The following is a 102,490-nucleotide window of genomic DNA, read 5'->3' as shown; positions in this document are numbered from 1 at the left end:
TTAGTTCATTTTGCAATGGAAAAGGGTTCACTGTTTTTTCAGTGTAGGTCCATATCGGTCTATAGTTATATATAGCCCTCAGATAAATCGATCCACAATCACACAAAAATTGGTCCATATCAAGTTCATAATTCTATATAGCCCCCATATAAGCGACCACCACATTTCCATTCTGGCTCTCTACGTACTGTGCAAAAGTCCATATCGATTCGTAATTATTTGTAGACTTAACCTATACATAACTGTTTTGTCTAATATATACCACGTGGACCATGGACTAACTCACAATTTAGAAAACGATGTTAAGAAGTTTTAAGATACCACAACCCAAGTAATTCGATTGTGGCTGACAGTCTTTCGTAGAAGTTTCTACGCAATCCATGGTGGAGGGTACATAAGATTCGGCCTGGCCGAACTTACGGCCGTATATACTTGTTTATTACTTGCTTTTGTTATAACAAACAAATAAATCATTTTTTTTATTAATTAATAATTAATAATTTTAATAATATTTATTAATTGTTTTTTTTTCTCATACCATTTTAAACAGACCTTCGATAGCTCAGTTGGTAGAGCGGTGGACTGTAGATAAATTGTATTGAAATAATAGATATCCATAGGTCGCTGGTTCAAATCCGGCTCGAAGGAATTTTCTTTTATTTTCCGTCTTTAATTTTTATATTTATTAAAATGATTTTATATTAAAAAAATATAATCAAATAATATATATATATAATATATATTGATTCAAATAAAATTATTGAAGTGTTGGTTACAAATAAAACCTTCGATAGCTCAGTTGGTAGAGCGGTGGACTGTAGAGTTATGAAAAAATATGAATATATAGAAATCCATAGGTCGCTGGTTCAAATCCGGCTCGAAGGAATAATATCTTTTAAAAATAAAATTCTTACAGAACCAAGAGTCTGTTTACATTAAAATTTAATAATTAGATTAGTTGTGAACATTGTAAGCGGCTTACATTTTTCCAGTCCGAAGATTATATACTTTATAGATTACAGAATAAAATATACGACATTATGCGAGACCAAATAAGATTCAAATTTAATTTCACTTTACTTCTCAGAAATATTTATAATTTCTCCGACCACATGAAATTTTTTCCAATAAAAGTCTTAATTGAGTTTTAAAAATATACAATTAAAAATTTAATTGATTCAACAAATTTTTTAATTCAAACAAAAATCAATCACAAAAATTGAGAAAATACAGTGCACTCGGGGTAACGTGAACATTTTTTTTCTTACACTAACTACTCCGTAACGCTGAAAAACATGAAATTTGACGTTAACGGCGGATTCATAAATATAATTTGAAATACACTTACGGAACTGTTTAGTGACCTAGTTTGGTTTTTTTCGTAAAATTTAATTATTAATTTAAATTGCTTTATAATTCCATACCCACTGATATTTTTCCGATCTCTTTGTTTTTTTATTTTTTCATGAAATTAAATTAAGTTTTTAATATTACTAATAACAAAAATAAAAGACAATCACACTAGAACGTGTAAAACTCCCGAATATGGCTATGTTTTTTTCTGAAATTCGCTGAAGTTCGCTAACGTGAACATTTTCGCTACCGTGAACTCTCTTGGTTTAAATTAGTTCACGTTACCGCGAGTGCACTGTATATATAAAAATTCATGGGGATATGATGACAGATACCCTCCCAAGCAGATAGAATTAGATGGTACCCTTTCCGAAGACAAAAATAAATATTATACACACTGAACTAAATATTTTCATGATATTAAAGATTACGCAAATTAAATTTTATGATGTATAACTTACAAAATATTAAAGACAAATTTCATTAAAGTAATGAAATTTAAATTAAAATAAAGTTTATAAACTTTGCTTCAAAAAAATATTAAATTTTAATATAACTGAAATATTAAAACTTTCGATTTAAGATAATAACGCTTCAATTTTTATACCCACCACCATAGAATGGTGACGGGGGTATAATAGTTTGTCATTCCGTTTGTAACACATCGAAATATCGATTTCCGACTATATAAAGTATATATATTCTTGATCAGGGAGAAATTCTAAGACGATATAACGATGTCCGTCTGTCTGTCTGTCTGTTGTAATCACGCTACAGTCTTCAATAATGAGGCGATCGTGCTGAAATTTTGCACAAACTCGTCTTTTGTCTTGTTGTATCGGTCCAGGTTTTGATATAGTCCCCATATAAACCGACCTCCCGATTTAGGGTCTTGGGCTTATAGAAATCGTAGTTTTTATCCAATTTGCCTGGAATTTGAAATCTAGAGGTATTTTATGACTCTAAAGAGGTGTGCCAAAAATGGTGAGTATCGGTCCACGTTTGGGTATTGGCCCCATATAGACTGATCTCCCAATTTTACTTCTTGGGCTTATAGAAACCGCAGTTTTTATTCAATTTACCTGAAATTGGAAATCTAGAGGTATTGTAAGACCACAAATACGTGTGCCAAAAATTGTGAGTATCGATCCATATTTTGGTATGGTCCCCATATAAACCGACCTCCCGATTTGGGGTCTTGAGCTTATAGAAACCGTAGTTTTTATCCAATTTGCCTGAAATTGAAAATCTAGAGGTACTTGAGGACCATCAAAAGGTGTGCCGAAAATGGTCCGTATCGTTCCATGTTTTGGTATAGCCCCCATATAGACAGATCTCCCGATTTTACATCTTGGGTTTATAGAATACGTAGTTTATATACAATTTGCTTGAAATTGAAAATTTATAGGTATTTTAGGACCAGAAAGAGGTGTGCCACAAATGGTGAGTATCGGTCCATATTTTGGTATAGCCCCCATATAGACCGATATCCCGATTTTACTTCTTGGGCTTCTAGAATCCGAAGTTTTTATACAATTTGCCTGAAATTGGAAATCTAGAGGTATTTTCGGGCCATAAAGAGGTGTGCCGAACACGGTGAGTATCGGTCCATATTTTAGTATAGCCCCCATAAGAATGATCTCCCGATTTAACTCCTTGGGTTTCTAGAAACCGTAGTTTTTATCTGATTTGCCTGAAATTGTAAATATTCTGGTATTTTAGGCTCACAAAAACGTGTATCGGATTAAGTTTTTATCGGTCCATTTGGTATTTGGTAATGCCTCCATATAGACCGACTTCACTTCTTGAGGGCATAGAAGGCGCACTGACCATGAAAATTGCTTGAAACTCAATGTAAAACTTCCAGATTTTACTTCTCGGGTGAAAATCTACAGATTAAGATTTCAAATCAAGACGTTATTTTAAATTTTCTTACACACTTACAAGAGATGTTAATGATTCCTCTACACTGAAAAAACAGTGAACCCACCAGGAAGAAAACTTTCGGTTAATTTTAGAAAATTTTGAATATTTGTAGAAAATTTTAACTAAACAGTATTACAAACGTTGGCATCACGCCGATGTCATAAAAATAAGTAAATATTTTTCGACAAATTCAAGAAAATTTATTAGACAGAACTAAGTTTTTTCACATGTTAAAGAAAATTTTGTAGTTTGAAAGAAAAATTTGGAGTTCAAAATTGCAAGAATGTCTTTAGTGACATACGAAGTTCATGATGGACGCCTTTTTGGTAAAATTTACAAATTTAAAGAAATTCTGAACTATTTTGTGGAATACACGAATTTAGTTAATCTTTATGCTTCATTTGAGTATATTTTTCTCCTCGGTTTTAGTTAATTTAACTAACGTAACCAAAAAATTATTAAAGTAAAGGCTACTTTCTCCAAACATAATAACTCCATGAACTAAAATAAAGTTAAATTGGCTTTAGTGAAATAGAGAGTTCACTTTTTTTTTGAGTGTAAAACTCAAACAAAATGGTTCTTATAAATCCAGAATCTGATATAGTCCTCATAGGTGAAATCTTTAAATTTATCTTCGGGAAGTGTCCTCAAGTCCTCAAGCCCTCCTGAAATTTCAAAGGAAACCCTAATATTGGGTTCATGGTGGTGGGTATTTAAGATTCGGCCCGGCCGAACTTACTTACGGCCGTGGTGCAATGGTTAGCATGCCCGCCTTGCATACACAAGGTCGTGGGTTCGATTCCTGCTTCGACCGAACACCTAAAAGTTTTTCAGCGGTGGATTATCCCACCTTAGTAATGCTGGTGACATTTCTGAGGGTTTCAAAGCTTCTCTAAGTGGTTTCACTGCAATATGGAACGCCGTTCGGACTCGGCTATAAAAAGGAGGTCCCTTGTCATTGAGCTTAACATGGAATCGGGCAGCACTCAGTGATAAGAGAGAAGTTCACCAATGTGGTATCACAATGGACTGAATAGTCTAAGTGAGCCTGATACATCGGGCTGCCACCTAACCTAACCTAACCTACATCAATAACAACTACTTGTGCCAAGTTTCAAGTCGATAGCTTGTTTCGTTCCGATGTGATTTCAACAGACGGACGGACGGACGGACATGCTCAGTTCGACTCAGAATTTCACCACGACCCAGAATATATATACTTTATGGAGTCTTAGAGCAATATTTCGATATGTTACAAACGGAATGACAAAGTTAAAATACCCCCATCCTATGGTGGAGGGTATAAAAATGCTGATATGTCTACACTTCCAGACAAATAAATTTTTCTGAAAACAATTTATATGCATCATTTTTAGCTACAGCCCTTGCAAACTTATATGCCATCAATTCTAAATTTTAAGGACCTTCTTCTTATTGCTAAAAAAAAGAGTTTATACAAAAGACCCTCAACCTTCAGTTAAATCCGAACTCAGTACCGATTTTATTTCCTTTTGGCGAATGTAAGTCCTTCATTTTATTTCTCGATTTTTATATGGGTATTGCAACACATGTATGAGAATATCTAAAGTTTTAACATGTGGTAAACTCTTAGTTGCCATGGAAGATATCCTTTAAGAGAAATTTCAAAGGAACCTACAGTCTCTCGGCGTGTTTTCTCACAATACACGATTGCAGAGTAGTGACCAACATTATATGTATTTGTGTGTATGTGTATATTCGTTATGACCTCATACACCAAAGGACATCCACCAAAGTGGCAAGAAACATTGAAAACTAGCGACATACATTGGGCGCCTATGAGAAATCAATAGCTTTTTTCATAGTCGAATGTTTCAAGAGAATTCAGCCATTAAACCCCACTACAGTTCATTATACAAGGTCATATGAATGAAGCTTCCCCACCCCTTCCAAGGGCACTGTAAATGCGGCTGGCATTCATGAATTAACCATGTCGCTGTGTAACCGGCTTTACAGGACAGTACAGCAACACAACGAACGAATCCCACCCACCCACCACCTGTAGACATCGAAATTATATCCCTGGTCAAACTGGCGACACGTTTCCATAAAAACAATCTCTGGGGTCGATGATCCCAGAAAGAAAGTTTTATTTCACATTTTCTTTTTTCAAAACGTTTTTTCACATTAAGGTTTCTTAATTGCAGAAGGAAAGAAAAAAGTGATAATTCTGATAAAAATTGAAAAAAAAACTTAATTGGGTCTATTATGGCCATTGGAATAATAAGTACTCCAAATAGAGTTAATATGAGACTGAAAACAAAATGAAAGGCTCAAAATATTTCATCATATATTACCTCAGAAAAACTTCATGTGAAGTAAGTAGAGATTGGCTTATATAGAATGCAAGAAAGTAAAACGCTATATTTTTTATTTTTATTGTTCAAAAGTAAAAATGTCGGAAATGTTAGAATATCGAGTTTTAGATCTGTTCGAATTGGCTACCTTTGGCACAAATTATGGCCTCTAAACGGCGGACAGAGGCATCATACACTACACGAATGTGTATTGGTCCATATCATATTCCATAATTATATATAATGGAGGAGCAAAATTCATCGATCCGTTTGAAATTTGGTACGTGGTGTTAGTATATGGTCTCTAACAACAACTGATAACAACCATTCAAAAATTGGTCCATATCGGCGAATAATTATATATAATCGACCCCCAGATTTGAACTCCGGAGCCTCCTGGAGAAGTAAAATGCATCCGATCCCGTTGAAATTTGGCACGAGGTGTTAATATATCATCTGTAACAACCATGCAAAAATTGGTCCATAATCATATATAGGCCCCATATAAACCGATCCTCAGATTTGACCTCCAGAGCCTTTTGGAAGAGCAAAATTCATCCGATCCGTTTGAAATTTGGTACGTGGTGTTTGCATATGGCCGGTAACAGCCATGCCATGCCAATCACACAAAAATTGGTCCATATCGCCAAAAATAATCTACCAAAATTTTATTACTATAGAAAACTTTGTCAAAATTTTATTACTATAGAATATTTTGTCAAAATTGTATTTCTATAGAAAATTTTGTCAAAATTTTGTTTCTATAGAAAATTTTGTCAAAATTTTATTTCTATAGAAAATTTTGTCAAAATTTTATTTCTATAGAAAATTTTGTCAAATTTTTATTTCTATAGAAAATTTTGTCAAAATTTTATTTCTAAATAAAATTTTGTCAAAATTTTATTTCTGTAGAAAATTTTGTCAAAAATTTATTTCTTTAGCAAATTTTGTCAAAATTTAATTTCTATAGAAAATTTTGTAAACAAATTTAGTTTCTATAGAAAATTTTTTTTTTGTCAAAATTTATATATATTTTGTCAGAATTTCTATTATATAAAAAATTTTGTCATAATTTTATTTCTATAGAAATTTTGTTAAAATTTAATTTCTTTAGAAAATTTTGTCAAAATTTTATTTCTATAGACAATTTTGTCAAAATTTTATTTCTATAGAAATTTTTGTCAAAATTTTATTTCTATAGAAAATTTTGTCAAAATTTTATTACTATAGAATATTTTGTCAAAATTTTATTACTATACAAGATTTTGTCAAAATTTTCTTTCTATAGAAAATTTTGTCAAAATTTTATTTCTACAGAAAATTTTGTCAAAATTTTATTACTATAGAATATTTTGTCAAAATTTTATTACTATACAAGATTTTGTCAAAATTTTCTTTCTATAGAAAATTTTGTCAAAATTTTATTTCTACAGAAAATTTTGTCAAAATTTTATTACTATAGAATATTTTGTCAAAATTTTATTACTATACAAGATTTTGTCAAAATTGTATTTCTATAGAATATTTTGTCAAAATTGTATTTCTATAGAAAATTTTGTCAAAATTTTATTTCTATAGAAACTTTTGTATTTCTATAGAAAATTTTGTCAAATTTTTATTTCTATAGAAAATTTTGTCAAAATTTTATTTCTAAATAAAATTTTGTCAAAATTTTATTTCTGTAGAAAATTTTGTCAAAAATTTATTTCTTTAGCAAATTTTGTCAAAATTTAATTTCTATAGAAAATTTTGTAAAAAAATTTAGTTTCTATAGAAAAATTTTTTTTTGTCAAAATTTATATATATTTTGTCAGAATTTCTATTATATAAAAAATTTTGTCATAATTTTATTTCTATAGAAATTTTGTTAAAATTTAATTTCTTTAGAAAATTTTGTCAAAATTTTATTTCTATAGACAATTTTGTCAAAATTTTATTTCTATAGAAATTTTTGTCAAAATTTTATTTCTATAGAAAATTTTGTCAAAATTTTATTACTATAGAATATTTTGTCAAAATTTTATTACTATACAAGATTTTGTCAAAATTTTCTTTCTATAGAAAATTTTGTCAAAATTTTATTTCTACAGAAAATTTTGTCAAAATTTTATTACTATAGAATATTTTGTCAAAATTTTATTACTATACAAGATTTTGTCAAAATTTTCTTTCTATAGAAAATTTTGTCAAAATTTTATTTCTACAGAAAATTTTGTCAAAATTTTATTACTATAGAATATTTTGTCAAAATTTTATTACTATACAAGATTTTGTCAAAATTTTATTACTATAGAATATTTTGTCAAAATTGTATTTCTATAGAAAATTTTGTCAAAATTTTATTTCTATAGAAACTTTTGTCAAAATTTTATTTCTACAGAAAATTTTATCAAAATTTTATTTCTATAGAAAATTTTGTCAAAATTTTATTTCTATAGAAAATTTTGTCAAAATTTTATTTCTATAGAAAATTTTGTCAAAATTTTATTTCTATAGATAATTTTGTCAAAATTTAATTTCTATAGAAAATTTTGTAAAAAAATTTAGTTTCTATAGAAAAATTTTTTTTTTTTGTCAAAATTTATTTCTATAGAAAATTTTGTCAAAATTTTATTTCAATAGAAAATTTTGTCAAAATTTTATTTCTATAGAAAATTTAATCAAAAATTTGTTTTCTGTAGAAAATTTTGTCAAAATTTTATTTCCATAGAAAATTTTGTCAAAATTTTATTTCTATAGAAAATTTTGTGAAAATGTTATTGTTATAGAAAATTTTGTGAAAATGTTATTGTTATAGAAAATTTTGTCAAACTGAATTATATACGTATTTAATCGGTCTTTTTTGTTTAGTATATACCCCGTATGGACTAGCTTACAATTTAGAAGACGGTATTAAGAAGTTTTAAGATGCCTTGCCATGGGCAAGTGTTACCGCAACCCAAGTACACAGAAAAAAATTTCACAAAAATTTTCCAATTAAAATTTTATTTGAGTTTGAAAGGATATTCAATTAAAAATTTAATTGAATCAACGATTTTTTTAATTGAAACAAAAATCAATCACAACAATTAATAGTATCAATTAATTTTTTAATTGATACTATCATTTCCGTGATTGAAGACATTTCAATTAAAAAATTAATTGGATCAATTAATTTCGTGATTGAATAAGAAAAAAAAATTTTTTGTGTGTAATTCGATTGTGGATGACAGTCTTTAGTAGAAGTTTTTATGCAATCCATGGTGGTGGGTACATAGGATTCGGCCAGGCCGAACTTACGGCCGTATATACTTGTTTTCTTTATAATATGAAATTTTCATAACCAATTTGACAAAAATTGTTAACTTTTTTGTACAATGTTGCAATTAATAAAATATTTTAGTTAAAATGTTCTAAAATTAACCTACTTTTTTCTGGATGTACTTAAAAATTTTTTCATTAAATTTGGGAGACGAAGTTTTGATACTGGCGTTCCTCCGTTAATTTTGTCAATATTTTATTTCTATAGAAAATTTTGTCAAAATTTTATTTCTGTAGAAAATTTTGTCAGAATTTCTATTATATAAAAATTTTTGTCATAATTTTATTTCTATAGAAATTTTGTTAAAATTTAATTTCTTTAGAAAATTTTGTCAAAATTTTATTTCTATAGACAATTTTGTCAAAATTTTATTTCTATAGAAAATTTTGTCAAAATTTTATTTCTATAGAAAATTTTGTCAAAATTTTATTACTATAGAAAATTTTGTCAAAATTTTATTTTTATAGAAAATTTTGTCAAAATTTTATTTCTATACAAAATTTTGTCAAAATGTTTTGTCAATGTTGCAATTAATAAAATGTTTTAGTTAAAATTTTCTAAAATAACACCCATGTTCCGATATCCACTTCCACTATTCACGTCAAATCCACGAACGTGAAAATCTGGTGTTCTTAATTCCACGTTCTTTTTTTAAATTTTCTGTAAACAACTGGGTTGCACAAATCACCCAAAAATTCACTAAGGCGGAAATCAAAATTAGTGGAATCAATAGACTTATTACAATTTATTATTTTTTTTAATTAAAAATGACGCAGTTTTAATAAAACTCATGTATTAAATATAAAACATTTCAAATTTTTTACACGAGTACTTTTTTTTTAACCGGAAATACACCCATCTTGGACATAATTCAACTTTCACCAAGACTTTTGCAAGTGAATTGATTTCACGAAAATTCCGGTGAAAGTGGATTGTAGGACACGAAAATCGTGGAATTGATTCACATTCACCTGGAAGTGGATTTGGGAACATGGGCATAAGCCTACTTTTTTCTGGATGTACTTAAAATTTTTTTCATTAAATGTGGCAGACGAATTTTTAATAGTCGCGTTCCTCCGTTAAAGCCACATCAAGTAAATCAAATTTTCCTTAAACTAAAAAAAAAACTTTTTTGTTTTTAAGAAATAATCTTTGATGTAGCTGAGATGTTGAATTTTTGGATTATAGATAAAAAAGTTTCACATACAGCATAAACCTTATTTTGGTTTAAAATGCTTTTGAGATCTGTATTAAATAATAATCTGTATTAAATAATTTTACAGAACCTAAATAGACCGATCCTTTAAAAATTCATTTATTTTAAGTATACTTTATTGTACAAGTGCCGCAACGACGTGTCTCACCATTACCATTAGCTACGCTTGAGTTCTGGTGGCCAATCGAAGGTGTAAATTTTCAGCTGACCTATATGGGAAGTAAACAAGATCAGTTTGTTTAATCACTTAACTACTCATTTAGGAATGGCTTCCCATCGGAGTAAACTAAATTCGGTAACTGGCCACTTTCGTGCAAGCGAAGCAAATCCCTAACTCTTTCCTGTCTAATTTTTTCTGTACATCGGTGAGCTCCTGCACTTTTTAGAACTGCAGTGGCGCATTTTTCAATATGTCTAATAATTTTTGTTGGGTCCATAAAGGTTATGATTTGCAAAATGGCACAATAGTTTCGAAAGCCATGACATTTATTTGAAATATAAAAATGTGACACAAAGGCAAATCCCTAACTCTTTTCCGTCTAATTTTTTCTGTACATCGGTGAGCTCGTGCACTTTTTAGAACTTCAGTGGCTCATTTTTCAATATGTCTAATAATTTTTGTTGGGTCCATAAAGGTTATGATTTGCAAGATGGCACAATAGTTTCGAAAGCCATGACATTTATTTGAAATATAAAAATGTGACACAAAGGTTTCGTTGATGGCAAATTTGTCATTAAAGTGGCATAGCGATAATACTGTCCGTATATATGGATTATGAAAGAATTCAAACTTCATTGTTAGCCTTCTTCGCTGTCAATAATGACTTAGAAATAGTCACTATTTCTTCTCTATCCTGGGACATTTTTGCAACATCCTATTACAATACTGGCTCATTAATTTCTTGCGGATTTGCAATTCGTTTTGGAGTTTGCAATCCATCATCTCTATCTGGATAGCGTTTTGCACAATCATCATCGCTCTCTTGCAAGTAAATTTTTCTCTTTTTCCTATAAGGGTCTCTAAGGAGACGTTTAGCTAATATATTATCCAATGCTGTAAGCAATGATGGTTGACGAATTGTATAATCGGAAATATTCAATCGACGACGATTTTTCTCCAATGATCCAAAAATATATGAATATATTATGTTTTCCAATGGAATATAGAATTTCAAAGTGTTATGGTATTTACTTCTGTAATGTGAGAGAAAAATATTTATTCATTAATTAAAATGTACATATTATTACAATTTTAATGCGAGCTATTTTGACATGAAGATTAAGGAATTGGCATTATTAAGCTATTGAAAAGAAAATGCCATATACCCCTCTGACTATACATATGTTTCAGTGTCGGCCTATCCATATTTCCATAGTCTCTAGTAAAATCTGTCTGGGTGAGATGATTCAATTTAGGTCTTATATGTTAATTTTGTATGAAAATTACAGAGACTTACGAGAATCATTTCTCCCAAGTTGAACCATTTTTTTCACCACTCTACATCATCTCCTCATAAGCTACAATCCTTTAATCTTATTTTTTCGGTTTGTTACTACATTACTGCAAATCAACTAAGGACTCAGGCTGACACATATACAAACCCAGAGAAAGAATATGATCAAGAGCAAATTGTTTGTTTTTTTTTTTTTTTGGACGAGGAACATTTAACATGTTTGTCGCAACCATGTTATTTTCTCAGAATTTGTGTATTTGGTTTCGGCCAACATGTTTATTTTTGGCGAGAAAACAACATGTTTGGGACAAATATGTTCCAAGTTCTCCGTCTAAAAATAACATTTTGATCTTCAATCATGTTCTCTGCGAACAGTTTGTATACCGCTCGTCTGACAACTACCAGATGTATTCCATTGAAAGTTCCTAGTGTTGTTTGGAAGCTTACAAAAGCATTTTGATCTATTACATACAGAAATAAAGTTCAATCGTAACAGTGGGATTTGGCTGGAAAACCACAAGTTGCTATCTTCATAGCCCTCTAGCTGTAATCCTCTGATGGGTGGAGTGCTTCCTGGAGAAGTTTTTGACTTTTATTATTTCATAGGTTAAAACGGCAGCCCGATTTGATTCAGGCTCACTTAGATATCTGATGATAGTTTATGACTATCTGTACTAATTAGTAGAGGAAGTGATAAACCATTATATTTGAGATCATATAAATGTGAATAAATCTTTTGTTTTTTAAACCAACCACAATAGGGTTGGTTTAAAAATATGTCTTGCCACTCCCTTTGCGACTCATCGAAATATGAATTTTAGAATTTTTATATTCAGGAGAAATTCTATGAAGATCTCTTGATGTCCGCCTGTCTGTTGTAATTGACCTACAACCACGGTTGCAAGTCGAGCCAAAAATAATCTACCAAAATTTAAAATGGGATTTCTACCGAAAATTTTATTTCTATAGCAAATTTTATCAATATTGTATTTCTATAGAAAATTTTGTCAATATTGTATTTCTATAAAAAATTTTGTCAAAATTTTATTTCTATGGAAAAAAAATTGTTAAAATTTTCCTTCTAAGGAAAAATTTTGTTAAAATTTATTTCTATAGAAAATTTTGTCATAATTTTATTTCTATGGAAAAATCTTGTCAAAATTTTATTTCTATAGAAATTTTGGTCAAAATTTATTTCTATAGAAAAAAAATTTGTCATAATTTTATTTCTATGGAAAAATTTTGTCAACATTTTATTTCTATAGAAAATTTTATTAACATTTTATTTCTATAGAAAATTTTGTCAAAATTTTATTTCTATAGAAAATTTATTTCTATAGAAAAATTTGTCAACATTTTATTTCTATAGAAAAATTTGTCAAAATTTTATTTCCATGGAAAAATTTTGTCAAAATTTTATTTCCATAGAAAATTTTGTCAAAATTTTATTTCTATAGAAAATTTTGTCAAAATTTGATTTATTTATTTAAAATTTATTTTGTAATTTATATAAAAAATGTTGTCAAAATTTTATTTCTATAGAAAATTTCGTCAAAATTTTATTTCTATAGAAAATTTTGTCAAAATCTTATTTCTATACAAAATTTTGTCAAAATTTTATTTCCATAGAAAATTTTGTCAAAATTTTATTTCTATAGAAAATTTTGTCAAAATTTTATTTGTACAGAACATTTTGTCAAAATTTTATTTCTATAGAAAATTTTGTCAAAATTTTATTTTCATAGAAAATTTTTTTAAAATTTTATTTCTATAGAAAATTTGGTCAAAATTTTATTTCTATAGAAAATTTTGTCAAAATTTTATTTCTATAGAACATTTTGTTTAAATTTTATTTCTATAGAAATATTTGCAAAATGTTGTTGCTATAGAAAAATTTGTTTATAAAAAATTTTGTCAAAATTTGATTTATTTATTTAAAATTTATTTCTGTAGAACATTAAAAACAATAGTTCTATAGAATATTTTGTAAAAATGTAATTTATATAAAAATTTTTGTCAAAATTGTATTTATATAGAAAATTTTGTCAAAATTTTATTTCTATAGAAGACAAATTTGTCATAATTTTATTTCTATGGAAAAATTTTGTCAACATTTTATTTCTATAGAGAATTTTATTAACATTTTATTTCTATAGAAAATTTTGTCAAAATATTATTTCTACAGAACATTTTGTCAAAATTTTATTTCTATAGAAATATTTGCAAAATGTTGTTGCTATAGAAAAATTTGTCTATAGAAAATTTTGTCAAAATTTGATTTATTTATTTAAAATTTATTTCTGTAGAAAAATTAAAAAAAAATAGTTCAAAAGAATATTTTGCTAAAATGTAATTTATAAAAAAAGAAAATTTTGTCAAAATTTTATTTCTACAGAACATTTTGTCACAATTTTATTTCTATAGAAAATTTTGTCAACATTTTATTTTCATAGAATCTACCAAAATTTAAAATGGGATTTCTACCGAAAATTTTATTTCTATAGCAAATTTTATCAAAATTTTATTTCTATAGAAAATTTTGTCAAAATTCTATTTCTATAAAAATGTTGTCAAAATTTTATTTTATAGAAAATTTTGTCCAAATTTTATTTCTTTGGAAAATTTTGTCAAAATTTTATTTCTATAGAAAAATTTTGTCATAATTTTATTTCTATGGAAAAATTTTGTCAAAATTTTATTTCTATAGAAAATGTTGTCAAAGTTTTATTTCTACAGAACATTTTGTCAAAATTTTATTTCTATGGAAAAATTTTGTCAAAATTTTATTTCTATAGAAAATTTTGCAAAATGTTGTTGCTATAGAAAAATTTGTCTATAGAAAATTTTGTCAAAATTTGATTTATTTATTTAAAATTTATTTCTGTAGAAAATTAAAAAAAAAATTAGTTCTATAGAATATTTTGTTAAAATGTAATTTATATAAAAATTTTTGTCAAAATTTTATTTCTATAGAAAATTTTGTCAAAATATTATTTCAACAGAACATTTTGTCAAAATTTTATTTCTATAGAAATATTTGCAAAATGTTGTTGCTATAGAAAAATTTGTCTATAGAAAATTTTGTCAAAATTTGATTTAGTTATTTAAAATTTATGTCTGTAGAAAAATTAAAAAAAAAATAGTTCTATAGAATATTTTGTTAAAATGTAATTTATATAAAAATTTTTGTCAAAATTTTATTGCTATAGAAAATTTTGTCAAAATTTTATTTCTCGAAAATTTTGTCAAAATTTTATTTCTATAGAAAATTTGGTCAAAATTTTTATTTCTATAGAAAATTTTGTCAACATTTTATTTTCATAGAATCTACCAAAATTTAAAAAGGGGTTTCTACCGAAAATTTTATTTCTATTGCAAATTTTATCAAAATTGTATTTCTATAGAAAATTTTGTAAAAATTTTATTTCTATAAAAATGTTGTCAAAATTTTATTTTATAGAAAATTCTGTCCAAAGATTATTTCTATAGAAATTTTGTTAAAATTTTATTTCTGTAGAAAAATTTTGTCATAATTTTATTTCTAGGGAAAAATTTTGTTAAAATTTTATTTCTATGGAAAAATTTTGTTAAAATTTTATTTCTATAGAAAATTTTGTCATAATTTTATTTCTGGGGAAAAATTTTGTTAAAATTTTATTTCTATAGAAAATTTTGCAAAATGGTTCTATAGAAAATGTTGTCAAAATTTATTTCTATAGAAAGATTTGTCAAAATTTTATTTTTATGGAAAAATTTTGTCAAAATTTTATTTCTATAGAGATATTTGCAAAATGTTGTTGCCATAGAAAAATTTGTTTATAGAAAATTTTGTCAAAATTTAATTTATTTATTTAAAATTTATTTATGTAGAAAATGTAAAAAAAATAAGAATATTTTGTTAAAATGTACTTTATATACAAAGTTTTGTCAAAATTTTATTTCTATAGAAAATTTTGTAGAAATTTTATTTATTGTCAAAATTTTATTTCACAGAAAATTTTTTTAAAATTTCATTTTCATAGAATATTTTGTCAAAATTTTGTTTTTAGAAAATTTAGTCCAAAGTTTATTTCTATAGAAAATTTTGCCAAAAAATTATTTCCATAGAAAATTTTGTCAAAATTTTATTTCTATAGAAAATTTCGTAAAAATTTTATATCTAAAAAAATTATTTCTATAAAAATTGTGAAGTAGTTCTTAGTTGGAGAAGAATATTTTGCAAAACCTACCAAAATATCACGAATTATACCAATCTACCATACAGTAAAAAAATCTACCATTTTTGGTAGAATTCTACCAGCTGTGGCAACCGTGGTTACAACCTGCAGTAATAGATCTATCATTCTGAAATATGGCACAGATTTGTTTTCCGTCTGCGGCCGAAATTTTTTTCTGCCAATGTCTTCATTACTGTCATTATGATGATGTAACACAGCCAATCCTGAATATTTATGTGCTTGAAACAGAATGTGTTTTTGGGAGTATATTTTACAGAAGCGACTTTTTTTGAGGGTGTTGGCAAGATGACAGATATATCCATAGTAAGGTTTAAAAGTTCGTTACATATGGGGCTTCATGAAAATGGGCGTTAAACAGAATAGAATAAGTTAAAAACCCCGATTCTGTTTCTTCAACTAGTAGGTATGTCTATTTTAATTAGATTTTTTGAACCTTAGGAAAGTTTATTCCATAATCAATTGAATGATTAGTTGCTTAAAAATGCTTTTATTGGAATGATTAAAATTTAAACTTACATCAGTATGGAATCTTCATGCAAAAATTTCACATATGTCATCAGATTTTCGATATCATTCTCCAAACTATAATGAAATATGAAGGGTTATTACACATCACAATAATATCTTTTTAAGTTATTTTTTTTTTTCTAACATACTTCTCTTCCGTCTCTTCGAATGTTCGGCCATCAATCAATAAACGTACATCCAAATAAAATCCTTTTGTATATTTCTTCCTCAAATAATTAGCACTTCCAAGGGCCAATAGTTCACCCTTATCGACAATCATCAGTTTATCTGCAAGTACTTCACATTCGAAACTATCACTGCTACAGAAAATAATCGTAGTATCACAAGATCGTGTATCCAATAAAACATTCCATATAAGTTGACAATCCAATGGCGACATTCCTCGTGTAGGTTCATCCAATATGAGTACTTGATTGCAAACAATCAACGATATGGCAATATTAAGTTTACGTCGGACATTTGGCGGAAGAAAAGCTATACGTAAGCCCATATATTGCCGTAGGTTCAGCGATCGAGAAATATCACGCATTTTTTGCGAAGCTATAGGATCAGGAATACCACGTATCATAAAGAGCAATGTAAGTAGTTGACGTGGAGTAAAAGCATTACACAATCCTTGATCTTGAGGGCAATATCCAACACATTGATAGGCACTATCAGGTTCATATTTGCAATCGTGGCCCAGAATATAGATTTCACCAAAACGCACAGGACAATCACCAATCAATTGTTGGATCAAATGCGATTTGCCACAATGATGGCCACCGTAAATAGCCAAGGAAAAATTACTGAAATTATAGACGTAAGTAACATACAGTTAAGAATGCAAAATTTACACTACGCTAGGTTAGATGGAAGAAAATACAGTGTGAATGTTATATATTGCAACCAATTTCAGGCTACTATCATTTCTAAACCGCTCGTCTAACATACTGATAGATTTACTCCGATGGCAATTTATGGTTTACGAATCATTTTGATCTATTGGATTCAAAAATAAAGCTATTCGTGGAGGAATCCAAGCGTGATTGTTTCATATTGGCTCGAAAAGCGCTAGAGTCTCTACACCCAGAGAAGGAATATGGTCACCTCCTAGAGAAAAATGTTATATGTGGTCGGTGAACATGTAACATATTTGTCGCAAGCATATTATTTTCTAGGACATTATACATCTAATTTCGATAGTCATTTTGTATTTGGCGAGAAAACAGATGCGACAATAATGTTCCAAGTTCCCTTATAATATTTTGATCCAGGGGGTGATTATATCCCATTTCCTGCGTACCGCATTTAAAAAATCTTTTCTCTTACCCTTGCCCGTACTGGCAGTGTTGCATCGCGTCCAAGAAGTGAACAACAAAAAAGGTAGCAGGACCAAAAACGAGGGAACGTGTGCAATACCTATTGAGAAATGAGCTTGTACTACGCCAAAACCATTGAAGTTCCACACAGTAAAAGATCTCACCAATGCACAAAAAGTGACCAATTATCGAATTTGGGTTTTTACCAATGAGGAACCATTCCAAATTGAGCAGTTTGTGAACAAACAAAATGATCAGGTTTACATGCCAAAGTGGTCAGCTGAAATTAACACCTTCGATTGGCTATCAGAACTCAAGTTTCGCCGTATCGGAAGATTGTCGGTTGTATTCATCGACAATGGGGTCAAAATAAACTCCGAATATTATCGAAAAAAATGTCATAAATACAATATTAAAGCCCTGGACAGACAAACATTTTAGCCTCAGACCCTGGACAGCCCAATAGGACTCAGAACCATCGAACACAGAAGTATAAGCCCAAATGTTTCAGTGGAGAACAGTCGTCGTTATGGTCTCAGTGGTGGAATTTTAGACCCAAAGATTTCAATGGGGAACTGTTAGCCCAAAGGCTTCCGTGAAAAAGCTGTAAAACTGAAGTATTCCGTAGAGGAATTGAAATCTCGAAGGATTAAGTAGCTTAACTGTATGCTCTATGGTATCCGAGGAAAATATGTATACTGGAAGGTCTCATTGGAGTAGCTGTAGGCTCCAACGTCTCCGTGGAGAAACTGTTAACATGAAAGTCTCAGTGAGGGAAATACAGCGGGGGAATAGTAGACCAAAAAATTTCAGTAGTGGTAAATTAGGTCCGAAGGACCGTGGAAAATCTGTAGACTCAAAGGTCTCATTGGAGTAGCTGTAGGCTCCAACGTCTCCGTGGAGAAACTGTTAACCTGAAAGTCTCAGTAAGGGAAATGCAGCGAAGGAATAGTAGACCAAAAAATTTCAGTAGTGGTACATTAGGTCCGAAGGACTAAGTAATTGTGTGTCGCATGGTATCCGTGAATAAACTGTAAACCTGGAGGATTCCGTAGTCGTACAGAAATTCGAGCTGAAAAGCCGAAGTTTCATTGGTGGATCTGTAGGCACAATGTTCTCGTTGGTGGAACTATAAGCCAGAAGGATTCAGTAGTGGAATCGAAAGTCCGAAGTTCGCATTCGCAAGGAACAATAAGCTCAAAGATCTCAGTGTTAGAACTATAGGTCCGAAGGTCTCCATAGGAAAAGTATAAACCTGAAGAAGTATAAAGCGGAACAAAAAACCCAAAGGACCAGGACCTGTACGCCCAAAGATCTACAACGAAATACTGTAACTCTGAAGAACTCAATAATGGAACTGAACACCCGAAAAAGTCAGTAGTGGAACAGTGGGCCCGAAAACCAACATATCTCAGACCTGGACGCCCAAAGATCTACTACGAAATACTGTAACTCTGAAGAACTCAATAATGGCACTGAACACCCGAAAAACTCAGTAGTGGAACAGTGGGCCCGAAAACCAACATATCTCAGACCTGGAACTGAAAACCCGAATTTTTCAGTGGTGGAATTGTAGGCCTTAAGGTCTCCATGGACAAACTGAAAACCTGTCATTGATAGACCTGTAGGCTCGGTTTCCGTGGAAAAATTGTAAACATTTAGATCTCAGTAGGGGCAATGTAGGGCCGAAAATCTCAGTGGGGCAATAGTAGGCCCAAAAGTTTCAATGGTGGAAGTACATAATTCGTGCCAACTCGAACAAATCTACATGGATTCTAAAATTTGATGTTCTGTACGCCATTTTTTGGCTTTGATTTCCTTGTTTTCTTTTTATACCCCTGCACCCTCATGATGCGAATCCTTGCTTGTTCAGAGTAACAATTGATATGCATTCCAGTAAAATTTGCTAAGAATTTACTTAGATCCAAAAATTTTGACTTTCTTTTGAGGATGTTTTTATTCTAAGAAGCCCTATCGGCTTCTTTCAAATAAAAAACAGTTTTAGGGAATTATCGAGCTTTAAAATAGTCTCTACAAAATTAAAATTATCGAAATTACAGCCTATTCTAATCCTAGCATTTACATTTAGATGCTTCACACTAGGGTGAACCCCCTTCGTACTCAATTGGTAAATAAAAGATGTCTGGTGCATGTCATTTCGACCTCTAAATTATATATAAACCTTACAAATATGCCCAATAGTTGGAAGCAAGGATGTTCAAAGAGCCTCCGAGGTGTAATGGTTATCATGCCCACCAGGCATACAAAGGGCACCGGATTCAATCCCAGTTTCGGCCAAACTTCATAAGTTTTTCAGGGGTGGTTTATCCCCTCCCAGTAATGCTGGTCACATTTCTGAGTTTTTCAAAGATTCTCGAAGTGGTTTCACCGTAATGCAAAATACCATTCGGAATTGACTATAAAAAGGAAGCCACATTGTCATTGAGCTAAATATGGAATCGGGCAATACTCAGTGATAAAAGAGAAGTTCATAACTGTGGTATCGCAGAATAGTCTAAGTGGGCCTAAAGTAGCGGGCTGCCACTATACCTAACCTAAGAAAGTGAAGAGTAGCAATTATGATCACTTTGTTTTCAAGGGATTACTTACCTTTTCAGTGCAAATGATATGGTATCCAAGCGTTTACCGTGTTGCGGGATACGGTATTCAATTTGGTCCGCTACGATTTTATATTTGCGACAATCCCTCATACTCATGTTGGCAATTCGAACTTTTTCACTAATCACTTCATCATCATCACTGGGAAAACAAACCGTACCCATTTCTTTTATTCTGACGGAAAAACAATAATAATAGAAAAACTTTTTAATTGATTGATATGCTACCAGGTATACCGGTATGAAGTGAGCGTCAAGGTACAAAGGTATCGATAGGGAACATTTCTTGTGAACGAGCCCTTATTATACCCTCCACCATAGGATGGGGAGTCATTTGTCATTCCGTTTGTAACACATCGAAATATTGCTCTAAGACCCCATAAAGTATATATATTCTCGGTCGTGGTGAAATTCTGAGTCGATCTGAGCATGTCCGTCCGTCCGTCTGTTGAAATCACGCTAACTTCCGAACGAAACAAGCTATCGACTTGAAACTTGGCACAAGTAGTTGTTATTGATGTAGGTCGGATGGTATTGCAAATGGGCTATATCGGTCCACTTTTAAGTATACCCCCATATAAACGGACCCTCAGATTTGGCTTGCGGTGCCTCTAACAGAAGCATATATCATCCGATCCTGAAATTTGGAACATGCTGTTGGTATATGATCTCTAACAACCATGCAAAAATTGGTCCACATCGGTCCATAATTATATATAGCCCCCATATAAACCGATCCCCAGATTTGGCTTGCGGAGCCTCTAAGAGAAGCAAATTTCATCCGATCCGGCTGAAAGTTGGTACATGGTGTAAGTATATGGTCTCTAATGACCATGCAATTGGACCACATCGGTCCATAATTATATATAGCCCCCATATAAAGCGATCCCCAGATTTGGCTTGCGGAGCCTCTAAGAGAAGCAAATTTCATCCGATCCGGCTGAAAGTTGGTACATGGTGTAAGTATATGGTCTCTAATGACCATGCAATTGGACCACATCGGTCCATAATTATATATAGCCCTCATAAAAACCGATCCCCCGATTTGGCTTGCGGAGCCTCTTAGAAGCGAAAATTTCATCCGATGCGGCTGAAATTTGGTACATGGTGTTGGTATATGTTCTCTAATGATCATGCAAAAATTGGTCCATATCGGTCCATAATTATATATAGCCCCCATATAAATCGATTCCCAGATTTGTCCTCTGGAGCCTCTTGAAGGAGCAAAATTCATCCGATCCGGTTGAAATTTGGAACATGGTGTTAGAATGTGGTCTCTAACAAACACGCAAGAATTGGTCCATATCGGTATTTAATTATATATAGCCCCCATATAAACCGTTCCCCAGATTTGATCTCCGGAGCCTCTTGAAGGAGCAAAATTCATCCGATCCGGTTGAAATTTGCAACGTGGTGTTAGTATAAGGCCGCTAATATCCATGCCAAAATTGGTCCATATCGGTCTATAGTTATATATAGCCGATCCCCAATCACACAAAAATTGGTCGATATCGGTTCATATTCATGGTTGCCACTCGAGCCCAAAATAATCTACCAAAATTTTATTTTTATGAAAAACATTGTCAAAATGTTGTTCCTATAGAAAATTTTGTCAAAATTTTATTTCTATAGAAAATTTTGTCAAAATTTTATTTCTATAGAAAATTTTGTAAAAAATTTATTTCTATAGAAAATTTTTTCCAAATTTTATTTCTATAGAAAATTTTTTCCAAATTTTATTTCTATAGAAATTTTTTTCTATATATCTATATATATCTATATATAATTTTATATATATCTATATATAATTTTACTTCTATAGAAAATGTTGTCAAAATTTTATTTTGTCAAAATATTATTTCTATAGAAACTTTAAACTTAATTATATAGGTATATAATCGGCCTTTTTTAGTTTAAAGGGTGATACGGTCAAAATTTGGTCAATATAAACTTGACGTATTTCTTTAAATTTTGTATTTAAAAAACCTGAACACCCCTCATTTTGAAGGTGTGTGTGTGTGTGTAGAATGTTGCTCCTATTTTGATTTTGGAATTCACTCTTCATTTGTCAAAATGCCGTCTTAGCAAGAAGAGCAGCGTATCAAAATTTTGCTCGCGCATCGCGAAAATCCGAGCTACTCGTACGCAAAGCTGGCAAAATCGCTAAAAGTTGCCAAATCAACCGTTACAAATGTAATTAAAGTGTTTGGGGAACGTTTGTCGACAGCCAGGAAGTATTGATCGGGGGGAAATCGAAAACCGGAAGCCGCTGAGACGACAAAGAGAGTTGCCGGTAGTTTCAAGCGAAACCCTAACCTCTCTCTCCGAGATGCCGCAAATAAGCTGGGTGTATCGTCTACAACCTTGCATCGAGCCAAAAAACGAGCCGGACTATAGACTTACAAGAAGGTAGTGACTCCAAATCGCGGTGATAAACAAAATACGACGGCCAAAGCGCGATCCCGGAGGCTGTACACGACGATGCTGACGAAGTTTGACTGCGTGGTAATGGACGACGAAACCAACGTCAAAGCCGACTACAAGCAGCTTCCGGGACAGGAGTTTCATACGGCAAAAGGAAGGGGAAAGGTAACAGATATTTTCAAGCACATAAAACTGTCAAAGTTCGCAAAGAAATATCTGGTTTGGCAAGCCATCTGTACATGTGGCTTGAAAAGCAGGATTTTCATATCTTCCGGAACTGTCAACCAAGAAATTTACGTGAAAGAGTGTTTGAATAAACGTCTGCTGCCTTTCCTGGAGAAACACGGTTGTTCCGTACTGTTTTGGACGGATTTGGCATCTTGCCATTACGGTAAAAAGGCCAGTGAGTGGTACGCCGCCAACAACGTACAGGTGGTTCCCAAGGACAAGAACCCTCCCAACACGCCAGAGCTCCGCCAAATTGAGAAATACTGGGCTATTGTCAAGCGAAACCTAAAGAAGACCAAAAAAACTGCTAAGGACGAGCAGCAGTTCAAGGCAAACTGGCTTTCTGCGGCGAAGAAGGTGGACAAGGTGGCTGTACAAAATCTGATGGCAGGTGTCAAGCGTGAGGCCCGGCAATTCGGGTTTGGAAAAGCGAAAGCCTAACTGAACATTTTTCCTGAATTTTATACTAATTGAACTTGAGAAAGAAATTTAATTTGATTTTTTAAATAAACGATTTCACCGAATTACACGCGTTTTCCCTTGACCAAATTTTGACCGTATCACCCTTTAATATATACTACGTATGGACTACCTTGTAATTTAGAAGACGGTGTTAGGAAGTTTTAAGATACCTTGCCATCGGCAAGTGTTACCGCAACCCAAGTAATTCGATTGTGGATGACATTCTTCAGTAGAAGTTTCTACGCAATCCATGGTGGAGGGTACATAAGCTTCGGCCTGGCTGAACTTACGGCCGTATATACTTGTTTCGTATTAAAATGTCGAATTCTGTTCCAGAAAGTGAAGATTTGCGGAAAGCATTAATTTTTATACCCACCACCATAGAATGGTTATGGGGGTATAATAAGTTTGTCATTTCGTTTGTAACACATCGAAATATCGATTTTCGACTATATAAAGTATATATATTCTTGACCAGGGAGAAATTCGAAAACGATATAGCCATGTCCGTCTGTCTGTTGTAATCACACTACAGCTTTCAATAATGAAGCTATCGTGCTGAAATTTTGCACAAACTTGTCTTTTGTCTGCAGGCAGGTCAAGTTCGAAGATGGGCTATATCGGTTCAGGTTTTGATATAGACCCCATATAAACCGCCCGCCCGATTTGGGGTCTTGGGCTTATAGATACCGTAGTTTTTATCCAATTTGCACGAAATTTGAAAACCCATATTCATAAAAATTTACTGACAGTTTATCGAATGAATTTGTATGCTAATAGTAGGTTTAAAGTGTACGTTAACTTTTATGAATATGGGGAAAATCTAGAATTATTTTACGACCATAAAGAGGTGCCCCGAAAATGGTGAGTATCGGTCAATGTTTTAATATAGCCCCCATATAGACCGATCTCCCGATATTTCATAATTTTCTTGCAAACTTACAAGAGATGTTAATTATTCCTCTAACACTCAAACAAAAATGGTTCTTATAAATCTAGAATCTGATATAGTCTTCACAGGTAAAATCACTAAATTTATTTTCGGGAAGTGTACGAGTAGAATATCTGTCATCAAACCCCCCTGAAATTTCAAAGGAAACTATAATATTTGAAAGAAAAGTGCTGCAGAGTTGCATCGAATGCTTGTCGAGGCATAAGGTGATCATGTTCTATCAGAAGCAACATATAAAAGATGGTTTCAACGCTTCAGAAATAATGATTTTGATGTAAGAAATGAAGAACTTGGAAGACCACCAAAAAAGTTTGAAGACGCCGAATTGCAAACGATATTGGATGGAGATGACACTTTGAGTCAAAAGCAAATGACAGCAATATTAACCCTTTCACTACCGAAATAAACCTAATGTTAAAAACTTTATTATACCCTCCACCATAGGATGGGGGTATATTAACTTTGTCATTCCGTTTGTAACACATCGAAATATTGCTCTAAGACCCCATAAAGTATATATATTCTGGGTCGTGGTGAAATTCTGAGTCGATCTAAGCATGTCCGTCCGTCCGTCCGTCTGTCCGTCTGTCCGTCCCTCCGTCTGTCCGTCTGTCCGGCTGTCCGTCCGTCTGTGGAAATCACGCTAACTTCCGAACGAAACAAGCTATCGACTTGAAACTTGGCACAAGTAGTTGCTATTGATGTAGGTCGGATGGTATTGAAAATGGGCCATATCGGACCACGTTTACGTATAGCCCCCATATAAACCGATCCCCAAATTTGGCTTGGGGAGCCTCCCGGAGCAGCAAAATTCATCCGATCCGGTTGAAATTTGGTACGTGGTCTTAGTATACGGTCTCTAACAACCATGCAAAAATTGGTCCATATCGGTCCATAATTATATATAGCCCCCATATAAACCGATCCCCAGATTTGACCTCCGGAGCATCTTGGAGGGGCAAAATTCATCCGATCCGATTGAAATTTGGTACCTGATGTAAGTATATGGTCTCTAACAACCATGCAAAATTTGGTCCATATCGGTCCATAATTATATATAGCCCCCATATAAACCGATCCCCAGATTTGACCTCCGGAGACTTTTGGAGGGGCAAAATTCATCCGATCCGGTTGAAATTTGGTACCTGATGTTAGTATACAGCCTCTAACTACCATGCAAAAATTGGTCCATATCGGTCCATAATTATATATAGCTCCCATATAAACCGATCCCCAGATTTGACCACCGGAGCCTCTTGGAGGAGCAAAATTCATCCGATCCGGTTGAAATTTAGTACATGGTCTTAGTATACGGTTTTTAACAACCATGCAAAAATTGGTCCATATCGGTCCATAATTATATATAGCCCCCATATAAACCGATCCCCAGATTTGACCTCCGGAGCCTCTTGGTGGGTCAAAATTCATCCGATCCGGTTGAAATTTGGTACCTGATGTTAGTTTACGGCCTCTAATAACCATGCAAAAATTGGTCCATATCGGTCCATAATTATATATATATCCCCCATATAAACCGATCCCCAGATTTGACCTCCGGAGCCTCTTGGAAGAGCAAAATTCATCCGATCCAGTTGAAATTTGGAACATGGTGTTAGTATATGGTCTCTAACAACCATGCAAAAATTGGTCCATATCGGTCCATAATTATATATAGTTCCCATATAAACCGTCCCCAGATTTGTCGTCCGGAACCTCTTGGAGGAGCAAAAGTCATCCGATACGGTTGAAATTTGGTACATTTTGTCAATATATGGCCTCTAACAGCCATGTAAAAATTGGTCCATATCGGTCTTTAGTTATATATAGCCGATGACTTATTACACAAAAATTGGTCCATATCGCCAAAAATAATCTACCAAAACTTTATTTCCATAGAAAATTTTGTCAAATTTTATTACTATAGAAAGTTTTGTCAAAATTTCATTTCTATAGAAAGTTTTGTCAAAAGTTTATTTCTATACAAATGTTTGTCAAAATTTTATTTCCATAGAAAATTTTGTCAAAATTTTATTTCTATAGAAAATTTTGTAATCTACCAAAACTTTATTTCCATAGAAAATTTTGTCAAATTTTATTACTATAGAAAGTTTTGTTAAAATTTCACTTCTATAGAAAATTTTGTCAAAAGTTTATTTCTATAGAAATGTTGGTCAAAATTTTATTTCTATAGAAAATTTTGTAAAAAATTTATTTCTGTAGAAAATTTTGTCAACATTTTATTTCTATACAAAATTTTGTCAAAATTTTATTTCTATACAAAATTTTGTCAACATTTTATTTCTATAGAAATTTTTGTCAAAATTGTATTGCTATAGAAAATTTTGTCAACATTTTACTTCCATAGAAAATTTTGTCAACATTTTATTTCTATAGAAAATTTTGTCAAGTTTTTATTTCTATAGAAAATTTTGTCAAATTTTTATTTCTATAGAAAATTTTGTCAAAATTTTATTTCTATAGAAATTTTTGTCAAGGTTTCATTTCTATAGAAAATTTTGTCAAAATTTTATTTCTATAGAAAATTTTGTCAAACTAGATTATATACGTATTTAATCGGCCTTTTTTTGTTTAATATATACCCCGTATGGGCTAACTTACAATTTAGAAGACAGTGTTAAAAAGTTTTACGATACCTTGCCATCGGCAAGTGTTATCGCAACCCAAGTAATTCGATTGTGGATGACAGCCTTTAGTAGAAGTTCCTACGCAATCCATGGTGGAGGGTACATAAGATTCGGCCTGGCCGAACTTACGGCCTTTTTACTTGTACTAACAGCATGTATAACAAAAAGTGTCATTTTGAAAACCTACTCAATTACTTCAAGAGCTATATGAGCTTGTTCTGAAAACTTGATTCTTGAATTGTGACCAACTGGCCTTGCGAAAATAAGCGCTATTTGACCTATAATATCCTTCAAAGTGTGAGAAAAAATACAAAAAAAAATCCGAAAAAGTATCAGCTATAATTTTTGTATGAATGTCCATTTACTGGAAACATACAGTAGAAAAATTATCTCAAATTTTCGTATTTTTCGTTTATTGCTAAAGAAGTTTATAAAAATGTATTTTACACCTCACCAATATGGCAAATATTTATAGCTTATTTAGATTAAAGCCTCTACTTTAAAATAACATCGAGAAATAAATCGAAACTAAGTGGGAAAATAGAATTCAGTGTCTTTTTCGAATGTCTTTCAAAGTGGACAATGGTAGTGAAAGGGTTAAATGTTGTACAACAAACAATTTCTGACCGTTTAAAAGCTATGGGAAAGATCCAAAAGTGTGGGAACTGGGTGTCACATGAATTGAATGAAAGACAGATGGAAAACCGAAAAAACACTTGTGAATTTTTGCTTCAAAGACACGAAAGAAAGTCGGTCTTGTATCGGATTGTTACTGGCGATGAAAAATGGATTTATTTAAATATGGCCGAAGGCACGACGGACCTCATCGTTTTTATTCTCTACCATGGGTCCCCCTAAAGAAATGCTCCTTAAGATTCATTTAGGGATGCCAAAATGTGATCCCGCAAGAAAAATTCTACACTTAATTTATTGAGATTAGAATGGGGAAGATGAACTCTCGGCGCTATGAATATGGACCCCATAAAAATTAGCCCCAAAACTTAAATGATGTAGGAATTCAGAAAATTATATGGAAATCAACAACAGCGGTATGAAAATGGACACCGAAATCCAAGTGAAATAGGGTCTCAAATGTGGGGCGAAGCTTAATAACCGTTGAAAATGAGCCAACACTATATGTAACTTAAGAATGAAAATCGATCCCAAATAAAATTAGGGATTATTTTCACATTTGGTTTAACAGGCCAAGTGAAAATCAACTCCCACTGATGTATTAAATTTTGACAAAATTTTCTATAGAAATAAAATTTTGACAAAATTTTCCATAGAAATAAAATTTGGACAACATTTTCTATAGAAATAAAATTTTGAGAAAATTTTCGTATAGAAATAAAATCTTGAGAAAATTTACCATAGAAATAAAATGTTGGAAAAATTTTCTATAGAAGTAAAATTTTCACAAAATTTTCCATAGAAATAAAATTTTGGCAAAATTATCTATAGAAATTAAATTTTGGAATAATTTTCTATAGCAATAGAATTTTGATGAAATTTGTTATAGAAATAAAATTTTGACAAAATTTTTGCCAAACATTTTCTATAGAAATAAAATGTGGACATAATAATGGAATTGTTACTGGTGATGAAAAATGGATTTATTTTAAGAATCCTAAACGGAAAAAATCATGGGTTAATCAGGGACAACCAACAACATCGACTGGAAATCCAGATCGATTCTGCAAGAAGACAATGCTGTGTGTTAGGTGGGACCAGAAAGGTGTGGTGTACCACGAACTCCTAAAACCTGAAGAATGGGCCAGAAGACACGACAAGGTAATTTTGCTCCATGCAAAAGCACCTGCACACAGAGTAAGACCGGTTCAGGATACAATCAAAACACTTGGCTGAGAGCAGCTGGTTTGCTTTAAAAGACGAACAATTTTATTGACGTAGTAATCACAAATTACCAGAAAGGTGGTTAAAATGGACAATGTTTTTACTTTTCCCATTAATAATTAGTGTTTCAGTGTTTAAAAAACGCTCATTTCATACCGGTATACCTTATACGTATACTACAAAAAGTATTATAAACTATATAGAATTAAGTGAATGCAATTTTGTTTAATTTTTTTCACATAATTAAAATCCTTAAATCCAAAAAGGAAAATACAGTGTATTATTTATAATTTATTAATATCAACTTGGTGCGATTAATACTTTATCTCACCTGGGTGTTGTACTATGTAATTTCTCAAGCCGATAGATGTAAATTAAAGCATAAAGCATACTAGAAATTAATCCGGATAGAATCATAAATGAAAGTGAAGGCAATATACCAGGAGATGACCATTTAAAGTAATTCTCTTCTATAAATGAGTAGATATTTGTGTATATTATTATATATTCTTTGGATGGAACTTACCACAGCAATTTGGTATTAAAGAGCACATATTATCCATACCACATCCCTCTACAGATTGACAACGATCCCTACAATATTCTTGCTCTTTATTTTCGGTGTAAATATTGCTAATTCCATCCAATAGGGAAAACGTTGGTGACAGAGAGAGAAAATAATAGAATACTTTGCTATTGTCAGCAACATCCCAATAGAAGATATATGCACATAGTCCTTAAAATATTGTAATATTTTATTAATTTGTTAAAAATGAGCTTTCACTATACAAAAACATTTTCATTAATAAAATGAACATTTTTGTAAATATTTTTAAAATACAAGCAAAATTTCATTATATTTACGAATTTATTTAAATTGCTCAATTTTACTAAAAAAATGTTTACTAGTGTCTAATTTTATACGAAAATCTAAAAAAAATTAAGTAAATATGGCCGAAGGCACGACGGACCGCTTCGTTTTTATTCTCCACCATGGCTCCCCCTAAAGATATGCTCCTTAAGATTCATTTAGGGATGCCAAAATGTGATCCCGCAAGAAAAATTGTACGCTTAATTTATTGAGATTAGAATGGGGAAGATGAACTCTCGGCGCTATGAATATGGACCCCATAAAAATTAGCCCCAAAACTTAAATGAAGTAGGAATTCAGAAAATTATATGGAAATCAACAACAGCGGTATGAAAATGGGGCCACAAATGTATGGCGATGCTTCATAACGCATGAAAATGAGCCGACACTAAATGTAACTGAAGAATGAAAATCGATCCCAGAATAAAATTAGGGATTATTTTCACATTTGGTTTAACAGGCCATGTGAAAATCAACTCCCACTGATGGATTAAATTTTGACAAAGTTTTTTATAGAAATAAAATTTGGACAACATTTTCTATAAAAATAAAATTTTGAGAAAATTTACCATGGAAATAAAATCTTGGCAAAATTTTCTATAGAAATAAAATTTTGAGAAAATTTTCTATAGAAATAAACTTTTGACAAAATTTTCTATAGAAATAAAATTTTGGCAAAATTTCGTATAGAAGTAAAATTTTGACAAAATTTACCATAGAAATAAAATTTTGGCAAAATTATCTATATTTTTTTTGTTTTGTTATTGTTGGTTTTGTTCTTTAAGCTTTGTTGTTGTTTTCTATTGCAGCTTAAAACCATACATTGACTAAACTACAAGTGTAGCTTAACCAACAGAGGAAAAGAATGTTTGTCAAATTTATTTGGGCAAAGCCCTATAGACTGCAAGATGGTTGGATGGACGCACGTTTCGGAATTACCACATTCCTCATCAGCATCCTCTACTTGCAGCAAAACTATCAACCAATTATCAGAATAAATTCAGGCAGTTTATTAAACCCAACAAAAACCACACTTGAACCCTCCGAAAAAAGGTTTTACATTGATAGCCGGCTTATGCCGAAATAAATTCGAAACAAACATATCTCTTTTCCTATGCCACTGTCAAATCATCGATTTGAATTCACATGGCTGGGTTTATTTTGAGTGTGCCTCCTCTTCTTTTTCCAAAACAAATGGAAGTAGGGGATGCTGATGAGGAATGTGGTAATTCCGAAACGTGCGTCCATCCAACCATCTTGCAGTCTATAGGGCTTTGCCCAAATAAATTTGACAAACATTCTTTTCCTCTGTTGGTTAAGCTACACTTGTAGTTTAGTCAATGTATGGTTTTAAGCTGCAATAAAAAACAACAACAAAATTATCTATAGAAATTAAATTTTGGCATAATTTGCTATAGCAATAAAATTTTGACAAATTTTTTTATGGAAATAAAATTTTGACAAAATTTTTGCCAAACATTTTCTATAGAAAAAATGTGGACATAATTTTCTGTGGAAATAAATTTTTTTTCCGTAGAAATAAAATTCTGAAAACATTTTCAGTAGAAATAAAATTTTGCCAAAATTTTGCATGGAAATAAAATTTCGACAAAATTTTGTATAAAAATAAAATTTTGCCAAAATTTTCTATAGAAAACTTTTCTATAAAGTTTTTGACAATATTTTCTATAGAAATAAAATTTTGACAAAATGTTCTATAGAAATAAAATGTTGACAAAATTTTCCCAAAAAAGAAATTTGAGTTTATTTTCCTTTGAAATATTAGGGTTTATTTTCATAATATCCCCAAAAAACATACAAACCCCATCCACGTACGTGGAATTTTTCGGGGTCGATTTTTCGGGGGCGTTTTACACATAGCGTGACCAGTGTTACCAGAAATTACGATTTATGGTCGATTTGATGATTTTTAGAGGCAAAACTTTATAATGACAAGTTGGCAATTTTTGCCCCTAAAATGAAGATTTTTAAAATACAAGACTTTCAGTATATTTCGTTAAGAGATTTAGCGGGACTATAATAGGGGCTCAACGAGAGCCACAAACCCTATTTGAAATAGGACCCCAATAAATTATATGGAAAACAACAATACCAAATTTGTTATACTTTTTGAGGTGTAACTTGTGTTTTTTGGGCCATTTGCATTATGAAAATAAACTCTGACATTTCAAATGACAATTACCCCAATTTGGCCGCGTGAATATGGGTCCCATGAAAGTAGTACTCCAACAAATTATATGGAAAATAACAATACCAAATTTGTATGCTTTGGACCCATTATGAAAATAAACCCTAATATTTCAAATGAAAATGAACCCCAAATTCCTTTTTGGTACTGGTACAGCTTAAAAAGTGGGCTGTCGCGATTCCAAAGTGACCAGCCTTCGTTCATTTTCATGCAGTCGTTTAAATCAAAAGTCACAATGAGCCCCAGTTCTGATCTGGATTCGATTTTCATGGTTTAGTTATATTTAGGGCATTGATTCATTTGGATTTTGGGGCTCACTTTCCTGGGACCTATTTTCATATCCGTCCAAATTTAGTTCAAAGTGGGCTAAAGCGATGGCAAATTGATAAAATTAGACAGCCTTTGACTGACATCTCAAATTTCTGCTATTACTATAGTCCAAAGTGGGCCTTCTGTTGGAGTCGTTTAAATCAACAGTTGTTTTTTTGGGTCGGTTTTAATGCTTCAGTTACATTTTGTTGGGTCTTATTTTCATGGGGTTCATATTCATTATGAGGCGTCGTTCCACTTTTGGGGCTCTGTTTCATTTGGGTTTTGGGGCTCATTTTCCTGGGTCCATTTTCTTACTGCCAAATCCTTCGTATTCGGTTATAAAACAAAACAAAAAAATAAATGTACTAGGAAAACAATATGGAATCGTAACCCCATATGCACAGAAGGTCCTCTAAGATGCAACTTGAAGAAAGAAAAGAAATTATCAATATTGACTCTCAGAGAAGGTGAACTTATTTGTGCTTTGTGCTAAATATAAGAGTATTTATGTATAGAATAACTAGCTCTAGTTGAGCAATCCAATCCGTAATAATACTTGTATTTTTTAACATTTTTTTTTCAAAAATATTTAATCTCACTGAGTGTGATTCGTCGTAAGGCCTTGGTCATAAGATCTCTTATCCCTTATATTATAGCATAGAGGGCCTGCTTCCGCTACTTCAAATCTCTGGGAACATAATAGCAATTTGCGGAACATATACCTACCGATAGTAAATTGCACAACAATTGCTATTAAAAAAGCTCGATATTCCGAATTAGGCATAAATAAGGATAGCAAATAAATGAAACACAAAGCTGAAATACCATAAACATTCATCAACAGCAAAGTCACTAAAAATAATTTTCAGAATTATTTATATTATCCAGATATTGTTTAAATTTCCAAATAAATACATACATAACTTTGCAGTGGTTCCAAAACCTTCAATTGTTGAAACAACCATTACCAGAAAATAAATAACGGAAAATGCAAAGAATGTTCCAAAATCCCATAGAATTCCAATTAACCAATACATTGACATGCGTAGACCGGCAATTCGTTGAAGAGTTAGAAAATTACTATAACGTTCCTCAACCAGGCCAATAATGAAACAGGACATTGTAATGGGCATTACAATGCCAATGGTGAGGGGTAAACGTAGATGAGAGATTTGATTATCAGCCAAATTGATTTTAACATGTAAAGGAATTGTTATGGGCTTATTGATAATTGTCGTTAATATTTGAGGTTTATCAGGATACAGCTCACTGTAAAAAGAGAAAGAGAATTGTAATACAGTTTTTTTTTCAACAAGCAAAAGACACACAGATCCAAATAGTTTAACCATCCCTTAAGAATGTTGGTTTCCTTAAATAAAAATATATTTTAGGAAGCCTTCTAGCTTTAAATCTAGGCTCTCTCATTTAGGAATTTAGGCGACTACACTTGCCCGATCTTAGTTCACTTAAAACTACTACCAGGTCTGCCGGGACAGGTTTCTTTCCTCCATTGTTATGGGCGGTGATTGAAAACAAAGACCACACAAAAAAATTCTGATTCAATCACGAAATTAATTGATCCAATTAATTTTTAATTGAAATGTCTTCAATCACAGAAATGATAAAAAATTAATTGAAGGTCATTTAAAAAGTTAACTGATCCAATTAAAAAATTAATTGATACTATTATTTTTGTGATGGATTTTGGTTTCAATTAAAAAATTTGTTGAATCAATTAACTTTTTAATTGAATATTTTTTAAAATTCAATTAAAATTTTAATTGGAAAAATTTTCTTGAAATTTTTTTGTGTGCAGAATTAAACTGGTAGCTTCTCACCTCTTCAGCTACAGTTTCCTTATGAATCCTGTTCAGACCTACCTGGTATGCTGCCTAGTGTCTCTTTTATAACACTGATCTCGAGCACTAGGAGTTGGGGATCAACCCTTACATTTCTGGGTGGTGATTATCTATCCACAAGATGATTTGAATTGTTAGTGTGATAACAACCCACAAGTCAACAAGATTTCTTTTTCCGCACTCCAAGTGCAGCGGAGCTTAACACAAATTGCAGTGGCATGGGCTGACGACTTGAGAAGGCTGGCGATTGTAACCCCGAGAATCTTGGGTAGTTGGTAGTCGGAATTTTTTTACCATGGCATTCAACTGCCTGCGTACTTATGCCGTCCATGTAGTGAATAGTGCGGCTGAGAATGTTGTGAATAGTGCGGCTGAGAATGTTGTGGTTGCTGATAAGGCCAGCAAGGTAGATGTTTAACCACTGGCAGATGTCATCAACAATAGGCCCGAATGCCATGATCAAGAATTTAACGTTTGGTAAGGACGTGTTTTCGATGTCCTCGAACAGTCTAGCATAGCTGAGCAGGACCTAGGTCATACGACACGAGGACTGTCTTGTAAATATATGTATTTCACTTGTATAAAACTTTTTTTCATGTCTTTAAAGTAAGCAATAAATAATTATACCCTTCACCACTACTGTGGTACAGGGTATAATAAGTTTGTGCATTTGTATGTAACGCCAAGAAATAGTGGTCATAGACCCATCTTTTAGTATACCGATCGGCTTAGAATTAAATTCTGAGTCGATTTAGCGATGTCCGACTGTCTGTCTGTCCGTCAGTCTGTCTGTATATGTAATTTTGAGCACAAAGTACAGCTCGTAATTTAAGTCCGATCGTCCTCAAATTTGGCATATGGCCGTTTCTTGGGACAGAGACAATCGCTATTGGTTTTGGAAAAAATCGGTTCAGATTTAGATGTAGCTGCCATATATATTTATCCCCGATTTGGTCATAAGTAGCGTGTTTATCAACCGATTTTCTTGAAATACCGTACATCCAAATATTTTATGAATCACGAAAATCTTGCAAAATATCAGCCAAATCGGTTCAGATTCAGATATAGCTCCCATATACATCTTTCGTCCGATTTAGACTCATATGACCACAGAGGCCAAAGTTTACTACCGATGTTCGTGAAATTTTGCACAGAGGGTAGAATTGACATTCTACCAATGCTTGGTAAATTTGATTGAAATCGGTTCAAATTTAGATATAGCTCCCTTATATATCTTTCGTCCGATTTGAACTTATATGGCCACAAAAGCCAGAGTTTTGCCGTGATTTGCTTCAAATTTTGCACAAGGGGTACGTTTATTAGTATCGTTAAGTGTGTCAAATTTTATTAAAATCGGTTCAGATTTAGATATAGCTCACATATATATCTTTCGTCCGATTTGGACGTATATGGTCTCAAAAGCCAGAGTTTTGCCCAGTTAATTGATAAACACGCTAACTATGACCAAATCGGGGATAAATATATATGGCAGCTACATCTAAATCTGAACCGATTTTTTCCAAAACCAATAGCGATTGTCTCTGTCCCAAGAAACAGCCATATGCCAAATTTGAGGACGATCGGACTTAAATTACGAGCTGTACTTTGTGCACAAAATTACATATACAGACAGACGGACGGTCAGACAGACGGACATCGCTAAATCGACTCAGAATTTAATTCTAAGCCGATCGGTATACTAAAAGATGGGTCTATGACCACTATTTCGTGGCGTTACATACAAATGCACAAACTTAATATACCCTGTACCACAGTAGTGGTGAAGGGTATAAAAATTGTCTCCTTCCTTCCAGGAAATGTGAAGTAGTTGAGATGGTAACACAAATTTTGGCCTACAAAGGGGTGAAGGGTATAATATAGTCGGCCCCGCCCGACTTTAGACTTTACTTACTTGTTATAATAAGGAAAAGTTTTTCACATTTGGCCAAATTTGACAAAAATCAGATAATTTCTATGAATTAAAAGTTAAATCTACTATAGAAACTTTCATTTGACTGACTAAGAGGGTGAAAAATCAAATATTTTACAAAATTTGACAAAATTTTCTATGGAAATAAAATTTTGACAAAATTTTCTATAGAAATAAAATGTTGACAAATATTTCTATAGAAATAACATTTTGACAAAATTTTCTATAGATATAAAAATTTGCCAAAATATTTGGTAGAAATGAAAAATCTTACAAAATTTTCTAAAGAAATAAAATTTTTATCATTCGTTTTGTTTTGTTATTGTTGGTTTTGTTCTTTAAGCATTGTTGTTTTTTGATTTCAGCTTAAAACCATGCATTGACTAAACTACTAGTGTAGCTTAACCAACAGAGGAAAATAATGTTTGTTTATTTGGGCAAAGCCCTATAGACTGCAAGATAGTTGGAAATAAAATTTTGGCAAATTTTCTATAGCAATAAAATTTTGACAAAATTTTCTATATAGAAATAAATACAATTACCTTAAGATTAAATTATGAGCCAAATTCAAAGATAACACAGCCGTATGAAATATTCTCTCATTTATCCAAAGCGCCATATGTTTACCTTTCTCCAGAATTTCCACAGCTCCCAATTTATCATAGATTCCCATATCATCTAATATGTCTAGTTTGTATGTCTGTTTACCACATTCAAAATGTTTGAATAGGAACAATTTTGGTTTATTATTTAATTTTGTTTGATATTGAGCTGATAATGTTTCAATGATCTCAACGAAGGAACAGTTACGAAAGTCATCCAGTAAACCCCGACTTGTGGCATTAATCGATAGACCCAAATGTATTCCCTTATTATGTGCACTTGGAATACGAATACGTTTTGTCATTTCATTGATAAATAAAATCAAAAGAAAAACACCAAATATCATTACAATGGGAATCACATTCGGGGCTTGATGGATCATTTTCTTGAAGAGCATGGCATTAATTTGTTGTCGGTTGATATCCAGTTTTCCTCTTTTTGGAATTTTGAAATTTTTATCTGAAATTATATAGAAATATGTAGTTGTTTACTAAATAAGATAATTTTTATCATCGAGAGAGAGAGAGTGTGTGTCATGGGCTCATTTTCAGACTCTGTCTCATTTTGGTCTAATGATACAAAAATTTATCCAAAAAAGTTTAATTTTTAAATTTGGCCGATTATTATTCATTTTTATCAAAATGGTAATTTTCTCAAATTTTATATAGAAATAAAATTTTAACAAAATTTTCTATAGAAATAAAATTTTGACAAAATTTTCAATGGAAATAACATTTTGACAAAATTTTCTATAGAAAGGAAATTTTAACAAAATTTTCTGTTAATTTATTAATTTTCTCACAATGGACTGAATAGTCTAAGTGAGCCTGAAACTAAAGCGGGCTGCCACTTTAACCTTAATTTTCTATATAAATAAAATTTCGACAAAATTTCCTACAATACTAATAATAATGTTCTATATAAATAAAAATTTGACAAAATTGTCTATAGAAATACAATTTTTACAAAATTTCTAAAAGAAATAAAATTTTCTATAGAAATAAAATTTTGACTAAATTTTCTATAGAATAACATTTTGACAAAAATTGTTATAGAAATAAAATTTTGACAAAATTTTCTATAGAAATAAAATTTTGACAAAATTTTCTATTGAAATAAAATGTTGACAAGATTTTCTATTGAAATAAAATGTTACAAAATTTTCTATAAAAATAAAATTTTGACAACATTATCTATAGAAATAAAATTTTGACAAAATTTTCTATAGAAATAATATTTTAGCAAAATTTTCATATATGAAAAAATAAAATTTTGTCAAAATTTTTTATAGAAATTTTTTAAGAACAAATTTTTGATAACATTTTCTATATAAATAAACTTTTTCAAAAATTGTCTATAGAAATAAAATTTTTAAACAAGTATATACGGCCGTAAGTTCGGCCAGGCCGAATCTTATGTACCCTCCACCATGTATTGCGTAGAAACTTCTACGAAAGTCTGTCATCCACAAATTTCAACTCACTCGGATGAAATTTGCCCCTCCAAGAGGCTCCAAAACCAAATCTCGGGATCGGTTTATATGGGAGCTATAGATGATTATGGACTGATATGGACCACTTTTGGCATGGTTGTTAAATATCATATGCTACCACCTCGTACCAAATTTCAACCAGATCGGATGAATTTTGCTTCTCCAAAAGGCACAGGAGGTCAAATCTGGCGATCGGTTTATATGGGAGCTATATATAATTATGGACTGATAGGAACCAATTCCTGTATGGTTGTTGGATACCATATACTAACATCACGTAACAAATTTAAACCGAATGGGAAGAATTTTGCTCTTCCAAGGTGCTCCGAGGGTCAATTCTGGGGATCGGTTTATATGGGGCCTATATATAATTATGGACCGATATCGACCAATTTTTGCATGGCTGTTTGAGGCCATAAATTAACATCGAGTACCAAATTTCAACTGAATCAGATGAATTTTGGTCTTCCAAGAGGCTCCGGAGGTCAAATCTGGTGATCAGTTTATATGGGGGCTATATATAATTATGGACCGATAAGGACCAATTTTTGCATGGTCATTAGAGACCATATACTAACATCATGTACCAAATTTCAGCCGGATCGGATGAAATTTGTTTCTCTTAGAGGCTCTGCAAGCCAAATCGGGGGATCGGTTTATATGGGGGCTATATATAATTATGGACCGATATGGACCAATTTTTGCATGGTCATTAGAGACCATATACTAATATCATGCACCAAATTTCAGCCGGATCGGATGAAATTCGTTTCTCTTAGAGGCTCTGCAAGCCAAATCGGGGGATCGGTTTATATGGAGCCTATATATAATTATGGACCGATATGGACCAATTTGTGCATGGTTGTTAGAGACCATATACTAACACCATGTACCGAATTTCAGCCGGATCGGATGAAATTAGTTTCTCTTAGAGGCTCTGCAAGCCAAATTTGGGGGTCCGTTTATATGGGGGCTATACGTAAAAGTGGACCGATATGGCCCAGTTGCAATACCATCCGACCTACATCAATAACAACTACTTGTGCCAAGTTTCAAGTTGATAGTTTGTTTCGTTCGAAAGTTAGCGTGATTTCAACAGACGGACGGAAATGCTCAGATCGACTCAGAATTTCACCACGACCCAGAATATATATGCTTTATGGGGTCTTAGAGCAATATTTCGATGTGTTACAAACGGAATGGCAAAATTAATATACCCCCATCCTATGGTGGAGGGTATAAAAATTTTCTATAGAAATAAAATTTTGACAAATTTTTTTATAGAAATAAAATTTTGACAAAATTTTCTATGAAAATAAAATTTTGACAAAATTTTCTATAGAAATAAAATGTTGACAAAATTTTCTATAAAAATAAAATTTTGACAAAATTTTCTATAGAAATAAAATTTTGGCAAAAATTTTTGTAGAAATGACATTTTCGCAAAATTTTCTATAGAAATAATATTTTGAAAAAATTTTCTATAGAAAAAAAAAATTTGATAAAATTTTCTATAGAAATAAAATTTTTCAAAAATTTTCTATATATATAATAAAATTTTGACAAATTTTTTTATAGGAATAAAATTTTGACAAAATTTTCTATGGAAATAAAATTTTGACAAAATTTCCTATAGAAATAAAATTTTGACATAATTTTCTATTGAAATGGAAATTTGGCAAAATTTTCTACAGAAATATAATTCTAACAAAATTTTCTATAGAAATAAAATTTTCTATAAAGTGGCAGTCCGATTAAGTTTCAGGCTCACTTAGAGTATTCAGTCCATTGTGATAGTAGAAATAAAATTTTGACAAAATTTTCTGTAGAATTAAAATTTTGACAAAATTTTCTGTAGAATTAAAATTTTGACAAAATTTTATGTAGAATTAAAATTTTGACAAAATTTTCTATAGAAATAAAATTTTGACAAAATTTTCTATAGAAATAAAATTTTGACCAAATTTTCTATTAACTAAATGTAAATAAGAAAATCATTGGTGTCAAATCATGACCATTTTAACCACACAGTAGTTCATTCTTACTATTTTTGGAAATCGAACGAACAGTTTCATTCGTTTTAGTTAATTCATTCGTTTCAGTTACTCGCTTTTAGTTCATAAAATGTTTGAGACATACTTAAAAAAACGAAAATTTCATTGGACTGTGGAAAGTCTCGCAAAAAGTAATAAAATTGAACTACAAACCAATAATTTTTTTTGCAATAAAAATAAGTTAAATTTGACGTTAGTTTAACTACGGAAATTTTTTTTCTGTGTATATCAATAAAATTTTGACAAAATTTTCTATAGAAATAAAATTTTTACAAAATATCCAAAAGAAATAAAATTTTCTATAGAATAAAATTTTGACAAAAAATTTTTATAGAAATAAAATTTTGACAAAATTTTCTATAGAAATAAAATTTTGACAAAATTTTCTATAGAAATAAAAATTTGACAAAATTTTCTATAGAAATAAAATGTTGACAAAATTTTCTATAGAAATAAAATTTTGGCAAAAATTTCTATAGAAATAAAATTTTGGCAAAAATTTCTATAGAAATAAAATTTTGGCAAAAATTTGTAAAGAAATAAAATTTAAAATAAAATCTGTTGAAATAAAATTTTGACAAAATTAGCTATGGAAATAAAATTTTTGACAACATTTTCTATAGAAATAATATTTTAGCAAAATATTTTAGACAAAATTTTCTATAAAAAAATTAAATTTTTTATAGAAATAAAATTCTCTCTGAGATTTTACCATTCACTCTAATTTCAGAAACCATAGTATTTGAGGTTACTCCCAATCCCAATGTCATATACACTTCACTTAGTTGACTTCCTGTCATTCGTATGTGTTGAATTCCTAAAGATATTGATAGTTTTTCTAAATGAATTAACATTCGTTGGAATGCATCCTTTCTGTTCGATGGTAGCTTATATATCAATTGATCTCCAATTTCTTTATTTGGTTCAATATTGGGAATATATTGATTTATTAATTCAGTTATTGGTTTCGCAGAGGTATTTGGATCCTTTAGAACAATCTGAAAATGGCAATAATTTGGGAATATTATCATTAGTAAACACTTTGGTTTATTAAACAACTGCAATCCCCCATGTTCCGAAATCCGGAATCGCAAAATTTTCGTTTGGCAATAATTTCTTAACCCTGAAACTTTTATATTTAAATCTTGGCAATATTTCTCTTTAATGAGAAGATCAAATTAATATTGTATCTCTATTTTTACGTTACAAAAAAATTCTTGCGATTTGCGATTCCGAACTTAGGAACATGTTTCAAGAGAAAGTACAATTTCCAGAGGAACAAAATTTTAGGCATTCAAATTTTTCTTTTGTTCCTTCAGGAATTCGTATTTGTTTGGTCTTAAAGAAAATGCTTGAAAACAAGGAGAAATTTCGTTGATTTAAAACTTCGTTCCGGAGGAACTTATTTTTTCTTTTGGGTGTATTAACACAAACTTATTCACTTTTTCATTTTACTCACCAGGTCAAAACCAATGCCAAATCGTGTCTTCAAGAAAAATGGTGAACCATAAGCCACTAGAGAACCTTCATTTAAAATAGCAATACGATCTCCAATTGCATCGGCTTCATCAATGGAAAATGTTGTCACTATTATACAACGGTTCTGCTTTTCTAGCTGAAGAATTTGCCAATAGTAAAATTGTTCCGCCCTTAACATATGCACAGTGGGTTCATCCAATAATATTATTGACCTATTACAACATAGGGTGCAACACAGAGCAAGTAAACGTTTTTGTGAGAAATTCAAATGCTTCACAATTACTGAATAGCAGTCAGGTATGTGAGGTTTTAAAATTATCTGCCATTTCTTGACTTCCATTTCCAAAGCTAAGGCATCAGTATCACTGGCATCATGTTTTATTTCACAAAAATATTTTAAAGTTTCACATACACTGAGCTTCTCAAACAATGGATTATTGGGCATGGAAACATCAATACGTCTACGATAGTTTAACCAGTGTTTATAGATGTCATAGTGGACATTATAAGAAATACTTCCAGCATCTGGTTTTTGCCATCCTGCTAACATTGAAATTAAACGAGTCTTTCCTGTACCATGATGGCCCAAAATGACCGTGACTTCATTTTTATAAAACTTCATGGTGATATTTTTCAATTGTTGGGTAGGGTGAATTCCATTGTGATAAGTGCAAACATCCTTAATATGCAATATCTCTTGACCCCGAACGGGACCACACTCAAAATTTTGCAAACTGGAACTGGGACCACTCAATGTCATCCTAGAAATTGTGTTACTTTCCATGCCCTCATTCATTGTTATGACTGCCTGTGATTTATTTTTCCTCAGACATTTTAGACACCAATAGGGTATGAATAGAAAATTGAAATACGAACGTCTTCTATAACGTCCAGGTCTTATAAAATCAATGAGGGTTAGGAAAATGAGTAAAAGAAATATGTTTCCAATTTCTGTATATATCAATGACCATAGATGTGTATCATTTCCCTCTACATTGATATTTTTCATTAATCGCATGCCATAAGGAAAGAAATTATTGAAGAATAATAACAAACTTATAACTAGAGGTGTTGAAAACTCCTCCGTACTATCCAAGACTAAGGAGAATAGACCATAGGTTCCCAACCACATTACAGTTCCGAAGAGTAAACAGTTGGACGTATTAACAAATAAGGTCGCTACAATCATCGAATATATAAGCAGCATAGCAATGTATAAAACTATAAAGAGTAAAAGGATGAGTGGATTTATGTGACGAAATATGTGACATTTATCCAAAGTGGTCCATTCAATCTGAAAGAGGAAGAAACATAAAGCCGTGTTAAGATGAAGTAGCCAAGGATGTTAAACAAGTTTAATTGGGTTTTATGTGTGCTGCGGACCAATAAATAAACTAATTAAGGATTTTAGTGTATAAAACGCTGACCCCTCTTCAATTATTGTAAAATTCAAATGTTCGATTTTTATTCCCTCCACCATAGGATAACAAACTTCGTCATTCGGTTTGCAATACATCGAAATATTGGTCTCAAACCCCTAATACATATACAGTGAAACCTCTCTAACTTGGACACCTATCAAAAGTGGACAGTTTTCGTTAGACGTTTGCTATATTACATTGACATTAAAATTAACCTCTCATTTCTGGACACGTGCCAAATGTGAACAAAATTAAGGCTACCATATGTGTTCACCTCTGGGAAGTTTCACTGTATATTCTAGGTCATGGTAAAGTTCTGTGTCGATCTAGCGATGTCCGTCCGTCTGTTGAAATCACGCTAACTTCCAAATGAAACAAGCTATCGGCTTGAACCTTCACAGAAAAAAATTTCACGAAAAATTTTCCGCTTAAAGTCATAATTAAGTTTTAAAAAAATTTCAATTAAAAATTCAATTGATTCAACAAATTTTTTAATTGAAACAAAAATCAATCACAAAAATTAATGGTATTAATTGGATCAAATAATTTTTTAATTGACTCGCAATTAATTTTTTAATTGATACTATCATTTCTGTGATTGAAGACATTTCAATTAAAAAAATTAATTGGATCAATTAATTTCGTGATTGAATAAGAAAACAATTTCACAAAAAATCAAAATCATAAATGAAGAACACAACAATGAACAAGTATATATGGCCGTAACTTCGGCCAGGCCGAATCTTATGTACCCTCCATCATGGATTGCATAGAAACTTCTACTAAAGACTGTCATCCAAAATCGAATTACTTGGGTTGCGGTAACACTTGCCGAAGGCAAGGTATCTTAAAACTTCTTAACACCGACTTCTCAATTGTAAGTTAGTCAATACGGAGTATATATTAAACAAAAAAAGCCCATTAAGTATGTATATAATTCAGTTTGAAAAAATTTTCCATAGCAATAAAATTTTGACAAAATTTTCTATAGAAATACAATTTTGACAACAATTTCTATAGAAATAAAATTTTGATAGAGTATTTTTTGGGAATCGGCTATATATAACTATAGACCGATATGGACCAATTTTGACATGGTTGTTAGCGGCCATATACTAGCGCAATGTACCAAATTTCAACCGAATCGGATGAATTTTGCTCTTCCAAGGGGCTCCGGAGGTCAAATCTGGGGATCGGTTTATATGAGGGCTACATATAATTATGGACCGATATGGACCAATTCCTGCATGGTTGTTAGCGGCCATATATTAGGTTAGGTTATATATTAACACCATGTACCAAATTTCAGCCGGGTTGGATGAATTTTGCTCATCCATGAGGCTCCGGAGGTCAAATCTGGCGATCGGTTTATATGGAGGCTATATATAATTATGGACCGATGTAAACCAATTTTTGCATGGTTGTTAGAGACCATATACCAACACCATGTACCAAATTTTAACCAGATCTGGGGAATTTTGCTCATCCATTAGGTTCCGGAGGTCAAATTTGAGGATCGGTTTATATGGGGGCTATACATAATTATGGACCGATAATGACAAATTTTTCCAAGGTTTTTAGAAGACATACACTAACATCACGCACAAAATTTCAACCGGATCGGAAAAAATTTGCTCTTACAGAGAACTCCAGAACAGTTTGTATGGAGGCAATATATTATTATGGTCAGATATGGACCAATTTTGCCAAGATTTTTAGGACGGATGAAGCCTCCTAGAAGAGTAGAGTTCATGCGATCCGATTGAAATTTTGTATGTAATGACAGTGTATGTTCTCGAACTTCCATTCACAAATTTGATCATATCGGTTCATAATTAAATCTAACCCCCATATATACCGACCCTCTGACTTGATTTCTCGAGTCTCCTGGAGAGCAAACATCATCCGATCTAATTTAAATTTAGTATCTGATGTCAGTATATGGCTATAATAACCATTCAAGCATTTTTTGATATATGTCCATATTCATCTATATAGCCCTCATGTAAACCGACCCCAAATTTTTCCATATGGACTAACTTACAACTTAGAAGACAATCTTAAAAAATTTTAAGATATCTCGCCATCGGGATCTGTTACACAATCCAAGTTATTCGATTGTGTGCAACAGTCTTTAGTAGAACTTTATACGCAACCCGCGGTGAAGGGAACATAAGATTCGGCCAGGCCGTATATACCGGTTTTTAATTTGATGCATCGGTTTTGGTCACTAACAAAAGTCGATTATTTGACTTTGGCCAACATAAAAGCAATTCGACACGAATTTCTAAAAAAATTCAAAATTTGTTTAGTCGTATTTGAAGATTACAAAAAGTTGAAATGTCTTTAAATCAAATATGTGTTTCTTTACTTTAAGGAAAATTTTCCTTAGTTCAAAGACATACGACTTTAACGGAAGGACGGAAATTTCCAAAATTTGTGTCCTACATTTTCGATACAACTGAAATCCTTCAAATTTGTTGGGTGCTATATATAAAGGTTTCTGTTCCCATATACATACATTTACATCTGAACCGACAATATATTTAACGCTTCTTAGTGGACAATATATTTAAGACTTCTTAGAAAATCTATTGACTTAAAATTTAAGTCGGTTAATGCCCTGGGTGGAACACAATGTTGGTAAAAAAGTATGGGAAACATTTAAATCTGAACCAATTTTGGGGCAACGTCGCAAAAGTGTATTTATGATTTATCGATCGATAGATATGTATTAGAAGTATAGGAAAATTGGAGTCATTTTAACAAGCTTTCGACTCAGTAGTGGCGATTTTACAAGGAAAACGTTGGTATTTTGACCATTTTTGTCCAAAGCAGAAAAACATATATATGGGAGCTATATCTAAATCTGAACCGATTTCAACCAACTTTGGCATGCATAGTTATAACGTTAATTCTATTCCTTGTGCAAAATTACAACTAAATCGGAGAAAAAAATTGACCTCTGTGGTCATATGAGTGTAAATCGGGCGAAAACTATATATGGGACCTATATCTAAATCTGAACCGATTTCAACCAAATTTGGTACGGACAGTCAGAATGTTAATTCTACTTCCTGTGCACAATTTCAAGTATATCGGAGTAAAAGATTGGCCACTGTGGTTATATGAGGGTAAATCGGGCAAAAGATATATATGGGAGCTATATCTATATCTGAACCGATTCCAATAAAATTTAGGACACTTAACTACACTACTAATTGTACTCCTAGTGCAAATTTCAACCAAATTGGGCTAAAACTCTGGCTTCTGGGGCCATATAAGTCCATATCGGGCGAAAGATATATATATATATATATATATATATATATATATATATATATATATATATATATATATATATGGGAGCTATATCTAAATCTGAACTGATTTCAATTAAATTTAGCACACTTGATTATAGTACCAATTGAACTCTTTATGCAAAATCTTAAACAAATCAGGATAAAAATCTGCCTTCTGGGCATATATAAGCCTATACCGGGCAAAATATATATGGGACCTATATCTAAATCTGAACTGATTTTAATCAAATTTAGCACACTTGATTATATTACCAATTTCACTCTTTATGCAAAATCTTAAGCAAATCAGGATAAAAATCTGACTTCTGGGCCCATTCAAGTCCATATCGGGCGAAAGATATATATTGGAGCTATATCTAAATTTGAACCGATTTCAAACAAATTTTGTACACTTGACTATAATACTAGTTGTTCTTCTTGTGCAAAATTTCAAGCAACTGAGGGTAGAACTCTGGCTTCTGGGCCCATACAAATCCATATCGGGCGAAAGATATATATGGGATATATACCTAAATCTGAACTGATTTCTTCCAACATCAATAGGGTTCCATTCTGACCCAAAGCACGTACTTGTGCCAAATTTAAAATCGATTGGACTAAAACTGCGATCTAGACTTTGATCACAAAAATATGTTCACAGACAGACGGACATGACTATATCGACTCAGGAGCCCACCCTGAACATTTTTGCCAAAAACACAATGTGTCTATCTCGTCTCCTTCTGGGTGTTACAAACATATGCACTAACTTATATGTTAATATCCTGTTCCACAGTGTGGCCCAGGATATAAAAAATTTGACGCAAAGATTATAAACTTTATTTTAATTAAAATTACATTATCTTAGAGAAAATTGTCGCTAATATTGTGTAAATTGCGCATCCTAAAATTTAGTTTGGGTAATCTTTAATATCACGTAAATATTTTTGTCAGTGTATGAGATATATATGCTTATTTAAATTTTATAGAGCCAAGTCCTAAAAAATGTCTTTATTTGAAAGAAAGTGACTCTTTGACTAAAAATTTTTGGAAGCAAGTAAACTGTTTTTTGGGTGTATATAACAGGTTGGCTGATAAGTCCCCGGTCTGACACATAGATGGCGTCGCTAGTATTATTTTTATATAGTACCAACCTTCAAATGATTCGTGTCAAAATTTGACGTCTGTAAGTCAATTAGTTTGTGAGATAGAGCGTCTTTTGTGAAGCAACTTTTGTTATTGTGAAAAAAAAATGGAAAAAAAGTATTTCGTGTTTTGATAAAATACTGTTTTCTGAAGGGAAAAAAATACGGTGGAAGCAAAAACTTGGCTTGATAATGAGTTTCCGGACTCTGCCCCAGGGAAATCAACAATAATTGATTGGTATGCAAAATTCAAGCGTGGTGAAATGAGCACGGAGGGCGGTGAACGCAGTGGACGCACGAAAGAGGTGGTTACCGACGAAAACATCAAAAAATCCACAAAATGATTTTGAATGACCGTAAAATGAAGTTGATCGAGATAGCAGAGGCCTTAAAGATATCAAAGGAACGTGTTGGTCATATCATTCATCAATATTTGGATATGCGGAAGCTCTGTGCAAAATGGGTGCCGTGCGAGCTCACATTTGACCAAAAACAACAATGTGTTGATGATTCTGAGCGGTGTTTGCAGCTGTTCACTCGTAATACACCCGAGTTTTTCCGTCGATATGTGACAATGGATGAAACATGGCTCCATCACTACACTCCTGAGTCCAATCGACAGTCGGCTGAGTGGACAGTGACCGGTGAACCGTCTCCGAAGCGTGGAAAGGCTCAAACGTCCGCTGGCAAAGTCTCTGTTTTTTTGGGATGCGCTCCGTGCCACAAGTCATTGAGAGCGATGGCAAAAATTCATGAATTGGGCTTCGAATTGCTTTCCCACCCACCGTATTCTCCAGATCTGACCCCCAGCGACTTTTTCTTGTTCTCAGACATCAAAAGGATGCTCGCAGGGAAAAAAATTTGGCTGCAATGAAGAGGTGATCGCCGAAACTGAGGCCTATTTTGAGGCAAAACCGAAGGAGTACTACCAAAATGGTATCAAAAAATTGGAAGGTCGTTATAATCGTTGTATCGCTCTTGAAGGGAACTATGTTGAATAATAAAACCGAATTTTGACTAAAAAAAATGTGTTTTTCTTTGATAGACCGGGGACTTATCAGCCAACCTGTTACAATACATACTAGAGGTCTGCACAATTGCATTTGTAAATGCAGAGTACACGTGTACTTGCTACATGAGTACATCTATTTGAGAGAGTTGCAAAACAATTGGTACACATTTTAATGAACATCAAAAGCCACGAGTAACTTCTTGTTGCTACTCTGATGTCTTCACTACCAACAAACACATATTCCTCTTTCTCTCTTATTGAAGTGTACTCAGATTGATCACGTCGAGTATGTTGCGAGAACAAAACTTCATAGAGTACTCCATGTACCACGTGAAGTTTCAGAAATACAAGAAAACAGTTACTCTCCATAATATATGTTTTCGGATTGATGTAAAGAACGGAAAACGTTAAGGTAAGTGTGTGACATACATAAATATATGAAATATGTGACATACATACATATCTATGATTAATAATAATGGAAAGTGTTGCTTCGCACATAGCTAAGCAATACTTGTGGTACCACGTGAAGTGAAGAGAATCCATGTTGTACTTTTTCTCAAGTACTTACATTTTTATTGTTCCTTTTTTTCGGAACACATATTGTTTCGGATAAGTACTTGGTGGTATTTGACAAGCAAGCGTTCTCTTCACTTCACTACTTGCGCTCTGAGAGAAAGGCAGTGTATGTACTATATTCGACAGCGAATTGCATACATGTAGTGAAAAGTTATTCGATGCAGACCTCTAATACATACCGTCAAAAATGAAATTACAATCAACGCCATGATGAGCAAATGTACGAACGATACCATAAAGTGTGCAATCCAATGATGACCATTTTCATATCCATAAATCCAATGTTGGGCGTGAATATTATTTTCACGCTCCTGGGAAAATCTCTAAAAATGTGACAAAATAACACATACAATTCAAAACTTGTCACTACTGCTGCTCACCTTCAAAACTCTCAAGAAGGGTACAAAGAATGTAAAATAGTACAGGAACCATATAATATTGGTTGTACTCTCCGTATGACAGGGTTCATGATCTGTATGATGTCTTAAGGAATTCACAGTAATTAAGGGTAATAGATTGTCTAAGGATCCATTGGCATTTTTCTTTGTATCTCCTCTTAGCATTTTTAGCCACTCAATGAATATACGATGTTGAATTTGAAGAAATCCCTCTCTTAAATAGAGATCAGTATGTTTCAATTGATCATCTGCATCGTATTCGTCCAATACTCCCGTACAACGAGTAAGCCATAGACGATGAAAAACTTCTCGATGTTTATTTGTACGAAATTCACTGGGAAAACTTAAACTAATGGACAGTTGCTCTGGCACATATTCCATATCAGCACTACAATTATGAAAATATACTCCAGCTAGAAATTTCTTTTCATTGAAATAATTAAAAATTTGGCTTTCATTGGAAACTGGAAATGGTTGATGGAAACCCAACGCTTTGCTCGTCGATTCAATAATGATTTTGGTAAAATTCGTTAAGGGAGCAAAAATTAGACCATAACGCAATCGACGATTTCCATGAATATTTTTAATATTCCTATAATAATCAAAGGAATATCTCTAATAAATCTTAGTATTCCATATATGTAGACATATTTAAGGAACTTACATAAATGCTGATAAGTCATACAAATTACTTTGGTTTTCATAGAATTGTGTCCTTTTGGCTTCATCCAGCTCTAGCTGATAATTTCTGGGATTAACTGCTGGATTTATAACTATAATGGTATAGCACGCAATAATTATCACTAGTTCAAATAATGTCCAAGTCCATTCTCTCTTTTCCAAGATAAGATTCTTCTTTAATAAAATCATGAGATTCGATGTCATATTTCAGTTTGGAAATTATTTTGTTTGATAAAATTCCAGAAAACTTTGAACAATTGCATTGACATCGAAGTCAGAGGCAGTGTTGCCAGGGGAAATTTTCGGTTTACCCTACAAGGAAAAAAAATTTCCCCACTTTACCCTACATTCCCAAAAATTTTCCCTATTATTTTCCCTACAATATTTTTCTCTAAAGTGAAAACTCAATCAGTAAAAAAAGGCGTAAAAGTATACATATTTGTTGTAAATTTTATTATAACTTGATGGGGAATAGCCCAAAGCAAGTTTGTATTCCTTAAAGTGGATTAAGTAAGTAAAGTAATCGTGAAAAAATTGCGATTTTAGCGGCTAAACTCGAACTTAATACCCACCATAAATTTAAACAAAATTTCAAAAAAAATAAAAATAAATTTGTATTACCACCATGGTTGCCACAGTTGATAGAATTATACAAAAAATAATATAAATTTAATTTTATTTATTTTTTTTATTTGGTATTTTGATAGAATTCTAAACGTTTTGCTAGATCAAATCTCTATAGAAATATATATTTGGAAAAAGTTTATATAAAAATAATTTTTTAGGAAAAGTTTCTATTTACAAATTTTTGAGAAACTTTTCAAAGAAATAAAATTTTGACAAAATTTTCCATAGAAATAAAATTTTGACAAAATATTCTATAGAAATAAAATTATGACAAGATTTTCTATAGCAATAGAATTTCGGAAAAATTTCCTATAGAAATAAAATTTTGACAGAATTTTCTATAGAAGTTAAATTTATACAAAATTTTCTATAGAAACAAAATTTTGACAAAATTTTCTATAGAAATAAAATTTTGACAAAATTTTCTATAGAAATAAAATGTTGAGAAAATTTTCTATAGAAATAAAATTTTGACCAAATTTTGTATAGAAATAAAATTATGACATTTTCTATAGCAATAGAATTTCGGAAAAATTTCCTATATAAATAAAATGTTGACAAAAATTTCTATAGAAATAAAATTTTGACAAAATAAAATTTGTCAAAAATGTTCTAATAGAAATTGACAAAATTTTCTGATAGAAATAAAATTTTGACAACATTTGCTATAGAAATAAAATTATGACAACATTTTCTATAGCAATAGAATTTCGGAAAATTTTCCTATAGAAATAAAATGTTGACAAAAATTTCTATAGAAATAAAATTTTGACAAAATTTTCTATAGAATAAAATTTTGACAAAATTTTCTTATAGAAATAAAATTTTGACAACATTTGCTATACTTACCCAGCAAAAAAATTTGGAAGTTGTTCCACAAACATTTCTTTTAAATAAATAATAATTTCCATGAATATTTTTAATATTCCCATAATAATCAAGCCCACAAACATTTCTGCTAAAGCGCATCATGGGATTCCCCAATGATTTTTTTGCATTCCCGATGCAGTCCTTTTGGACAAGTCAACAAACATTTCTTCTAAAGCGTACATTGGGATCCCCCAATGCTTTTTTTCTACTTCCGCTGCAGTCCTTGTGGACGAGTATTAGGAAGCCTATTTTAAGTGTAAATTTTTAACAATTAAATTTTGCAAAAAAAAAATAGAAAATTATTTAAAAAATAGAAAATTAATAAAAAAGTAAAAAATAATAATAAACAAAAAATAAATTTCATCCCCGCTGAGATTTGAACCTATGCCGTTTGACTTTTTCGCTTCCATGGAAGTTCTATTGAGAAGGTTTTGCAAATTACGTGAATTTTTAATTTGTTTGTTGATTTTTAATAGAAAAAAATATGTTTATACGAAAATATAACAATGCATAACATAAAAAAATATTTTTTTAAAAAAATATTTGATAAAAAAAATTGCCGCTGGTGAGATTTGAACCTGCGTTTCTAATTTTTTCGTTCATACTAATAAAGAACATTTTATAAATTAAATCTGCAATTTGATAATAGTTTTAAAGAAATTCTAATAAATACCACTAAAAATAAATTAAAACAATTATAATATATATTTTTGTAAATTTTATATTAACATATTTAATTTTGTGTTTTTTTGTAACGTATTCTCATTTTTCGTGAATTTTGCAAGTTTTCCATGGCTGTCATTAAAGAAGCTTGGCTGATCATATATTTGGATATATTCAAACGTTGAGAATTTTTTTCCAAAGCACCATAAAGATAGGAATATAAGACATTTACAATAGGCAAATAATATTTTAATACATTTCGATGGCGTTTTCTACAAATAATTGAAAAGAAGGAAGAAAATTGGTTTCATTACTAAGGAATAACAAATGATCCTAGAGGAAGATTATTCTAGGTGTCTCCATTCCGCAAACTTACATTAACTCAGATTCCGCATGTAAAAATGTAATAAAACGTTGTAGGTTTTCAATGTCCTTTAGTAGGCTGTAAAGAATTAAAAAAATGTTAAATTGTAAAACCGATTTTTGATAAAAATTTGGCAAAATTTTCCACAAAAATAACAATTTGACAAAATTTTCTATAGAAATAAAATTTTGACAAAATATTCTATAGAAATAGAACTTTGACAAAATTTTCTATTTCCATAAAATTTTGACAAAATTTTCTATTTCCATAAAATTTTGACAAAATTTTCTATAGAAATAAAATTTTGACTAAATTTTCTATTTTGACAAAATTTTCTATAGTAATAAAATGTTAACAAAAATTTCTATAGAAATAAAATTTTGACAAAATTTCCTATAGAAATAAAATTTTGACAAAATTTTCTATAGAAATAAAATTTTGAAAAAATTTTCTATAGAAATAAAATTTTGACAAAATTTTCTATAGAAATAAAATTTTGACAAAATTTTCTATAGAAATAAAATTTTGACAAAATTTTCTATAGAAATAAAATTTTAGAAAATTTGATTTTATTCGATATTTCGTTTATCCAATAGAAAATAATTAATCAAGCTTGAGATCGTTTTTTGTATTGGTTTCTTTATTTTTCAATATTTCGCAATTACATTGAATTGCTTCATCAGGAGTCGATGTATGCAAAACATTCAAGTGTAACACAACAACAACACATAAAGCTTAAAACTAGAGTAGTATCACTACGCCCGTCTATTACTTTTATGGCAGTGAGTGTTGTTGTATTACACTTGAATGTTTTGCATACATCGACTCCTGATGAAGCAATTCAATGTAATTGCGAAATATTGAAAAATAAAGAAACCAACACTGATAGAAAAAGTTTCGTTATATTAACGAAATGTTTCATTAAAAGTGAGCCAATGAAACAAATTCGATAATACAATGAAATTTTTCGTTATTATTACGAATTTTCTGTTAATCAACGTAACGTTTCGTACTATTAACGATTTATTTCATTGTGTTAATGAAAAATTTTCATTATATCAATGAAACATTTTCGTTAGCTCAATTTTAATGAAATTTTCTTTGTGTGAATACATACAAAAAACTATCTCAAGCTTGAGTAATTATTTTCTATTGAAATAAAATTTTGACAAAATTTTCTATAGAAATAAAATTTTGACAAAATTTTCTTTAGAAATAAAATGTTGACGAAATTTTCTATAGAAATAAAATTTTGACAAAAATTTTCTATAGAAATATTTTGATAAAATTTTCTATAGAAATAAAATTTAGACCAAATTTTCTAAGGAAATAAAATTGTAACAATTTTTTTCACTAAAATTTTTGACAAAATTTTCTATAGAAATAAAATTTTGACAAAATTTTCTATAGAAATAAAATTTTAAGAAAATTTTCTATAGAAATAAAATTTTGACAAAATTTGCTAAAGAAATAAAATTTTCTACAGAAATATAATTTTGGCAAAATTTTCTATAGAAATAATATTTTGACAAAATTTTGTATAGAAATAACATTTTGGCAAAATTTTCTATAGAAATAATAGTTTGAAAAATTTTCTATAGAAATACAATTTTGATAAAATTTTCTATAGAAATAAAATTTTGACAACATTTTCTATAGAAATAAAATTTTGCAAATATTTTCTATAGAAATAAAATTTGAAATAAAATTTTGACAAAATTTCCTATATAAACTTTTGAAAACATTTTCTATAGAAATAAAACTTTGACAAAATTTTCTATAGAAATAACATTTTGACATAATTTTCTATAAAAAGAAAATTTTGACAAACATTTGCTATTAAATAAAATTTTTCTATTTCCATACATTTTTTTCAAAACTTTCTATATCCATAAAATTTTAACAAAATTTTCTATAGAAATAAAATTTTGACAAAATTTTGTATAGAAATAAATAAATATTCTATATTTATTTATTTCTATACAAAGTTCTATTTCTATAGAAATATAACTTTGACAAAATTTTCTATTTCCATAAAATTTTGACAAAATTTTCGATGGAAATAAAATTTTGACAAAATTTTGTATAGAAATAACATATTACCAAAAAAGTTTCTATAGAAATAAAATGTTGACTAAATTTTCTACAGAAATAAAATTTTGACAAAATTTTGTATAGAAATAAAATTTTTACAAATTTCACTATAAAAATAAAATTTAGACAATTTTCACTATAGAAGTAAAATTTTGACAAAATTTTCTATAGAAATAATATTTTGACAAAATTTTCTATAGAAATAAAATTTTGTCAATATTTTTTTATTGAAATAAAATGTTGACAAAATTTTCTGTAGAAATAAAATTTGGACAAAATTTTCTATTGAAATAAAATTTTAACAAAATTTTCTATAGAAATAAAATTTTAACAAAATTTTCTATAGAAATAAAATTTTGACAAAATTTTCTATAGAAATAAAATTTTGACAACATTTTCTAAAGAAGTAAAATAAAATTTTGTCAAAATTCTCCATAGGGACAAAATGGTTATGTTTACACACTAATTCTTATTGAAAAGAAAATTATCCTAAACTATATGAGAATACATACTTGTTTTCCATTTCCTCCAGAGTAGTTCCATCCAATCTCAGTTTTACTTCCAAATACAAGCCCAATGTATACTTCTCGCGAATACTCTGAGGACTACCTATGGTCATCATTTCACCCGAATCGATGGCAATTACAAAATCAGCTATTTGTTCCAATTCCAGGGATTCTTGTGACGTGAAAATAATGGCATTGCCATTATCGCGAGCTTTCCGCATAACATCCCATATTAAACGTCGTTCATTAGCTTCCAAACCGCGTGTGGGTTCATCGAAAACCAATACTTGATTGTGAACAATCAAAGCTAAGGCTATATTCACTCGACGTCTTATGTAATTTGGTAATTCACTTAAACGAGTATTCATATAATTACGTAAATTAAAGAGTAACGAGAGATTACGTATACTATCGTAAAATGTGTCCTCACAACATCCGTGACGGAGCATAAGAAATAATGTGAACATTTGTTGAGGTGTTGATTCCTCACAAAATCCCTTAGTTTGTGGACAATATCCCAGATTTTTGATAGCCAAATGCATGTTATGTTTGATTTCATTGCCGCAGATATAGATTTCACCAAAACGAAATGCTTCTTCACCTACTAACTGTTTGATGAGGTGAGATTTTCCACTATGCGACCAACCATAAATGCCAAGACATTGATATCTGTAGTCCAGAGAATATATGTGAGTAATTAATAAATAATTTCATTCGCCATTCAAATATATCCAATTCTCCTTACCTGTTCAAAGCAAAGGATATAGCTTTAACACGATTTCCCAATTTAGGAATTTCATATTCCAATTGATCGACCAGAATCTCATATTTTTTACAAGTGCTCATATTCATATTGGATATACGTAATTTTTCAGCAATAACCAACTCATCGTCATACGAATAACATACAGATGACATTTCTTTAATCCTGGAATTATGATAGGATATTAGATACAGAGAAAAAAATTTCACGAAAATTTTTCCAATTAAAGTCTTAATTGAGTTTTAAAAAAAATTCAATTAAAAATTTAATTGATTCAACAAAATTTTTAATTGAAACAAAAATCAATCACAAAACTTACACAAAAAATGAATTGATACTCATTTTTTAATTGCATCAATAAAAAGTCTTCAATCATTTCTGTGATTGAAGACATTTCAATTAAAAAATTAACTGGATCAATTAATTTCGTGATTGAATCAGAAAATTGTTTATGTTGTAGGAACAAGTCTACAAACCCAGAAAATAAAAGCGGGCGATTGATCTACATCGAAGTAGAGGTGTGCACGTGAGTAATATTTTAGTCACGCTCGCGCACACTCACGACTGAAAAATCATACTCACGCACACTCACGCACGATATTTTTTGGTAGGACTCACGCACACTCACGAAAAGAAAATTTGTACTCACGCAAGAAAACGTCGTGACTCACGAAAAATACCGTGAACCACGAAAAATATCGTGACTCGCGAAAAATATCGTGACTCACGAATAATTTTATGATTAATTTAACCTTACCGAAGTGTCTGAAAACATGAGCATTATTAAAATCGAGAGTGTTATTAAACTCTTAACATCCCAGGTGTCACTAAAATTCTAATTGAATTTAACACTTAACCCTTTCACTACCGAATTAAACCTAATGTGAAAAACTTTAATTTTTCATCTGTTTCTACTTGTACTAACAGCATATAGAATACATTTTGCAATTTGGAAGGCTCACCTCAATTATTTATAAAGCTATATGTGTTTGTTCTGAAAAATTAATTCCTGAATTGTGACCAAATGCTCATAGGAAACTAAACGCTATTTGACCTGTAATATCTGTTGAAGTGTTGGAAAAAAATCAAAAAAGAATCTGAACTAATATAGGCTATAGTTTTTATATGAATACCCATTTACTAGAGACGTACAGTAGAAAAATTGTCTCAAAATTGTGTATTTTTCGTTTATTATCCAGAAATGTTATGAAAATACATTTTAGTGCCCAGCAATATGGAAAATATTTATAGCTTATTTAGATAATAGCCTCTGCTTTAAAATATCATCGAGAAATAAATCGAAACTAAGTGGGGAGTTAGAGTTTGGAGTCGTTTTCGAATGTCCTCTGTAGTGGACATCGGTAGTGAAAGGGTTAAACGTTTTATGTTGGTGAGCAGGAATATTTTCGTGAGTGTAATTGTTACTCACTCACACTCACGAAGATAATATTTTCGTGACTCACGCTCCCGCACACTCACGCTGTTGTCATGAGCGTGACTCACGAATCACAAAAATTTTCGTAAGTCACGACAATTTCGTGTCACGTGCACACCTCCACATGGAAGCTCAACCATAACATGGACCGATACACATCATAATCGGCACACCTATTTGTGGACCTACAATACCTATATATTTTCAATTTCAAGCAAATCGTCTAAAAATTGAGGTATCTAGAAGCCCAAGATGTCAAATCGGGAGATCGGGGATTCGATACATTTATAGACCTAAGGTACCTTTACGTTTTGAATTTCATGCAAATTGGATAAAAATTACGGTGTCTAGATGCTCAAGACCCCTAAACGGGAGTTGATTTATATGTGGGCTATATCAAAACCTGCACCGATATAACCTATCTTCGAACTTGAACTGCCTGCAGACAAACGACGAGTCTATGCAAAATTTCAGCACGATACGCTCATTATTGAAGGCTGTAGCGAGATTGCTACAGACAGACGGACATCGTTTTATAAACGATGTCCGTCGAAACGAAAAACGATTTCTATAGTCGGAAATCGATATTTCGATATGTTGCAAATGCACGCAGAGAAGGAATATGATCACCTCAAACATGTTTCAAGAGCAAAATGTTATTTTTGTATGGTGACCATGTAACATGTTTGTCACTAAAATGTTATTTTCCCGTCAAATATAACCTGCTTGCCGAAATCAGATGCATGATTTCCGAGAAAATAACATGGTTGCGAAAACCATGTTATTTGGTCACCACCCAAAAATAACATTTTGCTCTTAAAACATGTTTGAGGTGATCATATTCCTTCTCTGGGTGTGGAATGACAAACATAGTATACAACCATCACCATTCTATGGTGGTGGGTATAACATGTATATACGGCCGAAGTTTCGGTCAGGCCCCGTCTTATGTACTTCCATACCGGATTGAATGAAATTTGTTGTTCCATGAGGCTTCAGAAATCCAATCTTAGGGGTCGGTTTGTATGAGGATATATATTATTATACTAACATCACGTACGTCATATAGGCTATATATAAATATGGACCTATATCGAAAAATTTTTCCAATTTAGAAAGCGTATGCTCACATCACGTACCAAATTGCAATGGAATCGGATGAAATTTGCTCTTCCAAGAGGTTAAATCTGCATGTCGGTTTATATGGTGGCAATATGGGTCGGATCCATATGCGATACAATCCGACCTATATCACTAACAACTACTTGTTTCTAGACTCAAGTCAAAGTAGGCCATTTTCCAAATTTTCCCTATTTTTTTTTTCTTAAAACCCCATAAGAAAGGATTTTGCTAATATATATTTAGTAGTTTTTGAGATATAGAAGTTTAGCTAAAACAAAAAAACATATTTTCTGAAATATTTAATTTTAAAATTGCTAGAACAACTTTAAGAAAAGTTGTTCTAGCAATTGCAGTGTTTCTGAATTCCGAAGCGGTCAACGCAGGGATGATAAACATGTTAGTTGAAATGGTACCAAATTCTCGTCAAAAAGGTACTTTTCTACGGTAAAATGGACTTTAAAACTTTCTGAAACTGCCAGTTTGCTCTATTCGCTTAATCGTACTTTGTGAGGCTCTTATTCTACCAAAGTTAAGTAGGAACTGTTTAAATAGTTTACCTTTACCTTTGGGGAACAGCATATTTTTTGTTTTTGCGGTATATAATCCAACATTGCCAAATTGTAAGGATAACATAGATCAGTACGATGTATGCAATTGAAGGTAAAGTTCCCGGAAATGTCCATTGAAAATACGATTTTGCTGAAAAGAAAAGATACACCAAAAAAATTGAACCCACAAAGAAAGACAGAAAGTAGAAGGTTTTCTGCGTAAAATTCAAAGACTATCTACAGATTTCCGACTAATTCAAATAAATAAATAAATATTTTTCATACAGGCTGTTAATCTTGAAATGATCTATATCGGTTCGACATAGTCCCATCGATTTTGTATGAACTTTTAGATCTTTTTTCCATACATTTATTAAAGGAGAAAATTGTAAATAATCGATAACAAGGTCTGTCAGAATTTTCACTAGCATGAACTTTTGTCATATGTCTCAAAGGGAAAAAATGTGCCGATCGATAACATCGTGCTAAACAAAATGTGTACTCGCAACAATGTGTATTCATTTCTTATAGTTAGAAAACTTTTCGCTGTATGTATGCATCCGTCTGTTGCATGCCGATAACATCATCCTAACGAAGATTTCGCAAAAATTCCCATGCATTTGCTATTGCTAATAGAAATTTCGCTTGAGGTGCATACCGGACTTTCTAGGTATAGGCATTTCACTGATGGTGTATTTAAAAGTACAATTTAATATACTTACAACAACATTGAGAAATCAATGAACAAGCATTCTTATCCTGTATGCATCCAACAATTTTATCACAGCGATTTTTGCAAAAAACCCTCATCTCATTTTCAGCTTGAATATTTCTCATACCAATCATGAGCGCGAAAGTAGGCGAAAGCATTAATATATATACCCAATTAGGTTCAATATCTGCCACATCCCAATAAATAACAAATAAGCAAAGTCCTGAAATATAAACCGATTATTCATTAAATTATTTAAGATACATTAAATAAAATCGATTTAAGGTAAAATTATTTAAAATAAATAATATTAATAAATAAATTTTAATTATTTAAATTAAAAAAAAAACGAATGAAATTAATTTAAATAATACTATATTAAATTAGATTAAAATAAATTGGATGTAAATTAATTAACTTAAATTAAATAAAGTATTATAATTGCTTTTAGTTTAGTTTACTTAAACTAAAAATATATTTACTTAATATGCTTTATTGTAACATATGTAGATGGGAATAAGTTTATTTTGTTTTATTTTAATTTCGTATATATTGAAGGAGTATGCGACCTAAATTTTAAAATACTCAGTTTACACAATAATAATATCTAAATAATCTCTAAATTGTAAATTGAATCTTTAGATTAAAGATAAAAAGCTTCAAAAATAGGTGAACACTTATTTTAAAAAATTTACGTCTTTGGTTTAAAGTTTCTTTTCTGTTTTTATACCCACCACCATAAAATAGTGACGGGGGTATAATAAGTTTGTCATTCCGTTTGTAACACATGGAAATCTAGAGGTATTTTGGGACCATAAAGAGGTGTGTCGAAAATGGTCCGTATCGGTCCATGTTTTAGTATAGCCCCCATATAGACCGATCTCCCGATTTTGCTTCTTAGGAGTATTTTCTATCCGATTTGTCTGAAATTGAAAATCTAGAGGTATTTTAGGACCATAAGGAGGTGTGTCGAAAATCGTTCGTATCGGTCCATGTTTTGATATAGACCGATCTCCCGATTTTGCTTCTTGGGCGTCTAGAAACTATATTTACCATCCGATTTGCCTGAAATTGGAAATCTATAGGTATTGTGGGACTATAAAGAGGTGTGTAGAAAATGGTCCATATCGGTCCATGTTTTGGTATAGCCCCCATATAGATCGATCTCCCGATTTTGCTTCTTACGCGTCTAGAAACAATATTTTCTATCCGATTTGTATGAAATTGAAAATCTAAAGGTATTTTGGGACCATAAAGAGGTGTGTCGACAATGGTCCGCATCGGTCCATGTTTTGATATAGCCCACATATAAACCAACCTCCCGATTTGGAGTCTTGGGCCTATAAAAACCGTAGTTTTTATCCAATTTGCTTGAAATTGGAAATATAGAGGTATTTGAGGACCATAAAAAGTGTGCCAAAAATGGTGCTCTTCGGTCCATGTTTTGGTATAGCCCCCATATAGACCGATATCCCGATTTTGCTTTTAGGTCTTCTAGAAACAATATAATTACCATCCGATTTGCCTGAAATTGGAAATCTAGAGGTATTTGAGGACCATAAAAAGTTGTGCCGAAAATGGTGCTCATCGGTCCATGTTTTGATATAGACCCCATAGAGACTGACTTCCCGATTTTGTTTCTTGGGCTTCTAGAAACTATATTTTCTATCCGATTTTCCTGAAATTGAAAATCTAGAGTTCTTTTGGGACCATAAAAAGGTGTGCCGAAAATGGTGCCCATCGGTCTATTTTTTGATATAGCCCCCATATAGACCGATCTCCCATTTTGCTTCTTGGGCTTCTAGAAACTATATTTACCATCCGCTTTGCCTGAAATTCTTGAGCTACAATAAACTGTATTTATTACATGATTTGCCTGAAATTCGAAATCTAGAGGTATTTTTAGACCACAAATAAGAATGCCGAAATTGAGGTATATCGGTCAATTTTTTGGTATAACCCCCATATAGACTGATCTCTCGATTTTTACTTCTATATTTTCTGGCCGATTTGTTTGAAATTGAAAATCTGGAGGTATTTTAAGATCACAAATATGTGAGTAGCAATTGGTGCCTATCGGTCCATGTTTTGGTATAGCCCCCATATACACCGATCTCTCGGCTTTATTTCTTGGGCTTCTAGAATCCGTAGTTTTTATCCGATTTGCTAGAAATTAGTAATCTATAATAAAATTTTAGACAAACGAAATTTCTTTTTCTTATAAAGTGTTTTCGTTTATTCAACGATTGTCTCTAAAATTTGTGTCAAAAGGAAACTTTGCTTGTCTAAAATTACGTTTCTCAAAAAAGAAAACACTTCTTTCAGGGTATAGCAGGCGCACTGATCATGAAAATTGCTTCAAACTGAAAGTAAAAGTTCCAGATTTTACTCATCGTATTTAAATAAATGCGGAAAAATCTACAGATTTAAGATTTTAAATCAAGGTGTAATTTCAACATATATACGATATGTTTATATTTTCTCTAAAACTCAAAAAAAATTGGTTCTCATAAATCCAGAATCTTATCTTGTCTTCATAGGTAGAATCTTTAAAGTTTGTCTTCGGGAGCTGGCTCGTTTGGGAGAAGATTTGTCTTCAAACCCCCTACAATTCTATATATTATCAAGTAACCCAATACGACGAAGAGTTTTCATAGTAAACTATTATACTTGATTCATGGTGGTTGGTATTTAAAATTCGGCCCGGCCGAATTTACTGCTGTATATACTTGATTGTTTTATTTTTGTTACTGTTGGTTTATTTAAAATATTATTTCTTTGTGTGCAGATTTTAGATTGTGTGGTACACTTTTTGCGGGGGTACTTATATTTGAACAATTTACCCAAAGTAATCTCCAACAGATATATAATTAAGAACCCTTGACATTTATTATTTGGAAGCAGGGGTATGGATAAATAAACCATTTGTATAGAGGCCAATCCATAGAAACTCAAAAGTATAAACGACACTGTAATATATTAAAAAAACATAAAAATTTAGAAAATATTTTATACAAAACCAAAGTCTTGTTTTCCTTTAATACTGGATAACATTTCAATTGCCTTTAATTTCATTTTATTGAACAAATTAATAACAACAACAAAAAACTATTGTGAATCGAAAAACAACCGCACTTTACGATAATTCAACTTGGCTAGAATACTGGCGAGATTTTCACTACTGATAGAACACCTGTGCAACGGCGTTCTTGATAGCCCATACAAATATTATATCCAGTAGTAAAAGAAAATACAAGCCTAAAAAAATACTTACCAAAATTTGCTATGGCTAAGAATTTTTCCATAATATATGCAGACATTAATATCATATATAGTACAATAATTAGTTCGTAAGCTACATAGTCCCATAAGAAGTTGATTAACCATAATTTTAAATGGGTTACACCGGAGATCAACTGATGAGTTTCCATATTATTGAGCTTTTCATCCAGGGGAGCTATAATAAAACTTGCCACGGTTAAGGGCATTATTATGCCCCATGTTAAAGCAACATATAAATTGCTGTAGTGGTTAAGAGCAATACTATCATTGACAGGTTCCCAAATAGGTTGCATTTTAACATTTACTCGCTTAAATGGATTTTGCGGATAGAGATCGCTAGAATAGGGAGGAAATTAACACTTTTGACATTCAAAAGAAACGGGAGAACCACTGCATATGGTTTTATTTAATTATTTCGAAAATACTAAAATTTAAGTAATGAATTTATCTCTAGTACGAATGTTATTTCTCTGCCGATAACACAGCCAAGCTGTGTATCTCTTACGTGAGGAGAATAAAAGATCTCGATAACGTTAGGTTAGGTTATGTGGCAGCCCGATGTATCAGGCTCACTTAGACTATTCAGTCCATTGTGATACCACAGTGGAGAACTTCTCTCTTATCACTGAGTGCTGCCCGATTCCATGTTAAGCTCAATGACAAGGGACTTCCTTTTTATAGCCGAGTCCGAACGGCGTTCCACATTCCAGTGAAACCACTTAGAGAAGCTTTAAACCCCTCAGAAATGTCACCAGCATTACTGAGGTGGGATAATCCACCGCTGAAAAACTTTTTGGTGTTCGGTCGTAGCCATTGGCGTAGCTAGGGGGGTGCTGGGGGGGGCTATGCCCCCCCCAGAATAGTTCTTGCCCCCCCCAGAATAATCAAAGCTACAGTTGATTTATATTTTAATTCAAGCTTTGCGATGTGTTTAATCCAATTAAGATTGTGGCAGAGAGAGTATGTTAAGCATATTTTTTAGTATTGATATTTACATTACAACTAAAAACACGTAATAAAAACACTAAAAGGAAACTTGAGACGCACATTTTCAAAAATAGTCAATTTATAACTACGTTGATTAAAATCATAAATCGTCACATGCCCAATTTACCATCTAAAATCGTCAAAATCACGAAAAATCAACAGAGTTGGCACCGCTGCTCTCGACAGTTGCTTCGTTGTATTCTGTTCTCAGAGAATTTTTAAAAACTAATCGAAGATAGACGTTTTATAATATTCAATTTATTTTTTGCCTTTTATTTAATTTTTTATTCTTAGTATTTTTTATACACGATGAATATATTAAGTTTATGTTTTGCTTTATGATTTCTAGTCCTGTTTTAAAACACACATTTTAAATAAAATTTAAAAATCATATGTTTGTTGTCTTGAATTAAAAATAAATTACAAACAATATTTTTCAAACACATACTTAAAGCAATGCTTTTATTTTTTGTTATATTAAATAATGGTAAGTTGCTATTTGATTATTTATAGCGGTGTCGTGGAACCGGCTCCCACACACAATAAAATATTTTTTGTCTTCAACCATGAAATTAATTGATCTAATTAATTATACCCTTCACCACTACTGTGGTACAGGGTATAATAAGTTTGTGCATTTGTATATAACGCCAAGAAATAGTGGTCATAGACCCATCTTTTAGTATACCGATCGGGTAAGAATTAAAATCTGAGTCGATTTAGCGATGTCCGTCTGTCTGTCTGTCTGTCCGTCCGTCTGTCTGTATATGTAATTTTGTGCACAAAGTACAGCTCGCAATTTAAGTCCGATCGTCCTCAAATTTGGCATAGGGCCGTTTCTTGAGACAGAGACAATTGCTATTGGTTTTGGAAAAAATCGATTTAGATTTAGATATAGCTGCCACATATAATTATCTACGATGTGGTCATAGTTAGCGTGTTTATCAACCAATTTTCTTGAAATACCGTACATCCAAATATTTAATGAATCTCGCAAATCTTGCAAAATATCAGCCAAATCGGTTCAGATTTAGATATAGCTCCCATATATATCTTTCGTCCGATTTAGACTCATATGACCACAGAGCCCAAAATTTACTACCGATCTTCATGAAATTTTGCACAGAGGGTAGAATTGGCATTCTACCAATGCTTGGTACACTTGATTGAAATCGGTTCAAATTTAGATATAGCTCCCATATATATCTTTCGTCCGATTTGAACTTATATGGCCACAAAAGCCAGAGATTTGCCGTGATTTGCTTCAAATTTTGCACAAGGGGTACGTTTAATAGTATCGTTAAGTGTGTCAAATTTTGTTAAAATCGGTTCAGATTTAGATATAGCTCCCATATATATCTTTCGTCCGATTGAACTTATATGGCCTCAAAATCCAGGGTTTTGCCGTGATTTGCTTCAAATTTCGCACAAGGAGTACGTTTAGTAGTATAGGTAATTGTGCCAAATTTGGTTGAAATCGATTCAGATTTAGATATGGCTCCCATATATATCTCCCGTCCGATTTGCACTCATATGACCAGGGGGGCCAAAGTTATACTCCCATTTACGTGAAATTTCGCATAGATAGCAGAATTATTATTCTAACTATACATGTCAAATTTATTCAAAATCGGTTCAGATTGTATATAGCTCCCATATATACGTACACCAGAGTTGGGGAGATATGGTCGACTGTTTCATATTTTAGACCCATTTTCAATGGGATTTTCCTCCAATTGACTGGATAGTTTCCACAGAGAATACAAATATGGCCAAAATTCTCACAGTTTACACAAAATTCTGTGATGATTTCCCCATATCCTACACACTGCAATGCCAAAATTTCCACTGAACGGATGAGTTTTAAATAAGGCTCCAAGTCGCCCTACACATATCTTGGCGAGATCTAACCAATATCCTTGTAAAATCGCCACTGCTGAGTAGCAAAAATTGTAAATATTACTCTAATTGTCCTATATCTCGAATACATATGTATCGCCTGAAAAATTAAAAATCTCTTTTGTACAATTGCATTAAAATTTCTCTCGCTTCATATTTCCCATATTTTTTACTAACATTGTGTATCATCCCAGGGCGTTAGCCGATTTAAATTTTAATTCTAGAGTTTTTGTAGAAGTACAAAAAATTGTTTCCATTAAAAGTATTTGTATCTGGAAATGCAAACCTTTATATAGCTCCCAGCAAATTTTAAGTAGTTGAGATGGTAACACAAATGTTTGTCTACATAGTGGTGAAGGGTATAATATAGTCGGCTCCGCCCGACTTTAGATTTTACTTACTTGTTTTTAATTGAAATGTATTCAATCAAAAAAAATGATAGTATCAATCATCAAAGCCAATTAAAAAATTAATTGATACAACTAATTTTTGTGATTGAGTTTTTTTGTTTTTGATTGATTTTGCTGCATATTGCCTTTAACACCGCAATAAAATTGAGGATGTATAGTTTTATCAATAGGGGTAATTTATCGCTTCGGAAATTTCGACAAAATTTTGAAGGATGTCTGGGGGGGGCACAGCCCCCCCCAGAGAAAATTTCTAGCTCCGCCAATGGTCGTAGCAGAAATCGAACCCACGACCTTGTGTATGCAAGGCGGGCATGCTAACTATTGCACCACGGTGGCTCCCTCGATAACGTTGGTATGAACCTCTAACGAAAATTTATTTCGTGCGGCAATCATTGTTGCCACAGTTGGTAGAATTCTACCAAAAATGGTAGATTTTTTACTGTTTGGTACTTTGGTAGAATTCTTGATGTTTTAGTAGATTTTGCAAAACTGTTCTCTCCAATTAAGAGGTACAATTTTGTTTAGAAATGAAATTTTATAAAAAATTCTTTCGCATGTCAATCATAGTTGCCACAGTTGGTAGAAAAAAAATATGGTAGATTTTCTATTGTTTGGTACTTTGGTAGAATTCTTGATGTTTTTGTTGGACAAAATTTTCTATAGAAATAAAATTTTGACAAAAATTTTTATAGAAATGAAATTTTGACAAAATTTTCTATGGAAATAAAAGTTTGACAAAATTTTCTATAGAAATTAAATTTTGACAAAATTTTCTATAGAAATTAAATTTTGACAAAATTTTCTATAGAAATAAAGTTTTGACAAAATTTTCTATAGAAATTAAATTTTGACAAAATTTTCTATGAAAATAAAAATTTGGCAAAATTTTGTATAGAAATACATTTTTGGCAAAATTTTCTATAGAAATAAAATTTTGACAAAATTTTCTATAGAAATAAAATTTTGAAAATTTTTTCTATAGAAATAAAATTTTGACAAAATTTTCTATAGAAATAAAGTTTTGACAAAATTTTCTAAAGAAATAAAAAAATTTACACAATTTTCTATAGAAATAAAATTTTGACAACATTTTCTATAGAAATAAAATTTTGACAAAATTTTCTATAGAAATAAAATTTTGACAAAATTTTCTATAGAAATAAAATTTTGACAAAATTTTCTATAGAAATAAAATTTTGACAAAATTTTCTATAGAAATAAAATTTTGACAAAATTTTCTATAGAAATAAAATTTTGACAAAATTTACTATAGAAATAAAATTTTGACAAAATTTTCCAAAGAAATAAAGTTTTGACAAAATTTTCTATAGAAATTAAAATTTGACAAAATTTTCTATAGAAATTAAAATTTTACAAAATTTTCTATAGAAATTAAATTTTGACAAAATTTTCTATAGAAATAACATTTTGACAAAATTTTCTATAGAAATAAAATTTTGATAAAATTTTCTATAGAAATAAAATTTTGACAAAATTTTCTATAGAAATAAAATTTTGACAAAATTTTCTATAGAAATAAAATTTTGAAAATTTTTTCTATAGAAATAAAATTTTGACAAAATTTTGTATAGAAATACATTTTTGGCAAAAATTTCTATAGAAATAAAATTTTGACAAAATTTTCTATAGAAATAAAATTTTGAAAATTTTTTCTATAGAAATAAAATTTTGACAAAATTTTCTATAGAAATAAAGTTTTGACAAAATTTTCTAAAGAAATAAAAAAATTTACACAATTTTCTATAGAAATAAAATTTTGACAACATTTTCTATAGAAATAAAATTTTGACAAAATTTTCTATAGAAATAAAATTTTGACAAAATTTTCTATAGAAATAAAATTTGACAAAATTTTCTATAGAAATAAAATTTGACAAAATTTTCTATAGAAATAAAATTTTGACAAAATTTTCTATGGAAATAAAAATTTGACAACATTTTCTATAGAAATAAAATTTTGACAAAATTTTCTATAGAAATAAAATTTTGACAAAATTTTCTATAGAAATAAAATTTGACAAAATTTTCTATAGAAATAAAATTTGACAAATTTTTCTATAGAAATAAAATTTTGACAAAATTTTCTATAGAAATAACATTTTGACAACATTTTCTATAGAAATAAAATTTTGACAAAATTTTCTATAGAAATAAAATTTTGACAAAATTTTCTATAGAAATAAAATTTTGACAAAATTTTCTATAGAAATAAAATTTTGACAAAATTTTCTATAGAAATAAAATTTTGACAAAATTTACTATAGAAATAAAATTTTGACAAAATTTTCCAAAGAAATAAAGTTTTGACAAAATTTTCTATAGAAATTAAAATTTTACAAAATTTTCTATAGAAATTAAAATTTTACAAAATTTTCTATAGAAATAAAATTTTTAAAAAAATGTTCTATAAAAATAACATTTTGACAAAATTTACTATAGAAATAAAATTTTGACAAAATTTTCCAAAGAAATAAAGTTTTGACAAAATTTTCTATAGAAATTAAATTTTGACAAAATTTTCTATAGAAATTAAATTTTGACAAAACTTTTTATAGAAATTAAATTTTGACAAAATTTTCTATAGAAATAAAATTTTTAAAAAAATTTTCTATAAAAATAAAATTTTGACAAAATGTTTTTGTTTTGCCTATGGGAGCAAAATTTTAACAATCGAAAATAATGCCTCACGGAATTTTCGCTAGCCAATATAACAATGCATTTCTTATGGATAGCGGAAATTTCCGACAGAGGGGCATACCAAGCTTTTTCTTATATAAGGATATCTAAGCAATCGATAACAGCGACTCACGAAATTTCCATCAAAAAAAAAATAGCTACATACACTGAAAAAAATATTTATGTATTATTAAAGATTACGCAACCTAAATTTTAGGATGCGCAATTGACAAATTACTAAGGACAATTTTCTTTAAAATAATGAAATTTTAATTAAGATAAAGTTTATAATCTTTGCTTTAAAAATTTTTTATTAAATGTAGGACACAATTTTTGAACATTTGCGCCCCTCGGTTAAAGTCGTATATATTTGAACTAAGGCCAATTTTCCTTAAAGTAAAGAACACACATTTTTTATTTAAAGAAATCGCCCTTAAATTAATTGAAATATTGAATCTTTTAATTTAAGATAAAATCCCTTCAAATATTGGCTAAGACTTATTTTGAGGATTTAGCATCATTGGTTTAAAGCTTTTTTGGAATTAAGAAAACATTTTGTACGTTGATGTAACATATCCTTTATAATTAGGATCTTTAAAGTGTAATTTATTTGTACGTGAATAGCTTTATGAATATACAGCGAAAAGAGAATAAAAATTCAATAAATGGAATCTCTATCATAATTTTAATTTTATTGATCCTAGATTTAAAGGAACATAGGTCGCTAAAAAATTTCTTTATTTTAAAGAAGCCGCATCTTTGGCTCGGAATCAATACCAAAATCCTTAGAGGAAGGCCAAAATCTTTGGATCCAAGTAAAGTTTTTTTAGTGTATGTGTTTCTTATGGTTAGAGGAAATTTCGATAAATATGCAGACCGGGCTTTAGTATTATAGCCATTAAAATGTCTATAATACGATTTCGTGTACTACTATGAACATTTTAGGTTGTTTTACGTTATCATGTTATATTTCCCAGTGAAAATTGGAAAAACCGTCACTATCGATTTTTTCACAGGAAACACATTGTAAAGATGTAAACCAAACGAAATTCACTCTACACACAAAAAAATTTCACGAAAATTTTTCCAATTAAAATTTTAATTGAGTTTTAAAAAATATTCAATTAAAAATTTAATTGATTCAACAAATTTTTTAATTGAAACAAAAATCAATCACAAAAATAATAGTATCAATTAATTTTTTAATTGGATCAATTAACTTTTTAATTGACCTTCAATTAATTTTTTAATTGATACTATCATTTCTGTGATTGAAGACATTTCAATTAAAAATTAATTGGATCAATTAATTTCGTGATTAAATCAGAAAAAAAATTTTTGTGTGTAGAGCTACATACTGGCTTAAACAAGGTATGCAGAGTTTACGAAAATGTATGTTTCATGCCGATAAGGCAATTTTTCCCTATATTGTAACATATTTCCATAAATAAATTTCGCCAACAATTTGTTTTCTCTAGACGTGCATCCCAAGCGTTTGACAGGAAATATAAATAATCCTGGAAAATCCAGAAATGCTTTGGGGCAGCATATAGACATTCTAGTGAAATTTTTAGTACCAAGCACAATTGTCTACGAAAATTCCCTGAGCCATTTGTATTGACTTTTTATATTGTTCCTCCCACTAGCAACACATGCCGATAATGCCGTTCAAATAAATCTTTCTTATGGAAAAAATGTATACAATGTACGAAAATTTCGCTGGCACAGATAGTCATTCATTTCTAAGGCTAACAAAAAACCCTCTGAATGTGCATACAGAGTTTTATGAAAGATAAAAATTCGTAGACACAATGTTATCGGCTGTTTAGATGTGCATCCATCACAATTTTTATAGTTACTGTCCTATATACTCACTTCAATATGACCTTATGTGCCAAGTTCAAAGCCAACACAGGACTATGGAATATTCTCTCATTTATCCACAAAGTCATATGACTGGTATCCAACTTTTCAATAGCAGCAATTTTATTATAAACATTTACATCCGTATTGATAACATTATCATAAGATGGAGATGACCCACATTGTATATGATCAATAATCCATTTCTGAGGTATCCACTTAAACTTTGTACGTTGCATTTCTTCAATGGATGTAATTTCAAAATATTTGCAATCATTACGCCCAATAAACAGATTTTTATTTGGACTTAAACCAAAGTCAATCGCTTCAATAGATCTCAAATGCTGAGACATACTATAAATCAAGCATATCAATACTAATGCAAACATTATTATAACCACTGGTACAACATTGGGTGCTTGATACAATAGTTTCTTGTACAATAAAGCACTTGTTAAGGAAATTTGACCTTCTGGTTTAGGCTCATTAAGCAAATTCAATGTTTTATTTATATGTTGTAAATGTTTTCTAATTTCTGGTCGTGTGGTTAATTCCATATAGACTTCATTCAAATCATTTTCCGTGACATACATCTTAATTATTCCCAAACGATTAATTTCTCTTTCCAGATCTGTGAATAATTTTTGAAAAATAATTCTTTTGCTTTGGGGCAAGATGTATACAACGCGATTATTGAAATGGGAATATATATAGATATTGCTTATGTATTTCTTTAGGAAATTTGTTATGTCCTTTGTAGATGCTTGAGAATTTGTTAATAGAACCTATAGATATAAGAAGAGATATTATGGAGGAAATAATATTTATGAAATAATATTTATGAACTTTATTTTAATTCATGGAATTATTATGTTTGGAAAAAGATTCCTTTACTCTAATAATTTTTTCCGTATGTTAGTTTAATTAACTAATAAACGGGAAAAATTATACATAAATGTAGCAATTACTAAATTCGTACTTCCCATAAAATGGTTCATTATTTCTTTAAATTTGTAAATTTTAATACAAATACGGCCATGGCACTAAAGGCATTCTTGCAATATTGATCTCTAATTTTTTCCTTCAAACTTTTATTGAACAATTATGTCTAATAAATTTTCTTGAATTTCTTGAAAAATATTTACTTATCTGATATCGGAGTGATGCCAGCGTTTTTAATACTGTTTAGATAAAATTTTCTAAAAATAATCAAAATTTTCTAAAGTTTTTTCAAAATTTGTCTTCCTAGTGGGTTCACTGTTTTTTAAATGCATGGATGGATCCATTGAGAGAGAGCTTTTAATGGGATGATGCTTTCGACTGCTTACATTTTCTCACATAAAGCTGTTTACATATATAGCAACGCATTTCTTGTAGTTAGCGCAAATTTCGGCTGGAAGTGCATACGGGCCTTAAAGGAAATTTTCGCTAGAGAAGTGAATTCTGGGCTTAAAAAAGGGAACTTGCGGAAGAGTCCAATATCGGGGTATAGCGGCAACTGTGCAACTCTAACAGAAATTTCGTATTTATGCCGATTATACTGTATTGTCACTTATTTCATGCCACAGATCTCTGGCCGGGTTTTCTTATTTGAGAAGATATAAACAATCGATAATATCGTATTACCGAAAATTTCTTGCGTTTCTTAAGGCCGATACATCATTTAAGAAATTTTTAACTAAAAATAGCCCAATACCGGGATATAGTGGCAAGTACCCACATCTATTAGAAATTTCGTATTCATGCCGAATATATGGTATTATCATGTATTTCATACCATATTGTCACGTATTTCGTACTCGAGCTAAAAATAATCTACCAAAATTGGGGGAAAATTTTACCAAACAACATATCTTATTTTGCAAAATTACATTTCTATAGAAAATTTTGCCAAAATTTTATTTCTATAGAAAATTTTGCCAAAATTTTATTTCTATAGAAAATTATGTCAAAATTTTATTTCTATATAAAATTTTGTCATAATTTTATTTCTATAGAACATTTTGTGAAAATTTTATAAATTTTGTGAACATTTTATTTCTATAGAAAATGTTGTCAAAATATTTATTTCTATAGCAAATTACGTCAAAATTTTATTTCTATAGAAAATTTTGTCAAAATTTCATTTCTATAGAAAATTTTGTCAAAATTTTATTTCTATAAAAAATTTTTAAAAATTGTATTTCTATAGAAAACTTTTTAAAATTATATTTCTATAGAAAATTTGCTAAAATTTCATTCCTATAGAAAATTATGTCAAAATTTTATTTCTATAGAAAATTTTGTCAAAATTTTATTTCTATAGAAAATTTTGTCAAAATTTTGTTTCTATAGAAAATTATGTCAAAATTTTATTTTTGTAGAAAATGTTGTCAAAATTTTATATCTATAGAAAATTTTATCAAAATTTTATTTCTATAGAAAATTTTGTCAAAATTTTATTTCTATAGAATATGTTGTCAAAATTTTATTTCTATAGAAAATTTTGTCAAAGTTTTATATCTATAGAAAATTTTTTCAAAATTTTATAGCTATAGAAAATGTTGTCAAAATTTTATTTCTATAGAAAATGTTGTCAAAATTTTATTTCTATAAAAAATTTTGTCAAAATTTTATTTCTATAGAAAATTTTGTCAAAATTGTATTTCTATAGAAAATTTTGTCAATATTTTATTTCTATAGAAAATTTATTTCTATAGAAAATTTTGTCAATTTTTTGTTTTCTATAGAAAATTTTGTCAAAATTTTATTTCTATAGAATATGTTGTCAAAATTTTATATCTATAGAAAATTTTGTCAAATTTTTATATCTATAGAAAATTTGTTCAAAATTTTATAGCTATAGAAAATGTTGTCAAAATTTTATTTCTATAGAAAATGTTGTCAAAATTTTATTTCTATAAAAAATTTTGTCAAAATTTTATTTCTATAGAAAATTTTGTCAAAATTGTATTTCTATAGAAAATTTTGTCAATATTTTATTTCTATAGAAAATTTATTTCTATGGAAAATTTTGTCAATTTTTTGCTTTCTATAGAAAATTTTGTCAAAATTTTATTTCTATAGAATATGTTGTCAAAATTTTATATCTATAGAAAATTTTGTCAAAATTTTATTTCTATAGAAAATTTTGTCAAAATTTTATTTCTATAGAATATTTTGTCAAAATTTTATTTCTATAGAAAATTTTGTCAAATTTTTATATCTATAGAAAATTTTTTCAAAATTTTATAGCTATAGAAAATGTTGTCAAAATTTTATTTCTATAGAAAATGTTGTCAAAATTTTATTTCTATAAAAAATTTTGTAAAATTTTATTTCTATAGAAAATTTTGTCAAAATTGTATTTCTATAGAAAATTTTGTCAATATTTTATTTCTATAGAAAATTTATTTCTATAGAAAATTTTGTCAATTTTTTTTTCTATAGAAAATTTTGTCAAAATTTTATTTCTATAGAAAGGTTTGCCAAAAGTGTATTCACCCTCTATGCAAAAGCTATCAAAACATAAAGAATTCTACCAATCTACCAACCGTGGCAACCGCGATTTCATACCATAGTTGACAAAATGTAAAGAGTCAATAATATCGTCTTAACGACACAAAAAAGGTGAACCATTAAAGAAGTTTTTAACTAAAATTGCAACAGACAAAAATGAAATAACTTTACGTGGTTTATAAAAATATGAACGCAATTTAAGAAAAATTTACTAATTTTAGAAAAATATGAGCTACGCTAATTTTGAACTTTTGAAAACTTTGTAGTGAATTTTTATAAAATTTTATTTTTACATGACATGTAATTAAAATTAAGTTAAATTCCCTATAGAAATTTTCTTTGATGTTTTCCTGAGGATATACACATCTAATGAAATTACTGCTACCCACACAGAAAAAAAATTTCACGAAATTTTTTCCAATTAAAGTCTTAATTGAATTTTAAAAAATATTCAATTAAAAATTTTATTGATTCAGCAAATTTTTTAATTGAAACAAAAATCAATCACAAAAATTAATACAGTGCTCTCGCGGTAACGTGAACTTATTAAAACCAAGAGAGTTCACGTTAGCGAAAATGTTCACATTCTTTTATTATACCCTCCACCATAGGATGGGGGGTATATTAACTTTGTCATTCCGTTTGAAACACATCGAAATATTGCTCTAAGACCCCATAAAGTATATATATTCTGGGTCGTGGTGAAATTCTGAGTCCATCTGAGCATGTCCGTCCGTCTGTTGAAATCACGCTAACTTCCGAACGAAACAAGCTATCCACTTGAAACTTGGCACAAGTAGTTGTTATTGATGTAGGCCGGATGGTATTGCAAATGGGCCATATCTGTCCACTTTTACGTATAGCCCCCATATAAACGGACCCCCAAATTTGGCTTGCGATTGATCTAAGAGAAGCAAATTTCATCCGATTCGGTTGAAATTTTGTACATGATGTTTGTATATGGTCTCTAAGAACCATGCAAAAATTGGTCTACATCGGTCCATAATTCCATATAGCCCCCATATAAACCGATCCCCCGATTTGGCTTGCGGGGCCTCTAAGAGAAGCAAATTTCATCCGATCCAGTTGAAATTTGGTACATGGTGTTAGTATAGTCTCTAACAATCATGCAAAAATTGGTCCACATCGGTCAATAATTATATATAGCCCCCATATAAACCGGTCCCCCTATTTGGCTTGCTCAGCCTCTAAGAGAAGCAAATTTCATCCGATCTGGCTGAGGATCGGTGGCCTCAAACACCCATGCAGAAATTGGTCGAAATCGATCCATAATTATATATAGCCCCCATATAAACCGATCCTCAGATTTGACCTCCGGAGCCCCTTGGAAGAGCAAAATTCATCCGATTCGGTTGAAATTTGGTACGTGATGTTAGTATATGGTATCCAACAACCATGCAGGAATTGGTTCATATCAGTCCATAATTATATATAGCCCCCATATAAACCGATCCTCAGATTTGACCTTTGGTGCTTTTTGGAGAAGCAAAATTCATCCGATCTGGTTGAAATTTGGTACGTGGTGGTAGTATATGATATTTAACAACCACGCCAAAAGTGGTCCATATCAGTCCATAATCATATATAGCCCCCATATAAACCGATTCCGAGATTTGGTTTTGGAGCCTCTTGGAGGAGCAAATTTCATCCGAGTCAGTTGAAATTTGGTACATTGTGCTAGTATATGGCTGTTAACAACCATGACTAACTAGGTCCATATCGGTCTATAATTATATATAGCCCTCAGATAAATCGATCCCCAATCACACACAAATTGATCCATATCAAGTTCATAATTCTATATAGCCCCCATATAAGCGACCCCCATATTTCAATTCGGGCTTTCTACGTACCGTGCAAAAGTCCATGTCGATTCGTATTTATTTGTAGACTTACCTATACATAACTTTTTTGTCTAATATATACCACGCATGGACTAACTCACAATTTAGAAAACAATGTTAAGAAGTTTTCAGATACCACAACCCAAGTAATTCGATTGTGGATGACAGTCTTTCGTAGAAGTTTCTACGCAATCCATGGTGGAGGGTACATAAGCTTCGGCCTGGCCGAACTTACGGTCGTATATACTTGTTTTTTTTTTTTTAATTTCCAAAACTTAACTTACCAAAAATGTCCCCTTACTGAGATTACTTTTCAAATAGAACGGTGTGCCGCATGCCTTTAAAGATCCCTTATTTAAAATCGCTATGCGATCCGCAATTTCATTGGCTTCATCGATTGACGATGTTGTGAGCAATAGAACACGTTGGGATTTCTCCATTCGCAATATATTCCAAAATGAACGACACTCATCAATAGCCAAATGTCGTGTAGGTTCATCCATAAGTATAATTTTGGAATTTCCACATAGAGTACAACATAGAGCCACTAAACGTTTGTGGAAAAAATTCAAAGATTTTATTAGTTTTCCTGGGTCTATGGACACCCTCTTCAATTGTTGCATCCATTTGTGTATTTCCATTTGCAATTCATTATCTCTCGAATGGGATGATTTATTTTGCAAGACATATGTGATATGCTCCTCAACACTTAGAAAATCATACAAACAATTGATGGTCGATGGTAAAATATCAAATTGACGACAATAATCCGGCCAGTTTTCTGAAATTTCTTTCGTGTCTTCATACAGAATATGTCCATCATATTTCACTTGACCAGATAACATATGGATGAGCATAGTTTTTCCACTGCCATTGGCACCCAGAACTACAGATATTTCATTTGGAAATAATCTCATGGATATATTTTTCAATAACGGGATCTTTTTCCATTTGTCCTCGTATACACTGGCATTTTCCAGTAATAATAAATGCCCCTGAATTGGACCATATTCAAAATAAGACCAATCCAAATGTTTAAAAGTCGTATAATATTCGCTGATGGCATTTTCATCACTAAATGATCTTTCTTGCTTTATTTTTGAATTTGAACGATACTCATAAAATTTTTGTCCAATGGCATTTCTCATTCGAAACTTATTCAAATAATACAAACATACCAAATAGAATACAATGAAGCCACATTGCATTTGGAATAAAAACGAAATTCCTTTATGTTCTTCCTGTTTTTTCAACTGATCTTCCAAATATAGTATGCCATAGGGAAAGACACCATTGAATGATATTAATAGTAACAATAGAGTATGTATTTCTATAGAGTCCATATCAGATGATTGAAAATTATAAGAGAAAATTCCATAATTTGTTAACCATATGGAAGATGCTAATAATATTGCTGTCATTCTCTTCTCTACTAAGGTTGATAAAATAAACGCACACAAGATCAATAGACAGGAATTTAGTAACAAAAAAATTATTAGGTAATCCAATCGTCCATTATTGGATATATCATCAAACTGAAAAAAGCAACAAAAAAATAATAATTCTTAATTAAATAGCAAAAGAAATATAGAAATCTCTAAAATACCAAGATACAACAACGATACCAAAATACAAACGGCCCGAATTTACCAGTATGAATTGCGTACAAAATACTACTAATTACGATCGCTGGCGGATGGTGTGAGAAATAAAAAAGATTTTATGACGCTCAAAAGGTCAAATCTGGAGATTGCTATATATGGTTGCTATTTCTAATTATGAACCGAAATGGACCTATTTTTATACCCACCACCATAGAATGGTGATGGGTGTATAATAAGTTTGTCATTCCGTTAGTAACACATCGAAATATCGACTTCCGACTATATAGAGTACATATAAACTGAAAAAAGCAACAAAAAATAATAATTCTTAATTAAATAGCAAAAGAAATATAGAAATCTCTAAAATGTCAAGATACAACAACGATACCAAAATACAAACGGCCCGAATTTACCAGTATGAATTGCGTACAAAATACTACTAATTACGATCGCTCAAAATACCGACACCACGCACCGAATTTCTGACGGATGGTGTGAGAAAAAAGATTTTATAACGCTCAAAAGGTCAGGTACAATTTTAGTAAAATTTACTCATTTGAGAGACTTATGAACTCAATTTAAGCAAACTTCTGTCATTTTAGGAAAATATGAACTATTTTATTATACCCTCCATCACAGGATGGGGGTATATTAACTTTGTCATTCCGTTTGTAACACATGGAAATATTGCTCTAAGACCCCATAAAGTATATATATTCTGGGTCGTGGTGAAATTCTGAGTCGATCTAAGCATGTCCGTCCGTCCGTCCGTCTATTGAAATCACGCTAACTTCCGAACGAAACAAGCTATCGACTTGAAACTTGGCACAAGTAGTTGTTATCGATGTAGGTCGGATGGTATTGAAAATGGGCCATATCGGTCCACTTTTACGTATAGCCCCCATATAAAGGGACCCTCAGATTTGGCTTGTGGAACCTCTAACAGAAGCATATTTCATCCGATCCGGCTGAAATTTGGTACATAGTGTTGGTATATGGTCTCTAACAACCATGCAAAAATTGGTCCACATCGGTCCATAATTATATATAGTCCCCATATAAACCGATCCCCAGATTTGGCTTGCGGAGCCTCAAAGAGATGCAAATTTCATCCGATCCGGTTGAAATTTGGTACATGGTGTTGGTATATGGTCTCTAACAACCATGCAAAAATTGGTCCATATCGGTCCATAATTATATATAGCCCCCATATAAACCGATCCCCAGATTTGGCTTGCGCAGCCTCAAAGAGAAGCAAATTTCTTCCGATCCCGCTGAAATTTGGTGCATGATGTTGGTATATGGTCTCTAATGACCGTGCAAAAATTGGTCCACATCGGTCCATAATTATATATAGCGCCCATATAAACCGATCCCCAGATTTGGGTTGCGGAGCCTCAAAGAGAAGCAAATTTTATCCGATCCGCCTGAAATTTGGTACATGATATTGCTATATGGTCTCTAACAACCATGCAAAAATTGGTCCACATCGGTTCATAATTATATATAGCCCCCATATAAACCGATCCCCAGATTTGGCTTGCGAAGTCTCCAAGAGAAGCAAATTTCATCCAATCCGGTTGTAATTTGGAACATGGTGTTAGTATATGATCTTTAACAAACGTGCCAGAATTGGTCCATATCGGTCCATAATTATATATAGCCCCCATATAAAACATTCTCCAGATTTGACCTACGGAGCCTCTTGGAGGAGCAAAATTCATCCGATCCGGTTCAAATTAGGAACGTGGTGTTAGTATATGGTCGCTAACAACCATACCAAAATTGGTCCAATCACACAAAAAATTGGTCTATATCGGTTCATAATAAAATTTTCATCATTGTCAATATTTTATTTCTATAGAAAATTTTGTTCAAATTTTATTCGGTTCATAATCATGGTTGCCACTCGAGCCAAAAATAATCTACCAAGATTTTATTTCTATAGAAAATTTTGTTAAAATTTTATTTCTGTAGAAATTTTTGTCAAAATTTTCTTTCTATAGAAAATTTTGTCAAAATTTTTATTTTTATAGAAAATTTTGTGAAAATTTTATTTCTATAGAAAATTTTGTTAAAATTTTATTTCTGTACAAAATTTTATGTCTACTTTGTCAAACTGAATTATATACGTATTGGATCGATCTTTTTTGATTTAATATATACCACGTATGGACTTACATACAATTTAGAAGATGGTGTTAGGAGGTTTTAAGATACCTTGCCATCGGCAAGCGTTACCGCAACTTAAGTAATTCGATTCTGGATGGCAGTGTTTAGAAGAAGTTTCTACGCAATCCATGATGGAGGGTACATAAGCTTCGGCCTGGCCGAACTTACGGCCGTATATACTTGTTTTTTAGTAAAATTGTGCACTATATTTGTATACAACTTTTTTTCTTAGTTTTAGTTCAAAAGTTAGCAAAAAATTATTCAAATAAAGAACATTTACTCATATTGTGCAAAATTTAACTAAAATCAACTAATCTTTATGAACTAAAATAACGTTTAGTTGGCATTAGGGCCCCTTTTTTCTGGGTGTATATATGGTAGAGGTGTGCACGTGAGTAATATTTTACTCGCGCTCACGCACACTCATGACGGAAAAATCTTACTCACGCACACTCACGATATTGTTTGGTAGGACTCACGCACACTCACGAACTAAAATGTCTTGAGTCACGAAAAATACCGTGACTCACGAAAAATATCGTGACTCACGAATAATTTTATGAGTAATTTACCTTAGCGACGTGTCTGAAAACATGAGCATGATTTTTTTTTATGTTTTATGTCCGAGGGCGGGATTATATTCGTGAGCGTATTTTTCCGAATTTCGTTGCTCACGAAGAAATTATATTCGTGGGTCACGTACACGCATGACATTTGGTTTGCTAATTACGCTCACGCACACTCACGGCGTTGTCATCAGCGTGACTCACGACACACGCGTGAGTTTTTGTGAATCGCGACAATTTCGTATCACGTGCACATCTCTATTATATGGTTGCTATTTCTAATTATGGGCCGAAATGGACCTGTTTTTATACCCACCACCAAAGAACGGTGATGGGTGTATAATAAGTTAGTCATTCCGTTTGTAACATATCGAAATATCGACTTCCGACTATATAGAGTACATACAGTAATTTTTAATTTGGGTTTACGATGTTTCGATTAACGTCGTCAAATTCCGGAATCAGTCACGACCTAAATCGAGGGATTACTGTATATATTCTTGATCAGGGAGAAATTGTAAGACGATATAAGCATGTCTGTCTGTTGTAATCACGCTACAGTCTTCAATAATTGCGCTATCGTCGTGAAATTTGGCCCAGAATCGTCTTTTGTCTGCTCGCAGGCCAAACTCGAAGATACAGGTTCAGTCCAGGTTTTGATATAGCTCCCATATAAACCGATCCCCCGATTTGGGGTCTTGGGCTTCTAGAAATAGTAGTTTTTATTCGATTTTCCTAAAATTTGAAATCTAGAGGTATTTTAGGACCACAAATAGGTGTGTCGAAAATGGTTTGTATCGGTCCATGTTTTGGTATAGCCCCCATATAGACCGATCTCCTGATTTTACTTCTTGGCCTTGTAGAAACCGTAGTTGTTGTCCAATTTGCCAGAAATGATTTTATTGTTTGGGATTCTAGGAACCGTAGTTTTTATCCAATTTATCTGAAATTTGAAATCTACACACAGAAAACAGATTGGTTGGAAATCAGTTGTACTAACGAAAATTCTATATTGAGTATTAAATATCAATTGTACTGATCTATTTTCTTCAATCACAAACATTTTTGTGTCCATAATACCATTTGGTTATAATTTCAATAGATATTCGTTAGTGATTTAAAACAAATGGTTGTAGCAACTAAATGTCTCTTTTTAGAACAATTTTATTAGAATTCGATTGATATGACCTACTTTAAATAAATTTTGTTACTATCATTCTATAGTCCTCACTGATATACGGTATTCTCAGCCGAATGCCATTTGATACATTTTTTAAATGTCATTTCTATTATAACAAATTATTTAGTATCCAAAGAAGACGTATGTTTATTTGTTTCAAAACAAAATCACTAAATTTAAAGCGGATCTAATAAAATGCGCTGGCACTACGACCTATATACACGAGACATCGAAGTTTTGATACATTTTCGGGTAAGTTCTAAATTTTATAAATTCCAAAATGGATACATGTGTCCTCTAACATTCTAATTTTATTTGTTCGTTTCTCAACTATATAGATCCATTTTTAAGGTACGCAACAATCCGGATCAACCAGCGATTTAGACCTGGCTTTTAAAAAACTACATTTCAGAGACGAAAGCAGTTTGGTGTGGAAAATATTCCTAAATCTGAACGATTTTACCAAATATTTTCACATCACGAATGTTAAATTATTGATATCCATAAAATAGAGGACAATATATATTTTTGATGCATAGAACGAACGATTTCCCTGATTCTTAGCCAAGGTTTGAGTTGTGACTTTTTTGGACGAAAAATGAAATAAGTTTAATCTACCATTTGTAATCGTGTATTTACTGAAATATTTAAATATATGTAAAAAATACAATGCTCGCGGCTATAGGATTACCATTCAAATCGGTTGTGGGGATTATTAAGGTTGGATGATACTACCGAAACATGAAGGTGCCAGTAACCAATTTTATTGGCTGTCATAGCCAACTCCATATACATTATAAGTTGTAACTCCCATCATTCTATTGAGTCGACCGAATTAGTCGTGTGACACAACTGCCAAAATGAGGTTGGAAATAAATTCGGTTATCACAACCAATCTGTATTCTCTGTGTAGAAGTATTGTTACGAATTTAATAATTATAGATATAAGTTTATTTAAATTAGTTTCCGTTAATTTAAAATTTCAAATTGTAACGATAAAATTTCGCTATCACTTGTTGGAATCATCTATTCATTTTCTAGTATTTTCCTGAATTTCGTTTATGTTCTTTTGTTTGCTTACCGAAATGTTAGTTCTTACTCTCTCATAGAATAGCAACCCCTTTGCTTTGTTATTCTGCATTCTCATTTCATCTCATTGTCTATTGTCATTATTGTTGTTGTTGTAGTAATGCGCGCATATATCTATGTGAGTGTGTATGTGTTTGGCAGCCACCAGATGAACAACTTAATGGTCGTAGATCCTTCTAGCATTGTCTAAGAATGTTCTGGCGTTGCCAGAATATTGTAGTGCTACCAGAATGTTCTCGTATTGCCACACCGTCATATATAAAAGCGCTCGCATGCTGCTAACGAGTCAGCCTTAATTACAGCGTCAAACGAATAACTTCAGTGTGAACGAATTGTAAAGTGTGAAGTCATAGTAAATAAATTGTAGATTGTCGTTATTTAAAAGAACTGTGTTTTAATTGTCGGGTAATTAAAAACGCCTAAATATAAAAACGTAACAGTATTTTAGGACCATAAAGAGGTGTGCCGAAAACGGTGAGTATCGGTCCATGATTAACTCCAGATTTAACTCCTTGGGTTTCTAGAAGCCATAGTTCTTATCCGATTTGCCTGAAATTGTAAATATACTGGTATTTTAGACTCACAAAAACGTTTATAGGATTTAGCTTTTATCAGTCAATTTGGTAAGGCCTCCATATAGGCCGATTTCACTTCTTGCGGGTATAGAAGGCGCACTGATAATGAAAATTGCTTGAAACTGAATGTAAATTTTCCAGATTTTACTTCTCGTAATCATTTAACCCTTCGTTGCATGATTTGAATTGAGCAAGGATAAAATTTTTTGGTATGTTAGAATTGTTGTAACAGGTTGGCTGATAAGTCCCCGGTCTGACTCATAGATTGCGTCGCTAGTATTAAATACATATTATTTTTATATAGTACCAACCTTCAAATGATTCGTGTCAAAATTTGACGTCTGTAAGTCAATTAGTTTGTGAAGCAACTTTTGTTATTGTAAAAAAAAAATGGAAAAAAGGAATTTCGTGTTTTGATAAAATACTGTTTTCTGAAGGGAAAAAATACGGTGGAAGCAAAAACTTGGCTTGATAATGAGTTTCCGGACTCTGCCCCAGGGAAATCCACAATAATTGATTGGTATGCAAAATTCAAGCGTGGTGAAATGAGCACGGAGGACGGTGAACACAGTGGACGCCCGAAAGAGGTGGTTACCGACGAAAACATCAAAAAAATCCACAAAATGATTTTGAATGACCGTAAAATGAAGTTGATCGAGATAGCAGAGGCCTTAAAGATATCAAAGGAACGTGTTGGTCATATCATTCATCAATATTTGGATATGCGGAAGCTCCGTGCAAAATGGGTGCCGCGCGAGCTCACATTTGACCAAAAACAACAACGTGTTGATGATTCTGAGCGGTGTTTGCAGCTGTTAACTCGTAATACACCCGAGTTTTTCAGTCGATATGTGACATTGGATGAAACATGGCTCCATCACTACACTCCTGAGTCCAATCGACAGTCGGCTGAGTGGACAGCGACCGGTGAACCGTCTCCGAAGCATGGAAAGACTCAAAAGTCCGCTGGCAAAGTAATGGCCTCTGTTTTTTGGGATGCGCATGGAATAATTTTTATCGATTATCTTGAGAAGGGAGACACTATTATATGGCGTTATTGGAGCGTTTGAAGGTCGAAATCGCGGCAAAACGGCCCCATATGAAGAAGAAAAAAGTGTTATTCCACCAAGACAACGCACTGTGCCACAAGTTATTGAGAACGATGGCAAAAATTCATGAATTGGGCTTCGAATTACTTCCCCACCCACCGTATTTTCCAGATCTGGCCCCCAGCGACTTTTTCTTGTTCTCAGACCTCAAAAGGATGCTCGCAGGGAAAAAATGTGGCTGCAATGAAGAGGTGATCGCCGAAACTGAGGCCTATTTTGAGGCAAAACCGAAGGAGTACTACCAAAATGGTATCAAAAAATTGGAAGGTCGTTATAATCGTTGAGCGATACAACGATTGAAGGGAACTATGTTGAATAATAAAAACGAATTTTGACAAAAAAATGTGTTTTTCTTTGTTAGACCGTGGACTTATCAGCCAACCTGTTATTTTGCGAGATCTTCCAAAACATCAAGAATTCTACCAATCTACCAAACAGTAAAAAATCTGCCATTTTTGATAGAATCGTGTTCATAATTGTATATAGCCCCCATATAAAGCGACCCCCATATTTCAATTCTGGATTTATAATTACCGCACAAAAGTTCATATCGGTTCGTAATTATTTCTTCCCTATATATACCGGTCAAGAGCTGAATATATACGTATTTAATCGGCCTTTGTTTTTGCCTAATATATAACATATTCCGCATGGACTAACTTACAATTAAGAATATGATGTTAAAAAGTTTTAAGATGCCTTGCCAAGAAATTCAATTGTGCATGACCGTCTTTAGTAGAAGTTCCTACGCAATCCATGGTGGAGGGTACATAAGATTCGGTCTGGCCGAATTTACGGCTGTATATACTTGTTAACATTGTTATCGAATGTTTCCAGTTCCCGTTTAACCTCGGTAGGAAATGCATAAGCATTTTTGCTTAAGCAAGAAAATTCTACATGGCCAAATAAAATCTCTATATTTCTCTATACTGAAAAAAAATATGAAAGATTATGGGCATCTGAATCTGGACCAATCTCAACCAAATTTTAAAATACTAGACGATATCATCAATTGTACTCCTTGTGCTCCTTGTACTTGTTGCTAAAAACATTTTGGTTTATTTGAAAAGTTTAATTTCGTTCCGTAGGAAAGTATTTTTGTTTTGGTTTTAGTTCAAACGAAATTTTGAGTTAAAACCCGAAATGCACTTCTAGCGAAAATTTTCGTTTATATGCCGATAATGCAGTTTTGTATGTAATTCTTATGGGAGTTAAATATGAACAGTGGATAATAACGCCTCTCGCAATTGCTGCACATCTAGCGAAAATTTTCGTTTATCTACCGATAATGCAGTTTTCCCATGTAATTCTTATGGGAGTTAAATAGAAACAGTGGATAATAACGTCTCTCGCAATTGCTGCTAGTAAATATAGAAATACTTCTCTTATGGGTTGAGGAAAATTTCACTGGAAGTTCATACCGGGCCGCATTTCTAATACGTGCATATCGAGTTTTAAGCTAACTGTCAATCGATTATGAAATTCTGAAAAGTGATAAACCTTTGATCTTTGTTAGGGACGGGGGCAGAATCAATTACTTCGCGATGTCTGTCTATATGCAGCCTATTATGTTTGTCAGTTTGTGATATTTCATATATGTACACTGAAAAAAATATTGACCTAATATGAAAGTTAGATAACTCTCTTGAAAATGTCTTTATTTTGAAGAAACCCTAAGAGAAGGACAACATCTAAGAATTCAAGAAAACTTTATATTTTTTTTTTAAGTGTACATACATTGAAAAAAATATTGACCTAATATTAAAGTTAGATAACTCTCTTGAAAATGTCTTTATTTTAAAGAAACCCTAAGAGAAGGACAACATCTAAGAATTCAAGAAAACTTTATAATTTTTTTAAGTGTACATACACTGAAAAAAATATTGACCTAATATGGAAGATTACGAAACTTAAATTTTAGGAATCGAAATTTACCCAAAGTTAAGGACAAAATTCTTTAAAATAATGACATTTTAATTAAATGAAAGTTTATAATCCTTGCTTCAAAAATTTTGTTCATTAAATTTAGGACACAAATCTTGAAATTTTCCGTCTCTCTGCTGAAGTTGTAGATCTTTGAAGCAAGGCAAATTTTCCTTAAAATAAAGAAAAAGGGCATTAATTCGTGACCATCCCCCAAAAAATTTAAAAATCCACCCAAATCCTAAAAAAATATTTTTAATTTAAAAAAATCGTCTTTAACTCAACTGACATATTGCATCTTTAAATTTAAGATAAAATCGCTTCAAATATAGGCTAAGACTTATTTTAAGGATTTGCATCTTTGGTTTAAAGTTTTTTTTTTAACATTAAGAAAACTGTTTTTACATTGAAGTACCTGTCATAATTTGGACTTTAAATTGGAATATTTTTAATTTTATTTAATTTATCCTAGATTTAAAGCCAGGGAGGTTCGTCAAAGATGTCTTTATATGAAAGAAGCCGCATCTTTGGCTCGGAATCAATACCAAAATCCTTAAGGGAAGGTCAAAATCTTTGGATCCAAGTAAACTTTTTTTTGAGTGTACTTACGCACAAAAATACGAATATCACCACATTTGAAATCATAAAATGTAAAAAGTTTGTTAAGAAATGTGTCAGCCAGAAAAATTTCGATGATAATCCATAGGGGGTATGATGTTGCGGTATTTGATTTTCCCATTCTATTGATAATTTCTGTAAAATACAATCAAACATAGATTTTGTCAATGTCATTATATATGAAACGCCCACACTTACCCATATAACATTTAGAAATGGTAAAAAATATACGAAATTGTAAAAAAACCAAGCGAAATTTGTTAAACTTCTATGAAAATATTTCTTCTGCTGAGAATCGTGCAAAAATGTGTTGATACTCAATGACGATATATCCGTATACTTTGAAGAATCATAATAATTTATCCATGACATGAATAGAGAATGAAGAACTTGAAGATAACCTTCCCGTATATACAAGTCAACATCACTATTTCCATCACTCGATGCTGTATCCTTGATGAAATTGTAACGTCTCGTAGACCAATAACAAAAACGCTCCCAACAGTCTTTTCCCTTATGTAGCGTACGAAATTGATTCGGAAAACGCATTGTTACAGACAAGATGTCAGGTGAAAATTTGTCAAATATAATAATTGCTAAATAGGATTTCCTATAAAAATATAAATCAAAATCTTCATAATCGGAATTATATCCTTCCACGCCAAATAAATCTAATTTTTTCGCCGTTTCATTAATAATACTAGTAGTTATTGGATGAATGGGTGCATACAAGAGACTGAAAGGTTCTTGGGGTGTGTTTCTTATATATCTGGAAATAGAGAAATAAAATAATATGAAATACTGCAGGATTATATTTTGGTTCAATCAGACATTGAGAGAGAAAAGGACATTAATTCGTGACCATCCCCAAAAAATTTAAAAATCCGCCCAAATCCTAAAAAAAATCAAATTTTAATATGATGAAAAACTTCTTTTGGCCATATCTCCTTAAATATGCGACCTAGAGCGAAAAGTACATTAATTCGTGACCATCCCCAAAAACTTGAAAAATCCACCCAAATCCTAAAAAAAATTAAATTTTTATATGAAAAACTTATGTGGACAATATCTCATAAACTAAGCGTCCTAGAGCGAAAAGAACTTTAATTCGTGACCACCCCCAAAAAATTTAAAAATCCAACCAAAAATTGAAAAATCCACCCAAATCCTAAAAAAAACAAATTTTTATATAAAAAAATCTTTTGGTCATATCTCTCAAACTAAGCGTCCTAGAGCGAAAAGAACTTTAATTCGTGACCACCCAAAAAAAAAATGAAAAATCCAACCAAATCCTAAAAAAATTAAATTTTTTTTATGAAAAACTTCTTTGATCACATCTCCAAGCGTCCTAGAGCGAAGAGGTCATTAATTCGTGACCACCCCCAAAAAATTGAAAAATCCACCCAAATCCTAAAAAAATTTAAAATTTTATATGAAAAACATCTTTTGGCCATATCTCCTTAAATATGCGCCCTAAAGCGAAAAGGACATTAATTCGTGACCACCCCCAAAAAAATTGAAAAATCCACCCAAATCCTAAAAAAATTTAAATTTTTATATGAAAAACGACTTTTGGTCATATCTCTCAAACTAAGCGTCCTAGAGCGAAAAGGACTTTAATTCGTGACCACACCAAAAAAATTGAAATATCCACCCAAATTCTAAAAAAATTTAAGTTTTTATATGAAAAACTTCTTTTGACCAAGTTCTCCCAAGTCCTAAAAAAAATTAAATTTTTACATGAAAAACTTCTTTTGACCATATCTCCTAAACTAAGTGTCCTAGATCGAAGAGGACATTAATTCGTGACCACCCCCAAAAAATTTAAAAATCCACCCAAATCCTAAAAAAATCAAATTTTTATATGAAAAACGTCTTTTGGTCATATCTCTAAAACTAAGCGTCCTAGAGCGAAAAGGACTTTAATTCGTGACCACACCAAAAAAATTTAAATATACACCCAAATCCTAAAAAAATTTAAATTTTTATATGAAAAATTTCTTTTGACCAAGTTCTCCCAAATCCTAAAAAAAAATTAAATTTTTATATGAAAAACTTCTTTTGACCATATCTCCTAAACTAAGTGTCCTAGAGCGAAGAAGACATTATTTCATGACAACCCCCAAAAAATTTAAAAATCCACCCAAATCCTAAAAAAAATGAAAATTTTGTATGAAAAACTTCTTTTGGCCATATCTCCTTAGATATGCGTCCTAGAGCGAAAAGGACATTAATTCGTGACTATCACCAACAAATTGAAAAATCCAACTAAATCCTAAAAAATTCAAATTCATCTCAAACAGAAAATGATAAGAAACTAATAAGGGAGAGGTTCATCAATGTACCTAACCTAACCCTAACAATTCATTAGGGATAGTTATGGGTCATTTAAAATTTCATCATCTAAAGAATGATTAGGAAGCACGCCATAGTTGTATACCTCAATTAGGCGTCTTAAGCCCGGTATGCTGCTCTTTAGAAAATTACTGTTCTATGCCAATAAGACAGTTTTGCTTTGCATTTCTTATGAGAGCAAAATGTAAATGATCGTAACAACGTCTCTCAGAATTTACGTCAGCAAATATAAAAATGCAGTACCCATGCATCCTCCTTTTTTTCGCCAAACACTAAATTAGACGTGCAAAAATATATCATATTAAAATCAAATTTTAATATGATGAAAAACTTCTTTTGGCCATATCTCCTTAAATATGCGACCTAGAGCGAAAAGTACATTAATTCGTGACCATCCCCAAAAACTTGAAAAATCCACCCAAATCCTAAAAAAATTAAATTTTTATATGAAAAACTTATTTGGACAATATCTCATAAACTAAGCGTCCTAGAGCGAAAAGAACTTTAATTCGTGACCACCCCCAAAAAATTTAAAAATCCAACCAAAAATTGAAAAATCAACCCAAATCCTAAAAAAATCAAATTTTTATATAAAAAACATCTTTTGGTCATATCTCTCAAACTAAGCGTCCTAGAGCAAAAAGAACTTCAATTCGTGACCACCCCCAAAAAATTGAAAAATCCACCCAAATCCTAAAAAAATTTAAAATTTTATATGAAAAACATCTTTTGGCCATATCTCCTTAAATATGCGTCCTAATGCGAAAAGGACATTAATTCGTGACCACCCCCAAAAAATTGAAAAATCCACCCAAATCCTAAAAAAATTAAATTTTTATATGAAAAACGTCTTTTGGTCATATCTCTAAAACTAAGCGTCCTAGAGCGAAAAGGACTTTAATTCGTGACCACACCAAAAAAATTTAAATATACAACCAAATCCTAAAAAAATTTAAATTTTTATATGAAAAATTTCTTTTGACCAAGTTCTCCCAAATCCTAAAAAAAAATTAAATTTTTATATGAAAAACTTCTTTTGACCATATCTCCTAAACTAAGTGTCCTAGAGCGAAGAAGACATTATTTCATGACAACCCCCAAAAAATTTAAAAATCCACCCAAATCCTAAAAAAAATGAAAATTTTATATGAAAAACTTCTTTTGGCCATATCTCCTTAGATATGCGTCCTAGAGCGAAAAGGACATTAATTCGTGACTATCACCAACAATTGAAAAATGATCGTAACAACGTCTCTCAGAATTTACGTCAGCAAATATAAAAATGCAGTACCCATGCATCCTCCTTTTTTTCGCCAAAACACTAAATTAGACGTGCAAAAATATATCTGGCGAAGATTTTTTTATAAAATTTTGTCAAATCTCAATTCATTATCGAAAATTTCGTAATAATTGCATACTACATTTTTAAGTTGGTATGCAGCTTTTGCCAAATATTCTTGTTCAATAATACAGTTGCATGCATTTCTTATGGTAGCAAAATGTAAACAAACGCAATTACCGGCATGTGTTGAAAGCCAAATTATCGCTACCCATAAGAAATACATGTCTATCGAAATTTCGTTTACATGCCAATAACACAGTTTTGCCGTGTATGTCTTATGGAAGACGATATACACAATAGAATAATGAAAGTTTCAACACCAAATATGTACATATCTCCATTTCTTATCGGTTAAGGTCCTGAAAGAAAAATTCTTCTTAGTGTCGATAAGACAGCATTGCCTTAAGTTTACAATGATTGTAATAATATAATGATAGGCAATTTTAACAACAAATGTATTCTAGACATACCCAATTTTCGCTAAAACGGTTATATCTCCAATATTTTTTCGAATTTTTGTTTTATTCATAGTTGAAACATTTATTTTTCCATACATCGCCAATTCAAGCCCACTTATATAAATTGTAAAAATTGCACCAAATATTACAATTATTTCTATTGCCAACCACTTCCAAGAGCGTATTTCACATTTTATATTCTTCTTCAAAAGCAGTAACCATTTATTTTCCATTGTTGATGTTATGTATATAATAACAAGCAGTTTTTCCTTTGAGAGTTTTAAATTCAAATTGATTATATATACATTTCTGACATGCTACAATCATTAAAATATTTACTTTTATTTTGACTTTACTCGTAAAGCCCGGTAAGCACTTCAAACGAAATATCCGCTACCCATAAAATATGCATAAGCACTTACGTCGGCAAAAATTTTCCTGATGACATTGTTATCGTTGGTTTACCTTTTGATTTCATAAGAAATACATGCACCCAAAGAAATTTGTTAGTAGGGACAGCAGAAAAGTCTGCTAAAACAGCAGAAAGTCTGCTGAAAAAGGGACAGCAGTCACTGTTTGCTGAAATAGCAAACATTTCCTGCTATTTTTTAAGCTCGATTACACATGTTTTATTTTGGCTAAAACAAATAAAATGTCAACTTAGGAGCTTTTTATGGATATCTATAGTATTTGACCAAAAATCTGAATATTTATCGAATTGAGGCATAACAGCAAACAAAATGTTTGCTGATCGTATTTAGGAGATTGTAGGTATATTACAGTGCAAAAATATACCAAAAACTACTCTTGGTTCTTTAATATGCTTTGGGGAAAATTTATAACCTAAAAATTTTATAAATTGTAGTTCACTTGGCCCTGAAGTACAAAAATATAACAGCAGACATCGACTGCTGTTTTTAGCAGACTTTTTTCTATGAGTGTGGAAACCCGTATTATTCGTAGTACCCATCGATAACAACTGCTCATTAATTTTTCGGTAGCTAAAGCCCCGTATGCACCGTCCACATTATAAATTCGGACGACAGTGCTCGTGTCAAACATATCCCAGATATTGGTTACACTATCGAAGATATAATCGATACTGCAGCTTGTTAATGGGATCGATAACACATTTATCGATCTTTTACTTACCTCCAACAATAATTAGCGTTCGGCCATACTATAAAGCGGACCTTACACGGTCGGATAAACACTACGACAGAGGTTCGCCTATTTGTTTTGTGTTCATTCAAGTTTTACCTTTACACTGCACGAAAAATTGTGATAACAACACGAAGAAATAAGAAGAAACATAAACAATGAAGATGGACGAAAAGTTATGTATGAAGCCATTATGTAATAAAAAATGGAAGAAACAATAAAAATTCCAAACAGAAAGAGCGATCCATCATGAATTTCATTGCAGAAATGTTTTTTTAATTAATTATGAAAAACATGCTAATGTTTGGCGAACATCCCCTTACACGTGAAGATATGTGCCTCCCAACCAGAAAAAATCTAAGTTGTTTTTATTTTATCCCAACACGTCCCCGCAAAACGGGAACATGACCTTATACTAGGTTAGGTTAGGTGGCAGCCCGATGTATCAGGCTCACTTAAACTATTCAGTCCATTGTGAAACCACATTGGTGAACTTCTGTCTTATCACTGAGTGCTGCCCGATTCCTTGTTAAGCTGAATGACAAGGGACCCCCCTTTTATAGCCGAGTCCGAACGGCGTTCCACATTGCAGTGAAACCACTTAGAGAAGCTTTGAAACCCCCAGAAATGTCACCAGCATTACTGAGGTGGGATAATCCACCGCTGAAAACTTTTTGGTGTTCAGTCGAAGCAGGAATCAAACCCTCGACCTTGTGTATGCAAGGCGGGCATGCTAACCATTGCACCACGGTGGCTCCCTAAGATTGTTCAAAAACACAGACATTCCGCCCGGATCATAGACAATATAACATATAGATGAGCCATGGGTGTCAAACTATGTTTGACAGTTCCGAAGATGAAGAATAAACGAGAAAAATAGGAGCACGCTTACAATCTCTTCCGTTTTCCTTTTTGTAGTTTGCCAATTTTACACAAAATTAGAATGTTTATAATGCATCAGAGGATTTATATATAAATTAACACCAAATATGTACATATCTCAAGTTCATATTTGAACAAAAAATTCTGACCAAAACCGCGAAAATACGAAATTTAATTTTGAGCAGCATTGCTCTTTACGAACAACACAAAAGCAAATGCGGGAAATTTAATGTTTGGGACTGACTCTTTACGAAAAATTTCAGAAAATTAATTTTTGGAACTGACACATTTTTTTAAAGAGAATAGTGGATCATCTATGTATTATAATGTCTATGGACCGGATAAACTTATAATCTGGACGGTGCAATATGCACCTGCAGAGGAAATTTCGTTTGCGTGCCTCTGACGAAATTTGCGCTACCCATAAACGTGCCAATAATACTGTTTTGCCATGCGTGGGATAGCGTAAATTTCGTTAGAGGTACATACCGGTCTTAAATCCTTCTTCTTGCTCGACCTACATATATAATACTATACTGGACGTGTGAACGCTCATTATTATTACATTGGATAAATATCGTTCAATTAATCTTTATGTCAGCTGTCAAACTTCACAGACGACGGCATTTGTTTCCATCTGCCAGTATCAAACTAACAGCTGATTCCTATTTTTTTATAAGCGAATTGTTAGTGGATTTATTTGCTATAGATTATAGTTTTATTAAAAGTATAAATTCACTTACACCTTTCATTGTTGCGAAAGCCTATTGTCCATTTCTCTATTTTATTTTCAAAATAAAAACCGGACTTTTCTACAACGTTTCTGTCACGAACTTTGACAGTGAAGTTCACGCAACATCAAACAAAAGTTGTTGTTGGGTAAGTGACGCAACATATTTTCCTCGTTGGGAGGTACTATTGCTCGTTGTCAAACAAAAATTACAATTTCGAAATATTAATAGAGAACAAACGGCTTTTAAAGTTGAAATTACGCAAGAGGTAAGAAATCGAAATCTCCTTTTTTAGTAACCTGTGGTTCAATATTTAATCTTTCGAAACCGTTGACAGTAGAAAAAAACTTTACTACCTTCATACAAATGGCAACAGCAACCAAAGCAAAAAGCGTTTACAGATTATTTGTTGGAAACCTTCCATGGACAGTTGGTCATCCCGAATTGAAACAATACTTCAAAGCGTTTGGTCGTGTGGTAAATGCGAATGTAATATTTGACAAAAAGACTGGTCTTTCCAGGGGTTATGGATTTGTGACCATCAATTCCTTAAAATCCGTACAAGCTATTGAAAACGAACAGAAGCATGCTTTAGAGGGAAATTACTTAAACATACGAAAGACATAAAACGTTGCCGACAAATAAATCACCATATTTAATTAGGATTAAGATAAAAAGAAGCAAACCCTAAGGGGGGAAAACTATAGAGAAAGATGTCGAGTATGGAATTGCAACAAGGAGATGACAGTGATTGGGAATTCGATGAGGATGAACAGGATGAAATATTTACAAAGGCCACACAACATGTACAAAGAACACATGACAAAATAATGCCCAACGATTTACTACAACTTTATGGTCTATTTAAACAAGCAACTGTTGGTAAATGTAACACATCGAAACCGGGCCTATTCAATATGCAAGCACGAGCTAAATGGACAGCATGGGAAGAGTTAGGTTCTATGGCTTCATTAAAGGCGAAGGAATTGTATGTGGAAAAGCTAAAGGAAATCGACCCACAATGGTATGATCAAGTCCAAAAAGGCAAGAATGAATCTGGAGGAGGAGGTGGCACAGGTTGGGTGGTTCATTCCATAGAAATGCCACCCGACAATACCCAATTTGAAAAGGCCGATAGTGAAAAGACTATATTTGATTTTGTTAAAGATCGTAACTTCTGCAAAGTAGAAGAGATGATTAACAAGGATGCTTTGCAAGAGATCGATGAAACGGGTTTGGGTCTTATACACTGGGCAACTGATGCCAATGATGTACAAATTTTGTCATTACTATTATCTTCGGGTTGTCCTGTGGATTTGCGTGACGATCAAAAACAAACTGCGTTACATTATGCCACATCATGCGGTTATTCGGAATGTATACCATTATTGTTGCAGTATGGTGCTGATAAAATGGCTAAAGATATTGATGGAAATACATGTGTGGATGTTGCAGATCCATCGGTGCGTTCCTTATTAGACTAAGAAATGCAAATACATAAGCATTGCTTCTTTTTTTTAATAAATTAAAAACCTTGTAATGACTTTGTTTTCTTGAAATTCAATACAGGCGTGACATCTTCCAATAATTTTCCTGAAGTATTTACAATTTCGAAATTATATACGACATCGGCAATCTTTGAAAAGTAGGTTGGAATTTCAAATTCTTTCAAGCTTCCAGAATCAAACGTAACTTTTTGTTACTATGTTATTTTAAAGGAAAATAACTATATTCTAAATTTATTTTTCAATTGTACGATTATAAAAGTCGAAAAAACTTCTTAAAAAGTTGATCACTAAACTCGTCGCTGGTAAATTAAGCGGCGACGATATCAGAATATATCTACGAACGTATCCGTATCTTTATTCTTATATTCCACTTTTAGTTTTGGTTTCCAATTGTTAAACATAGACTAAGTATAGGTTTTTAAGGTAGGTAGGGTTTTCGATCCTGCTTCATTAGTTTATTTCGGGATCATTATTTTTAATCCAATAATTGTTTATTCATGAATTAATAAAAATATAATCGTCGTCCTATATATATGTCTGCACTCTTAATTTAGAGATTTAGTTGTAAAAGCCAAATATAGTGACTATCTTTAGAGACTTTAAATATACCTCGGAGCCATATAGGATAAAAAGTTAAACTTTAAGATCAACGTTGAAATTTAGCACGGCTAAGGTTAGATCTATAATACCAAATGTTAGATAATTATAGAGTTTCTTAAGACCATTTTGCATCTATTACCTTTAGATATATTTGTCCGTCAACAACCCCAACTACCGCTGTGGTCGAACTATAGGGCATGGTAAGATTATCAAAATATGTAATGTCATCTGGCGAGACCCCTTCTCTATACCCAGGATTTTAGGTATAGAATCTGCTTAAATTTCTATACCGATAGTAGTAGGTTTTCTTGTCTACTTAAAGACATGGTGTATATAGCTAATCAATGTAGTGTTCTTCAGACGGAAATATTTGTAATAATTATAACAGATATGTTCAAGTTCCAATCGAAATTCAAGAAATGTGTTCGCCAACTTGTACATACTATTGTTCGCTATGTATATAGACTTCGACGCCATGACCATGTGTCTCGTTTTGTATCATCATTTTTGGGGTTTCCATTTGATACACTGGTTGATGTTAAGTTGTTGACCCTTTTTTACGGGATTATTAAGTCTGGATTGCCACCCCTTTTAAGAAGTTATTTTGTTTTTACCAGGACAAGTAGGAACCCCCAGATTCTGATTCCTAATATGCACAGTCAATTTTATGAACGATCATTTTTAGTGAGAGTTGTGCGTTTGTGGAATCGACTGCCACTATTTTTGCGCAATTTTTCTTTTTCAAAGAGGGTATTTAAAATTAAGCTTATTGACCACATTAACAGTGGGCAATAGTCTGTTACTACTGATTGGGCTATGAATTTTGTTTTTTGAATTTTATTGATTTCGTTAATATTGCGGCTGGGGAGCCGTGGCTATTTCTATATATACTTATATATCTAATAATGGATTTGTGATATTATTATACGTTTATTATTGTTATTATGCATATCAACTATTGATAACTTGTAATATAGTTTATTGGCCCGTTGGGCTTATTGTATTACAGTGTGAAATAAATGAAATGAAATGAAATGAAATCTGTGCCCTTCAAGTCTAAAAGAGCCATAGACTGGGAACTACCTATTATAGCCCATGGGAACTTGCACTATCTGTATGTCTCAATTTGCCTGAAAGCTTATACTGCGAGTATCATGGAGGATCGTTGACTGCTAAAAGAAATTGTAAAAACGGTTGGGTCAAATATCTTCTGCACAATATGTCACGATGTGGAATAAAGTCTCCGGCTTCATGCACAAGGCCACCGAGGTCAAATGGTTAGCATGCCCGCCTTGCATACAAAGGGCCATGGATTCAATCTCAGTTTCGGCCAAACTTCAAAAAGTTTTTCAGTGGTGGATTATACCTTCTCGGAATGCTGGTGATATTTCTGAGTGTCTCAATTCTAAGTTGTTTCACCGCTAAGTGAAACGCCTTTCGAACTCGGCTATAAAAAGTAGCTCTGCTTTCATGAGCTAAACATAGAATCGCGCAGGTTCGCCACTGTGGTATCACAATGGACTGAATACTCGAAGTGAGCCTAAAATATTGGGCTGCCACTATAGCTAACCTAAGTTTTAATGCATCCCAACAAACACAAGGATGAGCATTTTTCATAGGTAACGCCATATCAATTTGATAGTGAATCCCATATTCAACATTATTTCAAATGGCCTTGCAAATTGCTTTCCTTCAACAAATTTTTCAATAGGTTTGAAACATTAAAATGAAATTTAGTTTGAAAAGTTGTTGCTAATATGTTTAGAAATTGTTGCTAACGTGTTGAATTCTACTGTTGAGGATAATGTCTGACTGAACGCGATTTTCTCAACAATTTCTCAAATTGAATTTTAAGGTCAAATTGAATTTTAAGGTTTGAAAAAAATTTTGAAAGCCTATTGAATATAAGCATTACTCCAATGCTTGTGTTTATTGGGTATTGTTCGCTGTTATGCCTTAATTTGAGAAAAATCGGGTTATTGAGCATATACAAGACATATTCTTAACGTATTGCTTTCTAATGTGTTTTGGCCGAACTAATCGAGTATAGAAAATAGTTTCAGAAAACAGCGACTGCTTTTCAGCAGACATTTTGTAGTTCTATTAGATTTTTCTGATATTTCTAATGAATTTCTTTGGGTGATCCATACTAACCTTGTTTTCAATTAAAAATTAATATTAGAGTAGATCTTATTGAACGTATTTTATTGGTATTTTGAGTTAATTTATCACAATACATCGAATGCTACGTATGCTGTAGTACAATTATTTTTTCTAAAATTTAGAATTAAGTGGAATTGATGCTTTTTCATACGCAAGGTTATAGATTCATATTAAAAGTATTTGGATCTAACCACAATAAATTAAATCTAAGGCTCTATATCTCTTATTAAAAAGAAGGAATATTTTCAATCAAAAAGTTGACTTAATGGTACACCACTGCTAATTTAGTTATTAATTTTGAAACTTTGCTAAAAGCCGTGTGGTCTTCTTATACGATCTTGCTACATATTTCAAGACATATCATCGAATGATATGCATTGTACGTCTAGAAGCTTCCATATCAACAGTGAGTCTTATTAATTTTCATATCTTACATAAATTTATTTTGAAATCGCTAACTAATCAACACATCTAGTTATACGAGTATTCCACTATTTTGAGGGTGTAAAATCATCTTTAAGGACATCAATCAAAAGGAAGTTGCATTAAACACTAAAAACAAAAGATGGGAAAAGCAATACATCTGCCATAAAGGAAGTGAATGAACCGGTGTTTAAAAGTAATATTTAAAAAGTTTTAAAGTTTTTTAAAAAAGAAAGTTTGTCTTATAATCCAATTGCACTTTATGATTAGCACCACGTATGTGGAGATCCATAAACGAATCACTATAATTATAAAGGCAGCAATGTCTAACCTTTGTATGCGAATCATTTTTATGTACAAAACAGATCTTTCTATTTTACCTGACTTACATGGAATTTGTTTGTAGTGTTGTAGTTTAATGGTACCATCAATATTTTAAGGGATGTAAATACATTAAAGCTTTCAACAAATAAAATATATTGGTCGCGTGGCGTATTACACAAAAGAAAACAAATCATCAGCAATGGGCGGTATTCAACGACTATATTTTACAGTACATGTTTACAATCAACAATAAATATGATATGCGTGTAGGAGTGAACTAAATTGGGATGTGTCCATTGCATATAAAATTAAAAATTTGTTACAATAACAAATGCTGTTCAAAAAATTTGTTTACTTATGTAGCATACAAAGAGACGATTCGATTCCTGCTCCGACCGAACACCAAAAAGTTTTTCAGCGGTGGATTATCCCCTCTCAGTAATGCTGGTGACATTTCTGAGTGTTTCAAAGCTTCTCTAAGTGGTTGCACTTCAATGTGTAACGCCGTTCGGACTCGGCTATAAAAAGGAGGTCCCTTGTCATTGAGCTAAACATGGAATCGGGCAGCACTCAATGATAAGAGAGAAGTTCACCACTATGGTATCACAATGGACTGACTGAATAGGCTAAGTGAGCCTGAAATATCGGGCTGCCACCTAACATAACCTATGTAGCAATTGCAGATTTTGAGGTTTCTTCAAATAAAATTGATTTCTCTAATAAGAAGGTATCAGCTTATGAACCACGTTTGTATGTATTGCTTCAAAGCTTCCTTTGTTAGAGCGTGTCATGCTGGTACCTAACTTAACTCGTACTTGACCCATCCGCTCCCAAACTTTTTAACATGGCCCTTATAATATGCCTCCATGGCGGAGATAACCTCCTTATCGACAAATAGTTATCCAGTGGATCCATGCTTTGAAATCCACGCTGCCCGAAACGCTGCATTCACAAATCTATGTGAAAGAGTAATTGTACAAATTATCTAAAATACAGGATCGATCTTGCTGTCGTTTCAAAAATAGTCGTTTACGAGAATGCAGTTCTACACGATAGTAATGTTCTCTCTGTGATGCACTTGCATGAGGCGGTGACGCTAAGTACTTCTAGCCCACTAAAGACCGATTTATATTCTTGAGAGTCCAAATTTGTATATGACTCTAATACACACCGATTCAAGGAATTTTTCTTTGATACTGTAAGTGGTCATTTTTTATCATATCTAGCAGATATACATATTTGGAATCTTTTGTTATTTTCTAATCATAAGAATATGTACGGAATATTGAATATTGATGTACGGATTTATTGACACATTTTTTTTATAAAACCCACGTCAGGGACGTAAAAACGAGTTAGTTTCTGTGCACCCTGAATTTTTAATGTAACCTCTATACACCGATCTCTCAATTTAGTTATATAACAATTTTTTCAATAAAATTTAGGTTTGATCCTTCAAAAGGATACGAATTATAATATTACCGAAAATTTGTGTACTTCTCCATACACATTACTTCCGCAGAGGTGCGGAAGATAGACAGCTGCATACATCGAAACCGACGTCGAATATGCATGTATGTATGTATGTGCCTCTGAATGATAAGTGTGCCTCTGTCCGTTTGTATGTCGTTGTTGTTGGTTTTGTTGCGATGATCAACGAACACAGTGCAAGGGGATGTTTTAATAAGAATAGAAGAAACATGCAGCAACAACCACTTTCTGATCAAGTTTATGTTCCAACTGTCGTTGCCGGTGTACCTCTGTTCTGCTGGCACTGCCACACATAAATGCGAACATCTGTCTCAGCTGTTATTTTGTTTTTTGTTTTGTTATCTTACATAGCCTCTCCCTATACTAAAAGGGAAGATATGTAAGGAGGGGTGGCGGTTAGTTACCCTTATGTTGGATATGAAGCATGTTCTTCCTCTTAGGGTTAATGATGAACAAACGATTCATAGCTCAAATTATTATCATTTGGAGACAAGATATTTCAGTCGGTTTTTAGATGAGCTCGCGAACACATCACTCCAAAAGAAGTGAATTAAATTTGAAATTAATCAAACTTTCAATAAAAAATAAATACCTTCGAAAATGTCAGGAAAACTTATAATGAAACGAAAAATGGATAAAAATATGGCGCAATCAAGTAATCCTAGCGAAGATACCGGAAGGCATAAAGCCTCGCAAGAAATTGTGGCCAACGAAGAGGAGAATAAAGACTATGGTGACAACGATACAAACAATGTACCAATACAAAATCCCCATATTAAACGTATACGATGTGATACACCTCCTCCAGAACCAGAAGATGATATACATCCACCAATTGTAGTTGAACCAAGCCAAGAAGATTTTGAAAACAATCGACGTAACAGACAACTGCTCGAGGCTATACAGGCGAAAATGTTTGAACTGCAACGGGAGTTGGATGAATTCGAAGATGATTTCGATAGCTACAATGATGATTACTACAATTTACCAAACCCAGAGGAAGAACAAAATGTTATATCTGACGAAGATGCTAGGGCTTTAGGTTATGCCATGTGTGCCCAGGAAACAATATTATTTTTGCAACGAGAGGGTATATCCCCGGAAAGTTTGTTATATACACGACTTCGTGATGCTCTAGTGGGTCGAGAATTAAACGAACATGTATTTAAAACATAGGCAATTCGTAGACGCTCCCTTATATAGTTGTCTATCATTGAAATATTCTAGTCATTTGTTTCAGGGAAACAAATCTGATTTGTTTAAGTAGCAAAGAGAAAGTCTCTAGTCATCATTCTATATTAAGTTAAACTTAAGAAAGGAATTATTTTAATATTAAGAAAAAACGAAAATCTGTAGTTTACATCTGTACTATAAATTAGAGCACGATGGATAAAATTTTGGGTGAATTATAAAATGTAGTAATTTTGTCTTGCTATTTATAGTAACAAAAAATCGTTTACATATATCAGATCTTGAAAATAGACCATTTGAAGATTCATTCTTAATCCTTTAATATGTGAAATGAAGAAATATATAAAATATGAAAAATAAAATTTATTTGAAAATTTCCAAGATTGTATTGAAAATCTATTACATCATTGGGTGTATTTTACCAGCCCACATTACTGTGTGTCCAGGGTGAAAAAACTTCGATCTGCTGCAACTAGATATATTTACCCTAATACTAAATTTTATAACCGAACAACTCAGAATTTGTAGTAGTTATAGCATTTTTCTATAGAAATAAAATTTTGACAAAATTATCTATAGAAATAAAATTTTGACAAAATTTTCTATAGAAATAAAATTTTGACAAAATTTTCTA

General features: G+C 31.6%; 4 protein-coding genes, 1 long non-coding RNA gene and 2 other non-coding genes across 10 annotated transcripts; 5 read left to right on the top strand and 2 right to left on the bottom strand.

Moving 5' to 3' along the window:
• The first annotated feature begins 551 nt into the window (after positions 1 to 551).
• TRNAY-GUA (transfer RNA tyrosine (anticodon GUA)) lies at positions 552 to 648 on the top strand. The gene is made up of 2 exons: positions 552 to 588; positions 613 to 648. It is a non-coding gene; the product is annotated as a tRNA-Tyr (tRNA).
• Positions 649 to 784: 136 nt separating this feature from the next.
• Positions 785 to 885, top strand: TRNAY-GUA (transfer RNA tyrosine (anticodon GUA)). The gene is made up of 2 exons: positions 785 to 821; positions 850 to 885. It is a non-coding gene; the product is annotated as a tRNA-Tyr (tRNA).
• Positions 886 to 10,768: 9,883 nt separating this feature from the next.
• Positions 10,769 to 50,432, bottom strand: LOC142230336 (phospholipid-transporting ATPase ABCA3). The gene is made up of 14 exons (XM_075300972.1): positions 50,170 to 50,432; positions 49,488 to 50,097; positions 49,287 to 49,430; positions 41,629 to 42,942; positions 40,882 to 41,167; positions 36,563 to 37,082; positions 33,151 to 33,500; positions 32,958 to 33,083; positions 29,366 to 29,575; positions 29,171 to 29,309; positions 20,264 to 20,446; positions 16,481 to 17,140; positions 16,341 to 16,406; positions 10,769 to 11,326 (listed from the first exon to the last, which is right to left on the bottom strand). The coding sequence occupies exons 1-14, from the start codon at positions 50,388 to 50,390 to the stop codon at positions 11,011 to 11,013; spliced, it is 5,145 nt and encodes a 1,714-aa protein (XP_075157087.1). The 5' UTR covers positions 50,391 to 50,432; the 3' UTR covers positions 10,769 to 11,010.
• A 1,954-nt stretch (positions 50,433 to 52,386) lies between these two features.
• LOC142229944 (phospholipid-transporting ATPase ABCA3-like) lies at positions 52,387 to 91,637 on the bottom strand. Its single transcript, XM_075300541.1, has 13 exons — positions 91,395 to 91,637; positions 87,426 to 87,996; positions 87,219 to 87,362; positions 76,676 to 77,926; positions 71,041 to 71,813; positions 63,165 to 63,508; positions 62,734 to 62,859; positions 59,901 to 60,113; positions 59,194 to 59,329; positions 56,056 to 56,238; positions 55,317 to 55,979; positions 52,723 to 52,788; positions 52,387 to 52,618 (listed from the first exon to the last, which is right to left on the bottom strand). Exons 1-13 carry the CDS (start codon positions 91,613 to 91,615, stop codon positions 52,417 to 52,419), a joined length of 4,893 nt encoding a protein of 1,630 aa, XP_075156656.1. The 5' UTR covers positions 91,616 to 91,637; the 3' UTR covers positions 52,387 to 52,416.
• On the top strand, positions 81,970 to 82,814 carry LOC142232127 (uncharacterized). The gene is made up of 2 exons (XR_012721039.1): positions 81,970 to 82,165; positions 82,252 to 82,814. It is a non-coding gene; the product is annotated as an uncharacterized LOC142232127 (long non-coding RNA).
• A 2,647-nt stretch (positions 91,638 to 94,284) lies between the features above and the next one.
• On the top strand, positions 94,285 to 95,696 carry LOC142228702 (uncharacterized). Of its 4 annotated transcripts, none has more exons than XM_075299197.1 (2): positions 94,285 to 94,424; positions 94,494 to 95,696. In XM_075299197.1, the coding sequence occupies exon 2, from the start codon at positions 94,523 to 94,525 to the stop codon at positions 94,781 to 94,783; it is 261 nt and encodes an 86-aa protein (XP_075155312.1). In that variant the 5' UTR covers positions 94,285 to 94,424; positions 94,494 to 94,522; the 3' UTR covers positions 94,784 to 95,696. The 4 variants fall into 4 exon arrangements, with proteins under 4 accessions (XP_075155312.1, XP_075155313.1, XP_075155310.1 ...); XM_075299198.1 differs by having other exon boundaries at positions 94,288 to 94,424; positions 94,497 to 95,696; XM_075299195.1 differs by having other exon boundaries at positions 94,304 to 94,424.
• A 4,053-nt stretch (positions 95,697 to 99,749) lies between these two features.
• On the top strand, positions 99,750 to 102,237 carry insb (insensible). Its single transcript, XM_075300540.1, has one exon. It carries the CDS (start codon positions 101,266 to 101,268, stop codon positions 101,839 to 101,841), a length of 576 nt encoding a protein of 191 aa, XP_075156655.1. The 5' UTR covers positions 99,750 to 101,265; the 3' UTR covers positions 101,842 to 102,237.
• Positions 102,238 to 102,490: the final 253 nt, after the last annotated feature.

The sequence above is a fragment of the Haematobia irritans genome, chromosome 3 (genome assembly GCF_050003625.1).
Source record: "Haematobia irritans isolate KBUSLIRL chromosome 3, ASM5000362v1, whole genome shotgun sequence".
NCBI classification, from domain to species: Eukaryota; Metazoa; Arthropoda; class Insecta; order Diptera; family Muscidae; genus Haematobia; species Haematobia irritans.
This window is presented reverse-complemented; position numbering and strand designations above follow the sequence as displayed.

Bases quoted from the DNA above. Each gene is read 5' to 3' on its own strand.
- LOC142230336 (XM_075300972.1), bottom strand. From the start codon at position 50,390: ATGACATCGAATCTCATGATTTTATTAAAGAAGAATCTTATCTTGGAA. The intron at 42,943-49,286 runs GTATGTATTAGA...TTCCTCTTTCAG, and splicing joins TTGTAATTTCATTTTTGACG to ATTGAATGGACCACTTTGGA. The intron at 16,407-16,480 runs GTATGTTAGAAA...ATTTCATTATAG, and splicing joins TTCGAAGAGACGGAAGAGAA to TTTGGAGAATGATATCGAAA.
- LOC142229944 (XM_075300541.1), bottom strand. From the start codon at position 91,615: ATGGAAAATAAATGGTTACTGCTTTTGAAGAAGAATATAAAATGTGAA. The intron at 62,860-63,164 runs GTAAGTATTTTT...AATATATTACAG, and splicing joins CTTAGCCATAGCAAATTTTG to TGTCGTTTATACTTTTGAGT. The intron at 52,789-55,316 runs GTATGTATTCTC...AATTCTTTACAG, and splicing joins CTGGAGGAAATGGAAAACAA to CCTACTAAAGGACATTGAAA.
- LOC142228702 (XM_075299195.1), top strand. From the start codon at position 94,870: ATGTCGAGTATGGAATTGCAACAAGGAGATGACAGTGATTGGGAATTC.
- insb (XM_075300540.1), top strand. From the start codon at position 101,266: ATGTCAGGAAAACTTATAATGAAACGAAAAATGGATAAAAATATGGCG.